At 41.5% G+C, this 144,179-nt stretch overlaps 1 protein-coding gene across 1 annotated transcript; it reads left to right on the top strand.

Moving 5' to 3' along the window:
* The first annotated feature begins 47,217 nt into the window (after window positions 1–47,217).
* LOC124605746 (molybdenum cofactor biosynthesis protein 1-like) lies at window positions 47,218–89,178 on the top strand. Its single transcript, XM_047137625.1, has 4 exons — window positions 47,218–47,427; window positions 56,451–56,596; window positions 66,726–66,811; window positions 89,123–89,178. Exons 1-4 carry the CDS (start codon window positions 47,218–47,220, stop codon window positions 89,176–89,178), a joined length of 498 nt encoding a protein of 165 aa, XP_046993581.1.
* Window positions 89,179–144,179: the final 55,001 nt, after the last annotated feature.

Raw genomic sequence — 144,179 nt, 5'->3', positions numbered from 1 at the left:
CTCTCCCTCCTAGTGCCACAGTGAACAAAGGCTGCACCCTACCTGCTGTCAGGACAACAGCCCAGTCACTGCCTGTCATCATAGACCTTACTTTTACTTTTATGTTGTATGCATCTGAACAATTACTTTAACACAGAACAAATACGGAAATGAACAAGACCAGAATAATTAACATATTCTGTTGGATTTTCTGTTGCGGCTATATCATAAATTAAACAACAGCAGAAAGACATCTTCAATCAATTCTCTAAAATTCATGACATAAAAGTATTGTACAAATCATTAAAACTCTACTGTACTCTATCGAAATTGTAATACTCCTGGGTAGATGCCAACGTTAGCATGCAGCTAGAGCCAGTGTGGACATGGTTTTTAGGCTGTTGTCCACATCCGACTAGATGAATAGCAGACTGGTATGCACACCCCACATCAGTTACATGATCCTCAAACATTTTGAAAACATTCTCACACTTTCACACACGATAATATTAGATACATACAGATACAGGGTACATAACTTTCACTCTGGTGTGGGTTGGAAGGGGGGGAGGGGGGGGGGGGGAGGTGGCATGGAAAGGGCATCTGGCCACAATTTACCACTAATACTGCCAAATCCACATTAACATGCTGAGACTGTGATAGCAGGGGATAAAGACTAAGAAAAAGAAAAAGTAAAATGTATCAAAGTTGTGAGGTAAAAGTCTGTGCCCACTGCCAGAAGAAAATTCACTCTAGATTTAATGTTGCAACAGTGCATATGGAGTACATGAAATGATCACATTTACAGATCAATACTGCAAATGCTTCTCAGCTAGCATGTATCGACCCGTGCCAAAACACACACATTAGTACGTGGTGTAGCCCTCACTGGTGACAATGCAGACACTGACTACGGCATTCAGTCGATAGTACAGATGGCAAAAACTGTCCTGAGATAAATTATGTCACACATGCTCTATCTGTTCAGATAGTTATGTAAGAGTTGTTGGTTGACAAGTTGCACGAGTCACTTCTCATCCCATGTTCCCACATGTGCTCGGTTGGAGACAAACTCGTAGAACATGCTGGCCCGGGAAGTCACTGCTCATCTTTCTGAGAACACTGAGTTTCATGGGCAGCGTGTGGGTCCTCACTATACTGTTGGAACAGTACATTACCTTCCAGTTACAAGAATGCAAAAATAACAGGTGTAACATCATTCTGCATGTACCAAGTGCAGAAACACCACAGATGAATGAGAGTTGTAGTTTATCGCACCACAGACCATAAGGCCTGGGGTGGGGCCACTGTATCTTGGGCAAATGCACTCTACAAGAGAGTGCTCACCAGATTTATGTCATTTGCTGATACGACCATCACTTGTGTGTGAGCGGAATCTGCTTTCATCACTTACAACCATGGCGTGCCATGCCATCCTCAAAGAGATCCTCTAATGGTACCACTCGAACCATGCATGTCAGTGCTGAGGCACGATTGGAAGACAGGATAGATGTGTGCACGTCCGTAACGCAACTGGCAATAACTGCTTTGCAACAGTTTGTGTTGACACATCTGGGGCTCACAAGACCTTTTATCTGTGCTGTGGTAGCCGTACGATCTGCAACTGCTGCCCTTTCAGTACAACAATCCTAGTGAGCATCTGTGCTGTGTGGATGTCCAGAACCTCGATTACGTGTGTGAGAATGTTTACGTGACTACTGATACTAGCAGCGTTGCATAACTGATGCAGCACATCCAACTTGTGTGGAAATTCCCCCGAAAGGACCATCCTGCCACTCGGAAGCCCACAATTTTACCCCTTTTTAAACTCACTCGTTGGCTATAAGAATCACGAGTGTGCCTTCCTGGCATGGTTGCCTGCTTGCTTCACATGTCTGCATCACACTGGCTGTGAGCATTTCCTATTAAAGGGTAGACACATATAGCACTCTGATAGCTATGCCATTACACTATCTGTTGGCGGATGACACTGAAACCATTGCCAGTACATCTACTACTCCCAGGTGACATACGTTGTCATCGGAACAAAATTGACATTGTATTTCCAGGTGTACAATATAAGCTGTATCAGCAGAAATATGTGACTAAAAAGATGCTAGCCTTACATTATTCTTGCACATTATCATTATCTTTGATGTTAATATGACAAGAAACATGAAAAATGCAATATCGAAAGTGAAGTTCATGGGAGAGATCTATGAACTGTTCAAAGTAAAGACAGGAGTGAGGCATGAGGAGAAAATAATCAGGACATGGGACAAAAGAGACAGATGGGTGAAGACTGAACCGTCGCCCTCCAAGTGCCGTGCCAAACAAAGAAAGTTGATGATTGAAATTTTAAGAACCTGCTCCAGCAAAATGCTTTTGCTTTATTGACTGCCACCCTAATTCACATGCGATATCTGTGGCATGCACTTTCCTGTTTGCTAATAATACAAAATGAGCTGCCCTTCTTTGAACTTTTAAATGATGTCCTCTGTCAGTCCTATCTGGTAAGGATCCCACACCATGCAGAATACTCCAAAAGAGGACTGACAAGTATAGTTGTAGATAGTCTCTTTAGTAATCCTAATCTTCTAAATGTTTTACTATTAAATCACAGTCTTTTGTTTGCTTTCCCACCGCATTATCTATGTGAGCATTCCAATTTAAGTTATTTGTAAATGTAATTCCTAAGTATTCAGTAGACTTCACAGCCTTTAGATCTGCGTGAATTATCGTGTAACCAAAATTTAGTAGATGCCTTTTACTACTCATGCGGATGACATAACAATTTTTATTATTTAAGGTCAGTTACCACTTTTTGCATCATATGGATAGGTAGCCTAAATCATTTTGCAGTTCATTTTGATCATCTGATCGCTTTACAAGACAGTAAATGATTTGCAAGACTGTAAATGATAGCATCATCTAAGAGGACTGCTCAGATTCTCTCTTAAATTGTTAATGAATATCAGCAACAGCAGGTGGTCTATAACACTTCCTTGAGGAATGTCAGATATCACTTCTGTTTTACTTGACGATTTTCCATCAATTAATATGAACTGTGACCTTTCTGACAGGAAACCACACATCCAGTTGCACAACTGAGACAATACACCATAGGCACACAATATGATTAGAAAATGCTTGTGAGGAACTGTTTCAAAAAGTCTTCTGGAAATCTACAAATATGGAATCAATTTGAGATCCCCAGTCGACAGCACTTATTACTTTGTGTGACTAAAGAGCTAGCTGTGCTTTAAAAGGTCGATATTTCTGAATCTATCTTGGCTATTTATCAATGAATCATTATCTTTGAGATAATTCAAAATATTCAAACACAATATATGTTCCAAAATCCTAATGCAAATCAACATTAGTGATATGAGTCTGTTATTTAGTAGATTACTCCTCTTTTCTTTCTTGAGCATTGGTGTGACCTGAGCAACTTTTCAGTCTCTAGGTATGGATCTTTATCAAATGAGCGGCTATATATGATTTCTAATGGAGCTATTGTATCAGCATTCTCTGAAAGAAACATAATTGCTTTATGACACTGAGGAGAGCTACTACTAAGTTACTCACAGTTGCAGTTGTTCTTGATTTGAATACTGCAATATTTACTTTGTTGTCTTTGGTGAAGAAATTTCAGAAATCCGTGTTTAGTAACCCTGCTTTAGTAGCACTGCCATCAGTAACATTACCACAGCTATTGCACAGTGATGGTATTGGTTGTGTCTTGACATTGGTGTACTACACATTCAACCTGAACCTCTTTGGATTTTCTTCCAGATTTCAAAACGAAGTTTCACTATGGGAACTATTAAACACATCTTGCACTGAAACCCACCCTAAGTTTCGAGCTTCAGTAAAACATTGCTAATCTTGGAGATTTTGCATTCTTTTAAATTTTGACATGCTTTTTTTCATTGCTTCTGCAGCTGAGTTTTGACATATTTTGTGCACCACCCTTTTAATTTATTTGGTATCCTTTCAATTTATTTGGTATATATCTCTTAATTGATGTCGATACTATTTCTCTGAATTTAAACCATCTCTGGTCTACACTTACATAGTCAGACTTGAAGGAGTAGAGACTTAGTAGAGACCGTCTTCTTGGAAGGCATCAAGTTAATTTTTATCTGCTTTCTCATTAAATGCCTTATTGTGTAGGGCTGGAAATTAATAGAGATAAGGCAAACAGAATGTGCAAAGTAAGTGGAAATTACTCGTCTCTTCCCCGATTACAGTGCAATAGAAGATATTACAAGATGTTGACAGATTGCCATATCTCGGTAGCTTTATATGTAATAATGAGGTCACAGATGCAGAAATCACCAGCAGAACTGGAAAATCGGTCCATATGGCAATTAGGTCTGTAATATGTCAACAAAGCTTTGACTGTACTCCTTTATCGTTTATATGTGTGAGACTTGGAAAATGTCAGTAAAATCAGCACACAGTCTCCATATTTTTCACCAACAATGCTATAGATGAATTCTGAAGATGTTAACCCAACCAAGTTACAAACGATGAAGTGCTGAGAATACGAGGTCTACACAGCCTGCACAAACTTAATGTTGAAAGAAGACTGAAGATTGCAGGTTATGTTCTACGCATGTAAGGTGGAAGAATCCCAAAATCAACACTGTTGTGGAAATCAATGGACAGATACAGATGTACAGGAAGACCTGTTAACACCTGGAACTTTTGCAATGAATCTTCAATGCATGGACACAAACTTGGAGGAAGGTGAGAACTTGGCAGCTGATCGAGTGAACTCTGTGAAACCAGTTCCTTGTATGGTACACAGTAAATCTGAGTAAGTTAGTAAGTAAGTAAGTAAGTAAGTAAAGTAAGTACAACTGGAGATTTTGCAAAACTGTTGGATGATTGATATTATTGTCTAGATTTGACACTGTTGGACTTCTACCTTTTCCTTGATGTGTATTCTTCAAATTGTGAGTTTTATGAGAAAGCTGATAGGTACTTACCAACCAACCTTCCCTCACATGAACTGACATTGTCTCTTTATAAATTCTACTGTGCTAACAATCATCCACTGAGAATCCTCGACTAGGTCTCCGCAGCTCAAATGAGCCAGTTTCTTTTAAATTTCTGTCTTTGGCTATAATTGTCTTCCAAGTATGGTGACACAACATCCTGTCATGAAACTTTTGGCTTTACACTTTTTTACTTTTCTGGACACTGCCTTTTTCTGCACTGTGCACTAAATACACTATGTGAGTAACCCCCAATCTCCAACAACCAATCGTGAACTGTAAACAGTTGTAAACTCTACCAGGGCACATAACAAACAATTAACATTTGTGTTTTAGTGTTCTAAGCTGTGAGGTCATCAGTGGAAAAATAATTTAGTACTTATTCCTTGACAGCCATAGTGGCCGTGCGGTTCTAGGCGCTACAGTCTGGAACCGAGTGACCACTACGTTCGCAGGTTTGAATCCTGCCTCGGGCATGGATGTGTGTGATGTCCTTAGGTTAGTTAGGTTTAATTAGTTCTAAGTTCTAGGCGACTGATTACCTCAGAAGTCGCATAGTGCTCAGAGCCATTCGAACCTATTCCTGACGTGCTGTTGTTTGGAACAACAACTGACATGATCCAAAATATTACTTTCTTTTATTATAGCTTCACTTTTATTTTGTCTAATGATTACTAATTTCAGTATCAAATTCCATCATCAAGCCACTATATGATCAGAAAGCATAGTGCATCGTTAAAATATTGTTTAATAAACAGATTACCATTATATCATCATTCCTTAAAATAATGTCCAAAGTGGAAGGACAGATGATTAATTTTGAGTATATACAAAAGTCAGAGTACTGAACCGGATATGAAAGAAGGAAAACCAGAAGGGCAGTGAGAGACGGGTGCCTTCTATCACCTTACTTCCTTAATATGTTCATCAAGGAAGTAATAACAACAACAAAGAAAAGATGACCAGAATCAAAAGGTAATTTCTGGAATACGCCAAGGAAATGTGATAGGATCATTACATTTACAATGTATATAAATGATCCAGTAGAAAGTGTCAGAGGCTCCTTAATATTGTTCACAGGTACTACACTTGTCCATCAGAAAGTAGCAACAACAGATGGCAGTATCAATTAGCACAATGACCTGCAGAGGATTGGTGAATGATGCAGGCTCTGGCAGTTGACCCTGCACATAAATAAATGTAACATATCACACACACACACACACACACACAGGAAAAGAAATCCAATACTGTACAACTACACTATTAATGACAAATTGCTGGAAACAGAATCTACCATAAAATATCTAGAAGTAACTACCCAGAGCAACCTTAAAGTGGAATGACGACATAAAACAGCAATAGAAAAGCAGATGCCAGACTAAGATTCTCAGGAAGAATCTTAAGTGAATGTAAATTACCCCCGTGTCCTTACCCAGTAGGACTGACAGAAGAGAGAAAGAAGATCCAATGAAGTGCGGAGTGTTTTGTCACAGGATCATTTAGTCACTGTGAGATCATTACAGAGATGCTCAGCAAACTCCAGTGGTAGATGCCATAAGAGAGCAGTTGTGCATCACGGAAAGATTTACTACCCAAATTTTGAGAGAGTAGTTTCTGAGAAGAGTCTGACAACATAATAGTTTCTCTCATATACAATTCACGAAATGATCACGAGAAGAAAATTTGAGAAGTTAGAGATAATACAGAAGCGTACTGACAGTCATTCTTCCCAAGCACTGTTCACAAGTGGAACAAGGCAGAGGGGATCAGTTGGTGGCATGAGACGTACCCCCTGCCACACACAGTTAGGTGGTTTTTGGAGCATGATGTCGATATGGAAATTTAATTGCATGCATATACACTGCAGATTGATGACATCACAATAGTAAATCAAAGTAGGAACTAAATAAAATGTTTCAGGCCTTAAATCAAGAAGTGGTAAAACTAAAGCTAAAAATGAATACAAAGAAGACAAAAGTTATGGCTACGGACAAGAAAGGAGGTGGAGGTAGAACTGACACAAGAACAGGCAATGAGCAACTCAAGAAAGGAACTGAAATTCAGTATCTCAGTAGCATTTTGCAAGAAAACAATCAATATTTCAAAGCATTCAAGAAAAGAATAGCACAGGTGAAGAGTTCCTTCCAAAATAAGAAGAAGCTGCAACTGAATAAACATATCAGCTTCCACATTAAGAAAATATTTGTAAAGACCTTTGTGTGGAGTGTTCTGACACACAGATGCAAAATCTGTACATTAGAAAAGCCAAAGGAAGCTCGCCTCAAACCTGCTGAAATGTGGTTCTGGAGGAGAAATACAAGAACTAGCTGCATTGACAGAAAAATCAAAGGAAATAGGAGAGAAGAAAGTTATAATCCAGGGCAAAGCAAAATACACTGGACACTTAACTGGAGATGATAATCTTTTAAAAAACATTTCTGAAGGCAAGATTGTAGGTAAGAAAACAAGGGGATGACTGAGAACATCCTACTTAAACCATATGATCAATGAATGGTATTTTCATCACGCATGGAGATGAAGACAACTGCTGGAGAGAGGAAGCTGTGGCTGCAGAGACAAGGTTTAACCTTTTGGAAGAGTAAGGACAAACTAATACAAAATATGAGTCTGCATGGTAGCTACATATGGAATAAATGACAACTTCTTGTGTGCAGTCATCTAGTCTCTTACCCCAGTAGGTGTCTTATCTACTAAAAGTAAAGGTCACTGTTGTGCTTTCAATAGATGTGAACTGCACCCTGAAAATGGTATGTCTAGTTTGCAGTTGTACAGAAGCTTTTTATTTTGCAAAATGGTTCAAATGGCTCTAAGCACTATGGGACTTAACATCTGAGGTCATCAGTCCCCCAAATTTAGAACTACTTAAACCTAACTAACCTAAGGACATCCCTGCCTGAGGCAGGATTCGAACCTGCGACCGTAGCAGCACCACGGTTCCGGACTGAAGTGCCTAGAACCGCTTGGCCACAGTGGTCAGCTTTTATTTTGCAAAGAAATTTTTGATAATAAGATGAACTGATGCTGGTACTCGCTACTGAAACCAGTAGTACTTAGACACAACAAAAATGTGACTACAGAAGTAAGAATAATTTTTCCAAACTATGGAGTATTTTTTTCAAATCAACACCACAATAGAGGATACTTATTTTAAACTAAAGACACAAAAGAAAAAAAGAGAAACTGTAAAGATCTTGAGTCTCATAAGACTCTCCTGGGAGGAAAATATAAGATATTTAATTGGTAAACTTGCAAGGCATACTTTTTTATGTTGTATAAACTATGAAACTGTAAGCATCGTCAGCTAAAATTTACTTCTTCTGTCTTAATATACCTTCCTTCACTTACAGCTGCAGTGTGGAGACAGGGGTGAGGGTGGGAGCAGGGATGGGGGTGAGGGTGAGGGCGTACTGCTTTAAAATGGTGATTATTGTATTGATATTCTTAACAACAGATTTATATCTTTTGCTTATGAAAGTCTGCATGCGATGACAGCTGCACTAGTAATACCTTCACAGGGTTGTATTCAAGTTGCAAGGCTAGATCTATGCCAGCCATGACACGCTCCCAGCCTTTCCTCCTCATGATCTGGTTGTAGCGTCGGGTCTGCAGGGTGTCTAAGCTGATGTTCAGACCGTCAAGCCCTGCCCTCTGCAAGGCAACCAGCTGTCTTGTCAACATGAGGCCATCGTTTGTCATTAAGACACTTTTGAGATCTTTCATTTCCTTCAAGGCACCTGTGAAACAGCAAATTATTCTAAAGAAACTGAAACAAATAATTTGTAACATTGCTGCTGCATATGAAACAAAACTCCAGTTGATAAATTGAAAATACAAATTCCTTAAAAGTTAACTGTACATTTGCCCTAATACCAAGAGATATGAAGGGTAAATAGACTGAAGTGAAGAATGCAAGTTAAGATAGCAATGAAAAAATAATTAGAGGCATAAGATCACCTACTGCAACAGGGAAATGGGAATCAATATGAACCATTACCCATCTACTGTCAACTCATTCCATGTCTCCATGTACACTGTATAAACCACTGTGGGTTGTACGACAAAGTACATTGTTGTACCACACATTACGGTTTTTCCCCATTCAATGCTCATGTGGAGTGTGCCATTAGCCTTATTTGTTATGGGTCGTACTTAAGCAATATTCTAGAATGGGCCACACAAGTATTTTGTAAGCAATGTCCTCTATAGACTGATTGCATTTTCCAGTATCTTACCAATGAATTGAAGTCTGCATTCTGCTTTGCCTACAAGTGAGTCTATGTCACCATTTCATTTCATCCAGATATTTGTATGAGTTGACCAATTTAAACTGTGATTATTTGATAATGTAGTCATACAATACTGTCTTTTTTTTGTTTTGTGATGTGCTCCAATTTACATTTCTGAAAACTTAAACTCAGTTGCCTATCTTTGGACCAAATTGAAATGTTATGATCTGACTCAAATTTGTGCAGATTTTTTTCAGGCAATAATTCATTATAGACAACTCTATCATCCAGGAAAAGTATGAGGTTCCTTATAATATCGTCTTCCAGAACATTAAGGTACAACATAAATGTAATGGTTTAAATTACTATAACTGTATAAATAAGTTTATAAGTGTGTAAAATACATTGAACTATTTGTTACAACAAAATATTGTACCGGTATACTCAGCAAGATGTTAAATCAGCAGATAGCTACATTTTATGTTCAACATTTTGTGTACAGCATATATGCTGGAAAGGATTTATACCCAAATTAAATAAATCTGAAGAAATGGTAGTGTGTGTCTGGAAAAAAAAATCCGTAAAAACTCATACAGTCCAATTTGCTATTATGTCACTGTTACTGAAATATAGTACAAAGTAACTGAATTTGATGAACATTCTCAGAGTGCATTATGCCTCAGAGTGAAATGCACAGTAATGTCAACATTATTTTTCAAGGCTATGTTTGTGAAAATGGATGAAAGCAAACCACACATTTTGTTCACAATCTGCGGAAGCATTATGCACTGTGAAACACTGTACTGCTGTTCTACATAAAAGCTGTCTCATTGCCAACATCTTTCCCCTGCTGGCTGTTCTACACTTCTCATCATTGATTCAACACGTTGTAAGATATTTTATGCTGTATGACACCACAGTCCAGTCTGGTTAGGACAGCATAAAAATAATATATGAATTTCAGTATTGAAACTGGAACAGCAGAACAGTTCTCATCACACTGGATATCAAATCGAGGTTGGATTACAGCCATGGGTACATCATTTCATGCTACTCAACTGTATGTCATATGTCAGAGTTCTTCAACTGTAGTGGCTGGCGACTGGTGGCTGGCGACTGGTGGCATACCCATCTCTTGGCATCCTGTGAACAGACGTTCTCCACAGGTGACAGATTTGAAGAAAATGCTGGATGCGGCAACAGTGGAACACTCTCTGTATTGAGGTAGCTCAGTACAGCTCAGGTGATGTGTAGTCTTGCATTATCTTGTTAAAAGATAACATCACGGAGCCCTTGAAAATAGGGCACAGCGATAGGCCTTAACAAAACACAAATGCAATGGCTGCTGTCCAAATTACTGGCTATGTGAACCAGAGGTTGTGACATGTATCCAGTTGCACCCCATACCATCACATCACATGCTGGACCTGCATGTGAATGACAGGTACAATCTGGCCAGGTCTGTTGGCATCAGAGCCTCCACACACAAGTACATCAATTGTGACGATGTTGCAGAACCGAGACTCATCTGATACAATGACACAGTGCCATTCCTGTGTCTGGCATTGTTGTCAGTTGCACCGCTGTCAGTTCAACTCTCTCTAGAGCTGCATTAATGGCTTGACAGTCTGTGCTGCTCCAGATGCCATCACATTGTATGTGTGGATACTTGTCTCACTGTATACAAGCCCACTTCCTGACTAAATGTACACAACTTCACTGCAGGATCATGTACGCATGAGCGAACACTTGTCTGCCCTCTCAGGTGCTAGTTGGATGGCACTACGGAGGCCCTGCAAGGCATTTAGCATGGCCCTCCTGAACCTACCAATTCTATGTTCACACAAATTGAGATTCTGAGCAATGCAAGCAGCAATATAGTGAAACAATAAACCAGAGTCTCAGCAGACCATGAGCCTGCAACTGCCAAATCTGGAATGCTGATAAACATTTCTCCTTCTTCCATTATGCTTAACACGGTCATCGTGTAAACAACCAACACTGAAATAGAATTTCTGAATGAGAAACCTGCTCCATAAGCTTTTCTTGCATACAGAATATGCATGGGAGTGCTGAAAAGTAATGCCTCTGAATTTTTTATTCTGTTCTCAATATCGGTCGAGGTATGACACATCACGCGTATTACTTGGTCAACTTTCCCACTTCACTGACTTGTGGCACACCTCCCTCCCGCAAACAGATGGTGTCGCAATAGGCAGCCCACTCTGACCAGAGATTGTGAATATGTTTACGGTGCGCTTCGAAGAAGAGGCCCTGATGTCATCCAAATGGAAATCCATCTTCTTCTTCTTCTTCTGTTATGTGGATAACACACTTGTCATCTGGCCTCATGGAAGAGACAAACTTCTTGACTTCTTTGTACATCTGAACTCCACACGCCACAAAATCAAATTCACAATGGAGACCAAAGAAGAGGGAAGACTACCATTCCTGGACATCATAGTCAGGAGAATAACGGATAGCACCTTGTGCCACAGCTTGTATCTGACTCTATAAAACACATAAACGCAGTTCTCCCTATGTCACTGTGAATAATTTCAATAACAAAAACTGAGATGAATGTTGCAGCGTACATTTAATTTCCACTTTGGCTTTGCATTCAAGATCAGTCTTACCTGAGAGTGCAACATTACATCTTTGGTTAATTTAATTATATGTTCATTAGATTTTGGTTATAAGGCACATTTTGCTGCCTAATGTTTCATCTCCAAATACTAGAAACAATCCATGGAGGAAGAGGAGTATGTAAGACATTGGTGGACCAGGTTGGAAGAATCTGTGAATTTCAATACTCTGTAGAAGAGCTCAATCATTTGAAAATAACTTTCAGACATTGTGGCTATTCTAACAGATATACATAGGGCACTACATTCTAAAATATTTGCATCTTTCAGTGAGAAACAAGCAACTAGAGGAAAAGTTCTGTTGCCATTTGTAAAAACTGTCGCAGATAACGACCTCCGTGTGCTATGAAGAGAAGGTATTGACGCAGTGCTTAAACCAAACTGAAGACCACAACTGCAGCCATACTCAAGCAAATTGCTATGCAGTAGTTTCAGTGAATTTGACAATGATGTGGCTGCTTTCATTGTGGCCCAGTCATATTGTGGGGTAGGGAATGCCAGTGACTGGGCTGGATTTGTAGGTGACAGATGGATTTTTGGCAAAGCCTTGTATCAATACCTCCTTAATTATTGAGCTGAAAAACTGTAAAAAACATTCATACAGTAAAATCGCACAAAAAAATTTCCTATTTCCGCAGGTATTGTGCCTTCTGTTTCTTTTTCATTACAAAAACATATTGATTCAAGTTTATAGAGTCACAACTATGTCACTGTGATTTGTATAACACACATTCTGGAACATGTTCCAGGAATGTCATGAAACAGACAGCTTTAAATACTTACTCTAGCTCATCTTTCAAGACTTGCATGCCAACAACAACACCATCTATCCAATCTGTTTTTATTTCACTTTCATGTTAAGATTTCTCCACAAAGGATGTCATCTGCCATGTAGGCAGTGCAAGAGGAAATTCCACACTCACATTTGGGTAATCAAGTGGATTCTGTGTCTTGTCAGAACCAAGTACAATCAACCCAATATCATCTTTACCACTGGTAAATATCTGGAAACATATTAAATGGTAAAAATAAGTTTTGTTTATAACAAGTTGTATACCAATAGAAACATCACACACAGATACTCTTTATAAAATTATTTAATTGGATAGATAAAAAATCTACTCACCAAGCAGTGGCAGAACACACACATAAAAGACTGTTGTGATAGGCAAGTGTTTGGAACCAGTGACTCCTTCTTCAGGCTGAATGGTTGCAGGGGAAGCAAGAAGGGTGAAGGAAAAGGACTGGAGAGGTCTAAGAAAAGGGGTAGATTTTGGGAAAGTTACCCAGAACCATGGCTCATGGGTGACTTACCGTACAGGATGAGAAGGAAAGACTAATTGTTGGAGACTGCATCGGGCAAGATTCGGAAACCTGAGAGCTTAAAGGTGGAAGACAGGGTAATATGCAAGACAGAGATTACTACTAAAACTGTATATGGTTAATAAGAGTGAGAAGGTAAGTGTATTGTATGCAACAGTTGTGGGAGGGGGCAGTGAAAATAGACGGGAAAGACAATGAAAGATGTAGAAAGCTAAAACGGAGTGAAGCAAAGAGTAATTACAGTGAAGAAAAGCTGAGACAGGAGAAATTAACGTAAATTGAGGCGAGGTGGGTGGTGAGAACCAAGGACACATTGTAGTGCTAGTTCCCACCTGCGGAGTTCTGAGAAACTGGTGTCTGGCGGAAGAATCCAGGTGGCATGTCTGGTGAAACAAGTGCCGAAGTCATGTATGCCATGTTGTAGAGCATGCTCTGCAACAGGATATTGTGAGTTTCCAGAATATACACTATGACTACGCCAATTTTTCCTAACTGATAATTTGGTGGTAGTCATGCAGATGTAGAAAGCTGAACAGTGTTTACATAATAGCTGGTATATGACATGTGTCGTTTCTATTTCTCGCCTGATCCGCAGTTCTGTGTGACTTTCCCAAAATCTACACCTTTTCATGGAACTCTCCAGGCCTTTTCCTTTACCCTTCTTCCTTCCCCTTCAACGCTTCTGTCTGGAAGAGCCACTGTCTTTTATGTGTATGTTCTGCTGCCGCTTGGTGAGTAGATTTTTTATCTATTCAATTAAATAAGTTTATCAATAATTTATTGTTTTTGTTGTTATAGTTACTCTTTATAACCTACTTAAAATACATCACGTACCCTCCTCTCCACAATTCTTCGAACACATAGTTTTGCCTTTTGTAAAAAATCACTGCGTTTCTGTATAACATACTTGGAGTCAAAGTGTCCAACATCTATTACAATTACAAACAGATGAAAGAAAGTCATTGTATTTATTGGCAGTATTACGCAATCAAATATTTTGAAAGAGTTCCAGTGGTATAAATTTACAATATCTTACAATTAAATATATACGTTTATTCTTTATATCAATTCTTAGCAATAATATAATAGTATAAATTGCAGAATCAATATAGCCAATTTTAATGTAATGACTGCAATACTAATACAACATAACAGCGGTAAGTTATAACAAATGAGAGAGAGAGAGAGAGAGAGAGAGAGAGAGAGAGAGAGAGAGAGAGTGAATGAGGCATTTAGACAATGTTTCATTACAGTGTGAAACTTATTAGAATTAAAATGAAGCCATAGTGAATTATTACATTCCAAAAATAATAATTATTGTGTCCTTTCACCCCAAAATAATACATTCATTAGGCAATGTATACTTTTAATTTCAGAAATTTTTACAACGGCTCTGAACTTAACTGTTTCGATGAATTTATTACATGTGTCAATGAATGAGGGTTGATAACATTGCTTTAGTCATTCAATTGTTCATCATGTGATATTCGCAATGTTCTTAATAACTTCTTATGTAAAGTTCTATCATCAAAAAGATAATCTACGTAAGTTTTAAAAGTCGCGAATCTTTAAACAACAACTTGAAAATGGGTATATCAGAATTTTGTATACATTCTAGCATTGCTAGATTTACTTTTAAATTTTAAAGTGTATGAGCAGATTGAGCGACTTTCCATCCAGAAAATTTGCTTTTGGCAAGACCTCACTACAAAGAAAAATGGTCTTTCCGGAGTCAAATGCTAAAAAATTCATAAATACCAGCATTGTAAGTGATACAAACAGGTATTAAGCACTGTGCATAAATATCGTTCTGCTTGGCGAGAAAAAAAGTAGGTAGATGAAAGAGTAAATTGGGTGCAAGGATTGAACATAAACTCACCCAAATTGCAAAGGTTAAAAAAAAAAAAAAAACAAGGGGGTCACTGCTCAAGAATTGAGAACTGCCCCCCCCCCCCCCCCCTTTTCTTTTACAGGCTTGCTTTCACTTTTCAGATGAGACCATGTCCCCCATATGTGAAGAAAATAGCCAATATGTAAAGAGAATTACAGATAAAGCATTTTCTAGGATGAGATTTTCACTCTGCAGCATAGTGTGCACTGATTTGAAACTTCCTGGCAGATTATAACTGTGTGCTGGACCAAGACTCAAACATGGTGATCGTAAACACAGACCTGTGTTGCCATTTTGGGAGGTAGATCTCGTATCTGGAAAGAGGAGATGACAGTTAGGGTACTATGGGTGACAAGCTGCCATCAATTTTTGATGGTGCAGAACCCACAATAGTGGAACTGCTGCCTAGTCCAAAGGCACCTGTTACCAGTCTTACCCCACAATAGTGTATCGAATCCAGATGTAATGTCGAAGCTGATAAAAAGTCATATGAGAGATTCCTGTAATCTAGGTGTGACTGCACCAGTGCTGCATACAGCCATATCAAAGTAGAGTGGACCACACCGTGGTCGGTGTCGCTGAGGCATAGAAGAGCATTCAGGTGTGACATACATGTCTGCTTTAGTTGACATAGACGGGGAAGCCATGTCAACTAGGCATCAAAGACCGGTCCTAAAAAACACAATGACAGAAATGCATAACGTAGGTCATGGCAGCCAAGAAATGGATGCTATGAGTGAAAGCCCAGGATTGTGCTTGGTGTATTGCTAGCTGCATTCTGCCTCCAGCAATAGCCGTCGCGGACGAACAGAAAAGATGGGGACACCATATGTCATGCAGCTGCCGCCAGATCATTGGTAGCCACAAAAAGGAGAGTGACACTCAAAACAGAACCTTGTGAAAGCCCCTTCTCCTGCAGGGGGGGGGATGCTACAGGAGGCACCAACCTGTACCCAAAAAGTGTGACATGGAAGAAAGTTCTGGATAAAAATCAGGAGTGGGCCATGGAGGCCCCACTCCTTTAAGGTGTCAAGGATGTTATGGCACCATGTTGTATCATAAGATATATATGCAGATCAATGAAAACTGCAACAAGGAACTGATGCTGAGCAAAAGCTGTTCAGATAGCACACTTCAAGTGTACGAAATTATCTTCGCCCTTGGCGAAAAGCACCCTGGATCGAAGCCAAAAGATCCGGGGATTCAAGGACACAATACAGCCTTCGACTAACCATATGTTCAAGTAACTTGCAGGACACTGAGTAAACAATCTGGACGACAGCTGTCCGTTTGAAGAGGCAATTTATTTGAATTCAAAATTGGAATATCGGCATTTTCTCGCTACTGGGAAGAGAGTTCTGCATTGCACCAGGGATGGTTAAAGAAAGGCCAGGTACACTGATGGAAAAATTTGCAACACCAAATAATAATTTATGTAGAGTAATGAAATACCAGGAATATGTGGTGTCACCGCCAGACACCACACTTGCTTGGTGGTAGCTTTAAATCGGCCGTGGTCCATTAGTACATGTCGGACCCGCGTGTTGCCACTGTCAGGGATCGCAGACCGAGCGCCACCACAAGGCAGGTCTCGAGATGCGGACTAGCACTCGCCCCAGTTGTACGGACGACGTAGCTAGGGACTAGCAAGTGTGGTGTCTGGCGGTGATACCACATTAAGAAGCTTTGGCTCTCGTGTTTGGTGTTACTAAGTTCCATGATTTCTTGTATGGTCGTCACTTTACCATCATCACCGACGCACAAACAGTTTGTAAATATTGCTGAAACAATGCAGGGGCGGATGCACACCCGAATGGCAGTCTTTTGAATCGGTACAAGCCAAGATGCGTGTTAACCACCAAGACGCGCTGGGATTCGGCATCCACTGGGATTTGCAAGTACGCATCTGCTAGGTCCAACTTCGAAAAGTATTTACCCCGTCCGCCGGGCGCACTGCACGGCCCAGTAAACTGCCCTCGCACGCGTCCGCGCAGCTGCCGCCTCGCTCTAAACCAGGTGTGCCGTGACAGCATACAACTGCAGTGAAATCATGCCCGCGGTGTGCTACTAGACATTTGCGTGAAAATTGCCCGTCACGCCAAGCTATTTGTTTTTACTGTAATAAGAAAGGACATGTTCAAAGTGTTTGCCAGAAAAAGCTCAGATCAGACACTCTTAATCATTCCAAGCCCTTTGCTTCGCACCGGAATCGAACCAAGAATACTCAGGCTCGTGCACCTTCGCCCATGGACATTCATGTAGTTAATTCCACTTCGTCCAGTGCCACTGTCTCTAACAGTGACTGTGTTCGTTCCACAAATGCTGTGCGTCGACGTTGCCGGAACTCGCGTCAAGTCGCAAGTGCTTCTGTACCAGTGTCAGTTCAAATTGCATGAGACAGTCGCTCTTGTCGTCACCAGGACAATAAACTTTTTGTAGATTTGGACTTTAATGGAATGGTCATACCATTCCAGTTTGATACCGGAGCTGCAGTTTCATTGCTCAATCACGACACGTACAAACATCTGGGCAAACCTCCGTTGCATGCCGCAAATGTTAAGTTAAATAGTTATTCAGGTCAGAATATCCCTGTGTTAGGACAGTGCACCCTTCTTGCAACATACAAGGGACAAACAAAACTTGTGTCATTTTACGTTCTTCGTTCTTCTACTGCAGTGAACTTGTTTGGTTTAGATTTATTTCAGTTGTTTAACATATCTATAGTAAATCAGGACCTATCAGTGAACCAGCCTGTACCTCCGTGTACAGCGCAGAAATTCATTCGCTGGTCTATTTTCCTCTCGCATTACCACTACGATATCTTTTATCGGTCCACTGCTAAGCACGGAAACGCCGATGCGTTGTCCCGTTTGCCTGTTGCTGAGGATAGAGCATTCGACTCTTCCGAACTTGCTTGTATGCTCATTGATTCGGAAACCGATGATGTGGTCAAATCGTTTCCGATTGATTTTCGTCGTGTAGCTACAGCCACAGCTGCTGACCAAGTCCTTGCTACCGTTTTGCGTTTTGTTGCTACGCAACGGCCTTTGTCAAAGTCTCGGATCGAGGATCCGTTGGTTCGCCGATTTTTTGCTCACAAGGAGAGACTTTTTGTTCGACGTGGTGTTTTGTTGTTGCGTTCTGATAATGATCAGTCCAGAGTCGTGGTCCCACGTTCGTTACAGTCCTCTGTTTTACGGCTTCTTCACCAAGGACATTGGGGTATAGTGCGAACGAAACAACTTGCTCGTCAGCACTGTACTTGGTTCGGCATCGATGCTGCGATTACGAATATGTGTTCTTCTTGCATGGCGTGTGCCGAACAACAATCAGCACCGCCACGGAAAATATTTGCATGGCCAAGAGCCACTTCCCCTTGGCAACGCTTGCACATCGATTTTGCTGGTCCATTCTGGAATGCTCGGTGGTTTATTCTGGTAGATGCCTTCAGTAATTTTCCTTTTGTTGTCCGGATGTCTTCCACGACGTCAACTGCCACCATCCAAGCGTTGTCTGCTATCTTTTGCATTGAAGGTCTTCCGCAGACTATTGTTTCTGACAATGGCCCACAATTCATGTCCGCAGAATTTCAGTCATTCTGCCAGGCCAATGGTATTCAACATCTGACATCCGCGCCGTTTTCGCCTCAGTCAAACGGTGATGCTGAACGATTGGTCCGGACTTTCAAGTCACAGATGTTGAAGTTGAAAGAGTCGCATTCTTGGGAGGACGCGTTGTTGCTCTTTTTGTCTTCGTATTGCTCTCAGCCCCGAGATGGTCGCTCGCCGGCTGAGTTGCTCCACGGTCGTCCTCATCGAACCTTGATGTCTTTGCTGCACCCGCCGCATCAGGTTCCTGTGCAGCGGCAGACTTCTGCTTTTGCTCCAGGCGACGTTGTATTTTATCGCAACTACCGAGGTTCACGGCGTTGGCTCGCAGGGCGCATTCTTCGCTGCCTCGGCCGCGCGATGTATTTGGTTTTGGGGGCCTCTGGTGAGGTGCGTCGGCATCTCAATCAGCTGCGCCTCTGTCGTCGCACGGGTTCTGCCGCTCCCCGTCTGCTTTCAGCGACGGTGCCGTCCGGTCAGCGCCCTGGGGACCCATCTACTGGCTCGCCTCATCCCCAGGTGTTACCGACGATGAATTCCATTTTGCCCCATGGCGACGCGCCGCTGCCGCCTCCGCCGCCGCCGCCTGTCCTCCAGCCGGCGCCGCCCACAGTGGACGCTTCACTGCAGCCGCCAAGCGCCTCCCTGGGTCACGCGCCGCCGATCGCTTCCCGTGACCAGCTGTCCTCCACCATGGAGCTCTTGCCCGCTTGGGACCACATGGCGTCTTCGCGGTCGACCCTTCGGCCCCTCCTGTCTCTTTACGGGCACATACACTGCATGTTGACGTGCACCCTGGACTAGGTTTTCAGGCGTTTCCTAGATCCCCTCGCACCGAATGGCTGGGTGCGGGTGGCACAGCCTCGCCTGTTGTTAGTTTCCCCACCTCATCGCATACGTCAACATGGGGTCCTCCCCACGGCGGGCGGAAGCCTTATAACACGACCGTTCGCCGATTTGCGGGGGAGGAATGTGGTGTCACCGCCAGACACCACACTTGCTAGGTGGTAGCTTTAAATCGGCCGCGGTCCATTAGTACATGTCGGACCTGCGTGTCGCCACTGTCAGGGATTGCAGACCGAGCACCACCACAAGGCAGGTATCGAGATACGGACTAGCACTCGCCCCAGTTGTACGGACGACATAGCTAGCGACTATACTGACGAAGCCTCGCTCCTTTGTCGAGCCGATAGTTAGAATAGCCTTCAGCTAAGTCAATGGCTACGACCTAGCAAGGCGCCATTAGTAACATTGCATGTATCTAAAGAGTCTCACTTGTATCACCACATTCCCCAGATGTACCAAAAGGATGGATTAAAGTTAAGTATTACAGAAGCTACGTACTTTTCTGTATAGCATTCATTACGTATCCTGTTTCAGACCTCACGTCCATCTGCGTGAGCGTAGCGCATGCCTTTCGGCTTCCTCTTATTGTGTCTAGGCTGTCTTGTCTACACACAACAGAATATATTTGTTGAGTCAACGTATGTAAAGTGATTAACGTTGCAGGATCAGAGATCAATGTGAGTGTGAGATAAGCCACTGCAAATGTAAATGCAAATGCTGGTACGCCATTGTACACTTGTCATGTGTCAGTTTGTGGGATGGAGTTCCATGCCTGTTGCACTTGGTTGGCCAATATAAGGACAGTTAATGATGTTTGTGGATGGGTTGAAGCTGTCATCAGATGATGTCCAATATGTGCTCGATTGGAGGTAGAGCTGGTTATCGAGCAAGCAAAGGCAATATGTTGACACACTATAGCATGTTGGCTTACAACAGCAGTATGTGAGCAAGTGTTATCCTATAGGAAAACACCTCCTGGAATGCTGTCAGCATTCGTGGGATTCATACAGACAGTTTTGTCAGTGGAAAAGCGAAAGCCATTGTTGATGCTCCAGGAGTAAAGACAATCAAGACATTGCTGAAGGTGCCACTAAGTGAGACAGGTTCATAGAGAACTGCAATAGAAGGCAAAATCGTCAAAAAAAAAGGGAGCCGGAGATGCCCAGTGGGAGACAGGCCATTATAGGGTTAATGGCGATAGCAAAGAGAATGACACTCAGAATGGAACCCTGAGACACACCATTTTCCTGGATAAAGGTGTCCGACAAGGCAGACCCTTCATGCACCTCGAAAACTCAGTCTTTTAAAAATGTCTGAAGGAAACAGGATAGGTGGCCATGGAAGCCCCACATGTGAAGAGTATGGAGGGTACTAGCTCTCTAACAGGTGTCATAGGCCTTCTCCAAATCGAAAAACACGGCGACAATCTGGGATTTCTGCAGAAATCCATTCATGACTTGGGTGGGCAAAATAATGAGACGGTCCACTGCAGAATGCCGTGTTGAAAGCCACACTGTGCATTCATCAAAAATTGTGAGACTCGAGCCACCATATCATCCGGGCATGAATCATATGTCCCATCACCTTGCGAACACACTGGTAAGAGAGATGGAGTGGTAGCTAGAAGCTAATTTCGGCAAGAGCTGGATTTCCATCAATAAATTGAGTTGAAGTCTGCTGTTGTGGTCTTCATCCAACTACTGGTTTGGTGCATCTCACCAGCCTATTCCAGCCTTTGTAAGCCTCTTCATCTCTGCATAGTATTTCAACCTAAATCCACTTAGAATGGTGAACCACCATTCAGAGAATAACTTTTTAACAACACAGTTTGACTTCTGTAAAGGCTTCTATACTGAGAATCAAACATAATATCTCACAAATTCAACTCCAGTAGAATTAAATAGTGGAAATTATCCCCTCTGTAATCTTGCCAAAGCCTTTGACTGTTTAGATTAAAAAATTCTGTGAGGGGAAGCTAAAATAGTATGGCATTAAAAGTCTTCCCCTTGCATGGATTGAGTTGTACTTTAACTACAGAAAATGGAAGGTCACATTAACAAATGATAAGACAGGAATAAGATTAAACTCAAAAAGGGAGAACATAAAATATGGTGTGGCACACAGTGTTTGCTGCCAAGTCCACAAAAATGATTTACTTCCGGCACTGGAGGGCTTAGGAAAAACTCTAATGTTTTGCAGTGCCACAAACTTATTGATGCAAGATCTAAACTCATCCATACCAGAAACATCCAGGAGAATAACAGAACAGGCGTGTACTGATCCACAGGTACCAGCTTAATGCCTAAAAACTTGTATTGTGCAGTTCTAAAGAAATGAAAGTGACTTACAGATACGAATATCAAAAGTAGGGATAAATGGGCAATTAGGCTCCCGTGTTCTAAGTTCCTGGGTATGCAGATACCACTCACGTGTGAGTTTAGGATGAACTCAGCAATTCAGAACTGCAATACTAGAAGCAAAAATAATTTCCATATATAAAAACCTAAAATCAGGGCTGCCACAAGTTTCTCCAAGTGAAATTCCCTGATATCTCTGATTCCACAGACACATTTTAGAATTTTTCCCCGACAAATTTTGAGGTCTCAAGGGGAGGTAAAGACATAAGTCGACAAAAGAATGTAAGGGCTTTGTATTTCTCCCCCATTTTGTTTTAGGGCGCAAAAACAACTAGGGTCATATGTGTCCAGCCAAAACTGTGAAACACAAAGGTGAGGAGAGGAGTTAAAAATGATTACATGTCAACGTTTAATGACAGGAGACAGGACAGCTACAATCAGGGATGTGGAGAAAGGTCTATGAAGTACGCAATAGGTAAATGGAGGCCCAGAACTAAAAGTTAAATGGCCTTCACCATATTGCTACAACTGATAAGAAGTAAAACACGGTCGACAGCCCACGCATTGTTCACTAAAACGGCCAATAACTCAGATGGCAAACCCAAACGGGAACGTAAACGGTAAAAAAAAAAAGGGCACCCTCTGAGGAAACAGCAGACAGTTAAAAGTTGGGTGCAATGTACACAAAGTAGTGGGGGAGCACCACTTAACAAATGGTGATGGCTAAAAAGGCAGTGCCCAATATGCAACCTAGTTAAAATGACCTCCGCGCCGCAGGACGACTGAGAGGAGGTTGTCCAAGCCACTGGAAGAGGCTTAATAACCCAGAGCTTATTCCTATGAATGGAGGACCAGTGGCGATGCCAAAGTGACACCACCTCCTGACAGAAAGCAACAAGAGATCATCAGAGGGAATGCAAGAATTATTGGGCTGAAGTACGAGGAATGCAGCTTTGGCAGCAGTGTCAGCAACCTCTTGGACCGATATGACCTGGAACCGACGTAAACATCACAGTGGCTCCATAAAAAGTGAGCAAGTGGAAGCTTTCCTGGAACCGGTGCACTAAGGGATGGACAGTCTACAGTGCACAGAGGCTTTGAAGGGTGCTGAGAGAGTCTGAGCAGTGACACAGTTGAAAAGAGTATGTCACCAGATGTACTCCATGATCTGATACAGGGTGAAGAGCTCTGCTGTAAATACTGAGCAATGTGCCGGAAGTCAGTACCAAAAAATGTTGGTTGACGTTGAAGGCACACCTGACACCATGGTCAGTCCAAGAGCCATCAGTGTACACAAAGATACTGTTGCAAAAATCCATGCTTAGGTCGTGAAACTGAAGGCGAGCCTGAAGGTCAAGGTGAAGATGGGCTGCCGCATGAAGCCAAGATGGTGAAGGGTTCACACCCATCGAAAAAGCTGCAGGGAGCATGAAGTCGGAGGACCAAGATAGTTTTGTATAAAGCAGGAGCCTCAGGAATTTTGTAGTTTCAATGAATGGAAGAGCAACAGGCCTAAGACGTCCGGTGGCTGCACGAAAAGCATTATTCGACACATTGGCATTGCTGTCAGGCTTCCTCAGAGCCATAATCCGTTGGTAGCAGGCACCCACTGCAGTAGTAGCCCTCGGGTGGCCTGAGCAAGGTATGTCACTGATAGTTCCTGTCCCTCTCTATCTCTTCCATGTCCGAACAACATTGCCACGGTTCACTCCACGATGTCTGGACACTACCCTTGCTGAGAGCCCTTCTTGGCAAAGTGTAATAATGCAGATGCAATCGAACTGCAGTAAGGATCATCTAGGCATTGTTGAACTACAGACAACATGCCCTGGATTCCTCATGTCGACAGCAGAAGAAAGCCGACACTTCTGTAGGACCTCATGGAGCAGGATCCTCTTGCCTCTGTGCCCTGTAGCAGTGAGTTTTCGCAGACTGACACTTGGCAGCTGCCGAGGTGACACCCCTTCCTATTGTCCTCATCGTGACTGTCCTCCAATGGAACTTTTGCAGACTTTGATCCAACAAAGAGGATTTATGACTGCTTTTAGAATTGCAGCTTCTACTTGTACTCTGCCTTCAGGAAACAAAATTGCATCCTCATGACTGCTTTGAGCTTTTGTATTTCTTCCTGGTCTGTTTTGACCTTCCGCTCGAGGTTGGCATTCTGTCTCATGAAGGAGTCATGCTGCTCATATGGGATGACATTCATAGTCAACCCATCCATCTCCCTGACTACCTGTCATCAAGCTGTTGCAGTCTGTCTTTTCCTTCCTCACTTGAACTTTTCCCTTTCTACCATTTACATCCCTCAATCATTTGATGTCACCAGGTTCGACTTCCTCCAGCTTATTGGACAGCTTCCTCGCCGATTTCTGCTGCTTGGGGACTTTAATGCACACCATCCCATTTGGGGCTCTTCCAGAACCTATCCGAGAGGTGCCCTCTTCGCTGCCATTCTTAATCAACTTAACCTTTTCATCTTTAACACAGAAGCACCCATGTTGCTTTCAGACTCGTCGCACTCCTATTCCCATTTGGACCTTTCCTTCTTCACTGCCCGTCCTGCACATCATCTTGAACGGTCCGTTCTTTCTGACACCTACTCGAGCGACCATTTCCTGTGTGCTATCGATTTGCTGACTCCTACCCCACCTCCGTGCACATCGAAATGGCAGCACACTAAGGCTGACTGGAGACTTTACCCCGCCCTGGCGACCTTCAACGAACATGATTTCCACAGTTGTCACAGGTGGAATTTCTTACAAACATTATCCTCACCGTCGCAGAACATTCCATTCCTCACACTTCCTCTTTACCATGCTGTGTCCCAATCCTTTGGTGGACTGAAGCCTGCTGCGATGGAATTCGCATTCTTCAGGATAACCAAAAAGGTAGCTGAACTTCATTCACTAGTTCTTTTAACAGTTTCACCCCCCTCTTCCATCGTGTGCACCAACTTCCGATGGTTCTCTGGGAGCAAGATCCATTCCCCAATTTTCATCCTGACAGTAGCAGACAGTATCATCGTGTACCATATTGCTATCTCCAACACCTTGGGTCGCCATTTTGCAGAAATTTTGAGCTCCTCCCACTATCATCCTGCCTACCTCTATTGGAAATGGGCAGAGAAGACTCAGGCAATACCCTTCTCTTCTCAGAATCGTGTGTGTTACTGTGCTGCCTTTACTATGAGGAAGCTAGCTCACGTTCTCACTTCATCTCAATCCTCTGCCCTGGACCAGACACTGTTAATTTTCAAATGTTGCAGCACCTTTCTCTTGTGGGCAAGCACTTTTTGCTTAATACGTACAACCGGACCTGGGCAGAGGGCATGTTATTAAGCCACTGTTGTGAAGCCACTGTTATACCCACACCTAAGCCCGGTAAGGACAAACAACTTCCTTCTGGCTATCACCCACTTTGTTTACCCATGTCATGAATGGTTTTCTGTGGAAATCCCAGACTGGCTGTGTTTTTCAATTTGGAGAAAGCCTACGACATTTGTTGGGGACTAGTATCGTTTGTACTCTCTACACATGGCGCCCACTTCCTGTCTTATCATTTGTTAATGTGACCTTCCATTTTCTGTAGTTAAAGTACAACTCAATCCATGCAAGGGGAAGACTTTTAATGCCATACTATTTTAGCTTCCCCTCACAGAATTTTTTAATCTAAACAGTCAAAGGCTTTGGAAAGATGACAGAGGGGTTAATTTCCACTATTTAATTCTACTGGAATTGAATTTGTGAGATATTATGTTGGATTCTCAGTATAGAAGCCTTTAGAGAAGTCGAACTGTGTTGTTAAAAAGTTATTCTCTGAATGGTGGTTCACCATTCTAAGTGGATTTAGGTTGAAATACTATGCAGATGAAGAGGCTTACAAAGGCTGGAATAGGCTGGTGAGATGCACCAAACCAGTAGCTGGATGAAGACCACAACAGCAGACTTCAACTCAGTTTATTGATTGAAATCCAGCTCTTGCCGAAATTAGGTCTCTGTCTCTCTCTCTCACTCTCTCTCTCTCTCTCTCTCTCTCTGACACACACACACACACACACACACACACACACACACACACACACACACACACACTCTTCCTTCTAGCTACCACTCCATCTCTCTTACCAGTGTGTTCGCAAGGTGATGGGACATATGATTCATGCCCGGATGATATGGTGGCTCGAGTCTCACAATTTTTGATGAATGCACAGTGTGGCTTTCAACACGGCATTCTGCAGTGGACCGTCTCATTAATTTGCCCATCCATGTCATGAATGGTTTTCTGCAGAAATCCCATATTGTCGCTGTGTTTTTCGATTTGTGAGAAGGCCTATGACACCTGCTAGAGAGCTAGCACCCTCCATACTCTTCACATGTGGGGCTTCCATGGCCACCTACCCTGTTTCCTTCAGACATTTTTAAAAGACCGAGTTTTCGAGGTTCATGAAAGGTCTGCCTTGTCGGACACCTTTATCCAGGAAAATGGTGTGTCTCAGGGTTCCATTCTGAGTGTCATTCTCTTTGCTATCACCATTAACCCTATAATGGCATGTCTCCCACTGGGCATCTCCGGCTCCCTTTTTTTTGACGATTTTGCCTTCTATTGCAGTTCTCTATGAAACTGTCTCACTTAGTGGCATCTTCAGCAATGTCTTGATTGTCTTTACTCCTGGAGCATCAACAATGGCTTTCGCTTTTCCACTGACAAAACTGTCTGTATGAAGCCCACGAACGCTGACTGCAAATTTGTATGTCCGTCTGGTTATTTGACCTGTTGTGCTGCCATTCACAAACAGCATTCCAGGAGGTGTTTTCCTACAGGATAACACTTGCTCACATACTGCTGTTGTAAGCCAACATGCTATAGTGTGTCAACATATTGCCTTGGCTTGCTCGATAACCAGCTCTACCTCCAATCGAGCACATATTGGACGTCATCTGATGACAGCTTCAACCCATCCACAAACATCATTAACTGTCCTTATATTGGCCAACCAAGTGCAACAGGCATGGAACTACATCCCACAAACACACACACATGACACATGTACAACAGCGTATCAGCATTTACATTTACATTTGCAGTGGCTTATCTCACACTCACATTGATCTCTGATCCTGCAACGTTAATCACTTTACATACATTGTCTCAACAAATATATTCCTGGTATTTCATTACTCTACATTAATTATTTTTGGGTGTTGCAAATTTTTCCGTCAGTGTACCTGGCCTTTCTTTAACCATCCCTGGTGCAATGCAGAATTCTCTTCCCAGTAGCGAGAAAATGCCGTTTTTCCAGTTTTTAAATCAGATAAATTGCCTCTTCAAACGGACAGCTGTCGTCCAGATTGTTTACTCAGTGTCCTGCAAGTTACTTGAACATATGGTTAGTCGAAGGCTCTATTGTGTCCTTGAATCCCCGGATCTTTTGGCTTCGATCCAGGGTGCTTTTCGCCAAGGGTGCTCTACTGAAGATAATTTAGTCCACTTGAAGTGTGCTATCTGAACAGCTTTTGCTCAGCATCAGTTCCTTGTTGCAGTTTTCATTGATCTGCGTGTATATCTTATGATACCACATGGTGCCATAACGTCCTTGCCACCTTAAAGGAGTGGGGCCTCCATGGCCCACTCCTGATTTTTATCCAGAACTTTCTTCCATGTCACACTTTTTGGGTACAGGTTGGTGCCTCCTGCAGCATCCCCCCCTGCAGGAGAAGGGGCTTGCACAAGGTTCTGTTTTGAGTGCCACTCTCCTTTTTGTGGCTATCAATGATCTGGTGGCAGCTGCATGGCATATGGTGTCCCCATCTTTCCTGTTCATCCACGACGGCTATTGCTGGAGGCAGAATGCAGGGAGCAATACACCAAGCACAATCCTGGGCTTTCACTCATAGCATCCATTTTTTGCCTGCCATGACCTATGTTATGCATTTCTGTCATTGTGTTTTTTAGGACCGGTCTTAGATGCCTAGTTGACATGGGTTCCCCGTCTTTGTCAACTAAAGCAGACATGTAGGTCGCACCTGAATGCTCTTCTATGCCTCAGCGACACTGACCACGGTGTGGTCCACTCTACTTTGATATGGCTGTATGCAGCATTGGTGAAGTCACACCTAGATTACAGGAATCTCTCATATGACTTTTCATCAGCTTCGACATTACGTCTGGATTCGATACACTATTGTGGGGTAAGACTGGTAACAGGTGCCTTTGGACTAGGCAGCAGTTCCACTATTGTGGGTTCTGCACCATCAAAAATTGATGGCAGCTGCTCACCCATAGTACCCTAACTGTCATCTCCTCTTTCCAGATACGAGATCTACCTCCCAAATCGGCAACACAGATCTGGGGTTAAGATCACCAAGTTAGAGTCTTGGTCCAGCACACAGTTTTAATCTGCCAAGAAGTTTCATATCAGTGCACACTATGCTGCAGAGTGAAAATCTCATTCTAGAAAAAGCTTTATCTGTAATTCTCTTTACGTATTGGCTATTTTCTTCACATATGGGGGACATGGTCTCATCTGAAAAGTGAAAGCAAGCCTGTAAAAGAAAGGGAAGGGGGGGGGGGGGCTGTTCTCAATTCTTGAGCAGTGACCCTCTTGGTCCTTTTTTTTTTTTTTTTAAACCTTTGCAATTTGGGTGAGTTTATATTCAATCCTTGCACCCAATTTACTCTTTCATCTACCTACTTTTTTTCAAGTCAAGCAGAACGATATTTATGCCCATTGCTTAATACCTGTTTGTATAACTTACAATGCTGGTATTTATGAATTTTTTAGCATTTGACTCCGGAAAGACCATTTTTCTTTGTAGTGAGGTCTTGCCAACAGCAAATTTTCTGGATGGAAAGTCGCTCAATCTGCTCATATACTTTAAAATTTAAAAGTAAATCTAGCAATGCTAGAATGTATACAAAATACTGATATACCCATTTTCAAGTTGTTGTTTAAAGATTCGCGACTTTTAAAACTTACGTAGATTATCTTTTTGATGATAGAACTTTACATAAGAAGTTATTAAGAAAATTGTGCATATCACATGATGAACAATTGAATGACTAAAGCAATGTTATCAACCCTCATTCATTGACACATGTAATAAATTCATCGAAACAGTGAAGTTCAGAGCTGTTATAAAAATTTCTGAAATTAAAAGTATACATTGCCTAATGAATGTATTATTTTGATGTGAAAGAACACAATAATTATTATTTTTGGAATGTAATAATTCACTATGGCTTCATTTTAATTCTAATAAGTTTCACACTGTAATGAAACATTGTCTAAATGCCTCTCTCTCTGTCTCTCTCTCTCTCTCTCTCTCTCTCTCTCTCTCCCTCTCATTTGTAATAACTTACCGCTGTTATTTTGTATTAGTATTGCAGTCATTACATTAAAATTGGCTATATTGATTCTGCAATTTATACTATTATGTTATTGCTAAGAATTGATTTAAAGAATAAACGTATATATTTATTTGTAAGATATTGTAAATTTATACCACTGGAACTCTTTCAAAATATTTGATTGCGTAATACTGCCAATAAATACAATGACTTTCTTTCATCTGTTTATAATTGTAATAGATGTTGGACACTTTGACTCCAAGTATGTTATACAGAAACGCAGTGATTTTTTACAAAAAGCAAAACTATGTGTTCGAAGAATTGTGGAGAGGAGGGTACGTGATGTATTTTAAGTAGGTTATAAAGAGTAACTATAACAACAAAAACAATAAATTATTGATAAATTTATTTAATTGAATAGATAAAAAATCTACTCACCAAGCGGCAGCAGAACATACACATAAAAGACAGTGGCTCTTCCAGACAGAAGCGTTGAAGGGGAAGGAAGAAGGGTAAAGGAAAAGGCCTGGAGAGTTCCATGAAAAGGTGTAGATTTTGGGAAAGTCACACAGAACTGCGGATCAGGCGAGAAATAGGAACGACACATGTCATATACCAGCTATTATGTAAACACTGTTCAGCTTTCTACATCTGCATGACTACCACCAAATTATCAGTTAGGAAAAATTGGCGTAGTCATAGTGTATATTCTGGAAACTCACAATATCGTGTTGCAGAGCATGCTCTACAACATGGCATACGTGACCTCAGCACTTGTTTCACCACACATGCCCCCTGTATTCTTCCGCCAGACACCAGTTTCTCAGAACTCCGCAGGTGGGAACTAGCACTAAAACATGTCCTTGGTTCTCACCACCCACCTCGCCTTAATTTACGTTAATTTCTCCTGTCTCAGCTATTCTTCACTGTAATTACTCTTTGCTTCACTCCGTTTTAGCTTTCTACATCTTTCATTGTCTTTCCCGTCTGTTTTCACTGCCCCCTCCCACAGCTGTTGCATACAATACACTTAGCTTCTCACTCTTATTAACTCATGTACAGTTTTAGTAGTAATCTCTGTCTTGCATATTACCCTGTCTTCCACCTTTAAGCTCTCAGGTTTCCGAATCTTGCCCGATGCGCTCCCCAACAATTAGTCTCTCCTTCTCATCCTGTACGGTAAGTCACCCATGACCCATGTTTCTGGGTAACTTTACCAAAATCTACCCCTTTTTTTAGACCTCTCCAGTCCTTTTCCTTCACCCTTCTTGCTTCCCCTGCAACCCTTCAGCCTGAAGAAGGAGTCACTGGCTCCAAACGCTTGCCTATCACAACAGTTTTTTATGTGTGTGTTCTGCCATTGCTTGGTGAGTAGATTTTTTATCTATCGAATTAAATGATTTTATAAAGAGTACCTGTGTGTGATGTTTTTATTGGTATACAACTTGTTATAAACAAAACTTATTTTTACCATTTAATATGTTTCCAGATATTTACCAGTGGTAAAGATGAAATTGGGTTGATTGTACTTGGTTCTGACAAGACACAGAATCCACTTGGTTACCCAAATGTGAGTGTGGAATTTCCTCTTGCACTGCCTACACGGCAGATGATATCCTTTGTGGAGAAAGCTTTACATGAAAGTGAAATAAAAACAGATTGGATAGATGGTGTTGTTGTTGGCATGCAAGTCTTGAAAGATGAGCTAGAGTAAGTATTTAAAGCTGTCTGTTTCATGGCATTCCTGGAACATGTTCCAGAATGTGTGTTACACAAATCACAGTGACATAGTTGTGACTTTATAAACTTGAATCAATATGTTTTTGTAATGAAAAAGAAACAGAAGGCACAATACCTGCAGAAATAGGAATTTTTTTTGTGTGATTTTACTGTATGATGTTTTTTTACAGTTTTTTAGCTCAATAATTAAGGAGGTATTGATACAAGGCTTTGCCAAAAACCCGTCTGTCACCTACAATTCCAGCCCTGTCACTGGCATTCCGTACCCCACAATATGACTGGGCCACTATGAAAGCAGCCACATCATTGTCAAATTCACTGAAACTACTGCATAGCAATTTGCTTGAGTATGGCTGCAGTTGTGGTCTTCTGTTTGGTTTAAGCACTGCATCAATACCTTCTCTTTATAGCACTCAGAGGTTGCGATCTGCGACTGTTTTTACAAGTGGCAAGAGAACTTTTAATCTAGTTGCTTGTTTTGTCACTGAAAGATGCAAATATTTTAGAATGTAGTGCCCTATGTATATCTGTTAGAATAGCCACAAGGTCTGAAAGTTATTTTCAAATGATTGAGCTCTTCTACAGAGTATTGAAATTCACAGATACTTCCAACCTGGTCCACCAATGTCTTACATACTCCTCTTCCTCCATGGATTGTTTCCAGCATTTGGAGATGAAACATTAGGAAGCAAAACGTGCCTTATAACCAAAATCTAATGAACATATAATTAAATTAAACAAAGATGTAATGTTGCACTCTCAGGTAAGACTGATCTTGAATGCAAAGCCAAAGTGGAAATTAAATGTACGCTGCAACATTCATCTCAGTTTTTGTTATTGAAATTATTCACAGTGCCATAGGGAGAACTGAGTTTATGTGTTTTATAGAGTCAGATACACACTGTGGCACAGAGTGCTGTCTGTTATTCTCCTGACTATGATGTCCAGGAATGGTAGTCTTCATTCTTCTTTGGTCTCCATAGTGAATTTGATTTTGTGGCGTGTGGAGTTCAGATGTACAAAGAAGTCAAGAAGTTTGTCTCTTCCATGAGGCCAGATGACAAGTGTGTTATCCACATAACAGAAGAAGAAGAAGAAGATGGATTTCCATTTGGATGACATCAGGGCCTCTTCCTCGAAGTGCACCGTCAACATATTCACAATCTCTGGTCAGAGTGGGCTGCCTATTGCGACTCCATCTGTTAGCCGGAGGGGGGTGTGCCACGAGTCAGTGAAGTGGGAAAGTTGACCAAGTAATATGCGTGACGTGTCATACCTCGACTGATATTGAGAACAGAATAAAAAATTCAGAGGCATTACTTTTCAGCACATCACAAAACAAATAAAAGACAGTATTGTATGACTACATTATCAAATAATCACAGTTTTAATTGGTCAACTCATACAAATATCTGGATGAAATGAAATGGTGACATAGACTCACTTGTAGGCAAAGCAGAATGCAGACTTCAATTCATTGGTAAGATACTGGAAAATGCAATCAGTCTATAGAGGACATTGCTTACAAAATACTTGTGTTTCCCATTCTAGAATATTGCTTAAGTACGACCCATAACAAATAAGGCTAATGGCAGACATTGAATGTATACAAAATAGTGTAGCATGATTGATCATAGATTTATTTGATGCATGGGAGAGCATCAAGAAGCTACTAAAAATTGGAAATGCCAGACAAGTGAAGATAGACGCCAAATATATGACAAAACCCAACTTATGAAATTTCAGGAACCTGTATTAAGCGAGGTATTTAGGGATTATACAATAACTACATATGTATCACTCCTATAGGGACCATGAAGGCAAGATTAATTACAGCATGCACAGAACCATTTAAAGAATCATTCTACCCACACTCCACATGAGCATTGAATGGGGATAAACCATAATGTGTGGTACAACAATGTACTTTGTCGGACAAACCCACAGTGGTTTATACAGTGTGCATGGAGACATGGAATCAGTTGACAGTAGCTGGGTAATGGTTCATATTGATTCCCATTTCCCTGTTGCAGTAGGTGATCTTATGCCTCTAATTATTTTTTCATTGCTATCTTAACTTGCATTCTCCAATTCAGTTTATTAACCCTTCTTATCTCTTTGTATTAGGGCAAATGTACAGTTAACTTTTAAGGAATTTGTATTTTCAATTTATCAACTGGAGTTTTGTTTCATATGCAGCAACAATGTTACAAATTATTTGTTTCAGTTTCTTTAGAATAATTTGCTGTTTCACAGGTGCCTTGAAGAAAATAAAAGATCTCGAAAGTGTCTTAATGACACCCGATGGCCTCATGTTGACAAGACAGCTGGTTGCCTTGCAGAGGGCAGGGCTTGACGGTCTGAACATCAGCTTAGACACCCTGCAGTCCCAACGCTACAACCAGATCATGAGGAGGAAAGGCTGGGAGCGTGTCATGGCTGGCATAGATCTAGCCTTGCAACTTGAATACGAACCTGTGAAGGTATTACTAGTGCAGCTGTCATCGCATGCAGACTTTCATAAACAAAAGATATAAATCTGTTGTCAAGAATATCAATACAAGAATCACTATTTTAAAGCAGTACGCCCTCACCCTCACCCCCATCCCCGGTCCCACCCTCACCGCTGTCTCCACGCTGCAGCTGTAAGTGAAGGAAGGTGTATTAAGACAGAAGAAGTAAATTTTAGCTGACGATGCTAACAGTTTCGTAGTTTATACAACATAAAAAAGTATGGCTTGCAAGTTTACCAATTATTGTCAACATGAGGCCATCGGTTGTCATTAAGACACTTTTGAGATCTTTTATTTTCTTCAAGGCACCTGTGAAACAGGAAATTATTCTAAAGGAACTGAAACAAATAATTTGTAATTGGTATCTTATATTTTCCTCCCAAGAGAGCATTATGAAACTCAAGATCTTTACAGTTTCTCTTTTTTTCTTTTGTGTCTTTAGTTTAAAATAAGTATCCTCTATTGTGGTGCCATTTTGAAAAAAATACTCGATTGTTTGGAAAAATTATTCTTAATTCTATAGTCACACTTTTGTTGTATCTAAGTACTACTGGTTTCAGTAGCAAGTACCAGCATCAGTTCATCTTATTATCAAAAATTTCTTTGCAAAATAAAAGCTGACCACTGTGGCCAAGCGGTTCTAGGCACTTCAGTCCGGAACCGTGCTGCTGCTACGGTCGCAGGTTCGAATCCTGCCTCAGGCAGGGATGTCCTTAGGTTAGTTAGGTTTAAGTAGTTCTAAATTTGGGGGACTGATGACCTCAGATGTTAAGTCCCATAGTGCTTAGAGCCATTTGAACCATTTTGCAAAATAAAAAGCTTCTGTACAACTGCAAACTAGACATACCATTTTCAGGGTGCAGTTCACATCTATTGAAAGCACAACAGTGACCTTTACTTTTAGTAGATAAGACACCTACTGGGGTAAGTGACTTGATGACTGCACACAAGAAGTTGTCATTTATTCCATATGTAGCTACCATGTAGACTCACTTTTTTCGTATTTGTTTGTCCTTACTCTTCCAAAAGGTTAAACCTTGTCCCTGCAGCCACAGCTTCCTCTCTTCAGCAGTTGTCTTCATCTCCATGTGTGAAGAAAATCCCATTCATTGATCACATTGTTTAAGTAGGATGTTCTCAGTCATCCCCTTGTTTTCTTACCTACGATCTTGCCTTCAGAAATGTTTTTTAAAAGATTATCGTCTCCAGTTAAGTGTCCAGTGTATTTTGCTTTGCCCTGGCCTATAACTTTCAGTGGTTTTTTCTTCTCTCCTATTTCCTTTAATTTTTCTGTCAATGCAGCTAGTTCTTGTACTTCTCCGCCAGAACCACATTTCAGCAGGTTTGAGGCGAGCTTCCTTTGGCTTTTCTAATGTACAGATTTTGCATCTGTGTGTCAGAACACTCCACACAAAGGTCTTTACAAATATTTTGTTAATGTGGAAGCTGATATGTTTATTCAGTTGCAGCTTCTTCTTATTTTGGAAGGAATTCTTCACCTGTGCTATTCTTTTCTTGAATGTCTTGAAATATTGATTGTTTTCTTGCAAAAAGCTACTGAGATATTGAATTTCAGTTGCTTTCTTGAGTTGCTCATTGCCTGTTCTTGTGTCAGTCCTACCTCCACCTCCTTTCTTGTCTGTAGCCATAACTTTTGTCTTCTTTGTATTCATTTTTAGCTTTAGTTTTACCATTTCTAGATTTAAGGCCTGAAACATTTTATTTAGTTCCTACTTTGATTTACTATTGTGATGTCATCAATCTGCAGTGTATATGCATGCAATTAAGTTTCCATATCGACATCATGCTCCAAAAACCACCTAACTGTGTGTGGCAGGGGGTACGTCTCATGCCACCAACTGATCCCCTCTGCCTTGTTCCCCTTGTGAACAGTGCCTGAGAAGAGTGACTGTCAGTACACTTTTGTATTATCTCTAACTTCTCAAATTTTCTTCACGTGATCATTTCGTGAATTGTATATGAGAGAAACTATTATGTTGTCAGACTCTTCTCGGAAACTACTCTCGCGAAATTTGGGTAGTAAATCTTTCCGTGATGCACAACTGCTCTCTTATGGCATCTACCACTGGAGTTGCTGAGCATCTCTGTAATGATCTCACAGTGACTAAATGATCCTGTGACAAAACACTCCGCACTTCGTTGGATCTTCTTTCTCTCTTCTGTCAGTCCTACTGGGTAAGGACACAGGGGTAATTTACATTCACTTAAGATTCTTCCTGTGGATGTTAGTCTGGCATCTGCTTTTCTATTGCAGTTTTATGTGGTCATTCCACTTTAAGGTTGCTCTGGATAGTTACTTCTAGATATTTTATGGTAGATTCTGTTTCCAGCAATTTGTCATTAATAGTGTAGTTGTACAGTATTGGATTTCTTTTCCTGTGTGTGTGTGTGTGTGTGTGTGTGTGTGTGTGTGTGTGTGTGTGTGTGTGTGTGTGTGTGTGTGAGTGATATGTTACATTTATTTATGTGCAGGGTCAACTGCCAGAGCCTGCATCATTCACCAATCCTCTGCAGGTCATTGTGCAAATTGATACTGCCTTCTGTTGTTGCTACTTTCTGATGGACAAGTGTAGTACCTGTGAACAATATTAAGGAGCCTCTGACACTTTCTACTGGATCATTTATATACATTGTAAATGTAATGGTCCTATCACATTTCCATGGCGTATTCCAGAAATTACCTTTTCATTCTGGTCATCTTTTCTTTGTTGTTGTTATTACTTTCTTGATGAAAATATTAAGGAAGTAAGGTGATAGAAGGCACCCGTCTCTCACTGCCCTTCTGGTTTTCCTTCTTTCATATCCGGTTCAGTACTCTGACTTTTGTATATACTCAAAATCAATCATCTGTCCTTCCACTTTGGACATTACTTTAAGGAATGATGATATAATGGTAATCTGTTTAATAAACAATATTTTAACGATACACTTTGCTTTCCAATCATATAGTGGCTTGATGATGGAATTTGATACTGAAATTAGTGATCATTAGACAAAATAAAAGTGAAGCTATAATAAAAAAAAGTAATATTTTGGATCATGTCAGTTGTTGTTCCAAACAACAGCATGTCAGAAATAGGTTCAAATGGCTCTGAGCACTATGCGACTTAACTTCTGAGGTCATCAGTCACCTAGAACTTAGAACTAATTAAACCTAACTAACCTAAGGACATCACACACATCCATGCCCGAGGCAGGATTCGAACCTGCGAACGTAGCGGTCATTCGGTTCCAGACTGTAGCGCCTAGAACCACACGGCCAGTCCGGCTGTCCAGGAATAGGTACTAAATTATTTGTCCGCTGATGACCTCACAGCTTAGAACACTAAAACACAAATGTTAATTGTTTGTTATGTGCCCTGGTAGAGTTCACAACTGATTACAGTTCACGATTGGTTGTTGGAGATTGGGCGTTACTCACATAGTGTATTTAGTGCACAGTGCAGAAAAAGGCAGTGTCCAGAAAAAAAACAAGTGTAAAGGCAAAAGTTTCATGACAGGATGTTGTGTCACCATACTTGGAAGACAATTATAGCCAAAGACAGAAATTTAAAAGAAACTGGCTCATTTGAGCTGCGGAGACCTAGTTGAGGATTCTCAGTAGATAATTGTTAGCACAGTAGAATTTATAAAGAGACAATGTCAGTTCATGTGAGGGAAGGTTGATTGGTAAGTACCTATCAGCTTTCTCATAAAACTCACAATTTGAAGAATACACATCAAGGAAAAGGTAGAAGTCCAACAGTGTCAAATCTAGACAATAATATCGATCATCCAGCAGTTTTGCAAAATCCCCAGTTGTACTTACTTTACTTACTTACTTACTTACTTACTAACTTACTCAGATTTGCTGTGTACCATACAAGGAACTGGTTTCACAGAGTTCACTCGATCAGCTGCCAAGTTCACACCTTCCTCCAAGTTTGTGTCCATGCATTGAAGATTCATTGCAAAAGTTCCAGGTGTTAAAAGGTCTTCCTGTACATCTGTATCTGTCCATTGATTTCCACAACAGTGTTGATTTTGGGATTCTTCCACCTTACATGCGTAGAACATAACCTGCAATCTTCAGTCTTCTTTCAACAATAATTACGTGCAGGCTGTGTAGACCTCGTATTCTCAGCACTTCATCGTTTGTAACTTGGTTGGGTTAACATCTTCAGAATTCATCTCTAGCATTGTTGGTGAAAAATATGGAGACTGTGTGCTGATTTTACTGATATTTTCCAAGTCTCACACATATAAATGATAAAGGAGTACAGTCAAAGCTTTGTTGACATATTACAGACCTAATTACCATATGGACTGATTTTCCAGTTCTGCTGGTGATTTCTGCATCTGTGACCTCATTATTACATATAAAGCTACCAAGATATGGCAATCTGTCAACATCTTGTAGTATCTTCTATTGCACTGTAATCAGGGAAGAGACGAGTAATTTCCACTTACTTTGCACATTCTGTTTGTGCAATTGAAAGGATACCAAATAAATTAAAAGGGTGGTGCACAAAATATGTCAAAACTCAGCTGCAGAAGCAATGAAAAAAAGCATGTCAAAATTTAAAAGAATGCAAAATCTCCAAGATTAGCGATGTTTTACTGAAGCTCGAAACTTAGGGTGGGTTTCAGTGCAAGATGTGTTTAATAGTTCCCATAGAGAAACTTCATTTTGAAATCTGGAAGAAAATCCAAAGAGGTTCTGGTTGCATGTGTAGTACACCAATGGCAAGACACAACCAATACCTTCACTTCTCAATAGCTGTGGTAATGTTACTGATGACAGTGCTACTAAAGCAGGGTTACTAAACACGGATTTCTGAAATTTCTTCACCAAAGACAACAAAGTAAATATTGCAGTATTCAAATCAAGAACAACTGCAACTGTGAGTAACTTAGTAGTAGCTCTCCTCAGTGTAATAAAGCTGTTATGTTTCTTTCAGAGAATGCTGATACAATAGCTCCTTTAGAAATCATATATAGCTGCTCATTTGATAAAGATCCATACCTAGAGACTGAAAAGTTGCACAGGTCACACCAATGCTCAAGAAAGAAAAGAGGAGTAATCTATTAAATAACAGACTCATATCACTAATGTTGATTTGCATTAGGATTTTGGAACATATATTGTGTTTGAATATTATGAATTATCTCAAAGATAATGATTCATTGATAAATAGCCAAGATAGATTCAGAAATATCAACCTTTTAAAACACAGCTAGCTCTTTAGTCACACAAAGTAATAAGTGCTGTCGTCTGGGGATCTCAAATTTATTCCATATTTGTAGATTTCCAGAAGACTTTTTGAAACAGTCCCTCACAAGCATTTTCTAATCATATTGTGTGCCTATGGCGTATTGTCTCAGTTGTGCAACTGGATGTGTGGTTTCCTGTCAGAAAGGTCACAGTTCATAGTAATTGATGGAAAATCATCAAGTAAAACAGAAGTGATATCTGAAATTCCTCAAGGAAGTGTTATAGACCACCTGCTGTTGCCGATCTACATTAACAATTTAAGAGAGAATCTGAGCAGTCCTCTTAGATGATGCTATCATTTACAGTCTTGCAAATCATTTACTGTCTTGTAAAGTGATCAGATGATCAAAATGAACTGCAAAATGATTTAGGCTACGTATCCATATGATGCAAAAAGTGGTAACTGACCTTAAATAATAAAAGTTGTTATGTCATCCGCATGAGTAGTAAAAGGCATCTACTAAATTTTGGTTACATGATAATTCACGCAGATCTGAAGGCTGTGAAGTCTACTGAATACTTAGGAATTACATTTACAAATAACCTTAATTGGAATGCTCACATAGATAATGCGGTGGGAAAGCAAACAAAAGACTGTGATTTAATAGTAAAACATTTAGAAGATTAGGATTACTAAAGAGACTATCTACAACTATACTTGTCAGTCCTCTTTTGGAGTATTCTGCATGGTGTGGGATCCTTACCAGATAGGACTGACAGAGGACATCATTTAAAAGTTCAAAGAAGGGCAGCTCATTTTGTATTATTGGCAAACAGGAAAGTGCATGCCACAGATATCGCATGTGAATTGGGGTAGCAGTCATTAAAGCAAAAGCAATTTGCTGGAGCAGGTACTTAAAATTTCAATCATCAACTTTCTCCTCCGAATGTGAAAATATTTTGTTAGAGCCCTCTTACATAGGGAGAAATGATCATTGTAATAAAATAGAGAAATCAGAGCTTGTACGGAAATATTGAAGTGTTTGTTTTTCCTCAAATGCTGTAGGGGAGTGGAATGGTAGATAAAGAGGTTGAGGGTGGTTCTCTGAACCCTCTGCCAGCATTTAATTGTGAATTACAGACTAGTCATGCAGATATAGATTATGTAGATAGGCTTTCAATATTGTGCACTGATTCTCTAATTTTATACATTGCTCAAATACTTTCGTGCCGCTTTGGAGTGCCCCCTTTAAAATAACACTTTACCAGTGTTCTTAATATGTATTTTGGTAACCAGGTTGATAAGAAGTTACAACAATCCTCTCTTATTACTCCCCAGTTTTGGGTTTTATTAATGAACAAAATCGCCACAGTGTTCCATAACAATTACGGGCTGAAGTTTCCTGCTGATGGAACCAATATGATTTTCTGTGTTTCTGAGCATACAGGTTGTGTACGCTGTTTGGAGTCTGGTGTATGCTGAATCAAATGTTTTTATTGTTGTGATCTTCCATCTGAAGATTGGTTTCATGGAGTTGACCATGCTAGCCTATCCTGTGTGACCCTCTTCACCTCTGCATAACTACTGCAGCGTACAATAACTTGAACTTGCTTACTGCAGTCAGTTTTTGGTCTCCTACAGTTGTTACCCCCATTATATTCACAGAGGACCACATATTGTGGAAATTGCATATTGTAATGTAGGATGCAATAATAACGTACGGAAAGTTTCTGTTGAAAATTACGAATTATTTAGGAATAAAGGAGGTGGCTCACCAAAAGGCAGAAGCACTGTCTCATCGATAGGCACATGAACAAAAGGTATGTAGAATGAGATTTTCACTGTGCGGTGGAGTGTGCACTGATATGAAAATTTCCTGGCAGATTAAAACTGTGTGCCAGACCAAGAGTCGAACTTGGGACCTTTGCCTTTCATGCGCAAGTGCTCTACCATCTGAGCTATCCATGCACGACTCACAACCCGTACTCACAGCTTTACTTCCACCAGTACCTCGTCTTCTACATTCCAAACTAAAAGGTACGTTGCTTGGCGAGCTTCCAGAATGCACTTTCTTTTTCTGGCTGTAGGGAAAACATGAGCACGAGCACACTTTCACACACACACACACACACACACACACACACACACACACACACACACACACACTCACATGCGCGTCTCCTTATTTTGTGGTCGCTCAACTGCCAGCTCTTTACTGGCCCACGGTGAGTGTTCTGGAGTGAGGTGGGGCTTTAGAGTGGGGTAGGATGGGGTGGGTTGAGGCAATGTGAGGGATGGAGAGAGATGGGAGGGGTTTGGAGGGAAGCATTTAGTGGCTCGTGGGAGAGTGGGGAGCCATCTGTGGGCTAGCTAGGGGTGCAGGTAGAGGGGTCAGGTGACAGACAGCTGGGTACTCATAGACTAGGGTGTGACGTGAGATAACAGCACACAACTAGCTGATTGCGAGGGGGGGAAGAGGGGGGGGGGAGGGGCGTGTGTGTGTGTGTGTGTGGGGGGGGGGGGGAGGGGGCTGGGAGTTAACTTGGATTTAGACCAGGAAGCAAAGGATGTGCTGTAAGTATGGCTACGAAAGTTGAGTATTCTTAAATAAGATCAGCTGGTGCCAATGTATTGGAAAGTAACTGGCACACAAAGTGCAATTGTGGCTCCTTTTTCTTTATGAATTTTAAATAGTCTGCAGAGCAAATTGAATTAGGAGGATCAGGCATTTGTGTGGGTCTAGGAAAGTAAATTGTAGGGCCAGATAAAAGGCGCGCAAGACAGGAGGGGTACTACTGCTCATCACTGCTGTATCGTGCTACTAGTACGTGTCTGTGTGAGTGCACCGAGAGTGGTGTTGCCGTACTTGCGTCTTTAAATTGGTCACCGACTGATCATTGCAGGCTGGCTGCTGGAGGCCGTCTCTGGGAGCCAAGCGTGCCGTGCGGTCCCTGCCATGCCATCTGCTGGCGACTTGCACATATGTAAGTGTGGAACAGTGCTGACTGACTCTCTGTGTGATTCTAGTTTGTAATGTGCACATCAGCGTTCTGTGTCTTGTTGAGTCCTTAGAGGCATATTGTTCGGAGGTTATTATTAAAGCCATATTTGTGCGACTTGGATCACACTTCAGTATTACTTGGTTAGTACATCACCACAAACATAAGGACCAGGGATGTACATGCTTTGACAGTTTGCTACGTCTCTTTCTTCTAGGACTGACATGGTAGCTGCCTTGCATTTCTTAATGACTCTGACCTTGTCAACCACAAACCGAATCGTAGTACAGTCATGATTTCCCTGAAGAGATTACATGACAGCAGAGACTTGTAAAATTGTGTTACCCATTTCTCTAGCCAGTGAAGATTCATTCTATACCTTCAGATACAGTGTCATGTAGGAGTAGAACAGCAAGAAATACGTAGCTCCTCTAACAGTAATGACAGTTTATCACCTCCCAACACTACATGTGCCAATGTTTCAGTGAATTTTTGAATATGTTTGTTAACAGATTCATCAACATAAGAAAAATTTATGATCTCAGTAGCATCTTATTTCTTAACTCATACTTTACTATTCATCAGAATCTTCATCGCTGCTCTTTAATTCGTCAGAGCTCCCTGCTGTACTTTGTTTCATTTCATAGTCAGAATTAGTTGAAATACCACCTATCGTATTTACTCAAATCTAAGCCGCACTCAAACCTGAAAAATGAGACTCGAAATAAAGGAAGGAAAAAAAAAAATTCCCGAATCTAAGCCGCACCTGAAATTTGAGACTCGAAGTTGAAGGGGAGAGAAAAGTTTTAGGCCGCACCTCCAAATCGAAACAAAGTCAGTCCATTGTAATATGAGACACAATTTAGTTCGAGTGAATGACGATACAGCTACAGTAGTTTGGTTCGAGTCGTAAGCGTAGCACTTAAGCTTTACCAGGTAGCCATTGCTATGCGTCAGGCGCTCCGTCCGTATTTATACTGGTACCCTTCCTTTTTCACGTGCTTCATCTGGTTTGAATCGATTGCTTATTTTGCTTTGATCTGATAAGTGCCATTTTCCTTGTTATAGGCGTTTATGTCACTCTAAGCTGAAAATGCATTACTGTACTGTGTCATGCATTGTTTGTCGCATTCTGATAGTGCGTGTTTGCAGCCTTTCGTCGCTCGCGGCATGGCTTGCTTTTGTGCACGCTACCGCCGCTTACAATAAAAAAAAAAAAAAAAAAAAAAAAAAAAAAAAAAAAAAAAAACAGAGAGAGAAATTGTCTCATTAGCAGAACAATGGCAAGAGACTACTATTTCTTGTTACTTACACTGCTGCTTTCTTTGATAATGATCAACAAGAACCAAATAATAGACTGCGTATGATAGAACATGTTCTGAACGAGAGTTAGGCGAAAATTTTTCTCCATTTGAAAATCTTTGCGGCCGCTTCCTTAGTACATCAAATTCTGCACAGAAATTAGAGTCATCTTAGATTTAAAAATCTAGTCAGTTGCCGTGCTTCAGTTCTGACTGTATCACTATTAGGCATAAGAATAATATGAATATAAACATGACACGATACGTATATTCTTCCGCATTTGCTGTTGTCTCACTCTAGTTTCGTAGTTTATTAGGCAGACAGGATTTAAATAAGATAGCAGCAAACACGAAAGAATACGTGGCAAAATGTTTACATTCGTATTACTCTTATGATGAAGAGAATACTGCATGTGATTCACATTTCATCAGTTTCCTATTAGCAACCATCTCTTCTCACAGGTAGGAAAACATTCAGAACGTAGAGTTGGCCATATTGACAAACATCCCAAACAGTCTTGCCAGTCGGATATTCATAATACATTGAAGTTCTGCTACATTCGAAGATTAACAATACGGAATTTGTATTTACTTCTTTGGATAATGTATGAAAATTGTCTTCCACCTTTTTTTTTTTAATTTATTTACTGACGCAGAGGTTTTGGCGCCAGTATTTATCTTTGTGCCTATGAAGCATGCCTGTGTAGCACTACATATATTCGACGGCAGAAGTTAGTTGTTTCAGCACCTACTGACATTTTTCAGAACTTCCACTTGCTTTGCACTCGATTCTAAGCCGCAGGCGGTTTTTTGGATTACAAAAACCGGAAAAAAAGTGCGGCTTGGATTTGAGTAAATACTTCTTAAGTATTATCTTTCAAGTCAACACCTGCTAATCTGTGAGACCGAAATGATGAGCCATACTACTCTATTTCACTGTGCCTGTTTGTTTCATTTGTATAACATTTTATTCCATCATAGATGCTGCACTTACAGTTTCATATATGCATTGCAGCAGCAGACACAATAAAAGTAGCAATCAGCAGTGCTTAGTTTGTTGAATGGGTAAAAAATATGCCATTGTCCCAGTTCCACATATCCCCAAAATTTGATTCTGCCAAATTCTGTACTCTCTGAAATCGAATGTTTAATCCAAAGATGAAAGTGAACAAGTTTGATGCAGTATTGCTAATATTGTTTATTACGCATCTTGCTGAATGAAGAGCATACCGTGTCTTTTCTGAAAGGTTTGGAGAAGTAACGCACATACCAGTTTTCTAAAAACTTACATTGAGATTGTGCTCTCCTTCCTCTTGTACAGATTAGTAGAGCCCTTCGGATTACTCCACAATATGCCTCTTGGCAAGGTGGTAACGACAGTATTATGAAAAGGATAGATTGGCACTCACTGTATAGTGTAGATGTTGTGTTGCTGGCACGGCGTGGGAGGGGGGGGGGGGGGGGGGGGGGGAAACACCACCTATTAAACACGTAAGCTTTTGGTGCAAACCCCCCCCCATTCCCACACACACACACACACACACACACACACACACGCGCAAATGCAGATCACACATACATGACCACTGTCTCTGGCTGCTAGGGCCAGACTGGGAGCAACTGCGCATAATGGGAGAAACAACGGTCATGGGTGTGTGTGTGTGTGTGTGTGTGTGTGTGTGTGTGTTTTGTCCACTTTGGAAGAAGACTTTCTGATCGAAAGCTTACTTGTTTAGTAGTCTTTTTGTTGTGCTTGTCTGTGACCTAACATTTCCTGTATACAGTGAATAGCAATGTATCTTTTTTATAATATGGTCATTATTCCAGCCTAGATTTTCTATTGTTTGTTTCCTTTTAAGACCTTATAAAGACAGTTACTGGCAATTTCTTTTTTTCTTATTGGAGAAAAGTAAAACCATATGGGGGCCAGACGTAGATTGTAAATGAATATGGAATAGAGTATTTTTATTCTCCCTGTATGCAGTGTCAATAACGTCACCTCACACACTTCGTTTCTGGCAGCACCTCCTTCTCAACACATGACTGTCCCCCACCATCTCACCATAGTCTTCAAGTTATATCCTATAGCACTTCTGGGTGGACAAATAGATGAAGGATGTAGTTTAAAACAGTATAACTAAACTTAAAAGTCAAACTACCCTTTTATAGAGACTGCCATCGTTATTTAAACATACTAAACAACATCAAAACAGTCAAAAGAAATTTTTTTTCAAAAGAGCAGAAAATTGTAGTGAAATTCATGAAAGGATTGTTTTAAATTGTTATATCTTAAATCAATAAGTATGTCAGCATTTCCCAGGATTTTCTGGCTTAATTAAGACTAGGTCATGCCACCACAGTGGTCAGACAGTGGACTTGCCTTCGAGAGAACAAAGGACCCGAGACCCATCGGGCCACCAAAATTTGGGTTTCCCTTGATTTCCCTAATTGATTTAAGGCAAATGCTGGGATGGTTCCTTTGAAAAAGATGACATTTGGTTGAGGAAGCTAATTTCTGTGGCAGGTCTGATGACACAGTGCTGGTGGAAGCACGAGTATTTCAGAGCACACCAATCATTGCACATTGTTAAACATAGGGCTCTGCTGTAGACAACCCCTGTATGTTCCCATGTTGACAACACTGTTGAATTACAATTTCTGTGGCTCAGGATCATTGAGATTGGGCAGTGAATCAATAGAAATGTGTCATCTGGTTGAATCATTCGTGTTTCGCATTACACCTGCTTGACGGTTTTGTGCACATACACTGTCAACAGAGTGAATTGGTGCTTGAAAGGTGCACTTTGCTACAGACTTAGGCCAGTGGGAGCAATATTATGCTATGGAGGACATTCACCTGGTCTTCTATGGGTCCTGTGGTAGTAACTGAAGGCTCCATAACAGCTTTGTTCTGTGTGAACATTATTGTGCACTGTCCGCACTCTGTCCCTAATGAAGGTGACATGTTTCAACAATATGACTTTCAGTGTCACGAGGCCAGAATCAAATTCACCCCTTCTGAATCTGATGGAATACATCTGCGATGATATCAGATACCAGTTCTGCACCCAGAAACCACTGATCTCCAATTTATGGGAATTACATGACCTGTGCTTAGACATGCGGTGCTGCATAATGCTGGGAACATACCTCACATAATGTTGGGAACATACCTGAAATTTATTGAACTTGTCCCACACAAAATCACTGCTGTATTGTGTTCCAACAGTGGACAAACACATTATCAAACAGGATGTCATAGTGTTTTGTCTCATCAGTTTATATATTCAATGCTTGAATGAAAGGTGTGCTCTTTTCCTTTTTTCTGCCATTGCGTGTATGTGTAAAGCAGGATGTTCTACCATATGGGCTTGTTTATATGAAAGCTGTCAGTGTTACTACCTGCACAGATACTAAATGCTCCTTTTGTGAAGACCTTTTATCTTGAGAACACTTTTAACTTTGTTTCACAAATGGCAGCACAGTTTCAAGAAAGCTTCATAATTTAATGTAATAGTTAAAATAATACCTTCAGCAAAAGATGTGTGCTTTGGAGTGGGAAAAAGGATTGGAGATGTATGTAGTTTAATTTTCTTAAATTGTTAAGAAGGTTAACAGTTTGGCATGCTAAGATAAATTCCCACATTCTCTAAAAAGAGAGAAAAAGATTAATTTAACAGAATCAGTGAGGTATACAAATATAACAACAGACTTGTAGAACCATTATTTTGTAGGTTAGATTAGATTAGATTCAGCTTTTGTTCCAAGACCCAAAACATGAGATGATTCTCATGGGTGAGTAACATGCCAGAAAGTATAACATAAAAAATATAAAACATTTGAATACCCTGATCATTTGTCAGGAGATTGTCAAACTAGGTGAATACAATACAAACTGTAACAGCTAATATTTTCAGAATTGATACGCTGTCAGACCGAAACATTGTTATGCACTATTCATAAATTTATCAAACAAAAAGTACATAATCTTGACTGTTATGACAAAGTGCTCTCAGAACTGAAATCTAACAGACATTCTTATTTAAGCTGGCCTAACAGCCACTGTTAAGATATTCATGTATAGAGTAGGATGAGTTGCCTATCAAAAAGTCTTTCAAACTCTGTTTAAACCATGCTTTATCTGATACCAAGTTTTTAATGGTGTCTTTCTTCCACAGATAATTTGTGTTGTAATGCGAGGTTTTAATGAAGATGAAGTGTGCAGTTTTGTGGAGTTAACAAAAGAGAAAAATGTTGATGTAAGATTTATCGAGTACATGCCTTTCAGCGGCAACAAATGGAATGATGGGAAGATGGTCTCCTTTAGTGAAATGCTCCAAATAATTAGAAAGCAGTGGCCTGATTTTGATCCTCTTCCCAATGGGCCCAATGATACCTCAAAGGTACGTGCAGTATTACATATGAACATACATTGAAAATAATTTAATGTTTATGACTTACTACCGATCACAAGAATACTTCACATCTGCTGGTGGTATGAGAGATGGACTGGTTTAGTTACATATTTCTCATCCCATTCAGTAAGTCTGTCCTGGCCTGGGTTTCTCTGCAGCTTCTTTGCAACTCTCCCCATTTCCTAAACCTTGACAATCCTTTTATTTCTTCCCTTTTCCTTCCCCTTCATTGTTTCTGCCAGAAGAAGAAGCCACTGACTCCAAAAGCTTGCACATTTCCATAACTTTAAGGGGAGTTAAAAGGGGAAAACATTCTTTTTCACTTTTTTGGGTTTTTATCTGATTATAAAATTTGCAATTCTCCAACTAAAATGATATGTATATTACTTATAAACTTGTGTGGGAAGTATTTTATTTTATTTTCTAAAATATAATCTACACCAGTTGAAAATGTTAAAATTTTTACATGCATTACGTCAAGACCTAATAAAATCGGTAATTTCTTATATAGAGGGTAGTCCATTGATTGTGACCGGGCCAAATATCTCACGAAATAAGTGTCAAACGAAAAAACTACAAAGAAAGAAATTTGTCTAGCTCGAAGGGGGAAACCAGCTGGCGCAATGGTTGGCCTGCTATAAGGCGCTGCCATAGCTCAAACTGATATCATCTGTGTTTTTTTTAAATAGGAACCCCATTTTTTATTACATATTCGTGTAATACGTAAAGAAATATGAATGTTTTAGTTGGACCACTTTCTTCGCTTTGTGATAGATGTCGCTGTAATAGTCACAAACATATGTTTCATAATTTTAGACGAACAGTTGGTAACAGGTAGGTTTTTTAAATTAAAATACAGAATGTAGGTACATTTGAACATTTTATTTCGGTTGTTCCAATGTGATACATGTACCTTTGTGAACTTATCATTTCTGAGAACGCATGCTGTTATGGCGTGATTACCTGTGAATACCACATTAATGCAATAAATGCTCAAAATGATTTCTGTCAACCTCAATGCCTTTGGCAATACGTGTAATGACATTCCTCTCAACAGTGAGTAGCTCGCCTTCCGTAATGTTCGCACATGCATTGACAATGCACTGACGCATGTTGTCAGGCATTGTCGGTGGATCACGATATCAAATATCCTTCAACTTTCCCCACAGAAAGAAATCCGGGGATGTCAGATCCAGTGAACGTGCGGGCCATGGTATGGTGCTTTGACGACCAATCCACCTTTCATGAAATATGCTATTCAATACTGCTTCAACCGCACGCAAACTATGTGCCGGACATCCATCATGTTGGAAGTACATCGCCATTCTGTCATGCAGTGAAACATCTTGTAGTAACATTGGTAGAACATTACGCAGAAAATCAGCATACATTGCACCATTTAGATTGCCATCGATAAAATGGGGGCCAATTATCCTTCCTCTCTTAATGCCACACCATACATTAACCTGCCAAGGTCGCTGCTGTTCCACTTGTCGCTGCCATCGTAGATTTTCCGTTGCCCAATAGTGCATATTATGGCGGTTTAGGTTACCGCTGTTGGTGAATGATGCTTCATCGCTAAATAGAACGCATGCAAAAAATCTTTCATCATCCCGTAATTTCTCTTGTGCCCTGTGGCAGAACTGTACATGACGTTCAAAGTCATCATCATGCAATTCATAGTGCATAGAAATATGGTACGGGTGCAATCGATGTTGATGTAGCATTCTCAACACCGACGTTTTTGAGATTCCCAATTCTCGCCAATTTGTCTGCTACTGATGTGAGGATTAGCTGCCCCAGCAGCTAAGACATCTACTAGGGCATCATCATTTGTTGCAGGTTGTGGTTGGTGTTCCACATGTGGCTGGACACTTCCTGTTTCCTTAAATAATGTAACTATCCGGCGAATGGTTCGGACACTTCGATGATGTCGTCCAGGATACCGAGCAGCATACATACAAGCAGCATACAAGGGGCACACGCCCCTTGGGCATTTTGATCACAATAGCCATACATCAACATGATATCGACCTTTTCCGCAATTGGTAAACGGTCCATTTTAAAACGGGTAATGTATCATGAAGCAAATACCGTCCGCACTGGCGGAATGTTATGTGATACCACATACTTATATGTTTGTGACTATTACAGCAGCTGGCCGGAGTTGCCGAGCGGTGCTAGGCGCTACAGTCTGGAAACGTGCGACCGCTACGTTCGCAGGTTCGAATCCTGCCTCGGGCATGGATGTGTGTGATGTCCTTAGGTTAGTTAGGTTTAAGTAGTTCTAAGTTCTAGGGGACTGATGACCTCAGAAGTTAAGTCCCATAGTGCTCAGAGCCATTTGAACCATTTTTGACTATTACAGCCCCATCTATCACAAAGCGAAAAAAGTGGTCCAGCTAAAACATTCATATTTCTTTACGTACTACATGAGTATGTAATAAAAAATGGGGGTTCCTATTTTTAAAAAATGCAGTTGATATGAGTTTGACCTATGGCAGTGCCATCTAGCAGGCCAACCATAGCGCCATCTGGTTTCTCCCTTCAAGCTAGACGAATTTCATTCTTTGTAGTTTTTTCATTTGATGCTTATTTCGTGAGATATTTGGCCCGGTCACTATCAATGGACCACCCTGTAGAAAGCTGTGGATTACTGTGTTACAAATGTTAAATTATGTGTTTCTATTGGTAGCACTGTCAAAAATAGTATCGTATCTTTTCATAGTATAAACATGCTTTGTATATCGAAGTGCTAACGTTCTTCCGAGGAAAAGTGACGAATAGACTGGTAAATCTCTCAAAAAGTATGACTCCAAAATGAAGTGTTTTTAAGAAATGTGGGTTTCATGGTAATAAATTTTTGTATAAAGAGAAACTTTGCGTTCAGCATGTGGTGTGTGAAGTTACAGACAACAAAATACTGGCAAACTCATGAGTATCTAGCGAAACACCCATTAGTGCTTCGAAGATTAAAATGAAACATAGTGATAACACAGTTATCTCAAAACAAAACTCATGTAAACGGTAGGTTAGGTTATATTCTGATACATTTACACAACCTAACAGGGGTGTTATGTGAATGTGCGTGCTGTATGTATGTGGAGGGCCAGTTAGTTTACATGAAGACATTGAGGTATCAAATGGACTAGCCAGGAAACGTATCATTAATTCTGCCTGTTGTAAATATACTCATTCATTTTGGAATTCTGATAAGTGTAAAGATAATTATTTTGAAATAAATGTTAGGTGGTTTTATGGATTGAGAGCTATTGGCAAAGGTTACACTGCAGCAGAAACAATGTGTGTCATGATGTATATGCCACGCCCACTTTGTAAAATGGACAAGTATGCAGGATTTATTGGAGCTGCTGTGAAATCTGCTGCATGTGAGTCAATTAAGTGTGCTGCAAATGAAGCTGCTGAAATAAACGATGGTATGATTGACATATCCGTAGCTTTTGGGGCACTTGGTAGAAGCGCAGCTGCATTTCTAAGAATTCTGTTGCTACAGTGACCAGTGTGGATACTGGAAAGCTAATAGATTTCCAGATTTTAACCAAACATTGTTATAAGTATAAATCAGGGCATGAAGAAGGGCATATCTGTGACAGAAATTATGAAGGACAACTAGTCGTACGGAGGCCTGTGCAGCTGTTGAAATTTATAATCGATCTGTAAACTAAAGGCGAGTGTGTTACACTAAGTTCTTAGGTTATGCAGACTCAAATGCATATAACATTGTAGTAGCCACTCAGCCTTATGGTGAGAAGCTTATCACAGAACTGGAATGTGTTGGTCATGTCCAGAAGAGGATGGGTACCAGATTGAGGAAGTTGAAACAAAGTTTGAGAGACAAGAAACTTTCAGGTGGTAAGACCATAAGAAGCAGGCTGACAGACAAAATGATTGATCAACTACAACAGTATTATGAGATTGCCATTAGAAATAATACTGAGGATTTGTTGAAATTGAAGCAGGCAGTATGGGCTACCTTCTTCCACAGACTGTCAGCTGATGATAAACCAGTACACCATCTTTGCCCTCCTGGATCTGGTTCATGGTGCAATTACCGCAATGCCCAGTACTCAAACAGGTCATACAGCCATAAACATTCTATCCCAGCAGCAGTTGTGGATATCATAAAACCTGTTTACAGAGACCTGGCAATCTGGAATTATTGAAGAAGTGTCTGCATTGTCAGACTCAAAATCCCAATGAGTCGTTCAATAATCTTATAGTGTCAGTGTTGTCGTAACTGCCGTCTGCGTCGTGTCTGCTGTGCAGCGAGCTACGCTAATTTAAGTATTAACTCTATTTTTCTTACTTGTCACTTCTTCTTCCAGGTGTTTTTGCTTTTAGGAAGCTTTTTATTGTCGAGTGCTAGTAATAGTGTTCCATAGATTTTGTGTTTGTTTTGAATACAGTCAGAGAGAGTCCGTTTAGTAAGCCATAGTGCCAGTAGTGCTAGTGTTTGTTTTCAATACAGTCCAGAGACAGGTAGGGCTATTTTCATTGTTTTCTACAGGAAGTGTCTAGTAACCACAGTTTAGTCAACTATCAGCCACCTTTAGTGAATTAGCAGTCTAGTTATAAGTTGATTAACTCTCTACAGTAAATTGATTTCTTAGGATGGATAGGATGTGTGACTGCTGTGTATGGACACAGGTGGAGCTGGCCACTGTTCGCGAACAGCTGAACGTGTTGATGGCCACGGTTACCCGTCTTCAGGCTGCTGCCTTGGAGTGTAGCGGCAGTGGGGAGTCTGGTGCTTTGCATGGTACACCCCAGGTGATACATGCTTCACCCACTGACCCTTCTGTCGACACATCTTTGCGGGTACCGGGCGCGGTTGGGCCACCCTCTTCCCAAGGGGAGTGGCGGGTTCAGCAGCATTCGCGGCGCACGAGGCGGAGGGTCAGTGTGGAGGCTGGCTGTGTGGCATCGCCCGTTCTGCCTGTGAGTGGACATGTGGCCACTCCTTCAGCAAGGTCTGAGCAGGCACATGGGGGGAGGGGTTTATTAGTTATTGGGAGCTCCAACGTTAGGCGGGTGATGGAGCACCTTAGGGAAATAGCGGAAAGGTCGGGGAAGAAGGACAGTGTTCACTCTGTCTGCTTGCCGGGGGTCTCATCGTTCCGAGAACCGATAGTGGTCCTCTGGTTTGGAGCCGAGTGGAAGGCTTAAACCAGGGGCTCAGACGATTCTGCGGAGATCTGGGGTGCAAATTTCTCGACATCCGCTATCGGGTGGAGAAATGTAGGGTCCCCCTGAATAGGTCACGAGTGCACTACATGCAGGAAGTGGCTACAAGTGTAGCGGAGTATGTGTGGAGTACACATGTGGGTTTTTTAGGTTAGAGAATTCCCTCCCTAGGCCCGACAAGACACCTCCTGAGATGCGGCAAGGTAGGAGTAGACAAAATGCAACAGGGAATAACAATATTAATGTGCTAATAGTAAACTGCAGGAGCGTCTATAGAAAGGTCCCAGAACTGCTCTCATTAATAAACGGTCACAATGCCCACATAGTACTAGGGACAGAAAGTTGGCTGAAACCCGATGTAAACAATAATAAATTCTAAACTCAGATTGGAATGTATACCGCAGAGACAGGCTGGAAAGTGAAGGGGGAGGCATGTTTAAAGTGATAAGAAGTGCAATAGTATCGAAGGAAATTGACGGAGATCCGAAATGTGAAATAATTTAGGTGAAGGTCACGGTTAAACCAGGCTCAGACATAGTAATTGGATGTCTCTATAGGCCCCCTGGCTCAGCAGCTGTTGTAGCTGAGCACCTGAAGGATAATTTGGAAAATATTTCGATTAGATTTGCCCAACATGTTATAGTTCTGGGTGGAGATTTTAATTTGTCCGATATCGACTGGGAGACTCAAACTTTCATAATGGGTGGCAGGGACAAAGAATCCAGTGAAATTTTTTAAGAGCTTTATCTGAAAACTACCTTGAGCAGTTAAACAGAGAACTGACTCATGGCGATAACATATTAGTGACAAACAGACCCGAACTATTTGAAACGGTTAACGCAGAACAGGGAATCAGTGATCATAAAGCGGTTACTGCATCGATGATTTCAGCCATAAATAGAAATATTAAAAAAGGTACGAAAATCTTTCTGGTTAGCAAAAGTGACAAAAATCTGATTTCAGAGTACCTGATGGCTCAACACAAAAGTTTTGTTTTAAGTACAGATAGTGTTGAGGATCAGTGGACAAAGTTCAGAACCATCGTACAATATGCGTTAGATGAGTATGTGCCAATCAAGATCATAAGAGATGGAGAAGAGCCAGCGTGGTACAACAACCGAGTTAGAAAACTGCTGAGGAAGCAAAGGGAACTTCACAGCAAACATAAACATAGCCAACACCTTGCAGACAAACAAAAATTACGCGAAGCGAAATGTAATGTGAGGAGGGCCATGCGAGAGGCGTTAAATGAATTCGAAAGTAAAGTTCTATGTACTGACTTGGCAGAAAATCCTAAGAAATTTTGCTCTTATGTCAAAGCGGTAGGTGGATCAAAACAAAATGTCCAGACACTCTGTGACCAAAAAGGTACTGAAACAGAGGATGGTGGACTAAAGCCGAAATACTAAATGTCTTTTTCCAAAGCTGTTTCACAGAGGAAGACTGCACTGTAGTTCCTTCTCTAGATTGTCGCACAGATGACAAAATGGTAGATATTGAAATAGAGGGATAGAGAAACAATTAAAATCACTCAAAAGAGGAAAGGCCGCTGGACCTGATGGGATACCAGTTCAGTTTTACACAGAGTATGTGAAGGAACTTGCCCCCCTTCTTGCAGTAATGTGCCATAGGTCTCTACAAGAGTGTAGCGTTCCAAAGAATTGGAAAAGGGCACAGGTCATCCCCGTTTTCAAGAAGGGACGTCGAACAGATGTGCAGAACTGTAGACCTATATCTCTAACATCGATCAGTTGTAGAATTTTAGAACATGTATTATGTTTGAATATTATGACTTTTCTGTAAACTAGAAATCTACTCTGTAGGAATCAGCATGGGTTTCGAAAAAGACGATCGTGTGAAACCCAGCTCGCGCTATTCGTCCACGAGAATCAGAGGGCCATGGACACGGGTTCCCAGGTAGACGCTGTGTTTCTTGACTTCCACAAGGCGTTCGATACAGTTCTCCGCAATCGTTTAATGAACAAAATAAGAGCATATGGACTATCAGACCAATTATGTGATTGGATTGAAGAGTTGCTAGATAACAGAACGTAGCATGTCATTCTCAATGGAGAGAAGTCTTCCGAAGTAAGAGTGATTTCAGGTGTGCTGCAGGGGAGTGTCGTAGGACCGTTGCTATTCACAATATACATAAATGACCTTGTGAATGACATCGGAAGTTCACTGAGGCTTTTTGCGGATGATGCTGTGGTATATCGAGAGGTTGCAACAATGGAAAATGGTACTGAAATGCAGGATGATCTGCAGCGAATTGATGCATGGTTTAGGGAATGGCAATTGAATCTCAATGTAGACAGGTGTAATGTGCTGCGAATACACAGAAAGAAAGATCCCATATCATTTAGCTACAATATAGCAGGTCAGCAATTGGAAGCAGTTAATTCCATAAATTATCTGGGAGTATGCATTAGGAGTGATTTAAAATGGAATGATCATATAAAGTTGATCGTGGGTAAATCAGATGCCAGACTGAGATTCATTGGAAGAATCCTAAGGAAATGCAATCCGAAAATAAAGGAATTAGGTTACAGTACACTTGTTCGCCCACTGTTTGAATACTGCTCAGCAGTGTGGGATCCGTACCAGATAGGATTGATAGAAGAGATAGAGAAGATCCAACAGAGAGCAGCATGCTTCGTTATAGGATCATTTAGTAATCAGGAAAGAGTTACAGAGGTGTTAGATAAACTCCAGTGGAAGACTCTGCAGGGGGGACGCTCAGTAGCTCGGTACGGGCTTTTGTTGAAGCTTCAAGAACATACTTTCACCGAGGAGTCAAGCAGTATATTGCTCCCTCCTACGTATATCTCGCAAAGAGACCATGAGGATAAAATGAGAGAGATTAGAGCCCGCACATAGGCATACCGACAATGCTTCTTTCCACGAACAATACGAGACTGGAATAGAAGGGAGAACCAATAGAGGTACTCAAGGTACCCTACACCATCAGGTGGCTTGAGGAGTATGGATGTAGATGTAGATGTAGACCAAAAAATGTTTTTCTTGTAATGAAGACACTAAAGTGGGGGTCAGTCATGCTGTTATTGCTTTTACTGATGGCAACATTGGTAGCGTGAAAGTGCTACAACATATGGGAATTAATTCTGGAGCAAACTGCATCAGAGAATTTGAATGGATGGACAAGGTTTGCACTGATATAGCAGAGTATGCAGCACAGTTGGCCACTACAGAGTCCAGAAAGAAGAAAACAAGAAAAAACTTAAAAAAGATCAAGAGGATGATATACAGTATGGTGCAGAGTGCTTCTGAGTGACTAAAAATAAAATGTTAAGCATATATTGAGTTACAGTCTATTAAAACTTTAAAAACTCTTCCTGAAAATTTACATTTTGTCTTGCATTTTTCCCCAAATCTCAGTAACTAATTCGAATAGCGAATTCAAATTTTCAGTATGTATCCTGAGCCTTCTGAACTAAAAGAAGAACATAATGTTATGTATAAATAAAATTATTTAGAATAACATACAAAAAAGTACACAAAATTTTAACTGTGTAATTAAAAAATTGTATTTCCAAAAGCAGTGGCTGAAATGCAATTATTGTAAGACTCAGAACATATAGTTTAATGTCCTGTAAAAGTTTCTTGTCAATGGCTACAGTTGTTCCTGAAATACGGGGAAGTTAAGTCACTAAATTTAACATTGTCAGGATATGGCGTTCAAACTCCCCTTAATGCACATTTTCTCCTTCCTCCACTTGGTGAGCAACACATTTATAGTATTTTCACAACAGCAGTAGCTATTTTCTTACAATTTCTTTTTGCAGGCATACCATGTGCCGGGCTTCAAGGGACATGTGGGATTTATTACCTCAATGAGTGAACACTTCTGTGGCACGTGCAACTGTTTACGGATAACAGCTGATGGCAATTTGAAGGTGTGTCTCTTTGGGAATTCAGAGATATCTCTCAGGTGAGTGATGAAACATAGAATAATCGTGTCCAAGTGAAAATTCATGTGAGGAAACCATAAAATTACTAGAAGACTGACAGACTGATCAGTATTTTACCTCCAGGAGGTGAAATTCCAAAACTTCTTATAGACACATTTGTTCCTCTTGTCCTCACATTAGTCATGGAGTCCGAGTGACCTTTGAGACCTTCAGAAACTTATCCCTCTTTCCTCTCTCATTAAGGAACTGATAGTTCCAAATGCTGAGTATAGAATAATACTTTCAAACTGTTTGCCATGCACATTAGGTATGTGGTTGGTATATGGAAGAGATAAACTGCAGTTAAATCCAGCAGGTATGAAATGAGTAATCTTTTCTTGAAGTTTTCAGCTTGCACCCTCCTCCCTCCCAGACATACAAACCAGATACCTCTAGCTAAATAATTTGTGAGTATATATAATTTGCCTCTGTCAACATCATGTTACACTAACCTATTTGTGAGATTAAATTAAAGGAAAGTAATCAGAACTGGAAATTATGTAAAGACATTTTTAGTTATGTCCCTATGTTGTAATAAAGTTAACACAATATTTCTGTCCATGTGATGGTAACTATGATTCGTCAGCCACTGTTGCCGAGCGGTTCTAGGCGCTTCAGTCCAGAACTGCGCGACTGCTACGGTCGCAGGTTTGAATCCTGCCTTGGCTCAGATGTTAAGTCCTATAGTGCCCAGAGCCATTTGAACTGTGATTCATGATTATCAGAGTCTATATGTTCCAAATAAAAATTGGAACTTCATGTGTATAAATGTACAAATTATTAGACAATGGGACCAACAACTGACACTTTTAAATTGATGACTAGACTAAGAGATTAATAATAGGAAAAAAACTGCAAGATACTTGGCGATAAGTTTGCTTCAGGACAAGGTAAGGGGGGTGAGGGGTGGGAAGAATCAGCTCTCTCTTTGTGAGCATACCAGAAATCCTTTATCAACCGAAGGTAAAATAAGATATAAAAATACAGGGACAAACAATTAATTTAAGTATCTTAAAAACCAAATGACTAATAAAATTGGAAGCTAAGAAAAGTAAGTTCGTAGTAAGTAGGGTGAAACACAAGGGGCTGCAACATATTGCCATTGTTGTTTGACTTGTCTATCAAAGAAAAAAGAAATGGATCAAAACAAAATAAAAGTGAGAATGGAAATGTATCAGAAGCAAATAGGAATAAGCAAGGAACATATTCTTTAATAAAAAAAAAAAAAATGACCTGTGAGGCAGATGTTCCTACAATTTTATGTTCATAGCACAGCAGTCTGTGAAAGCAAAATATTTATGACATTGAAAAAAGAAAATCAGTGAGTGAAAAGTGTGTGTAGGTGAATTGTGGTGAAAGACTGGGTATTGGAACTTCTGTTAGGCTGCCCAGTATTAGTTAACTTGGTAGTAAAGGAGCAAGTTTGCAAGGGCAGATAACTGTTTGACTATGTAAAATAGAGTGGGAGTATGGAAAAGCTAGTCCAAGATAGGATGAAAAAGATAACAGCAACTTAAAAAATGAATTGATAAGTTACCATGAACCCCATTCCAATCTAGTGAACGCAGTGGGTGACAATATCTTGTGACATTCGCCTATAAGGCTCAAACAATAATTGCTAAATAAAAATACAAAATGTTGACAAGACTGTATCGAAGCTGTCACTCTCTTTTGAAACAAGGGTGTTTAAACCAACAAACACGCAGGAAAGCAGGGACAACTCAGACACTAGAGGAGGATAGGAAGTATCATTGAACGAGTGAGCATAAACCGTGTGGAATATGTGTGGTACAAGTAAAAAAAAAAAAAAAAAAAAAGAAGAAGAAGAAGAAGAAGAAGAAGAAGAAGAAGAGGAAGTGGAAAAATATTGATCTGGAAACAAGGGAATAAAAATTTGCCACGCGAAGAGACAATATGGTACTGTGCTGATGAGTGTGTACAAGTGGTGATATACAATATACATTGATAAAGGAACTCTGCATTGGGCCCAGAAGACCACGCAATGCCCTTCGAGAGATGTCCTCTACTATATACGAGGGTCAGTCAAAAAGTAATGCCTCCTATTTTTTTTTCTACGTTTAATTGTCAGGAAATTTAAATGCAATTACATAGGTTGAAAACCACAACATTGAGGATCATTTTGTCATTTTTCAATGTAATCTCCGCCCATCTCTACAGTTTTGGTCCATCTTTGAACAAGGGCATGTATCCCAGCACAGTAAAAATCACAGCTCTGCTTCCTAAGCCATTGACGCACGGATGTTTTGACGGCCTCCTCATCTTCAAAATGAATCCCACGATGAGCTTCTTTTAGTGGCCCGAACAGATGGAAGTCTGATGGTGCCAGGTCAGGGCTGTATGGGGGATGAGGCAAAACTTCCCATCCAATTTTGACAATCTCGTCAGAGGTGTGACGACTGGTGTGTGGTCTTGCATTGTCATGCAAAAGAAGAACATCTGCCATTGATTTTGTTGGGCGAACTCGCTGAAGACGTGCTTTAAGTTTGTTGAGGGTTGTGACGTATTGAACAGAATTTATTGTGCATCCCTGCTCCAAAAAATCAACCAGAATCACACCCTCTGTATCCCAGAAAACTGTTGCCATAACTTTCCCTGCCGATCGCACAGTTGTGAATTTTTTCTTCCTCGGCGAGCTTGTGTGACGCCACTCCATTGACTGCCTCTTTGATTCGGGCTCAAAAAAATGCACCCATGTTTCGTCCCCGGTCACAATTTTTTTCAGAAACTCATCTCCCTCCAAACGGAAGCGCTGCAAGTGTTGGGAGGCTATTGTTTTCCTTGCCTCTTTATTCTGATCGGTTAACATTCTTGGAACCCACCGTGCACAAACTTTTGAGTACCCCAATTGTTTAATAATCGTGATCACACTGCCTTTACTAAGAGAAATAATGCGACACACTTCATCTGCAGTCACCCGACGGTCACCACGAATGATGTCATCAACTTGCTGAATGTTGTGTGGAGTCACTGCACTCACCGGCCTGCCGCTCCGCTTTTCGTCAGTCAACGGTGTTTGCCCTTCAGCTTCCTTACAACGATGAACCCATCGTCTAACAGTGCTGACATCCACTGTCACAACACCATACACCTTCTTCAGTCTTTCATGAATGCGTATGGGCGTTTCACCTTCTGCATTCAAGAATTCAATCACACAACGCTGTCTCAAACGAACATCGATGTCGGCCATCTTACAAACTTCTGCTGTGCTGCCACCTGTTGACACAGAAAGTTACTACTGCAGTGGATTGCAGAAGAAGGTTTGAGGAATGGCGCCAAATTCAAATTTTTCACTTAACTTAATTTCTTTCAGTAGAAAAAAAATGGGAGGCATTACTTTTTGACCGACCCTCGTATCTATGGAGAGTTAAGGGGTCAGTATACAACTCTCCAGGCTGTTATCAACTTCCAGAAGTTGAAGACACTGCTTCTCACTTGAGTAGCTCCTCAGCTGGAACTACAAGCAGAGTGTACCCTATTCCAGTCCGTCCACCGAGCAGAATTTCCCGGCTCTACAAGGAATTGAACCTGATCCCTTTCTATGGCACCCCTGTGGCATACTGACTGCATAGCTGTGGCAAGAGTCATAATATACACTTGTGAACAATTGAGTTATAACTATTCTGTTTATTGGGGAGAGAGTATGTATATTGCACCGTGAATGAAACAGTTTAGTGTATCGTAAATGGAATGTATTCAGACCTTGTACTTGTTGTGTGAGAGCGCGGTGTCTTAGACACTTGTAGTGTTTGTCTTAGCATGTACGGACCATTGAGCCTTACTTTCTAGTATTTTTAATTATATATCATTACTGGTGCCTCTGGCACTTTTGTGCTGCAATAGCAATAGCTTGCAATAGCAAACATTGAGTCAACCATGGTTTTTGGATTAGAAGAAGAGGTCAACTGGGTTGACATTGGGAATAGAGTGATGGGAAGTGGACAATAAGCAGTTATATCGAAGGGTGCATTATTTGATATGTTAAGGTTAATTATAAAATGTGGATTGGAGAATTTTTCACGTTGAGCAGAAGTAAGTTTACAGGACCAGATGTCAAATTACACATGATCCGTGTGAATCCCTATAGTCAGCATGAACACTGGCACACAGAATAATTTATAGGTAGCCTTGCTGTATATAAAAAATCAGATTTGTGCTGAACTGTCATGAACAAACTGTCACTTCTCTGGAATAAATAGACTCTGATTTGTTAATTACATCTGTGTAAATGAAAAATATAGGAAAACATAGATTGCAGCTTACTGTAAAGGAGACATGTTACATTGTAGACAGGCACAATTAAAAAGGCACTTACACAAAGCTTTCGGTCACAGCCTTCATCAGCAAAAGAGATACAGAGAAACACACACATTCATACACACAGGCAAGCACATGTCACACACATATGACTGACAACTCCAGTAGCTTGCCCCTAGCTGCTGGACTTGGCAGTTTTTTTTTCTCTGTGTGTGTGTGCGTGCGTGCGCGCGTGGAGTGCTTGCTTGTGTGTTGTGCCTGTGTGCAACTTTGTTTTCTTTATGGTAAATAGTGATCTATCTTTCCCTGCACTGTTGATATTCCTACCTGGAATTTCCATTGTTTAATCAGTGTAAATAAGAAGGACACAGTTACATATATTCTGTCACTTGAAGACTAATACATGAAGTAAGTGGACATTATTTTTTATTGCAGAGGATCTTTGTCACCACTAATTATTAATTTTGTGTTCCAGTTAATTAGACATGGTTTCATCCTTTCGTGGATGTGCTCTTTTTGTTAAATCTTCCTGCAAAAGATCTGATTTACTTCAAATTAATAAACCTGAGTATTCTGAAAAAGGAGGTGCAGCTTACAGCTGCAGTGTGACAGTTGATCACAGGGTGATTTTATCACTGCCATATCGTGGGTAACCATGGCTCGAGACACTTATTCTATAAGGGTGTGTAGTCATTGGGCTTTCTTGTACCACAGTGTCAAAGGTGTACTGTGAGCAGATTTATTCAAGGAAAATACTACCACAATCAGCAGAGTGAACTGCTATGGGCAACAGGATATCATTGACAGGGGTTACCACTGACTAGCATGGCTTTAGCAGCGAACAGGTGGGCCACAATGTAGCAAATGACTCACCAACTCAGTGACAGTCAATAAACAGTAACCATTCATGCCACTGGGAACTGTCACCTCTTTGTGGGATACAAATATGCAATCTGCACACTGCTCGTCACAGTTACAAAGATTAGCATTGGTTCGGAACAGCACCAGGGGATGCTCGAAGCATGCAGGAAGGTCGTCTGTCTGATGATTTGCGGTACATATTGCCAAGGTGGCAGGGTGCAAAATAAGGAGTGATCAAAAAACTTCCATTTGAAGGCTGCATAGTTCAGACCAGTATGCCACACACACACACACACACACACACACACACACACACACACACTCGCACACACACACACACACACACACACACACACACACACACACACACATATCCATCCACACATATACCCTGCTTGTGTCTGTATATGTGCGGATGGATATATATGTGTGTGTGTGTGTGTGTGTGTGTGTGTGCGAGTGTATACCTGTCCTTTTTCCCCCCTAAGGTAAGTCTTTCCACTCCCAGGGCTGGAATGACTCCTTACCCTCTCCCTTAATACCCACATCCTTTCGTCTTTCCCTCTCCTTCCCTCTTTCCTGATGAAGCAACTGTGGGTTGCGAAAGCTTGAATTTTGTGTGTGTGTTTGTTTGTGTGTCTATCAACATACCAACGCTTTCGTTTGGTAAGTTACATCATCTTTGTTTTTAGATGTATTTTTCCCATTTGGAATGTTTCCCTGTATTATATTATATATCAGTGCTATCCTCTCCCACAACTATCCTGCAGACCTTGTCCACAAACAGATCTCCCAAACAATACATTCCTCCCCACCCAACAACAATGTTACTACCCCCAGACCACACAGAAGCATCCCCCTTGTCACCCAATATTATCCTGGCCTCGAATACATCAACTAATTACTCCGCCACGGATATGAATTTCTCAAGTCAAGCCCTGAAGTGAGATCATCCCTTGACAATATTCTCCCCACACCACCCAGAGTTGCCTTTTGCCGACCCCCTAACCTCCGTAACATCCTTGTCAAACCCTACAATATTCCCAGACCACCTTCTCTACCCAGCGGTTCCTACCCCTGTAACCGACCCCGATGCAAAACCTGCCCCATGCATCCCCCCACAACCAACTACTCCAGCCCCGCTACTGGTATAACATACACAACTCAAGGCAGGGCCACATGTGAGACAGCACGTCATTTATCAGCTGACATGCCTGCACTGCACAGCCTTTTACATTGGTATGACGACAACTAAACTGGCTGAGCGCATGAATGGGCACAGACGAACTGTCCACCTAGGAGATGTCCAATACCCAGTAGCGGAGCATGCCCTCCAGCATAATTCTAGGGACCTAGGAACCTGCTACACCATATGTGCCATTTGGCTTCTCCCACCCAACACCAGTACCTCGGAACTGCGGAGATGGGAACTTGCACTCCAACACATCCTTTCATCCCGCCATCCCCCTGGACTGAACCTAGGTTAACCAACCTCACTCCCATTTACTCTTTAGTCTTCTCCTCTTTCCCTTTCCTCCTTAGCCATTCACGCATCTTTTTATCCTACGTAGTTGTGTTTATCTTTATACTGTGTACCTCTTTACTTCTGTATTCATCCTCCTTGGTTTGAAGCTGGCACAGTAATTACAGTAGAATATCTTTGGCTTCCCTCTGACATCCATGCCTCCATCTTTGCTACCCTCCCTGTTTACCTTTCCCCTGTTGCTTCATAACCTGGGTTGTGAATAACTGAATCCACTTTCCCTTCTTCCCCTTTTTTCCCCTCTCTCCTCCCTGATGAAGGAACAAGGTTCCGAAAGCTAGGATACGTCAATTTTCTGTTCTGTTTTGTGTATCTATCGGCTGTACTGAGCTGAGGTAAGTACTCACCAGGCCCTCTATCTCTTTGTTAGTATTTGTTTCATATATATAAACACACACATACACACACATACTCACAAACACACACACACACACACACACACACACACACACACACACACACACACACACAGGGTGATGCGTATTAACATTTAAAAACCTCCAAAGCACTGTAGATGACCCTGAGACAAGTAATTTAATACAAGACACATGGGATCACAAATGTTGGATACGATACAAATGTTGGGAAATGTGTCAAAAGCGAACGACAAATGTCACCAGATGATGTACCTTGCCATGCTTGCAGTGGTTGAGCCTCTTGGTCTGTCACACTTGATCATCCCAACCCAAGTCAAGTATTCATATCGTTGTGGCTACGGATACATGTGTGCGACTTTAGTGATGGCGTTCAGGATTTGCGTCTTGCATCTGGCAGGCAGTATTTTTTCATTGTGTTAAACAATTATGTATTTATATTGAAGTTTGTTATTTTATTTACCGGTCTTGCAGTTTCCTTGATTTCTTGCAAAGTACAGTACAATGAAAACCTACCATATTGCATAACAAGTAGATGAGTGTAAACTTCAGAATAGCATCATCGCCATTAAATGACCTTTGTTTTCTTTACTAACTAATGTCTGTAAACAAAAAGAGAAGTGACAGAAGCAAAAAACACAAAATCAGAACTGCTTTTGCTTGATTACAGCAGGGACAGTAATTTTGTAACATCTACATTTACAACAGATCATATTTACAAAATGTTTTGAAATTTGCTCTGTTTTCTCAAATGAAAGTATTGCACTGCTCAATCATTCCTTTACACTCAACCCCGACTGCTGCACATGCTGTGGGGTATGTCATCTGGTTACGTCATATGTTCAGTGTTTCTCACCAATTTTTGGGGTATTTTGAAATTTACAAAAAGGCAAATGCAGAAAGTTATCACATTTTGCTGCACAATACCTGTGTCACAGAAAAATAATGTATACAAATCTTCTCAGATTGGCCACTGAATAACTTTGTGCAAGCCTCGCAATATTTCACCAACACAACTGTTCATCATCTTCAGGTAGTGGTGGGTCCTGTCATCACTGCTGCAAGATGTGACTGGAGATATTCGCACAGCAGAATTGAAATTTGTCAGGCTAGAAGCAGGAGTATGAATGTGTGGACAGGCACTCCCAGTTGGATGGAAATGCCATTCATAGTAGCCTTCTGCTTATGTGTTGTGGGCAATGACTGCACTTCTGGACACTCGTGTGGTTAAAAGCTGAATTAACTCTCTGCAAGGTGCTGCATCAGGTCATACATCGGAGGATCTGGTTTCTACTGTTTTAATTTCATGGCAGTCAGTGCTGGATTCTGGGCAGTGCTTAGTCAAAATTCCATATTCCTGTTGGTAAGATTGCCCACCGTATGGCCTCTTGGGAAACGTGTGGTGCCCTGTATTCAGGCAGTGCTCTGCTACCACTAATTTACTGGGTGGCATTTTTGTCAGTGCTGTTGAACACAGTGTTCTTGCACAATGTGAGGTGTCTGCCCTATATAAGATTTCCCATAATGGCATCAGATCTTATGTATCATCTATGTTTTCTAGGGTCAAGATTGTCTTTAACTTAACACAAACACTTCCTTAGTTTCGCTGGTAGACGAAAAACACACTTGATTCTGTTTCTCCTAGCGATTCTTTCTATTTTTGAAAACATACCACTGAAATATGGTAAGAAAGCCATTTGCAGTGCTTGTCTAAGTATCTTCATTTACATCCCTACACTGAACTTGCTTTGCTCAGAACACATTGCAAATCTGTTTACAAGAATAAACGTTCTGCTGCAACACTGTTATTAGGTTTTACAGTTCACCAGGCAGACTGTTGGTATCTGAGATCACGTGTGCTCTATGTGCCAGGGAGTGTAAGACACTACCACATTGTGCAGGGTGATGGCAACTTTTGGACCGCAAATATAACTCTGCGTGTATCAGTTTGCAGTAGAGACTAAGCCCCAGTGTTCTGTCAGCTTTTCTTCTAACTGTGACATCCAGGAATGGTAAGCTGCTATCTTTTTGTACTTCCACAGTGAACTGAATATTCAGATGGAGCGAGTGCAAATGCTGCAGGGACATAGGTAGTGTCTGTATTATGTGGGCCACACCACAAATGTCTCTTCAGCATTCTGCCAGAAGGAGGAATGTTGGATATTTACTAAGGGAAATAGAGGATCTCCCATGGGAACACTGTCCACTTGATTAAAGTAGTTGGTGTTACATAAGAAATAGGATGAGGTATGCACATGTTTAAACAGCACCACAATTTCTTTCTCAAACTTGCTGTTAATAACCTCTAATGAAGGCTGCAGGGGCACTTTTGTAAGTAATGATATAACATTTGAGCTAACTAAAAGATCTGAAAGTTCTAGTTTAAGCATCTTCAGGTATTCTATGAAATCCTCTGAATTCTAAATATGATGGTCATAGTCATCCACATGATAAATTTCAAAGCTGTCATGTGGAAATTGCCAGTTGCATCTTGCAGCAGTGATGGTGGAAATCACCACCACCTGTAGATGCCAAAACGTTGTGTCACTTAAATATTGAGGGAGGGACTTGCATAATGTTATCTGGTGGGGAACCCAAAGTGTTTTTGCAACAGATCTATCAGGCAAGCCTGAAAAGTCACATATACTCCAAGCAGTAAGTACCTGTCGTAAAATGATCACATTAGTGAGCTTGGCAATTAATTAAGAGTTTATCAATAAATTTGGCTTCATTTTGCAAGAAATTGTGCTGTGTTCCAGTACTCCCTCTTCAACAAAACTAATGTCAGTTTCTGCTCCACCTCTTCAGCCCAAGATCCTATGTACACTCTTGAGCATTTGTGTAAGATACCTGTTTATTTATAAAAATAAAAGTAACTTCTATCATGACTTTCCCATTCTTGTCCAGTGGGTTTGTTATCCTGCTGTTGCATACTGCAGACTACAAGATTACTGTTGAAGATTTCTGCAAAGTTTTTCTTCCTTTTTAGTGTACCAACATTTCACTGTGTGGTAATTGCCTGATACTGTTTAACGGGTGTTTTAACAGTTGTTTCAGAGATGCAATACGAAGCAAATGCAGTGAGGATGACTTGCTTGCCATGATTGGGGCAGCAGTGAGAAGAAGGAAGAAACAACATCGAGGTAAGATACATTACAGCAAATGTAACTCTATAGATAGAAAGAAAATTTCTGTTTAACAAGTCATAGCAAACATAAGAGCAAAATAGAATGAAAAACAACAGTGATAGAACCTGTGTTTTTTGTGTAAACTTGGATTTAATTTTTATTTAGTATTCATTCTGATTAATGCCCATTGGTCAACAAGATATTTCAGCCCTAGAATTTGGTTCTGCAAGGTCCACCAGATAACCATATATGGCTGTTGTAACTCCTTTATTGGACTTCAGAAGTTTTCCAGCAACAAATCTTTTTTTTTCTTTCTTTCTTTCTTTTTTTTTCTTTTTAAAAAAAAAAGCTAAAATGCAGAAAACATCATAAAGGAAACACTCACAGAAAAGCATCAGTGTCCTTGAAACAATGGAAACTCCAGTAGGAATATCAACAATATTGGAAAAGGCAGATTACTACTTACTGGTGAAGGCTGTGGCTGAAAGCTTTATGTAAGTGTCTTTTAATTCTGCCCATCTGCAGCCTAAGGTATCTTCTTTATGGTAAGTAACAGTCTGTCTTTTCCTTCATTATTCATTAGTGTTCTTTGTTTTTATTGCTGTTTAGCAAGCATCATGTGGTATATAAGGGATGCGAATAGCGTCAGATGAATCATCACTCTGGAGGATATGAAGGTGCTGCATATTGGTGTGAGACAGCATTATCTGATGAGAGTTTGAAAGAAACCTCATTGTGGATGTCCATTTGGTCGCCTGGTTAAACCTTGCAACATCTGTATTTTTGGAGTATTTGGATCTGACAGTGGCCTGATGTTGGAAAGTAAGGGCATACTCATCATCAATGTTCCAGTTGACTACATGAGACCACTACAAGGGAGCATCACTGTGTAGTGTACTGAGTACATTGTAACCTGTTCACATCTGTGACTGCCATCTGAGAACAAGTACAGTAAACTCTCGTGCAGCTACACTTTTGGCTAGCTAGATTGACACTTGACAAGTTTCAGTTTGCGTGCACCTGGAGCCAAGCATTTGCTGGTGTTTTTTGGCAATCTACTGCTAATCAGTGCACTGGTGCGTGTCAAAAGTCCAAGTATCGTCAATTCGTGCGTGTGTTGGTTGAAGCTCTAGTGTGTTTCTTATTCGTATTGCATGGTTTCATGCCACTGCCATCTATTGGAACTCCTTGGTAGTACAGTACATACAGTATTGTTCTATGCAGCGGAACGTAGCCCTGTCAAAACCGACAATTAGAGTGCGCCGCCTAACACTTTCCACTTGTTGTCGGTACATCAAAGCTGAGTGTGTAACAGTGAATGTACAACACCCTGTTGTGTTGCCACGTGGGCTTGGGTAGAACAGAGGAAATGGCATAGATGTATCGAATGCTTTCATTTGATGGCTGCCACAGCCTGGTTTCAAAAGTCAAAAGTTTGTCTAGTGCATCTCGAGTGTTGTCAAGTTGTGCATCTGTGTGTTTCTGATTTGAGGTTTCGTGCTCCCACTATGTGCCTTAAAGTGTCCAGAGATAAAAGGGGCCAAAAACCATAAAGGACTCAGTCGAGTGTCTGTAGAAAGAACACTGAACGTGACTACAGGCACGAAACATAAAATGAATGTGATCTTGTTGGAAAAAGAGCTTCACACTTTGCAGAGAATTGATGCTGGTGAGCCACCCACAAAAGTTGCTGCAGAGTAGGAGTACAATTACTGATCGGAAGACAAATTGATCAGGAATTTAAAAATTTTGTTCCATCCAAGCATTGGGCAGCGCAGTGAAATCTTGAAAAGCAATGAGAAAAGGTGCACATCCTCAGTTAGAAGAGGCATTATTTTTGTGGCACGAATAAATAAGAGCCAAAGGTGTGTCAGTTTCAGGTCCTCTACTTTGTCAAAATGAGCTGATGAGCTGATTGAAGGAAAGAAGCAAGAATTGCTCGGAAGTAATGGCCAGCAGGATCGTTTCAAGAAGCAGCATGGCATTCATGAAATTGCCATCAGTGCCAAATCATTATATGGGGATGAAGCTGCTACACTGATTTTAAGAAGAAACTGCACACAATCATTGACAAAGGAGGTTATACTGGCAATCAACTTTACAAATGTGATGAAACTCGGTTGAATTACAAAATGCTGCCAATGAAAACCCTTGCCTCTAAAGAAGAAGAAATGGCTTCAGGATACAAAAAAATCCAAGAAAGATTTACTGTCCTTGCTTGCAGTAATGCCACTGGCAATCATAAACTGTGTCTTACTTTAATTGGCAAATCCAAAACACCAAGAGCATTTAGACACCAACCAACCAGTTTGCCACTGAGGTACATGAGTCAGTCTTAAGGCATGTATGAACAGTGCCATCTTCAGAGAGTGGTTCCAGGCAGAGTTTGTTCCAACTGTAGTAAATTACATGGAAGGAAAAGGACTTCCTTGAAAAGTGCTACTTCTTGTGGACAATGCTCCTTCTCACCCAGGTGATCTGCAAGATGGGGATATCAAAGTTGTATTTCTCCCACAAAATGTCACATCTCTATGTCAACCGATGGACCAAGGTATTCTTGAGGCGATGGAAAAACATTACAGACGCAAGATGCTGGAAAAATTAATAGGTGTGATTGATGCTGCAGATGATTTTGTGGAAGCTCTTAAAAAAATCGATGTTTTAAGTGTCATTCATTGATTGCTGAAGCTTGGAATCTAATTCCTCCAGTTCCTCTTGTTAGGTCTTGGAAAAAACTCTTAGATCGTAAGGCAACCTAAGTGGTGGGAAGGAGGAGGCAACACCGAAACTCAAGCTGACATAATTTTGGTGAATTTACTGGAGAAGCTGGTTGTAAAGACACACACTTCGAAGACATTGAAGAGTGGATAGAAAATGGCATTTTTTCATGTGACTGAGGATGAAATCGTCCAAATTGTGACCGATCATAAAGTGTCAGAAGACTATGTTTCTGATGATGAATCAGAGAAAAATATTCCTCACACATTCTGTTACGAAGTGATCCAAACTGCCCTGGAGTACATCAGCCAACAGGCGGAGACGATTTATCTTGAAATAGTTTGATTTCAACGTTGGAGATGTATTGTTGCAGCAATAGTTTCTCAAGCAAAAAAACAAAAAAAAAAAAAGACGTTTGTGACTTCGTTACCAAAAAATAAACTCTAATGAAGCATCCTAGAACTTCTATGTCCATAACTTAAAAAGTTTTTTTTTTTAATTTTCTTGAAAGTTCCTCTAGACAGACTTTTTGTTCCTTTGAGTAATCTCTAGATTTGTTTCATAATTTTGTTCAGTAGTTTATTTTTTACTCAAAAGAGTAGGTAATAAAATTAAAACTCCTGTTATTTCCTGCTGCCAAATAAGGGAGATTTTTTCTGTAAGAATGCAAAATAAACGAGCTTTGTTATACAGCACTTAAAAACTTTGAGTTTTCAATCATAGTTTGGTGCCTTTTTAACATGTCAACACAATTTTTTCAGTAAAAAAGTGCAGGGTTATTTGCAACCATATCAGTAACGTTTTACATACCCTACGCACGTTTTACGATCGTATTTCGCAATATTGATGCAATCTGGAGTGTTCACATGTGAAAACAGGGGGACTTTGATTTATCTGAAATTTTTGTTATCGGAACCGGCCACCGTCCTGATCATTTAGGATAAACAGGAGTTCACTGTAATAGACTCCTTGCAACATGCTGCATCATACAGCTAGGAGAAGCCAGACTATGGAATTGCCGTCCTGCACATAGGCTGCCATTAACACCCAAGCAAATGACTGCATGTGAAGTGGTGCCATGATCGAGAAGTACGGACTGCTAATGAATGGTGTCACATTATGTTCACTAATGAGTCCCAGTCCTGCACTGCTCCAAATGACTATCGTGGAGAAGTTCGACAGTGACCCGGGGAGATGGGGAGAGGTCCCATTCTTCCACATTTTGGGGGGGGGGGGTGTCACAAAGCAGTCCCATGGTGTGGGGAGCCATTGGGTATGACTTCAGGTCACGGCTTTTAATGGCCGAGGGAACTCTGATGGTACAGCAGTGTGTAATAGTATTGTGGTGCTATTTTTCAACAGGCCAGTGCTTGTCCACATGTAGTGTGTGTCTCTTTAAGTTGTCTGCGTGATGTTGATATACTCCTGTGGCCAGCAAAATCCCCATATCTGTCCCCGATAGAACATTATGGGACCAACATGGACGTCAACTCCATCCCACTGCCTGTATCCATGATTGCAATGTCCAGTTACAACAGTTGTGGATCACCTTTCTCAGGAGGGTATGCAGCAGCTTTACGACATCCTCCCGCACTGTCCAGGCCAGACAGGGTGCATTGCTGTGTTGATAAGTGGGCTCAAACTGATAAGTTCTGTGTAAATTTGACTCTGTTTTGTTATCACTGAAATAACATCACATACCCTCTAAATTAGCTATGTTTCAATTTGTTTTCTCCCCACCTTCTGAGTGTCTCACTTTTTTTCAAGCAGTGTAATTTAAGACAGACATAAGTATATGAAAATGGGATGGCATAACACATTGCTATTCAACTATGCCCCTAAGAAAATTGTAAGATAATGGAGAAGAGCAGGTGCACTATTACACTGACTAGAACGTAAACTTAAAGATAGAATTATATTGTGTAACCTATACCGATGATGTAATACTAATTGACAAAAACATCACTGATGTGCTAAAGCAAATTGAAATATTAAGGGAGCAATCTAGGAAAATTGGACTAATAATTTCACCTGGATAAAAAATTAATGGACGATACCAAAATGGCACTGGGTGAACTTATATAGGCAACAACATAGCATTCGGTGATAAAGAGTTTAAATAATTAGGTGAAAAAGACCACTGAACATCATAATGAAAAGAAGGCATAGAATCCAGACTTCAGAAAATACAAACTGTCTCTCAGTTAACTAAAAGTATTTTTCCTGGAACTCTAAAATCTAACATTGCACAACAGTGATCAAATTAGGATTTATTTATGCATGAGAGAGACTCTTTGTCCAACACAAGACATGAAAACAGCAAACTGAATTAGAAGAATGTAAAATTGTAGTAAAAATCTTAGGTCCAAGAATAAAAGATGGAATACATCACACAGAACCCAGTGTGAAATCTCCAGGCAAATTCCTAAAAACTCTTGTTACAATGTGTCTCCAAAGAATCCAACTTGTGGGACATACAGAAAGAATGTATCCAAACAGGCAGCTCATTGGATTCCCACATACTTGAAAAATAAGATCCAACTGATGAAAACAAACAGGAAGAGACCTTACGAAATTGGAATCACCACATTTACAGTATTCTGATGTAGTGATGAGTCACACAGAGTGCAGTTTCACAGTAGCTTGATCGATGCTTGTACTTGTGTATGTAGTATATGCAAGTGTGTACAGCGTCTCTTCTGGTGTACTCACAATATGCTAATTTATGGCCGAGCAGTAAACCGGATCCCTACTCGGTTCCAGTGTGCTGTGCTAATTATTCTTCTTCACTATACATTTATGCTTGGAGCTGCAAGAGAGGCCATTTTCCGGATAGTGCCACAAAAACAACAAATTCTCAGATATCAGTTTAACTTAAACTCTTCAACATCATAGACAACATTTCACATTAATATGTTGCAGAACACTAGATTAGTGTTAAAATTGCCAGAGTAAACATTGTTCTCCATGTGACAGATTGTCACCCGATGTCCAAAATCGATAAATTTTATATCTCTGCACAGAGAAGCAGCTGGTTGCTCATTGTCATCTGTGGTGCTAATCAATGGGTCGAGCTCGTTGCTGGCACAGCGCCACCTCAGAGTAAGTGGCCCCTCATCCCAGCAGGTGGCGATGTTTAAACACCCGTATAGCTCCCAAGACTTACTGCGTCTGTGGATAACTCCGTCTCTGCACAGAACTTCCCACATTTCCCACACAGTGGGCCCTCGTGTCTCTTACACACAATAAATCTTCAAACTTATTTCATTGGCTAAGTTAAATTTCGAGTGTGACGTGCTATTTCGTAAAAAATAGCAAACGGTAGACATGGATGTTATTGTGACACTTTCCTAAGGCAACATTTGTGTATTACACTTGTAGAAGTGCACTGCAACATAAAACAGTAGACCGTAAGTTCAAACAATGGAAACTACAGGTTGGAATATCAGCAGTGTAGGAAAAGATAGAGTGCTAATTACCACAAAGATGGCACGTTAAAATGCAGACAGGCACAGTTAAGACACTTACACATAAGCTTTTGGCCACAACCTTCATCAGAAAAAGAAATAGAAATACACACCATTCATTCACACAAGCAAGCACACCACACACACACATGACCACCAACTCAGACAGCTGAGGCCAGAATGCTAGCCTGTAAGTTTGCTACACAATAAAATAATTATTCTGAGCTACAAGAAAAATGGATTCAAAGAACTAAACTGCTTGAAGAAAAAAAAGGGAAGCTGCCTGAAGCAATGTAGTTTCACGAGTGTGCATACCAGTGGTAAATTATGAGAGTCGCAACTCTCTGAAATGGATAAAAAGGTCACCAGATTGCATTAGCTTTGTTTGTGTCTCGGATTGTTACCGTGAATGGTAGGAGCTATAAGAGATGTGAAGAGCGTAAGATGTTGAGTGATCCCTGTTAAGGACACAGATGCCCTGTACTTCTGTGAGTCAGCATTATCAGCACGTAACAAAATTTGAAGGGGCCTAATTGTGTGTCTCCATTTGCCAGGCTGATTGAATTATGCAGTATGCAGATTTGTGAGACATTCAGATGTGGTAGTGTCCCCATGTTGGACTGCTTGGGTACGTAAGGGCGGTTTGCTTGTCAGCAAGCTTCCGGTTGACCGTGTCTGACAAGCCCATGGGAGAATTGCTGCAAGTACGCCGAGCACATTGTAACCCTTTCACACCTGCACCTGTCATGTGATCAGCAGTGAGTCACATTCTACAAGACCCGCGATGACAGTTGTCAGTGAGTATGACAACAACATAGGGAGAGGGCGTTTGGGGCAGCATCGGATATGACTTCAGGTCACTCTGACAGCACAGCAGTATGTCATGGACATCCTACATCCTCATTTGCTACCTCCATGTCCAACGGAGTTACAAGAGACAGAGCAGTGAAAACATATCCAGTTGTTGACTCACAAAACTGTTTTGAGCTGTGACGCTTGTAGTCTTAAGTGAATCATTCATACAAAAAGAAAAGAAGAGGAAGCTAAAGTCAGAATGTGAAAAAATTGGAGAATGGAATAGATATTTGAAGACTTCAGACTTGAAACTCCCAGTTTTCCTATTGTGAAAGTGCCTTTGTGACCATATGCATTTCACTGATGATAAACTTTTTTTTCCCCCTGGGTCTTGGCTCCATATTTTTTCATCCGGTTGAGTCAGAATACTTGCATAGTATTTGTGAGGTATTGTTTCAGTCTTGCAAGCTAATCTAAAATACAATCCCTTTTGCATCCTAGAAAACAATGACCACTCTTTCTCTCCGATTAAGTCACCTTGGCTATTTTTGTGCAACTGCTGTTTCATTTCATCCACGGGAACAGATTGGTGCATAGAATCAGTTGTGTGTCAGATTGTCCCAAATTGTTTTTCACATTAGGTTGTAGTCAGGCTTCAACAGACATGCCACTCACTTTCTGGTATGGCCACGGCATCAACTGTTTTGCACATCTTTTTAATTACTGATCTTGCAATATCATACTGTGTTCTTTCTCAGCATTTTCATATTTGATTGTAATTCTAGGAAGTAGTTCATGAGTCATCTTACAGAGACATATGCCACATATGAATTCAGCCACCCATTCCTTAACTGTTGACTATGAAGGAACTCCCCCCATGAACCATGGACCTTACCGTTGGTGGGGAGGCTTGCGTGCCTCAGCGATACAGATGGCCGTACCGTAGGTGCCACCACAACGGAGGGGTTTCTGTTGAGAGGCCAGATAAACATGTGGTTCCTGAAGAGGGGCAGCAGCCTTTTCTGTAGTTGCAGGGGCAACAGTCTGGATGATTGACTGATCTGGCCATGTAACATTAACCAAAACACCTTGCTGTGCTGGTACTGCGAACGGCTGAAAGCAAGGGGAAACTACAGCCATAATTTTTCCCGAGGACATGCAGCTCTTCAACTTGACTAGAAGAAGAGATCGGTTGGTAGGACATGTTTTGAGGCATCAAGGGATCACAAATTTAGCATTGGAGGGCAGCGTGGAGGGTAAAAATCGTAGAGGGAGACCAAGAGATGAATACACTAAGCAGATTCAGAAGGATGTAGGTTGCAGTAGGTACTGGGAGATGAAGAAGCTTGCACAGGATAGAGTAGCATGGAGAGCTGCATCAAACCAGTCTCAGGACTGAAGACCACAACAACAACAACAACATGAAGGAACTGACTCCTAATAAGTAAGATGATGCCTGTAGAAAAGTACAACAAAACAGTAATCTCAAAAAAGGACAGGATAGACAGTACATTCTGTAGGACATATTAAAAGTGATTGGTAAAAGAGACTTGATGTGTTAAATGCAGCTTTTGGTTACATGATAATTGAATTGGATAGATAAACAACCTACTTGCTAAGTGGCGGCAGAACACACACATAAAAGAAGATTATAATTAGGAGAGCTTCAGAGCCAGTAGCTCATTCTTCAGGCAGAAGGGTTGAAGTGGAAGGAAGAGGGGTGAAGGATAGGTCTAGGAAAAAGGGTAGATTTTGAGAAAGTTACCCAGAACTGCAGATCAAGGGCTGACTTTCCAGATGGGATGTGATTCCACATCTACATACATACTCCACTAGCCACCATATGGTGCATGGCAGAAGGTACCCTGTCTCACTACAATAGTCTAAATAAAATTACTTGATAGTTGACATCAATCACTTGCTGCAACAATGTTGCCACATTGGCTACCAGCTACCGTTTGGTTACAGGTGACAACAAACAAGCAGCTCACTTCACAAATTATGTTAAATGTTTAACACAGAGCAATTTTTCTAGTGGCTGGTGCAAGGTATGTCAGAAATGTTGGATACTCTGTCGACTATTGATTTAAAGTGACCAGTGACTGAACTGGGGCAGACGACCCGTTTTGTATCCCTGACTGTAAACTTGTGTCCTAACCCAGCCGAGAAAATTGTGGTCAACAGTCTGCAGCAGTACTAATATCATGATCGCTTTGTTCATGGCAATTAAAGCTAACCCTTAAGGGTAAACTCACGACAACAAAAACTCAATTTCAGGGCTGAAAGCAAATTGAAATTTCTCCATGTCATTTGTTACCTGTAACTATCCTTACACTAGCTGCACATGCTGCCATGTTAGAAACCTGGTGAACAGTCCATGTGGGCACTTGGTCATGGATTATAGATGACTGAGGCAGATTCCAAATGAAGAAATAATGACAGGAAGAAAAATAAGACCAAATAGAACAGTCAAAACAATGATGAAAAATGATGCAGCAAATTATTAAAAATAAAAAAAATATATTTAAACCAATTAATTGAATGAAAATAATAATCACACTCTTTTGGTTAGATTTAAAAATAAAAATTTTGCTACATTGATGAGATTCAAACCTACAACATGCTACATATTAGATTAATCTGCCAACCATTGTGCTATGCCACAGCACTGCATGAAGTATTTATATATGCGAATGTAGTGACCCAGTTGCAACTATGAATTGCAACCTTAAAAATTTCGGTTTCACGCAGTGTAGTGAAAAGCTTATCTAATGTAAGATGATCTCTGTGAATATGATAACTATATGTATGATACTGAATCACATCTTGTGCTGAGTTATTCAGTAGTGTTTGGTTAGTGCTATGAATGAAATGTGTGTCTTTCATTAGCATTGTTAATGTGTGTTGTTTTTGGTGTAGCTATCGCGTGTCATGAAATACATAATAAAAGTGTCGGGCTCGTAATTTGGGATACAAATACATCAAGAAAGAATGCTGAACCAGGAATTGGAAGTGACTGGCCAATTTTGGTGGAGTTTGGCAACAGCAGACAGTTCAAGTGTGACGCTGACTACTCTTATTGGCGTTTGAAGTGCCAACTATCAAGTAATTTTATTTCAACTGTAGTCAGTTCCTTTCCCGTTCCATCTGCCAATTGAGTGAGGAAAAAGTGAATGTCTATATGCCTCTCTATGAGTCCTAATTTGTTGTCTCTTATCTTTGTGGTCCTTACGCATAATGTATGTTGGTGCAAGCAGAATTGTTCTGCAGTCAGCACAGTGTTCCTCAAAATCCCTCCAGGGATTCCCATTTGAGTTCCAGAAACATCTCCATAATACTTGTATGTTGTTGTTTCAACCTACTGTTAACAAATCTAGTATCCTGCCTCTGAATTACCTCAATGTCTGCTTTCATTCGACCCCTTGCGGATACCAGACACTCAAACTGTACTCAAGAAGAGATCACACTAGCATCCTATATGTGATGTCCATCACAGCTGAGCCACACTGTAGTAAAATCCACCCAACAAACAAAAGATGATTATTCGCCTTCCCTACCATGACCCTCACACGTTTGTTCCATTTCATATCACATTGCAATGTTACGTCCAGATATTGAAACAATGTGACTTCTTCATTCATGACACTACTAATGCTGGATTCTGGCATTATGGATTTGTTTTTCCAACTCCTCTGCAGTAACTTATATTTTTCTACATTTAGGGTTAGCTGTCATTTATCACACCAACTGGGAACTTTGTCCAGGTCATCTTTTATCCTCCTAAATCACTCAACGATGACACCTTCCATACACCACAACATCATCAGCAAACAACCACAGATTACTGTCCACTTTGTCCATCAAATCAGTTATGCACATAGAAAATATGAGTAATAGTGCTCCTATCACACATCCCTGGAACGATCCTAATGATACCCCAGTCACTGATGGACACTCACCGTCGGGATAATGTAGTGGGTTCTATTACTTCAGAAGTCTTTGAGCCACTCACATGTCTGGGAATGTATTCCATGTGCTTGTACCTTTGTTAAAAGTCTGCATTGAGTCATTATGTCAAATGCTTCTCGGAAATCAAGAAATATGGAATCTGGGTTTGTGAATTTTGTGATGGCAAAGTTAGAGGAGCAATGCATTTGCATTAAATTTTGTGTGAAACTCAAGAAAACCTTTACAGAGACACACCAAATGATGCTGGGAGCCTATAGCGATGAGTACTTAAGCCATACTCGGTGTTACATATCATTCACACGTTTTAAAAATGGCTTTACAAAAGTCAAACATGATCCTTGTTCAGGACGCTCTTAGATGTCCACTGATGATGCTTGTGTCAGGAACGTCAACGAAATTGTGTGTGCCAGTCGAAGATTCACTGTCCGAGAGATTGTAGAAGAATGTAACATTTCAATTGGATCATGTTATGAAATGACACAGCATCTTGGAATGCATTGTGTTGCCGTCAAGTTCATTCCACGCTCATGAGTCAAGACCAAAAAAACTTTTTGGATCTTACAAATGAGACTGAGATGTTCCTTGTGAGAATAGTATGACCCCTGCAGACTTCTTTTTATTTCCAAAGGTGAAAAGGATGAAGTTTTGCAATGGTAGATGAGATAAAAGAAAATTCGCAGACGGCACTTTATGCGACCCAGCAAGATGTGTGTCAAGACTGCTCCTGGAAGTGGAAATGATATTGGGAGCAGTGTATCAATTTTGGAGTAGAGTATTTTGAAGGAGACAATCCATAGTAACTAAAAGATAAGCATAGAAAATTTTGTGGACAAAGTTCTGGAATTTTTTGAACAGACATTGTATGACAAAAGGGCATGCTGAGTTGCCCATGAGTGATGCTTTGTACTGATTTGTGGACATAAACTTATTGGTCTCTATGAAACTGATTAGATTCAAACCCAGAATATGTTCAAGAATTCTGCAGCAAACTGATGTTATGGGTATTGGTCTGTAATTTCGCGGGTCTGTTCTTTCGCCCTTCGTATATACAGGAGACGCCTCTGTATTTTTTCCCCAGTTGCTTAGGTCTTTCTGCTGGGTGAGAGATTCACAATAAATACAAGCTAAGTAAGGGTCTAGTGCCATATAGCACTCTTTGTAAAACCAAATTGAGATTCCATCTGCAACTGGTGACTTATTTGTTTTTAATTATTTCAGGTGTCAGGGATGCTTACGAGGGCGGTTTGAAAAGTTCTTGAAACAGAATAGAAAAAAAGTACTTATGTCACTGAAACTTTTTTGTTTTTCAATGTACCCTGCTTGTAGATTAATTCACTTGGTCCAACAGTGTTCCAATACCTTGATCCCATCTCGACAATGATTTTCCTCCAGGCCTACAAAATAGTTGTCAACTCAGGCTATCAATTCTTAATTTAAGTGAATCTTCATCCACAAAGAAAAATTTTCAGTTTAGGGAAGAGGCACGTGTGGCAACAATTCATACCTTAGTTTGTGTAATTTTACCATGGCGATGGCACATGCGTGCGAGCATGCATTGGCTTGATGCTAGATGACTTTCTTCCTTATTAAACCTGGACTTTTTCTCATATCTTTTGTTGCAATTTGTCCAGAAGGTTAGCATAGTATTCTCCAGTAATTGTTTGCCCAGTGGGGAGATAAAGTACAAACAGAATCCCCTTCTCATCCCAGAACACTGATGCCATGATCTTCCCCGCTGAAGGAATTTGGTGGCGCATCCCAGAACACTGACGCCATGTCCTTCCCCGCTGAAGGAGTTTGGCGGCGGAGATTCAGCATGTTTCCAATGCTTTGATTGTTGCTTTGTCTCTGGGGTATAGTAGTAAACCAAAGTTTCCTCGTGGTCACAAACCAGCACAAAAGTTCTTGTTTGTTTCTCCTAAAACAGGCCAAACATTGTTGTGATATGTCCATTCTCATGTGTTTTTGACCCAGCATCAAGAGTCGCGGCACCCATCTTGTGAATACCTTTCAGATGACATCTGGCAAGCGTGAGCAATTTCATGCACTCTAAATTGGTGATCCTCCTTGATCATTATGCGCACTTTTGCAATGATTTCTAGAGTAGTGACACATCTTGGCTGACCTATTCATGGATGATCATCATCTAAGCTCTCCTGACCAAATTGAAATTCATTTATCCACTTGGCAACAGTTGAAGACAAAGGAGCAGAGCCCCTGGTGTATTCTGGAAATCGGCATGAATGTCCTTCGCTTTTATACCTATCTTTATGAAGTACTTCATCACTGCTTGAATCTCTACCCGCCCCCCGCCCCCCCCCCCCCCCCGCCCCCCCACCCCTCTTTGCAGATCACTACACAGGAACAACAACAGAGCCGTGTCACTGCCACAGCTCTCTTCCAAGAGCACTGACATGGCACATGTTTGCAGGTGATTGTTGTTAGGTGTCTTTGTGCTATTGTCAAATGACGGTATGTTTATATGATTCTCTTGCATGAATTATTTCTTAAATGTAAAATTTAAAACATTTATCTCCTACTGCCACACCAGACTGGTCAAGTGACATGATGGAAACCTTTGACTCACTTAGTGATTTTACATAGGACAATAATTTCCCCTGTTTCTCAGCCAGATCTTTTGCTGAGGTATGACAGTGGTAGTAACCTTTCCTTGTTGCCATTTGGCATTCTCTTTTGAACCAAGAGTGCAGTAGCTTTTCCTTCCTCAGTATTTTCCGAATTTCATTGTTAAACCACAGTGGCTCTTTTGCATCCTTAATTCGTTTACTAGGTACAGACTTGTTGAGAGTGCAATTCACGATCTGTTTAAGCTTTGACCATAATCTCTCTACGTCCATCTTAATGGAACTAAGTGATGTCAGTTCTGTCTAAGTGAGATGCTAACATCTGCTTATCTGCTCTTTCTGGCATGAACGTTTTCCTAGCCTTTTTGACTGATTTATTAATTTTTGTAACCTTAGTTATTATGATGTTATCATGATTATTAATCCCCATTTCTATGCTGAAGTCATTGATGATATCTGGCCTGTTTGTAACTACAAGGTCTAAGATATTTCCATTGCATGTGGCATGCCAAACTAGGTGCTCAAGACAATTTTTGAAAACCACATTCAAAAGTGCTTCACAAGATTGACTGCACCCCCTGCAATGAAGCCATAGGCTACCATCTATACTCAGTAGGCTAAATTAACCTCCAACTAGTATTGCATGATCTAGGTATTGACGTGCTACTGTCTGTAGACTTTCTGTGAATGGCTCCAAAACTGTCATAGCAGAACCGGGTGGCTGATTAAAACATTCATTAATTAACTTGATTTCACGTAGACTTGTTATATGCAACCAGATAACTTCACTGTCACAATCAGCTTTGACCTCAATAGAGACAATGGACACTCCCTCTCCTACAGTGTCTAACCTGCCTTTCCGATATATATTCCATTAATCACTAAATATGTCAGAGCTTTCAACTCTGGGTTTCAGCCAGCTCTCAGTCTCTGAGAATAATTTGAGTGCGAGACTTTCCTGGATGGCAGTAAATTCGAAAACTGTGTTACAAGTACTTTGACAACTGATAAAATTTTGACAATCTGCACTGGAGTGAATTCAAAAGATAAACCTCAACCAACATTGAATGTATCTTGGTGATAAAGAGCCCAAATAAATAAATAGATGATTTTATTCCATTTCATCTGATTGAATGAAACACACACAGCATAACTACTCAGAAAACAACTATAGTGCTGATTACATTTACTATCATACATGTAGCACTCTGAGAACATTTCACCTTGTCATAGTAGTCCTGTGTTTTGGAACTAGGCAGTGCTTCATTTCACAAAGCGAAAGGAATGGCTTGTGTGTGGGAAGAAAAAAAAAAAAAAAAAAAAAAAAAAAAAAAAAAAAAAAAAAAAAAAAAAGAGGAAATAGTGGTTGCTGGTGTTTTTAACACTATCATTCAATTTAGTTCCTATTGTGAACTTTGCAGCTAGGATATGTAAATGCTCTGAGACTGCTATTGATAATATCTTTATGAACAAATCTAGGGGAAAAAAGTCATATCACAAAACCAATAGTAAATGGACTATCTGATCACAACGTGCAGCATCCTGTGTTAAATGTTGAAACTTGTCAGGATAAAAAAAATATTAAATCTGAGTACAGGAGGATAATAAATAAGCCAGAAATTGAGGAATTCAGGAAATTGCTCAAAGACATGAACTGGAGAGATGTTTACCTGACTCAAATGGAAAATACAAAGCGTTTATTAATAAAGTTACCTCCTCTTTTGAAAATTGTTTTCCCCTAAACGTAACTCAAATCACACAGAAGTCAAAAGATAAACCATGGATTACACAAGGAATAAAGATATCATGTGGGGAAAAAGGAGACTGTATCTACTATCTAGGAACATTTCTGATATTAGCATTGTAATGCATTACAAAGAATACTGCAAAATATTGAATCAAGTAATCCAGAAATTGAAGTAGCTTTATTAAGAGAAAAAGATAATTGTATCAACAAAATAAGAACTGTATGGGATATAGTGAAGACAGAGAGAAGTGGGGCCAAAAAGGAAGTGGAACAGATAGCTCTAAAAGTAAATGAGGCTTTGGTAACAAGTGCATGTAGTGTTGTAAATCTCTTAAGCAAGACTTAATTTTTGTTACTGACGGCTCGGGGTTATCAGGTTCGGTGAATGGTGCAATGGAGTATCTGGGACCAGTCTTTGAAGAACATTGTGTAGAACCTATTCGAGGAACTTTGAATTCCGACCATTGCTTCTCAGTATACTTACTCCTTAATGAAATTTGTTGCAAGTTACATATCTATATTTCCAACAAATAGCTCAATACATATTATCAATACTAGGAATAAGAACAATCTACATAAAGACCTAAAATCACTTATGTTGGTCCAAAAGGGGGTCCAATATTCAGGAACACACATTTTCAATAAATTACCAGCACCCATTAAAAACTTGGTTTCAGTTAAAGCACAGTTTAAACAGAGTTTGAATGACTTTTTGATAGGCAATGCCTTCTACTCTATAGATGAATATCCTAACAGAGACTGAAAGGCCAGCTTAAGTAAAAATATGTTAGATTTAAGTTTTGACAGCACTTGGTTGCAACAGTCAATATTAAGTATTTTGTGTATGATAAATTTATTAATAGTGCATAACAATGTATTATTCTGACAGTGTATTAATTCTGTAAATATTAGCTTTTCCAGTTTACTGTATTGTATTCACCTATTTTGACAATCTCGTGACAAATGATCAGGGAAGTATTCATTATATTAAAATGTTTTGTGTTATACATTCTGACATGTTCCACACCCTCGAGAATCATCTCATTTTTTCGGTGTATGTAACAAAAACTGAATCAAACCAAATCCAATCACCATCTCTCATCATGTAATAACTTCACTTCTTCTTCTTCCCTTGTCGTCTCCTGTTTTTCCAGTACTCGTCCATCTCCTCCTCATGTTTTTCCCCCTTTATTCTATTCGTGTTGTTCTCAATCCCCTATTTCTTCTGCATTGAAAGCCTTTTATTTTTATTTACTTATTTTTTTTTATTGAGGTGAGTCTCTACGGACTGCGTGGTAACAACCGACTTCACTCTAGTGTCCAGGTCTTGTTCTTGCTCCAGCTTTGACTTCCTGCCAGTATCTTCTGAGCCCCTGCAAGAAGTGCCTTTTTATGCTCTTCAGATAATGGTCCTCACTGTCTTTCGGATGTTGATGCCATGTTAAAACCTTGGTAGTTGGTCACCAATCTTCTAAATTTGTTCCTTTCAGGAATTTCTCTCTGAGATACCAATCTGCTTAAGATCTTTTTCACATTCTTTGAACCATCTCGGCCTCGTTTTCTTAGATAGGATGAAACTCCGTATTCTTTTTGTTAGTCAATCACCGTCCATTTTCATGAGATGACCATAAAATAACAATCATTTCTTTGTAATGGATGCTGTGATAGGTTCTGTCTCACTGCACGTGTCCTCATTTGCTCTCATTCGTCATTGTCCATCGACCCATCTATTACCTTAGGATTTTCCTTAATATCCTACACTCACGCTTTTCCAGCCACTCAGCTTGACCTTGTCTATTCGTGGTCAAAGTTTTGGATGCTTATAAGCCCTCAGGTTGTACAACTGTATTATAATGTTGGAACTTGGCCCATATACTCATAGACTTTTTGTTATAAGTATTCTTTGTCAGTTGGTATGCTTGGTCTAACTTCCTCATCCCGACAATTGCTTCTTCTTTTAATCCATTCTCCTGGTGGATGACTTCACCGAGAGACCTGAAATTCTTAACTCATCCGATTTTTTCCCAGGTTGGTTATCTTCCATTCAGGTCCGTCACAGATGTTCGTCATATATTTTGTCTTTTGAATAGAGATCTGGAGTCTAACTTTTTTCATCAATTTCTGACAGCCTATTTATCTTGTTGATTGCTGACTCTATGTTGTTAGCAAAAATGGCCAGGTCAGCCGCAAAATCTAAGCAGTCAATGCACACCCCTTTGTTCTTAGGACCAAGTCTGAACCACTCTTCATTTGTTTCTTCTTGGGCTAATAACTTTCTCCACTCTCGAATGACCTTTTCCAAGACACAATTGAAAAGGAGAGGGATAGTCCATCTCCTCGTCTTATGTCCGTTCTGATTGTAAAGGGTTCAGATACCTCACCCATAAGTTTAATTTTCGACACTGTGTTAGCAAGAGTTTGTTTGATCAGCTTTCTTGATGTATTATCCACCCCAAACTTTTCCAAAATATTCATTAATGCATGTCAGTCGATGGAGTCATATACTTTCTGAAAGTCAACAAACATGACCACATAGTTATTTCTTCCAATTTTTTTTTGTACCTCATGATGTTCTTCAGGTTAAAGATCTGTTCTGCGCAAGAATCACCCTTTTGGAAACCAGCTTGATAGTCCCCAATCAGTTGGTTACAATGATCTTCTATTCTATTCTGTATCACTTTCGAGAGAATCTTATATGGAACAGATACTAATGAGGTACCCCTATAGTTATTGACATTCTATTTATCACCTTTTTTGTGTAGACGATGGATTAAAGCTGACTGCCATTCAGTTGGTATCATCCTAGCTCTCCAGATCTCCTCAAAATGTTGGACTAGTATATCTAGAGTTTCATTATTTGCTAGCTTCAGTAGTTCCACCACTATTGAATCCTCTCCAGCTGCCTTATTATTCTTAAAGTTGTTGATGATCTCTTTGGTCTCCTCTTTACTAGATGGAGATGAGGGGTAGTTTGTGGATTGGGGCACATACAGGGAATCTTTCTTTCGGTTCATCACAATTAAGTAGGTTTTCAAAGTAACGAGACATTATCTTGCAGTTTTTTTGTTGGTCAGGCCGAGTGTGGTGTGCGTACTGTAAGACCTTCAGTGCACACACCATCTGATTATTTGACTTGTTGCTCTAACAAAGTAAGCGAGTGTCAGCAATATGTCTCGTGGTCTTATCATGGCGTATTTATCTTCTGCCATTAGGTCAGACGATAGAAATGCCACTTGCACGCTGAGAGTAGCAGATTGACGGTGACCAACTTTAAACAGAACTTGATTAATTTTCACATACATTTATTAAAATAATAACAAATATAAAAATTACTTAACTTGGTTCTGGATGCTATTTACAATTGACAATCTGAAGTTCCTTTGGTATTGATACATTAATCTTATTCTCACATATATCTCGGGTACTTGACGAAAGTGTCTATACATTTATCTTCATGGCAATGTACAGGAATGTGGTAATCTTATTAGGCGCAGACTGAATCTTGACTATGGACTGGTACAGACAATTGTAGAACTCGTACAAACTGGTACAGACTATGCAGACTGGTACAGACTAATGCAGACTGGTGCAGACAAATGCAGACTGACTGGTCGAAGGTCTTTACACTCGTTATAATACCTCGCACGTTCATGTATCACTGCGCGAGTGTGATGCGCGAGGAGAAAGTGTTCTATCCTAGCAGCAATCTCATTGGCTGTGCTACATATTACTACGCGGATCGGCGGAAGCAGAATTTGGTCCGTCTCTGTGGCAGCGCCATCTCGTAGTGCGGAGATGGACGAGTGCTGCGCCTGCGCTGTTGTGCTTAGCGGGGCTCACTCTAGTGGGAAATTTGTGTACGCGCTGAATATGCGGAACTATGTACACAACACTGAGCTTTCCATTTTCGTCTCTAAAACAAAAACTAGGGGCTTGGTATCCTTTCAAATTCGATTTGAACGTCTGATAGAAGTCTCTGACATTGTTTATCTGGAAATGCTGATCGATCTGTTATAACTGCTGTTTCTCATGCAACTGCTTAGCCCTTCATAGAGTTCTGGCTGCATATTTTCGAACTTCATGGAATACATCAAAATCATCAGGTCTCCTGGTAGAGTTCCACTTTTTCCATGCACTTGCTGTTTGGCCCACCACCTCACCACAAACCTCATTCCACCATGTATGATTCCTCTTTTTAGCTGTCAGGATTTTAGTGTTAGCTGCTTGTTGGATCATGGAGTCAATGTCTGCCCATTTATGGGATTCAACTGTCAGTTACTGGTGGCATTGTTCCAATATGTTTTGATTGATTTTGAGCTTCGCAATATCATATTTATGAATTTTATTTCCGGTTTTCACAGTCTTATTGAGAGGGATGAAATTAATTTTGATCTTGGAGAGGTGATGATCCTTTTAAATTCAGTATTTTATCTGTAAAAAGGTTTCTTTCTATTATTTCTGATTGTTTGATGTTGTTTCTTTCTTATTTCTGTAATCCATGCTATCATTGATTCCTTCTTCCAGAACTACTCATTCAGTAGAGGTCTCTAAAAAAGATTAATCTTCTGTTAGCCATTACTTCTGATATTTTCTCAAAATTTTTGTAGATCTCCTCATTACTTCTCATTTTCCAGCCATCTGTAGCTTGTATTGCAACCATTATTTTCTAATAATGCTCCTTTGAGGAACCTCTGTTCTGTCCAGCTTATAGTTCATCATTAGGCATCCTCAACCATATAAACATCCTGGTCATAGCACTGTGGGATAGTGTCTTAGTTTTGTTTTTTTAGTTGTACATTTCTTGTTGTAAATATCCTTTGTCAAACGATTTGCTCTCTCCAGTTTTCTGACTCTTGCATCTACTGTTAATTCTTCTAGTCCATTTTGTTGTACAGTTTGTCCAATATATTTAAATTTACTTCCTAATGCTATTTTACATTTTTGTTTTTCTAAGAGTGTTGATGCATTGTTTGAAATTGTCATCAATGTTGTTTTTTCGGCTGAAATTTTGGGACCAGCTCCCTTTGCTATTTCTTCCAAAAGATTTCTTTCAATAACTGTCTGCCAGATTTTTTGAAAGTATATCAGAATCATCTGCAGAAGCCAGGCAGTTTACCTTAATTCCATTTGTTTTTCATCCTAAAATTATTGGTTCAATTTTGTGATTTTTTTTCTCCAAATTCCAGATACTTTCTATTTTTTCTAGAATGCAGTGTACAGTAAAGGTGATAAACTGTCCCCTTGTCTAACATCAGTTTTTATTTCAAATGGTTGAGATACTTCTCCCATAAATTTAGCTTCTGCCATCCTATTTGCTAGTGTTTTGAGGATTATGTTTGCTTTAACACAAAATTCTTTGATGATTTTACCTATAATTTCTCTGCCTACCAAATCAAATGTTTTCTTGAAACCAATACATGATACTATTATAGGTTTGGTGATTAACAGTATGTGGAGAATTATCAATTTTCTAATAAACATCTGTTCTGTGCAGTATATTCCCTTTCTAGAGCTCCTTGAGATTCTCCCAGTTATTTGTCTAAAGTTTCTACAACTCTGTCCAGAGAATTTTTGATAATATTTTGTATACCACTGGCAGAAGTGAGGCATCTCTGCAATTGTTGACATTTTGTGTGTCCCCTTTTTTTCATAGCTGTGGATTAATGCTTTCCATAATCTCTTCAGCTTTCCAAATGTTCTCAAACAGCAGTTGTAGATCATTTGTGTCTTCTGACTATTTCAATAATTTTTCTGTAGTGGAGTCTTCATTTGTTGCTTTGAAGTGTTGGAATGATTTGATGGCTTCATGAATTTATTGTTCTGTTAGTGGAAAATCTTCCTCCAGATGTTGTGGGACTGCTATTATATATTGCTACAATGTGCTGTTATTATTATTGTTGTTGTTGTTGTGGTTGTTTGGTTGCCTGTTCTTCAGCACTATCTTTCTGTTTCGTTTATCTATTTGCCGCCATTTTAGCCCATTTACCGGTATTTTCAGCTTGTTTTTCACTTATTTGACCTTTTGGTGGCTCCTCTTGAAGAGATCTTATTTCTCAGCATTTAAAATTACATCATCTGCTGCTCTTTCGCAACTCAATTTCATCATGTCCAGTCTAGTTTTTTCATTCATTTAACCATCCATCTTCCTTGACTCAAGATCCTGAATTTTCATCCTTAATTCTTGAACAGTCTCATTTCTCTTTTTACATTTTCCAGATGAAGAAACTTTTGGTCCTCAAAGCTAAGATTAGTATCAGTTTTTTTATTTGTTTCTGCCTATGGCTGCTATATCTCTTTAGTTAGAATATTTTCTCTCTCTGTATTTGATTATAGTCTAAGTCTGAATATTTTTATAAGTACATTTATTGCTGTAGCAATGAGTAAAATAAATTGTATTGCACTGCCTGTAGCATGTAGCACCATTTTGACTGTTAGTCCTCTTGCTGTACAAAAAGTAGCTTTGATGATTACTTAATGCAAGTATTTTGTAAGAGCTGTGGAATGGTTAGTATCTGCTTATATTTTTCTGATTAATTCAAGCTCGTCAATGCACATCCTGTGTTAAGGAAATATTTGAACTGAATTTACTGTGTGTTAAATATAAGCAGTGGATCCATTGGGGTAGTCTTTTTGGTAGAAATATGTCAAGGTGAACAAAACAGGAGATGAAACTTCCTGGCAGATTAAAACTGTTTGCCCGACCGAGACTCGAACTCGGGACCTTTGCCTTTCGCAGGCAAGTGCTCTACCAAAGCACGACTCACGTCCGGTACTCACAGCTTTACTTCTGCCAGTACCTCGTTTCCGCTGCAGAGTGAAAATCTCATTCTGAAAACAGGAGATGGTGAAGGAAGAGAGGGAAAAGATCAACATTTGCTTCTCATCAGCAATATAACTGGGTTGCAACATTCAGTGAAAATTATCTGTGACAGGAAGTTGTCAGAAATACATTTTTTGAAGAAACTTTATGTTTGTATAAGCATTTATTAAATTTAAAAAGTTGGATTTCATCTGTTAATACAAAAGATAATGTTTTGCATTGCAGGCATGCTAAACCTGTCAAAGATGAAGAATCGGCCAATGATTCTTATTGGAGGATAACAGTATGTATAACTTAAACTTGAGATTCTTGAAAATAAAGCTAGTCAGTATTTCTTAACAGTACTGATTTAAATACATCTAAAGATCGCTGTTACCTAAATGAAAGTTGACGAGCAAAGTCTTAGTGGTCATTTGTATAAAATTGTCATAGGTGTTATTTACAAGAAGAGTAAATAGTTTCAATAGGAATGTGGTGAGACATTTAACAAATGTCATGACCACACATTAATAGGACCTTATAACACTACCATTATGATATTAGCATGCTTTTACGTAAATAACAGAAACCCTGTCTCTATGTTGCCACGTATAACCCTCTTACTAAAATTTAATTTAGTTTCCAAATAAAATACACTATGGAAGGATAGTCCTGTTTATAGGAAAAGATAATCAATAGAGTTATCCTTCTTACAGGATTTACCATGTGTTGCATCTAATGGATAAGAAAATTTGACTATTCACTTCTTTTCCTAAGATCTTACCCAGTGGCTAGATAGAAACACAGTATGAATAATAATATACTGAAGCCAGGACAACTCATTTCCAAGTTCATTTAGTGGTATGAAACATTTACTTAATGGCCACCAACCTATCCTGGCAATGAAATAGTGAAGTATTGGAGAAGCAGAAATGTGAATTTTGCCTACTTTCTTGCTACTGTTTAGTTTGGCTCTTCAAATAAATTACCCCACTTAAACAATTTTGGGCTACATCTTTATGCATTATGTTTTTAAAAAAGAAAAAGCCCAGTAGATAACTTCGAGGAAGGTAAAAAAAATTAGCCGGGGTGGGGGGGACAACCTTTAGAAAAGCACTTTCCATAATCAAGAAACTTAAATACTTAGACACTAAAGCACACACTTTTTAACTGAACATTTCACTTAAAGAAAACCTCTTTCTTGGTGGAATTAACTTTCAAAAGCTATTATTCTTTGAACTAATTCTGTATAGCCATCTAACAGGTTTTAGTAACTTGGCTTCACTCTGATTGAATTTCATGTAACCAAACTACAACACTTTGCAATAGTTAAGAAAACATTTTTATTATTTACACTAAAGCTATTTAAATGGTGCCTCTTTATATTAACTTGGAACTTCATAAGTCTGTAAAACAGGACACTCGGATTAATCAAACACCAGGAAGGAACCCTATACAGATGTATGATTAGGATGAAATAACAGGGTGAACCATCTTCCGTAAAGTTCAAGAATGATTATTAAAACACAGTTTAAATTAATGGTTCATGCCCTACAAAGGTAAAAATAGAAAAAAATCTTATCTGTGGGCTGTAAGCTTGGGTGTGGCGAACAGTTATGACGGCTAAACTACCCACACTACAGCCTGCAAGTTTCTTGCTGTATGGGCCCAATTTCTCTACTTGGCTTCATTCAGTTCTACATACAGTAGCTCAACAACTCGCAGCTATGCTGCAAGCTGTTTGCAGTCTTCAACCGAGGCATTTTTATGAAAATTTGAAGGCAAAGCTTCTGCTCCACAAAGGAGTTACCTCAATCACTGCTGCCTACAGACTGTGTGACTTACTTCCCGCACTTGCTCAAGGTAGCACGCCAATTCGCCTTTCGAACCTTTTCCACTCTCCATAGCCATTTTCGTTTCAAACAAAAGCACACTGGCTTTTACATAACGCCTATTTCTTATATTGTTCCTAAGCATGACCATTTCTTAAATTGTCAAATTTACATCAACATGAAAAATTTATACACACAAATATTTTTAAATACAAAATGTTATCAAAAAATTATTTAGACCCTTGGTATCCTTTGTAGAGGACTTGGGCAGGTTTGTCATATCCTAGTACACATTATTTTGTTACTTCCCTTCTGATATTCCATTTAGCTACATCTACAATTATTCCCAATGTTCAGCCTTTTGAGGTGTCCAGTGCGGGTTCCTCTCCACTTCCTGGGTGTATTGTAACGAGTTAGCTCCCAGGAGCCTCTCAAACCACAAACTCTTAGAAGATTCACTCTTCTTGTACTTAAGTCAGCATTGTCACTTTTGTATTCAATCCCAATGCAATTTCTGTGTTTCATAGTCAATGTGAAGGTCCAAGGGATACAGAAAACCTGCACTGGTGCATCAGGATCCAATACTGGTCTCCCAGGAGCCACTGAAAGCACAAACTATAAGAAGATTCACTCTTCTTGTACTTAAGGCTACATTGTCTCATTTGTATTCAATCCCGATGCAATTACTGTGTTTCATGGTCAATGTGAAGGTCAAAGGGATACATTTAACGTTCACTGGTGCATCGGAATCTAATACTGGTCTCCCAGGAGCCGCTCAAACCACAAACGCTTAGAAGATTCACTCTTCTTTTACTTAATTGGCATTGTGCCTTTTGTATTCAATCCCGATGCAATTTCTATGTTTCATGGTCAATGTGAAGGACCAAGGGATACAGTAAACCTGCACTGGTGCATCGGAAACTAATACTGGTCTCCCAGGAGCCGCTCAAACCACAAACTCTTAGAAAATTCACTCTTCTTGTACTTAAGTCGGAATTGTTCCTTTTGTATTCAATCCCGATGCAATTTCTGTGTTTCATGGTCAATGTGAAGGTCAAAGGCATACATTTAACGTGCACTGGTGCATCAGAATCTAATACTGGTCTCCCAGGAGCCGCTCAAACCACAAACTCTTAGAAGATTCACTCTCCTTGCACTTAAGTTGGCATTGTGCCTTTTGTACACAATCCCGATGCAATATCTATGTTTCATGGTCAATGTGAAGATCCAAGGGATACAGTAAACTTGCACCGGTGCATCGGAATGTAGTACCGGCCTCCCAGGAGCCGCTCAAAGCACAAACTCTTAGACGATCACTCTTCTTGTACTTAAGTCGTCATTGTGCCTTTTGTATTCAATCCCGTTGCGATTTCTGTGATTCATGGTCAATGAGAAGGTCCAAGGGACACAGTAAACCTGCGCTGGTGGATCCGAATCCAATACTGGTCTCCCAGGAGCCGCTGAAAGCACAAACTCCTAGAGGATTCTCTCTTCTTGTACTTAAGTCATCATTGTCTATTTGCATTCAATCCCGATGCAATATCTGTATTTCATGGTCAATGTGAAGGTCCAAATGATAGAGTCAACCTGCACTGGTGAATGGGAATGTAATACTGGTTTCCCAGGAGCCGCTCAAAGCACAAACTCTTAGAAGATTAACTCTTCTTGTACTTAAGTTGGCATTGTGCATTTGATTTCAATCGCGATGCAATTTCTGTGTTTCATGGTCATTGAGAAGTTCCAAGGGATACAGTAAACCTGCACTGGTTCATCAGAATCCAATACTGGTCTCCCATGAGCCGCTCAAACCACAAACTCTTAGAAGATTCTCTCTTCTTGTACTTAAGTCGGCATAGTGCATTTAGTATTCAATCCCGATGCGATTTCTGTGTTTCATGGTCAATGTGAAGGTCCAAGGGATACAGTAAACCTGCACTGGTGCATTGGAATATATTACTCGTCTCCCAGGAGCCTCTCAAACCAGAAACTCTTAGAAGATTCACTCTTCTTGTACTTAAGTCGGCATTGTTCATTTTGTATCCAATCCCGATGCAATTTCGGCGTTTCATGGTCAATGTGAAGGTCCAAGGGATGCAGTAAACCTGCACTGGAGCATCGGAATCTAATACTGGTCTCCCAGGGGCCACCCAGAACACAAACTCTTAGATGATTAACTCTTCTTGTACTTAAGTCGGCAGTCACTTTTGTATTCAATCCCGGTGCAATTTTTGTGTTTCATGGTAATGTGAAGATCCAAGGGATACAGTAAACCCGCACTGCTGCATTGGAATTTGATACTGGTCTCCCAAGCGCGGCTCAAAGCACTAACTCTTAGAAGATTCACTCTTCTTGTACTTAGGTCGGCATTGTCCCTCTTGTATTGAATCCCGATGCAATTTCTGTGTTTCATGGTAAATGTGAAGGTCCAAGGGATACAGTAAACCTGCACTGGTGAATCGGAATCTAATACTGGTCTCCCAGGAGCCGCTCAAAACACAAACAGTTAGAAGATTCACTCTTCTTGTACTTAAGTCGGCATTGTCCCTTTTGCATTCAATCCCGATGAAATTTCTGTGTTTCATGGGCAATGTAAAGGTCCAAGGGATACAGTAAACCAGTACTGGTGCATCAGAATATAATACTGGTCTCCCTGGAGCTGCTCAACCCACAACCGCTTAGAAAATTCACTCTTCTTGTACTTAAGTCGGCTTTGTCCCGTTTCTATTCAATCTCGATGCAATTTCTGTGTTTCATCTTCAATGTGAAGGTCGAAGGGATACAGTGAACCTGCGCTGGTGCATCGGAATCTAATACTGGTCTCCCAGGAGCCGCTCAAAGCACAAACTCTTAGAAGATTCAATCTTCTTGTACGTAAGTCAGCATTGTGCATTAAGTATTCAATCCCGATGCGATTTCTGTGTTTCATGGTCAATGTGAAGGTCAAAGGGATACATTTAACGTTCACTGGTGCATCGGAATCTAATACTGGTCTCCCAGGAGCCGCTCAAACCACAAACGCTTAGAAGATTCACTCTTCTTTTACTTAATTGGTATTGTGCCTTTTGTATTCAATCCCGATGCAATTTCTATGTTTCATGGTCAATGTGAAGGACCAAGGGATACAGTAAACCTGCACTAGTGCATCGGAAACTAATACTGGTCTCCCAGGAGCCGCTCAAACCACAAACTCTTAGAAAATTCACTCTTCTTGTACTTAAGTCGGCATTGTTCCTTTTGTATTCAATCCCGATGCAATTTCTGTGTTTCATGGTCAATGTGACGGTCAAAGGGATACATTTAACGTGCACTGGTGCATCAGAATCTAATACTGGTCTCCCAGGAGCCGCTCAAACCACAAACTCTTAGAAGATTCACTCTCCTTGTACTTAAGTTAGCATTGTGCCTTTTGTACACAATCCCGATGCAATTTCTGTATTTCATAGTCAATGTGGAGATCCAAGGGATACAGTAAACTTGCACTGGTGCATCGGAATCTAATACTATTCTCCCAGGAGCCGCTGAAAACACAAATTCCTAGAAGATTCACTCTTCTTGTGCTTAAGTTGGCATTGTGCATTAGATTTCAATCGCGATGCAATTTCTGTGTTTCATGGTCATTGAGAAGTTCCAAGGGATACAGTAAACCTGCACTGGTTCATCGGAATCCAATACTGGTCTCCCATGAGCCGCTCAAACCACAAACTCTTAGAAGATTCACTCTTCTTGTACTTAAGTCGGCATTGTGCATTTAGTATTCAATCCCGATGCGACTTCTGTGTTTCATGGTCAATGTGAAGGTCCAAGGGATACAGTAAACCTGCACTGGTGCATTGGAATATATTACTCGTCTCCCAGGAGCCTCTCAAACCAGAAACTCTTAGAAGATTCACTCTTCTTGTAATTAAGTCGGCATTGTGCATTTTGTATTCAATCCCGATGCAATTTCGGCGTTTCATGGTCAATGTGAAGGTCCAAGGGATGCAGTAAACCTGCACTGGAGCATCGGAATCTAATACTGGTCTCCCAGGGGCCACCCAGAACACAAACTGTTAGATGCTTAACTCTTCTTGTACTTAAGTCGGCAGTCCCTTTTGTATTCAATCCCGATGCAATTTCTGTATTTCATGGTCAATGTGAAGGTCCAAGAGATACAGTAAACCTGCACTGGAGCATCAGAATCCAATACTGGTCTCCAAGGAGCCGCTCAAATCAATTTCTTAGATGATTAACTCTTCTTGTACTTAAGTCGGTAGTCCCTTTTCTATTCAATCCCAATGCAATTTCTGTGTTTTATGGTCAATATGAATGTCCAAGGGATACAGTAAACCTGCACTGGTGCATTGGAATCTAATACTGGTCTCCCAGGAATCGCTCAAAGCACAAACTCTTACAAGATTCACTCTTCTTGTACTTAAGTCGGCATGGTAGTTTTTGTTTTCAATCCCGATGCAATTTCTGTGTTTGATGGTCCATGTGAAGGTCCGATGGATACAGTAAACTCGCATTGGGTCATCGGAATCTAATACTGGTCTCCCAGGAGACGCTCATACCACAAACTCTTTAAGATTCACTCTTCTTGTACTTAATTTGGCTTTGTGCCCTTTGTATTCAATTCCGATGAAATTTCTGTGTTTCATGGTCAATGTGAAGGTCCAAGGGATACAGTGTACCTGCACTGGTGCATCGGAATCGCATACTGGCCCCCAGGTGCCGTTCAATACACAAACTCTTAGACGATCACTCTTCTTGTACTTAAGTCGTCATTGTGCCTTTTGAATTTAATCCCGATGCCATTTCTGTGTTTCATGATCAATGTGAAGCTCCAAGGGATACAGTAAACGTGCACTGGTGAATTGGAATCTAATACTGGTCTCCCAGGAGGCGCTCAGATCACAAACTCTTCGAAGATCCACTCTTCTTGTACTAAAGATGGCATTGTGAGTTTTGTATTCACCCCGATGCAATTTCTGTGGTTCATGGTCAATGTGAAGTTTCAAGGAATACAGTAAACCTGCACTGGTGCATCGGAATCTAATACTGGTCTCCCAGGAGCAGCTCAAACCGCAAAATCTTAGAAAATTCTCTCATCTTGTACTTCAGTCGGCATTGTCCATTTTGTATTCAATCCCGATGAAATTTCTGTGTTTCTTGGTCAATATGATCGTCCAAGGGATACAGTAAACCGGCACTGGTTCATCGGAATCTAATACTGGTCTCCCATGAGCCGCTCAAACCACAAACTCTTAGAAGATTCACTCTTTTTGTACTTAAGTCGGCATTGTGCATTTAGTATTCAATCCCGGTGCGATTTCTGTGTTTCATGTTCAATGTGAAGGTCCAAGGGATACAGTAAACCTGCACTGGTGCATCGGAATCTAATACTGGTCTCGCAGGAGCCGCTCAAACTACAATATCTTAGAAAATTCACTCTTCTTATACTTAAGTCGGCATTGTCCCTTTTGTATTCAATCCCCATGCAATTTCTGTGTTTCATGGTCAATGTGAAGGTCAAAAGGGATACAGTAAACCTGCACAGGTGCATCGGAATCTAATACTGATCTCCCAGGAGCCGCTTAAGTTCTTAGAAGATTCGCACTTCTGGTACTTAAGTCGGCATTGTACCGTTTGTATCCAATCCCGATGCGATTTCTGCGTTTCATGGTCAATGTGAATGTCCAAGGGATACAGTAAACCTGCACTGGTGCATCGGATTCTAATACTGGTCTCGCAGGTGCCGCTCAAACCACAATCTCTTAGAAAACTCACTGTTCTTGTACTTTAGTCGGAAATGTCCTTTTTGTATACAATGTCGATGCAATTTCTGTGTTTCCGGGTCAATGTGAAGGTCCAAGGGATACAGTAAACCTGCACTGGTGCATTGGAATCTAATACTGTTCCCCCAGGAGTTGCTCAAAGCACAAAATCTTAGAAGATTCGCTCTTCTGGTACTTAAGTCGGCATTGTGCCTTTTGTATTCAATCCCGATGCGATATCTGTCTTTCATGGTCAATGTGGAAGTCCAAGGGTATACAGTAATCCTGCACTAGTGCATCGGAATCTAACACTAGACTCCCAGGAGCCGCTCAAAGCACAAACTGTTTGAAGATTATCTCTTCTTGTACTTAAGTTCGGTTTGTCCCTTTGTATTCATTCCCGATGCAATTTCTATGTTTCATGGTCAATGTGAAGGTCCAAGGGATACAGTAAACCCACACTGGTGCGTTGGAATCTAATACTTGTCTCCCAGGAGCCACTCAAAGCACTAACTCTTAGAAGATTCACTCTTCTTGTACTTAATTTGGCATTGTGCCGTATGTAATCAATCCAGATGCAATTTCTGTGTTTCATGGTCAATGTGAAGGTCCAAGGGATACAGCAAACCTACACTGGGGCATCGGAATCTCACACTGGCCCCCAGGTGCCGTTCAAAGCACAAACTCTTAGATGAATCACTCTTCTTGTACTTAGGTCGCCATTGTCCCTTTTGTATTCAATCCCGAAGCAATATCTCCGTTTCATGCTCAATGTGAAGGTCTAAGGGTTACAGTCAACCATCGCTGGTGAATCGGAAACTAATTCAGGACTTTCTGAAGCCGTTCAAAGTACAAACTCTTAGAAGATTCACTCCTCTTGTACTTAAGTCGGCATTGTGCCTCTTGTATTCAATGCCGATGCGGTTTCTGTGTTTCATGGTCAATGTGATGGTCCAAGGGATACAGTAAACCTGCACTGGTGCATTGGAATCTGATACTGGTCTCCCAGCAGCCGCCCAAACCACAAACTCTTAGAAAATTCACCTTCTTGTACTTAAGTCGGCATTGTCCCTTTTGTATTCAATCCTGATGCAATTTCTGTGTTTCATGGTCAATGTGAAGGTCAAAGGGATACAATAAACGTGCACTGGTGCATCGGAATCTCATACAGGTCTCCCAGGAGACGCTCAAGGCACAAATTCTTAGAAGATTCACTCTTCTTGTAGTTAAGTCAGCATTGTTCCCTTTGTATTCAATCCCGATTCGATTTCTGTGTTTCATGGTCAATGTGGATGTCCAAGGGATACAGTAAACCTGCACTGGTGCATCGGACTTCAATACTGGTCTCCCAGGAGCCACTCAATTCACAAATTACTAGAAGATTCACTCTTCTTGTACTTAAGTCGACATTGTCCCTTTTGTATTCAATCCCGATGAAATTTCTGTGTTTCATGGGCAATGTAAAGGTCCAAGGGATACAGTAAACCGGCACTGGTGCATCGGAATCTAATACTGGTCTCCCAGGAGCCACTCAAAGCCCAAAATTCTTAGAAGATTCACTCTTCTTGTACTTAAATCAGCATTGTTCCCTTTGTATTCAATCCCGATTCGATTTCTGTGTTTCATGGTCAATGTGAATGTCCAAGGGATACAGTAAACCTGCACTGGTGCATCGGACTTCAATACTGGTCTCCCAGGAGCCGCTCAATTCACAAATTACTAGAAGATTAACTCTTCTTGTACTTAAGTCGACATTGTATCTTTTGTATTGGTCCGAATGCAATTTGTGTGTTTCATGGTCAATGTGAAGGTCCAAGGGATACAGTAAACCTGTACTGGTGCATCCCAATCTAATACTGGTCTCCCAGGAGCCGCTGAAAGCACAACTCTTAGAAGATTCACTCTTCTTGTACTCAAGTTGGCATTGTGCGTCTTTTATTCAATCCCGATGTGATTTCTGTGTTTCATGGTCAATGTGAAGGTCAAGGGATACAATAAACCTGCACTGGTTCAACGGAATCTACTACTGGTCTCCCAGGAGCAGCTCAAACCACAAACGCTTGGAAAATTCTCTCATCCTGTACTTATGTCGGCATTGTCCATTTTGTACTCAATCCCGATGAAATTTCTGTGTTTCATGGACAATGTGAAGGTCCAAGGGAAACAGTAAACCTGCGCTGGTGGATCGGAATCTAATACTGGTCTTTCAGGAGCCGCTCAAATCACAAACTCTTAAAAGATTCACCCTTGTTGTATTTACGTAGGCATTGTGCCTTTTGTATTCAATCCCGATGCAATTTCTGTGTTTCATGATCAATGTGAAATTCCAAGGGATACAGTAAACCTGCACTGGTGCATCGGAATCTAATACTGGTATCCCAGGAGCCGCTCAAAGCACAAACTCTGAAGTGATTCACTATTCTTGTACTTAAGTCGGCATTGTCCTTTTTGTATTCAATCCCGATGCAATATCTGTGTTTCATGGTCAATGTGAAGGACCAAGGGGTACAGTAAACCTGCACTGGTGCATCGGAACCTAATACTGGTCTCCCAGGTGCCGCTCAAACCACAAACTCTTAGAAAATTCACTCTTATTGTACTTAAGTCGGCATTGTCCGTTTTGTATTCAATCCCGGTGCAATTTCTGTGTTTCATGGTCAATGTGAAGGTCCAAGCGATAGAGCAAACCTGCACTGGTGCAACGGAATCTAATACTGGTCTCCCAGGAGCCGCTCAGAGCAGAAACTCTTAGAAGATTCACTCTTCTTGAACTTAAGTCGGCATTGTGCCTTATGTATTAATCCCGATGCAATTTCTGTGTTGCATGGCCAATGTTGGGGGCCAAGGGATAAAGTAAACCTGCACTGGTGCATGGGAATCTAATACTGGTCTCCCATGAGACGCTCAAAGCACAAACTCATAGAAGTGTCACTCTTCTTGTTCTTAAGTCGGCATTTTCCATTTTGTATTGAATGCCGATGCGATTTCTGTGTTTCTTGGTCAATGTGAAGCTCCAAGGGATACAGTAAACCTGCACTGGTACATCGAAATTTAATACTGGTCTCCTAGGAGCCGCTCAAAGCACAAACTCTTAAAAATTCACTTTTCTTCTACTTGAGTTGGCATTGTCCCTTATGTATTCCCTCCCGAAGCAATTTCGGTGTTTCATGGTCAATGTGAAGGTCCAAGGGATACAGTAAACCTGCACTGGTACATTGGAATGTAATACTGGTCTCCCACGAGCCGCTCGAAGCACAAACCCTTACAAGAATCACTCTTCTTGTACTTATGTAGTTATTGTTCTCTTTGTATTCAATCCCAATGCAATTTCTGTGTTTCATGGTCAATGTGAAGGTCTAAGGGATACAGTAAATCTGCACAGGTGCATCGAAATCTAATACTGGACACCCAGGAGCCACTCAAATCTTATACACTTGTAAGATTCACTCTTCTTGTACTTAAGTCGGCATTGTCCCATTTGAATTCAATCCCGATGCAATTTCTGTGTTTCATGGTCAATGTGAATGTCGAAGGGATACAGTAAACCTGCACTGGTGCATCAGAAGCTAATACTGGTCTCCCATGAGCCGCTCAAAGCACAAACTCTTAGAAGAATCACTCTCCTTGTACTTATGTAGGCATTGTGCCTTTTGTATTCAATCCCGATGCAATTTGTGTGTTTCATGGTCAATGTGAAGGTCCAAGGCATACAGTAAACCAGTACTGGTGCATCCGAATCTAATACTGGTGTCCCAGGAGCCGCTGAAGGCACATCTCTTAGAAGATTCACTCTTCTTGTACTCAAAACGGCATTGTTCGTTTTTTATTCAATCCCGATGTGATTTCTGTGTTTCATGGTCAATGTGAAGGTCAAGGTATACAATAAACCTGCACTGGTTCAACGGAATCTACTACTGGTCTCCCAGGAGCAGCTCAAACCACAAACGCTTGGAAAATTCTCTCATCCTGTACTTATGTCTGCATTGTCCATTTTGTACTCAATCCCGATGAAATTTCTGTGTTTCATGGACAATGTGAAGGTCCAAGGGAAACAGTACACCTGCGCTGGTGCATCGGAATCTAATACTGGTATCCCAGCAGCCGCTCAATGCACAAACTCTGAAGTGATTCACTATTCTTGTACTTAAGTCGGCATTGTCCTTTTTGTATTCAATCCCGATGCAATATCTTTGTTTCATGGTCAATGTGAAGGACCAAGGGGTACAGTAAACCTGCAGAGGTGCATCGGAACCTAATACTGGTCTCCCAGGTGCCGCTCAAAGCACAATCGCTTATAAGATTCACCCTTCTTGTACTTAAGTCGGCATTGTCCCTTTTGTATTCAATCCCAATGCAATTCCTGTGTTCCATGGTCAATGTGAAGGTCCAAGAGATACAGTAAACCTGCACTGGTGCATCGGAAACTACCACTGGTCTCCCACTAGCCGCTCAAACCACAAACTCTTAGAAAATTCACTCTTATTGTACTTAAGTCGGCATTGTCCGTTTTGTATTCAATCCCGGTGCAATTTCTGTGTTTCATGGTCAATGTGAAGGTCCAAGCGATAGAGCAAACCTGCACTGGTGCAACGGAATCTAATACTGGTCTCCCAGGAGCCGCTCAGAGCAGAAACTCTTAGAAGATTCACTCTTCTTGAACTTAAGTCGGCATTGTGCCTTATGTATTAATCCCGATGCAATTTCAGTGTTGCATGGTCAATGTTGGGGGCCAAGGGATAAAGTAAACCTGCACTGGTGCATGGGAATCTAATACTGGTCTCCCATGAGACGCTCAAAGCACAAACTCATAGATGTGTCACTCTTCTTGTTCTTAAGTCGGCATTGTCCATTTTGTATTGAATGCCGATGCGATTTCTGTGTTTCTTGGTCAATGTGAAGGTCCAAGGGATACAGTAAACCTGCACTGGTACATCGATATTTAATACTGGTCTCCTAGGAGCCGCTCAAAGCACAAACTCTTAAAAATTCACTTTTCTTCTACTTGAGTTGGCATTGTCTCTTATGTATTCCCTCCCGAAGCAATTTCGGTGTTTCATGGTCAATGTGAAGGTCCAAAGGATACGGTAAACCTGCACTAGTGCATCGGAATCTAATACAGGTCTCCCATGAGCAACTAAAGCACAAACTCTTAGAAGATTTACTCTTCTTGTACATAATCGGCATTGTGCATTTTGTAATCAATCCCGATGCAATTTCTGTGTTTCATGGTCAATGTGAAAGTCCAAGGGATACAGTAAACCTGCACTGGTACATTGGAATGTAATACTGGTCTCCCACGAGCCGCTCGAAGCACAAACCCTTACAAGATTCACTCTTCTTGTACTTATGTAGTTATTGTTCCCTTTGTATTCAATCCTAATGTAATTTCTGTGTTTCATGGTCAATGTGAAGGTCTAAGGGATACAGTAAATCTGCACAGGTGCATCGAAATCTAATACTGGACACCCAGGAGCTACTCAAATCTTTTACACTTGTAAGATTCACTCTTCTTGTACTTAAGTCGGCATTGTCCCATTTGAATTCAATCCCGATGCAATTTCTGTGTTTCATGGTCAATGTGAATGTCGAAGGGATACAGTAAACCTGCACTGGTGCATCGGAATCTAATACTGGTCTCCCATGAGCCGCTCAAAGCACAAACTCTTAGTTGATTTACTCTTCTTGTACGTAAGTCGGCATTGTGCATTTTGTATTCAATCCCGATGCAACTTCTGTGTTTCATGGTCAATGTGAAGGTCCAAGGGATATGGTACACCTGCACTGGAGCTTTGGAATCTAATACTGGTCTCCCAGGAGCCGCTCAAAGCACAAACTCTTAGATGATTAACTTTTCTTGTACTTAAGTCGGCAGTCCCTTTTGTATTCAATCCCGATGCAATTTCTGTGTTTCATGGTCAATGTGAAGGTTCAAGGGATGCAGTAGACCTGCACTGGAGTTTCGGAATCTAATACTGGTCTCCCAGGACCCGCTCAAAGCAAAAACTCTTACAAGATTCACTCTTCTTATACTTAAGTGGGCATTGTGCATTTTGTTTTCAATCCCGATGCAATATCTGTGTTTGATGGTCCATGTGAGGGTCCAAGGGATACAACAAATCAGCACAGGTGCATCGGAATCTGATACTGGTCTCCCAGGCGCCGCTGAAAGCACAAACTGTTAGAAGATTAACTCCTCTTGTACTTAAGGCGGAATTGTGACTTTTGTATTCTATCCCGATGCAATATCTGAGTTTGATGGTCATTGTGAAGGTCCGAGGGATACAGTAAACCTGCACTGGTGCATCGGAATCTAATACTGGTCTCCCTGTTGCCGCTCAAATCACAAACTCTTAGAAGATTCACTCTTCTAGTACTTATGACGGCATTGTTCCCCTTGTATTCATTCCTGATTCGAATTCTGAATTTCATGGTGAATGTGGCGGTCCAAGGGATACAGTAAGCCTTCACTGGTGCATTGGAATTTAATACTAGTCTCCCAGGAGCCGCCCAAATCACAAACTATTAGAAGATTCACTCTTCTTGTACTTATCGGCATTGTGTATTTTGTATTCAATCCCGATGCAATTTCTGTGTTACATGGTCAAAGTTGAGGGCCAAGGGATGCAGTAAATTTGCACTGGTGCATCGGAATCTAATACTGGTCTCCCAAGAGCCGCTCAAAGTACAAACTCTTAGATGAATAACTCTTCTTGTACTTAAGTCGGCAGTACCTTTTGTATTAAATCCCGATGCAATTTCTGTGTTTCATGGTCAATGTGAAGTTCCAAGGGATACAGTAAACCTGCACTGGTGCATCGGAATCTAATACTGGTATCCCAGGGGCCGCTCAAAGCATAACTCTGAAGTGATTCACTCTTCTTGAACTTACGTCGGCATTGTCCCTTTTGTATTCAATCCCGATGCAATATCTGTGTTTCATCGTCAATGTGAAGGACCAAGGGATACGGTAAAACCTCACCGGTGCTTCGGAACCTAATACTGTTCCCACAGGAGCCGCTCAAAGCACAAACTGTTAGAAGATTCAGGCTTCTTGTACGTAAGTCGGCATTGTCTCTTTTTTTTCAATCCTGATGCAATTTCTGTGTTTCATGGTCAATGTGAAGGTCCAAGGGATACGGTAAGCCTGCACTGGTGCATCGGAATCTATTACTGGTCTCCGAGGAGCCTCTCAAATCACAAACTTTTAGAAAATTCACTCATTTTGCACTTAATTTGGCATTGTGCATTTTGTATTCAACCCCGATGAAATTTCTGTGTTTCATGGTCAATGTGAAGGTCCAAGGGATACAGTACCGGTACACTGGTACATCGGAATGTAATACTGGTCTCCCAGGAGCCCCTCAATGCACAAACCCTTAGAAGATTCACTCTTCTTGTACTTATGTAGTTATTATCCCTTTTGTATTTAATCCCGATGCAATTTCTGTGTTTCATGGTCAATGTGAAGGTCCAAGGGATACAGTAAACCTGCACAGGTGCATCGAAATCTAATACTGGACACCCAGGAGCCGCTCAAAGCTCAAACTCTTGTAAGATTTACTCTTGTTGTACTTAAGTTGGCATTGTCCCTTTTGAATTCAATCCCGATGCAATTTCTGTGTTTTATGGTCAATGTGAAGGTTGAGGGGATGCAGTAAACCTGCTCTGGTGCATCGGAATCAAATACTGGTCTCCCATGAGCCGCTCAAAGCACAAACTCTTACAAGATTTACTCTTCTTGCTCGTAAGTCGGCATTGTGCATTTTGTATTCAATCCCGATGCAATTTCTGCGTTTCATGGTCAATGTGAAGGTCGAAGGGATACAGTACACCTGCACTGGAGCATCGGAATCTAATACTGGCCTCCCAGGAGCCACTCAAAATACAGACTCTTAGATGATTAACTGTTCTTGTACTTACGTCGGCAGTCGCTTTTGTATTCAATCCCGATGCAACATCTGTGTTTCATGGTCAATGTGAAGGTCCAAGGGATACAGTAAACGTGCGCTGGAGCATCGGAATCTAATACTGGTCTCCCAGGCGCCGCTCGAATCACAAACTGTTAGAAGATTAACTCTTCTTGTACTTATGACGGCATTGTGCCTCTTGTATTCAATCCCGATGCAATATCTGTGTTTCATGGTCAATGTGAAGCTCCGAGGGTTACAGTAAACCTGCACTGGTGCATCAGAATCTAATACTGGTCTTCCAGGAGCCGCTCAAAGCACAAAGTCTTAGAAGATTCACTATTCTTGTACTTAAGATGGCATTGTTCCCTTTGTATTCAATCCCGATTCGATTTCTGAATTTCATGGTGAATGTGGCGGTCCAAGGGATACAGTAAACTTGCAATGGTGCATTGGAATTCAATACTGGTCTCCCAGGAGCCGCTCAAATCACAAACTATTAGAAGATTCACTTTTCTTGTACTTAAGTCGACATTGTATCTTTTGTATTGGTCCCAGTGCAATATCTGTGTTTCATGGTCAATGTTAAGGTCCAAGGGATACAGTAAACCTGCACTGGTGCATCGGAATCTAATACTGGTCTCCCAGGAGCCGCTGAAAGCACAAACTCCTAGAAGAATCATTCTTCTTGTACTTAAGTCAGCATTGTCCCTTTTGTATTCAATCCCGATGCAATTTCTGTGTTTCGTGGTCAATGTGAAGGTCTAAATGATACAGTCAACCAGCACTGGTGCATCGGAATCTAATACTGGTCTCCCAGGAGCCGCTCAAAGCACAAGTTCTTAGAAGATTCACTCTTCTTGAACTGAAGTCGGTATTGTGCGTTTTGTAATCAATCCCGAAGCAAACTCTATTTTGCATGGTCAATGAGAATGTCCAAGGGATACAGAAAACCTGCACTGGTTCATCGGAATCGAATACTGGCCTCCATTGTCCCGCTCAAACCACAAACTCTTAGAAGATTCACTCCTCTCGTGCTTAAGTCGGAATTGTGCCTCTTGTATTCAATCCCGATGCGATTTCTGTGTTTCATGGCCAATGTGATGGTCCAAGGGATACAGAAAACTTGCATTGGTGCATCAGAATCTAATACTGGTCTCCCAGCAGCCGCTCAAACCACAAACTCTTAGAAAATTCAACTACTTGTACTTAAGTCGGCATTGTCCCTTTTGTATTCAATCCTGATGCAATTTCTGTGTTTCATTGTCAATGTGAAGGTCAAAGGGATACAGTAATCGTGCACTGGTGCTTTGGAATCTAATACAGGTCTCCCACGAGGCGTTCAAAGCACAAACTCTTCGAAGATTCACTCATCTTGTACTTAAGTTGGCATTGTGTGTTTTGTATCCAATCCCGATGCAATTTCTGTTTATCATAGTCAAATTGAAGGTCCAAGGGATACAGTAAACCTGCACTGGTGCATCGGAATTTAATACTGGTCTCCCAGGAGCCGCTCAAATCACAAACTATTGGAAGATTCACTCTTCTAGACTTAAGTCGACATTGTTTCTTTTGTATTGGTCCCCATGCAATATCTGTGTTTCATGGTCAATGTGAATGTCCAAGGGATACAGTAAACCTGTACTGGTGCATCGGAATCTAAAACTGTTCTCCCAGGAGCCGCTCAAAGCACAAACCCTTAGAAGATTCGGTCTTCTTGTACTCAAGTCGGCATTGTGCATTTTGTATTCAATCCCGATGCGATTTCTGTGTTTCATGGTCAATGCGAAGGTCCAAGGGATACAATAAACCTGCACTGGTTCATCGGAATCTAATACTGGTGTCCCAGGAGCAGCTCAAACCACAAACTCTTAGAAAACTCTCTCTACTTGTACTTATGTCGGCATTGTCAATTTTGTATTCAATCCCGATGATATTTCTGTGATTCATGGTCAATGTGAAGGTCCAAGGGATACAGTAGACATGCAGTGGTGCGCGGAATCTAATACTGGTCTCCCAGGAGACGCTCAAAGCACAAACTCTTAGAAGATTCACTCTTCTTGTACTTACGTCAGCATTGTGCCTTTTGTATTCAATCCCAATGCAATATCTGTGTTACATGGTCAATGTGAAGTTCCAAGGGATACAGTAAACCTGCACTGGTGCGTCGGGATCTAATACTGGTCTCCCATGAGCCGCTCAAAGCACAAACTCTTAGAAGAATTACTTTACTTGTACGTAAGTCAGCAGTCCCTTTTGTATTCAATCCCAATGCAATTTCTGTGTTTCATTATCAAAGTGAAGGCTCAAGGGATACAGTAAATCTGCACTGGAGCATCGGAATCTAATACTGGTCTCCCAGGGGCCACTCAAAACACAACCTCTTAGATGATTAACTCTTCTTGTACTTAAGTCGGCAGTCCCTTTTGAATTCAATCCCGTTGCAATTTCTGTGTTTCATGGTCAATGTGAAGGTCCAAGGCATACAGTAAACCAGCACTGGAGCATCGGAATCTAATACTGGTCTCCCAGGAGCCGCTCAAAGCACAAACTCTTAGATGATTAACTCCTCTTACACTTAAGTCGGCAGTCCCTTTTGTATTCAATCCCGATGCAATTTCTGTGTTTCATGGGCAATGATAAAGTCCATGGGATACAGTAAACCCACGCCGCTGCATTGGAATCTAATACTGGTCCCATAGGAGCCGCTCAAATCACAAACTCTTAGATGATTAACTCTACTTGTACTTAAGTCGGAAGTCCCTTTTGCAATCAAACCCGGTGCAATTTCTGCGTTTCATGGTCAATGTGAAGGTCCAACGGATACAGTACACCTGCACTGGAGCATCGGAATCTAATACTGGTCTCTCAGGAGCCGCTCAAAGCACAAACTTTTAGATGATTAACTCTTCTTCTACTTAAGTCGGTAGTCCCAGTAGTCTATCCCGATGCAATTTCTGTGTTTCATGGTCAATGAGAAGGTCCAAGGGATACAGTAAACCTGCACTGGTGCATCGGAATCTAATAATGGTCTCCCATGAGCCGCTCAAAGCTCAAACTCTTAGAAGTTATACTCTTCTTGTACGTAAGTCGGCATTGTGCATTTTGTATTCAATCCCGTTGCAATTTCTGCGTTTCGCGGTCAATGTGAAGGTGCAAGGGATACAGTAAACCTGCACTGGAGCATCGGAATGTAATACTGGTCTCCCATGAGCCGCTCAAAGCACAAACTCTTAGCAGATTAACTCTTCTTGTACGTACGTCGGCATTGTGCATTTTGTATTCAATCCCGATGCAAATTCTGCGTTTCATGGTCAATGGGAGGGTCTGAGGGATACGGTACACCTGTACTGGAGCATCGGAATCTAATACTGGTTTCCCAGGAGCCGCTCAAAGCACAAGCACTTAGAAGGTTAACTCTTCTTGTACTTAAGTCGGCACCCCCATTTGTATTCAATCCCGATGCAATTTCTGTGTTTCATGGTCAATGTGAAGGTCCATGGGATACAGTAAAATTGCACTGGTGCTTCGGAATCTAATACTGGTCTCCCAGGGCCCGCTCAAAGCACAAACTCTTACAAGAATCACTCTTCTTATACTTAAGTGGGCATTGTGCATTTTGTTTTCAATCCCGATGCAATATCTGTGTTTGATGGTCCATGTGAAGGTCCAAGGGATACAGTAAACCAGCACAGGTGCATCGGAATCTAATAGAGGTCTCCCAGGAGCCGCTCAAAGCACAATATCTAAGAAGATTCACTCTTCTTGTACTAAAGACGGCATTGTGCCTTTTGCATTTTGTTCCGATGCAATTTATGTGTTACAAGGTCACTGTGAAGGTCCAAGGGATACAGTAAACCTGCACAGGTGCATCGGAATCTGATACTGATATCCCAGGAGCCGCTCAAAACACAAACTCTGAGGAGATTCACTCTTCTTGTACTTAAGTTGGCATTGTCCCTTTTGTATTCAATCTCGACGCAATATCTGTGTTTCATGGCCAATGTGAAGGACCACGGGATACAGTAAACCTGTACTGGTGCATCAGAACCTAATACTGGTCTCCCAGGAGCAGTTCAAAGCACAAACTGTTAGAAGATTCACCCTTCTTGTACTTAAGTCGGCATGGTCCCTTTTGTATTCAATCCCGATGAAATTTCTGTGATTCATGGTCAATGTGAAGGTCCAAGGGATACAGTAGACATGCAGTGGTGCATCGGAATCTAATACTGGTCTCCCAGGAGACGCTCAAAGCACAAACTCTTAGAAGATTCACTCTTCTTGTACTTACGTCGGCATTGTGCCTTTTGTATTCAATCCCAATGCAATATCTGTGTTACAAGGTCAATGTGAAGTTCCAAGGGATACAGTAAACCTGCACTGGTGCGTCGGGATCTAATACTGGTCTCCCATGAGCCGCTCAAAGCACAAACTCTTAGAAGAATTACTTTACTTGTACGTAAGTCAGCAGTCCCTTTTGTATTCAATCCCAATGCAATTTCTGTGTTTCATTATCAATGTGAAGGCCCAAGGGATACAGTAAATCTGCACTGGAGCATCGGAATGTAATACTGGTCTCTCAGGGGCCACTCAAAACACGAACTCTTAGATGATTAACTCTCCTTGTACTTAACTCGGCAATCCCATTTGTATTCAATACTGATGCAATTTTATGTAGTTTCATGGTCAATGTGAAAGTCCAAGGGATACAGTAAACTTGCACTGGTGTATCGGAATCTAATACTGGTCTCCCAGGAGCCGCTCAAAGCACAAACTGTTAGAAGATTCACCCTTCTTGTACTTAAGTCGGCATTGTCCCTTTTGTATTCAATCCCGATGAAATTTCTGTGTTTCATGGTCAATGTGAAGGTCCAAGGGATACAGTAAATCTGCACAGGTGCATGGAAATTTAATGCTGGACACCAAGGAGCCACTTAAAGCTCAAACTCTTGTAAGATTCACACTTCTTGTACTTAAGTCGGCTTTGTCCCATTTGTATTTAATCCCGATGCAATTTCTGTGTTTCATGATCGATGTGAAGGTCGAAGGGATACAGTTAACCATCACTGGTGCACCGGAATGTAATACTGGTCTCCCATGAGCCGCTCAAAGCACAAACTCTTAGCAGATTAACTCTTCTTGTACGTACGTCGGCATTGTGCATTTTGTATTCAATCCCGATGCAAATTCTGCGTTTCATGGTCAATGGGAGGGTCCAAGGGATACGGTACACCTGTACTGGAGCATCGGAATCTAATACTGGTTTCCCAGGAGCCGCTCAAAGCACAAACACTTAGAAGATTAACTCTTCTTGTACTTAAGTCGGCACCCCCATTTGTATTCAATCCCGATGCAATTTCTGTGTTTCATGGTCAATGTGATGGTCCAAGGGATACAGTAAAATTGCACTGGTGCTTCGGAATCTAATACTGGTCTCCCAGGGCCCGCTCAAATCACAAACTCTTACAAGAATCTCTCTTCTTATACTTAAGTGGGCATTGTGCATTTTGTTTTCAATCCTGATGCAATATCTGTGTTTGATGGTCCATGTGAAGGTCCAAGGGATACAGTAAACCAGCACAGGTGCATCGGAATCTAATAGAGGTCTCCCAGGAGCCGCTCAAAGCACAATATCTAAGAAGATTCACTCTTCTTGTACTAAAGACGGCATTGTGCCTTTTGCATTTTGTTCCGATGCAATTTATGTGTTACAAGGTCACTGTGAAGGTCCAAGGGATACAGTAAACCTGCACAGGTGCATCGGAATCTGATACTGATATCCCAGGAGCCGCTCAAAACACAAACTCTGAAGAGATTCACTCTTCTTGTACTTAAGTTGGCATTGTCCCTTTTGTATTCAATCTCGACGCAATTTCTGTGTTTCATGGCCAATGTGAAGGACCACGGGATACAGTAAACCTGTACTGGTGCATCAGAACCTAATACTGGTCTCCCAGGAGCAGTTCAAACCACAAACTCTTAAAAGATTCACTCTTCTTGTACTTAAGTCGGCATTGTGCATTTTGTATTTAATCCCAATGCAATTTCTGCGTTTCATGGTCAATGTGAAGGGCCAAGGGATACAGTAAACCTGCACTGGTGCATCGGAATCTAATACTGGTCTCCCAGGGGCCACTCAAAAAACAAACTCTTAGATGATTAACTCTTCTTGTACTTAAGTCGGCAGTCCCTTTTGTATTCAATCCCGATGCAATTTCTGTGTTTCATGGTCAATGTGAAGGTCCGAGGGTTACAGTAAACCTGCACTGGTGCATCGGAATGTAATACTGGTCTCCCAGGGGCCTCTCAAAGCACAACCTCTTAGAAGATTCACTATTCTTGTACTTAAGGCGGCATTATTCCCTTTGTATTCTATCCCGATTCGATTTCTGAATTTCATGGTGAATGTGGCGGTCCAAGGGATACAGTGAACCTGCACTGGTGCATTGGAATTTAATACTGGTCTCCCAGGAGCCGCTCAAATCACAAACTATTAGAAGATTCACTCTTCTTGTACTTAAGTCGACATTGTATCTATTGTATTGGTCCGCATGCAATATCTGCGTTTCATGGTCAATGTGAATGTCCAAGGGATACACTAAACCTACAGTGGTGCATCGGAATGTAATACTGGTCTCCCAGGAGCCGCTCAAACCAGAAACTCTATATGATTCACTCATCTTGTACTTAATTTGGCATTGTGCCTTTTGTATTCAATCCCGATGCAATTTCTGTGTTTCATGGTCAATGTGAAGGGCAAGGGATACAGTAAACCTGCGCTGGTGCATAGGAATCGCACATTTGCCCCCAGGTGCCGTTCAAAGCACAAACTCTTAGATGAATCACTCTTCTTGTACTTAAGTCGGCATTGTGCCTTTGGTATTCAATCCCGATGCAATTTCTGTGCTTCATGGACAATGTGAAGGTCAAGGGATACAGCAAACCTCCTTTGGTGCATCGGAATCTAATACTGGTCTCCAAGGATCCGCTGAAAGCACAAACTCCTAGAAGAATCATTCTTCTTGTACTTATGTCAGCATTGTCCATTTTGTATTCAATCCCGATGCAATTTCTGTGTTTCATGGTCAATGTGAACTTCCAAATGATACAGTCAACCAGCACTGGTGCATCGGAATCTAATACTGGTCTCCCAGGAGCCGCTCAAAGCACAAATTCTCAGAAGATTCACACTTCTTGTACTTAACTCGGTATTGTGCATTTTGTAAACAACCCCGAAGCAAATTCTATGTTGCATGGTCAATGAGAATGTCCAAGGGATACAGAAAACCTGCACTGGCTCATCGGAATCGAATACTGGCCTCCCATGAGCCTCTCAAACCACAAACTCTTAGAAGATTCACTCTTCTTATACTTAAGATGGTATTGTGCCTCTTGTATTCAATCCCGATGCGATATCTGTGTTTCAAGGTCTATGTGATGGTCCAAGGGATACAGTAAACCTGCACTGGTGCATCTGAATCTAATACTGGTCTCCCAGCAGCCGCCCACCACAAACTCTTAGAAAATTCAACTTCTTGTACTTAAGTCGGCATTGTCCCTTTTGTATTCAATCCTGATGCAATTTCTGTGTTTCATTGTCAATATGAAGGTCAAAGAGATACAGTAAATGTGCACTGGTACATCGGAATCTAATACAGGTCTTCCACGAGACGCTCAAACCACAAACTCTTCGAAGATTCACGCACCTTGTACTTATGTTAGCATTGTGAGTTTTGTATCCAATCCCGATGCAATTTCTTTTTATCATGGTCAAATTGAAGGGCCAAGGGATACAGTAAACCTGTACTGGTGCAGCGGAATCTAATACTGGTCTCCCAGGAGCCGCTCAAAGCACAAACCTTTAGAAGATTCGGTCTCCTTGTACTCAAGTCGGCATTGTGCCTTTTGTATTCAATCCCGATGCGATTTCTGTGTTTCATGGTCATTGTGAATGTCCAAGAGATACAATAAACCTGCACTGGTTCATCGGAATCTAATACTGGTCTCCCAGGAGCAGCTCAAACCACAGACTCTTGGGAAATTCTCTCATCTTGTACTTATGTCGGCATTCTCCATGTTGTATTTAATCCCGATGAATTTTCTGTGTTTCATCGTCAATGTGATGGTCCAAGGGATACAGTAAACCTGCACTGGTGCATCGGAATCTAATACTGGTCTCCCAGGAGACGCTAAAAGCACAAACTCTTAGAAGATTCACTCTTCTTGTAGTTACGTCGGCATTGTGCTTTTTGTATTGAATCCCGATGCAATTTCTGTGTTTCATTATCAATGTGAAGGTCCAATGGCTACAGTAAACCTGCACTGGTGCATCAGAATCTAATACTGGTCTCCAAGGAGCCGCTCAAAGCACAAACCCTTAGAAGATTAACTCTTCTTGTACTTTAGTTGGCATTTTCCCTTTTGTATTCAATCCCGATGCAATATCTGTGTTTCATGGTCAATGTGAAGGTCGAAGGGATACATTAAACCTGTACTGGTTCATCGGAATCTAATACTAATCTCCCAGGAGCCGCTCAAAGCACAAACTCTTGAAAGATTAACTCTTCTTGTACTTAATTCGGCAGTCCCTTTTGTCTTCAATCCCAATGCAATTTCTGAGTTTCATGGTCAATGTGAAGATCCAAGGGATACAGTAAAACTGCACTGGTGCATCGAAATCTAATACTGGTCTCCCAGGAGCCGCTCAAACACAAACTCGTCGAAGATTCACTCTTCTTCTACTTAAGTCGGCATTGTCCCTCTTGTATTCAATCCCGAGCAATTTCTGTGTTTCATGGTCAATGTTAAGGTCCAAGGGATACAGTAAACCTGCGCAGGTGCATCGGAATCTGTTACTGGACACCCAGGAGCCGCTCAAAGCTCAAACTCTTGAATGATAAACTCTTCAGGTACTTCAGTCGGCATTGTCCCTTATGTATTCCATCCCGATGCAATTTCTGTGTTTCATGGTCAATGTGAAGGTCCAAGGGATACAGTAAACCTGCACTGGTGCATCGGGATCGAACACTGGTCTCTGAGGAGCCGCTCAAAGCACAAACTCTTAGAAAATTCACTCTTCCTGTACTTAAGTTGGCATTGTATATTTTGTATTCAATCCCGATGCAATTTCTGTGTTTCATGGTCAAAGTGAAGGTCCAGGGGATACAGTAAACCTGCACTGGTACATCGGAATCTAATACTGGTCTCCCAGGAGCCGCTCAAAGCACAAACCCTTAGAAAATTCACTCTTCTTGTACGTATGTCGTTATTGACACTTTTGTATTCACTCCCGATGCAATTTCTGTATTTCATGGTCAATGTGAAGGTCCAAGGGATACAGTAAACCAGCACAGGTGCATCGGAAACTAATACTGGACACCCAGGAGCCGCTCAAAGCTTAAACTCTTAGAAGATTCACTCTTCTTGTATATAAGTCGGCATTATCCCATTTGTATTCAATCCGGATGCAAATTATGTGTTTCATGATCAATGTGAAGGTCGAAGGGATACAGTAAACCTGCACTGGTGCATCAGAATCTAATACTGGTCTGCGAGGAAGCGCTCAAAGCACAATCTCTTAGATGATTACCTCGTCTTGTACTTAAGACGGCAGTCCCTTTTGTATTGAATACCGATGCAATTTCCGTGTTTCATGGTCAATGTGAAGGTCCAAGGGATACAGTAAACCTGCACTGGTGCATCGGAATCCAATACTGGTCTCCCAGGAGCCGCTGAAAACACAAACCACTCGAAGATTCACTCTTCTTGTTCTTAAGTCGGCGTTGTCCCTCTTGTATTCAATCCCGAGCAATTTCTGTGTTTCATGGTCAATGTGAAGGTCCAAGGGATACAGTAAACCCGCACTGGTGCATCGGAATCGAACACTGGTCTCCGAAGAGCCGCTCAAAGCACAAACTCTTAGAAGATTCACTCTTCTTGTACTAAAGTCGGCATTGTCCCGTTAGTATTCAATCTCGATGCAATTTCTGTGTTTCACGGTCAATGTGAACGTCGAACGGATACAGTAAAAATACGCTGGTGCATCAGAATCTAATACTGGTCTCCCAGGAGCCGCTCAAAGCACAAACTCTTTTAAGATTCACTCTTCTTGTACTTAAGTCGACATTGTATCTTTTGTATTGGTCCCCATGCAATTTCTGTGTTTCATGGTCAATAAGAAGATCTAAGGAGTACAGTGAACCTGTACTGGTGCATCGGAATCTAATACTGGTCTCCCCGGAGCCGCTCAAAGCACAAACTCTTAGAAATTTCACTCCACTTGTACTAAAGTCGGCAGTCCCTCTTGTATTCAATCCCGATGGCATTTCTGATTTTCATGGTCAATGGGAAGGTCCAAGGGATACAGTAAACCTGCACTGGTGCATCGGAATCTGAAAGTGGTCTACCAGGAACAGCTCAAAGCACAAACACGTCGAAGATTCACCCTTCTTGTACTTAAGTCAGCATTGTCCGTCTTGTATTCAATCCCGAGCAATATCTGTGTTTCATGGTCAATGTGAAGGTCCAAGGGATACAGTAAACCTGCACAGGTGCATCGGAATCTAATACTGGACTCCCAGGAGCCGCTCAATTTTCAAACTCTTGAAAGATTCACTCTTCTTGTACTTCAGTCGGCATTGTCCCTTATGTATTCCATCCCGATGCAATTTCTGTGTTTCCTTGTCAATGTGAAGGTCGAAGGGATATAGTAAACCTGCACTGGGGCATCGGAATCTAATACTGGTCTCCCAGGAGCCGCTCAATGCACAACCCCGTCGAAGATTCACTCTTCTTGTACTTATGTCGGCATTGTCCCTCTTGAATTCAATCGCGAGCAATTACTGTGTTTCATGGTCAACGTGAAAGTCCAAGGGATACAGTAACTCCTGCACAGGTGCATCGGAATCTAATACTGGACACCCAGGAGCCGCTCAAAGCTCAAACATCCTGAAAGATTCACTCTTCTTGTATTTCAGACGGAATTGTCCCTTATGTATTAAATCATGATGCAATTTCTGTGTTTCATGGTGAATGTGAATGTCCAAGGGATACAGTAAACCTGCACTGGTGCATCGGAATCGAACACTGGTCTCTGAGGAGCCGCTCAAAGCACAAACTCTTAGAAAATTCACTCTTCCTGTACTTAAGTTGCATTGTAAATTTTGTATTCAATCCCGATGCAATTTCTGTGTTTCATGGTCAAATTGAAGGTCCAGGGGATACAGTAAACCTGCACTGGTACATCGGAATCTAATACTGGTCTCCCAGGAGCCGCTCAAAGCACAAACCCTTAGAAATTTCACTCTTCTTGTACATATGTCGTTATTGACACTTTTGTATTCACTCCCGATGCAATTTCTGTGTTTCATGGTCAATGTGAAGCTCCAAGGGATACAGTAAACCAGCACAGGTGCATCGGAAACTAATACTGGACACCCAGGAGCCGCTCAAAGCTCAAACTCTTAGAAGATTCACTCTTCTTGTACATAAGTCGGCATTATCCCTTTTGTATTCAATCCGGATGCAAATTATGTGTTTCATGGTCAATGTGAAGGTCGAAGGGATACAGTAAACCTGCAATGGTGCATCGGAATCTAATACTGGTCTGCGAGGAGGCGCTCAAAGCACAATCTCTTAGATGATTACCTCTTCTTGTACTTAAGACGGCAGTCCCTTTTGTATTGAATACCGATGCAATTTCCGTGTTTCATGGTCAATGTGAAGGCCCAAGGGATGCAGTAAACCTGCACTGGTGCATCGGAATCCAATACTGGTCTCCCAGGAGCCGCTGAAAGCACAAACCATTCGAAGATTCACTCTTCTTGTTCTTAAGTCGGCGTTGTCCCTCTTGTATTCAATCCCGAGCAATTTCTGTGTTTCATGGTCAATGTGAAGGTCCAAGGGATACAGTAAACCTGCACAGGTGCATCGGAATCTAATACTGACACCCAGGAGCCGCTTAATGCACAAACTCTTGAAAGATTCACTCTTCTTGTACTTCAGTCGGCATTGTCTCTCATGTATTCCATCCCGTTGCAATTACTGTGTTTCCTGGTCAATGTGAAGGTCCAAGGGATACAGTAAACCCGCACTGGTGCATCGGAATCGAACACTGGTCTCTGAGGAGCCGCTCAAAGCACAAACTCTTAGAAAATTCACTCTTCCTGTACTTAAGTTGCATTGTATATTTTGTATTCAATCCCGATGCAATTTCTGTGTTTCATGGTCAAATTGAAGGTCCAGGGGATACAGTAAACCTGCACTGGTACATCGGAATCTAATACTGGTCTCCCAGGAGCCGCTCAAAGCACAAACCCTTAGAAATTTCACTCTTCTTGTACGTATGTCGTTATTGACACTTTTGTATTCACTCCCGATGCAATTTCTGTGTTTCATGGTCAATGTGAAAGTCCAAGGGATACAGTAAACCAGCACAGGTGCATCGGAAACTAATACTGGACACCCAGGAGCCGCTCAAAGCTCAAACTCTTAGAAGATTCACTCTTCTTGTACATAAGTCGGCATTATCCCTTTTGTATTCAATCCGGATGCAAATTATGTGTTTCGTGGTCAATGTGAAGGTCGAAGGGATACAGTAAACCTGCACTGGTGCATCGGAATCTAATACTGGTCTGCGAGGAGTTCCTCAAAGCACAATCTCTTAGATGATTACCTCTTCTTGTACTTAAGACGGCAGTCCCTTTTGTATTGAATACCGATGCAATTTCCGTGTTTCATGGTCAATGTGAAGGTCCAAGGGATACAGTAAACCTGCACTGGTGCATCGGAATCCAATACTGGTCTCCCAGGAGCCGCTGAAAGCACAAACCATTCGAAGATTCACTCTTCTTGTTCTTAAGTCGGCGTTGTTCCTCTTGTATTCAATCCCGAGCAATTTCTGTGTTTCACGGTCATTGTGAAGGTCCAAGGGTTACAGTAAACCCGCACTGGTGCATCGGAATCGAACACTGGTCTCTGAAGAGCCGCTTAAAGCACAAACTCTTAGAAGATTCGCTCTTCTGGTACTTAAGTCGGCATTGTCCCTCTTGTACTTAATCCCGATGCAATTTCTGTGTTTCATGGGCAACGTGAAGCTCCAAGGGATATAGTAAACTAGCACTGGTCCATCGGAATCTAATACTGGTCTCCCTGGAGCTCCTCAACAAACAGCTTCTCAGAAAATTCACTCTTCTTGTACTAAAGTCGGCATTGTCCCGTTTGTATTCAATCTCGATGCAATTTCTGTGTTTCCTTGTCAATGTGAAGGTCGAAGGGATATAGTAAACCTGCACTGGGGCATCGGAATCTAATACTGGTCTCCCAGGAGCCGCTCAATGCACAACCCCGTCGAAGATTCACTCTTCTTGTACTTATGTCGGCATTGTCCCTCTTGAATTCAATCGCGAGCAATTACTGTGTTTCATGGTCAACGTGAAAGTCCAAGGGATACAGTAACTCCTGCACAGGTGCATCGGAATCTAATACTGGACACCCAGGAGCCGCTCAAAGCTCAAACATCCTGAAAGATTCACTCTTCTTGTATTTCAGACGGAATTGTCCCTTATGTATTAAATCATGATGCAATTTCTGTGTTTCATGGTGAATGTGAAGGTCCAAGGGATACAGTAAACCTGCACTGGTGCATCGGAATCGAACACTGGTCTCTGAGGAGCCGCTCAAAGCACAAACTCTTAGAAAATTCACTCTTCCTGTACTTAAGTTGCATTGTAAATTTTGTATTCAATCCCGATGCAATTTCTGTGTTTCATGGTCAAATTGAAGGTCCAGGGGATACAGTAAACCTGCACTGGTACATCGGAATCTAATACTGGTCTCCCAGGAGCCGCTCAAAGCACAAACCCTTAGAAATTTCACTCTTCTTGTACATATGTCGTTATTGACACTTTTGTATTCACTCCCGATGCAATTTCTGTGTTTCATGGTCAATGTGAAGCTCCAAGGGATACAGTAAACCAGCACAGGTGCATCGGAAACTAATACTGGACACCCAGGAGCCGCTCAAAGCTCAAACTCTTAGAAGATTCACTCTTCTTGTACATAAGTCGGCATTATCCCTTTTGTATTCAATCCGGATGCAAATTATGTGTTTCATGGTCAATGTGAAGGTCGAAGGGATACAGTAAACCTGCAATGGTGCATCGGAATCTAATACTGGTCTGCGAGGAGGCGCTCAAAGCACAATCTCTTAGATGATTACCTCTTCTTGTACTTAAGACGGCAGTCCTTTTTGTATTGAATACCGATGCAATTTCCGTGTTTCATGGTCAATGTGAAGGCCCAAGGGATGCAGTAAACCTGCACTGGTGCATCGGAATCCAATACTGGTCTCCCAGGAGCCGCTGAAAGCACAAACCATTCGAAGATTCACTCTTCTTGTTCTTAAGTCGGCGTTGTCCCTCTTGTATTCAATCCCGAGCAATTTCTGTGTTTCATGGTCAATGTGAAGGTCCAAGGGATACAGTAAACCTGCACAGGTGCATCGGAATCTAATACTGACACCCAGGAGCCGCTTAATGCACAAACTCTTGAAAGATTCACTCTTCTTGTACTTCAGTCGGCATTGTCTCTCATGTATTCCATCCCGTTGCAATTACTGTGTTTCCTGGTCAATGTGAAGGTCCAAGGGATACAGTAAACCCGCACTGGTGCATCGGAATCGAACACTGGTCTCTGAGGAGCCGCTCAAAGCACAAACTCTTAGAAAATTCACTCTTCCTGTACTTAAGTTGCATTGTATATTTTGTATTCAATCCCGATGCAATTTCTGTGTTTCATGGTCAAATTGAAGGTCCAGGGGATACAGTAAACCTGCACTGGTACATCGGAATCTAATACTGGTCTCCCAGGAGCCGCTCAAAGCACAAACCCTTAGAAATTTCACTCTTCTTGTACGTATGTCGTTATTGACACTTTTGTATTCACTCCCGATGCAATTTCTGTGTTTCATGGTCAATGTGAAAGTCCAAGGGATACAGTAAACCAGCACAGGTGCATCGGAAACTAATACTGGACACCCAGGAGCCGCTCAAAGCTCAAACTCTTAGAAGATTCACTCTTCTTGTACATAAGTCGGCATTATCCCTTTTGTATTCAATCCGGATGCAAATTATGTGTTTCATGGTCAATGTGAAGGTCGAAGGGATACAGTAAACCTGCACTGGTGCATCGGAATCTAATACTGGTCTGCGAGGAGTTCCTCAAAGCACAATCTCTTAGATGATTACCTCTTCTTGTACTTAAGACGGCAGTCCCTTTTGTATTGAATACCGATGCAATTTCCGTGTTTCATGGTCAATGTGAAGGTCCAAGGGATACAGTAAACCTGCACTGGTGCATCGGAATCCAATACTGGTCTCCCAGGAGCCGCTGAAAGCACAAACCATTCGAAGATTCACTCTTCTTGTTCTTAAGTCGGCGTTGTTCCTCTTGTATTCAATCCCGAGCAATTTCTGTGTTTCACGGTCATTGTGAAGGTCCAAGGGTTACAGTAAACCCGCACTGGTGCATCGGAATCGAACACTGGTCTCTGAAGAGCCGCTTAAAGCACAAACTCTTAGAAGATTCGCTCTTCTGGTACTTAAGTCGGCATTGTCCCTCTTGTACTTAATCCCGATGCAATTTCTGTGTTTCATGGGCAACGTGAAGCTCCAAGGGATATAGTAAACTAGCACTGGTCCATCGGAATCTAATACTGGTCTCCCTCTAGCTCCTCAACAAACAGCTTCTCAGAAAATTCACTCTTCTTGTACTAAAGTCGGCATTGTCCCGTTTGTATTCAATCTCGATGCAATTTCTGTGTTTCACGGTCAATGTGAACGTCGAACGGATACAGTAAATCTATGCTGGTGCAGCGGAATCTAATACTGGTCTCCCAGGAGCCGCTCAAAGCACAAACTCTTATAAGATTCACTCTTCTTGTACTTAAGTCGACATTGTATCTATTGTATTGGTCCCCATGCAATTTCTGTGTTTCATGGTCACTAAGAAGATCTAAGGGGTACAGTGAACCTGTACTGGTGCATCGGAATCTAATACTGGTCTCCCAGGTGCCGCTCAAAGCACAAACTTTTAGAACATTCACTCTTCTTATACTCAAGCCGGCATTGTGCGTTTTTATTCAATCCCGATGCGATCTCTGTGTTTCATGGTCAATGTGAAGGTCCAAGTGATACAATAAAATGCACTGGTTCTTCGGAATGTAATACTGGTCTCTTAGGAGCAGCTCAAACCACAAACCCTTCGAAAATTCCCTCATCTTGTACTAATGTCAGCATTCTCCATTTTGTATTCAATCCCGATGAAATTTCTGTGTTTCATGGTCAATGTGCAGGTCCAAGGGAAACAGTAAACCTGCACTGGTGCATCGGAATCTAATACTTGTCCCCCAGGAGCCGCTCAAAACACAATCCCTTAGAAGATTCATTACTCTTGTACTCAAGTCGGCATTGTGCCTTTAGTATTCAATCACGATGCGATTTCTGTGTTTCATGGTCAATGAGAAAGTCCAAGGGGTACAATAAACCTGAACTGGTTCGTCGGAATCTGATACTGGTCTCGCAGGAGCAGCTCAATCCACAAACTTTTAAAAAATTCTCTCATCTTGTACTTATGTCGGCATTGTCCATTTTGTATTCAATCCCGATGCAATTTCTGTGTTTCATGGTCAATGTGAAGGTCCACGGGATACTGTAAACCCGCACTGGTGCTTCGGAGTCTATTACTGGTCTCCCAGGAGCCGCTAAAAGCACAAACTCACAGAAGATTCACTTTTCTTGTACTTACGTCGGTATTGTCCCTTTCGTATTCAATCCCAATGCAATTTCTGTGTTTCATGATCAATGTGAAAATACAATGGCTACAATAAAACTGCACTGGTGCATCAGAATTTATTACTGGTCTCCCAGAAGAGGCTAAAAACACTAACTCAGGGAAGATTCACTATTCTTGTACTTAAGTCGACATTGTATCTTTCGTATTGGTCCCCATGCAATTTCTGTGTTTCATTGTCAATGTGAAGGTCCAAGGGATACAGTAAACCTGTACTGGTGCATCGGAATCTAATACTGGTCTCCCAGGAGCCGCTCAAAGCACAAACCCGTCGAAGATTCACTCTTCTTGTACTTAAGTCATCATTGTCCGTCTTGTATTCATTCCCGAGCAATTTCTGTGTTTCATGGTCAATGTGAAGGTCCAAGGGATACAGTGAACCTGCACAGGTGCATCGGAATCTAATACTGGACTCCCAGGAGCCGCTCAATGCTCAAACTCTTGAAAGATTCACTCTTCTTGTGCTTCAGTCGGCATTGTCCCTTATGTATTTCATCCCGATGCAATTTCTGTGTTTCCTGGTCAATGTGAAGGTCGAAGGGATACGGTAAACCTGCACTGGTGCATCGGAACCTAATTCCGGTCTCCCAGGAGCCGCTCAAAACACAAACTCATAGAAGATTAACTCTTCTTGTACTAAAGTCGGCAGTCCCTTTTGTATTCAATCCCGATGCAATTTCTGAAGTTCATGGTCAATGGGAAGGTCCAAGGGATACAGTAAACCTGCACTGGTGCATCGGAATCTTAAACTGGTCTCCCAGGAACCGCTCAAAGCACAAACCCGTCGAAGATTCACTCTTCTTGTACTTAAGTCAGCATTGTCCGTCTTGTATTCAATCCCGAGCAATTTCTCTGTTTCATGGTCCATGTGAAGGTCCAAGGGATACAGTAAACCTGCACAGGTGCATCGGAATCTAATACTGACACCCAGGAGCCGCTTAATGCTCAAACTCTTGAAAGATTCACTCTTCTTGTACTTCAGTCGGCATTGTCCTTTATGTATTCCATCCCGATGCAATTACTGTGTTTCCTGGTCAATGTGAAGGTCCAAGGGATACAGTAAACCTGCACTGGTGCATCAGAATCGAACACAGGTCTACGAGGAGCCGCTCAAAGCGCAAACTCTTAGAAAATTCACTTTTTTTGTACTTAAGCGGGCATTGTATAATTTGTATTGTATCCCGATGGAATTTCTGTGTCTCATGGTCAAATTGAAGGTCCAAGGGATTCAGTAAACCTGCACTGGTGCATCGGAATCTAACACTGGGCTCCCAGGAGCTGCTCAACCCACAAACCCTTCGAAAATTCACTCTTCTTGTACTTACGTCGGCATTGTCCCTCTTGAATTCAATCGCGAGCAATTACTGTGTTTCATGGTCAACGTGAAAGTCCAAGGGATACAGTAACTCCTGCACAGGTGCATCGGAATCTAATACTGGACACCCAGGAGCCGCTCAAAGCTCAAACATCCTGAAAGATTCACTCTTCTTGTACTTCAGACGGTATTGTCCCTTATGTATTAAATCATGATGCAATTTCTGTGTTTCATGGTGAATGTGAAGGTCCAAGGGATACAGTAAACCTGCACTAGTGCATCGGAATCGAACACAGGTCTCTGAGGAGCCGCTCAAAGCACAAACTTTTAGAAAATTCACTCTTCTTGTACTTAAGTTGGCATAGTGTATTTTGTGTTCAATTCCAATGCAATTTCTGTGTATCATGGTCAAACTGAAGGTCCAAGGGATTCAGAAAACCTGCACTAGTGCATCGGAATCTAATACTGGTCTCCCAGGAGCTGCTCAACCCATAAACTCTTAGAAAATTCACTCGTCTTGTACTTAAGTCGGCATTGCCCGTTTGTATTCAATCTCGATGCAATTTCTGTGATTCATGGTCAATGTGAAGGTCTAAGGGATACAGTAAACCTGCACTGGTGCATCGGAATCTAATACTGGTCTCCCAGGGGCCACTCAAAACACAATCTCTTAGATGATTAACTCTTCTTGTACTTAAGTCGGCAGTCCCTTTTGTATTCAATCCCGATGCAATTTCTGTGTTTCATGGTCAATGTGAAGGTCCGAGGGATACAGTAAACCTGCACTGGTGCATTGGAATCTAATACTGGTCTCCCAGGAGCCGCTCAAAGCACAAACTCTTAGAAGATTCACTATTCTTGTACTTAAGACGGCATTGTTCCCTTTGTGTTCTATCCCGATTCGATTTCTGAATTTCATGGTGAATGTGGCGGTCCAAGGGATACAGTAAACCTGCACTGGTGCATTGGAACTTAATACTGGTCTCCGAGGAGTCGCTCAAATCACAAACTATTAGAAGATTCACTCTTCTTGTACTTAGTTTGGCATTGTGCCTTTTATATTCAATCCCGATACAATTTCTGTGTTTCATGGTCAATGTGAAGGTCCAAGGGATATAGTAAACCTCCACTGGGGCATCGGAATCTAATACTGGTCTCCCAGGAGCCGCTCAAAGCACAACCCCGTCGAAGATTCACTCTTCTTGTACTTACGTCGGCATTGTCCCTCTTGAATTCAATCCCGAGCAATTACTGTGTTTCATGGTCAACGTGAAAGTCCAAGGGATACAGTAAAGCTACACAGGTGCATCGGAATCTAATACTGGACACCCAGGAGCCGCTCAAGTCTGAAACTTCCTGAAAGATTCACTCTTCATGTACTTTAGACGGTATTGTCCCTTATGTATTATATCATGATGCAATTTCTGTGTTTCATGGTGAATGTGAAGGTCCAAGGGATACAGTGAACCTGCACCAGTGCATCGGAATCTAATACTGGTCTCCCAGGAGCTGCTCAACCCGTAAACTCTTAGAAAATTCACTCGTCTTGTACTTAAGTCGGCATTGCCCGTTTGTATTCAATCTCGATGCAATTTCTGTGATTCATGGTCAATGTGAAGGTCTAAGGGATACAGTAAACCTGCACTGGTGCATCGGAATCTAATACTGGTCTCCCAGGGGCCACTCAAAACACAATCTCTTAGATGATTAACTCTTCTTGTACTTAAGTCGGCAGTCCCTTTTGTATTCAATCCCGATGCAATTTCTGTGTTTCATGGTCAATGTGAAGGTCCGAGGGATACAGTAAACCTGCACTGGTGCATTGGAATCTAATACTGGTCTCCCAGGAGCCGCTCAAAGCACAAACTCTTAGAAGATTCACTATTCTTGTACTTAAGACGGCATTGTTCCCTTTGTGTTCTATCCCGATTCGATTTCTGAATTTCATGGTGAATGTGGCGGTCCAAGGGATACAGTAAACCTGCACTGGTGCATTGGAACTTAATACTGGTCTCCGAGGAGTCGCTCAAATCACAAACTATTAGAAGATTCACTCTTCTTGTACTTAGTTTGGCATTGTGCCTTTTATATTCAATCCCGATACAATTTCTGTGTTTCATGGTCAATGTGAAGGTCCAAGGGATATAGTAAACCTCCACTGGGGCATCGGAATCTAATACTGGTCTCCCAGGAGCCGCTCAAAGCACAACCCCGTCGAAGATTCACTCTTCTTGTACTTACGTCGGCATTGTCCCTCTTGAATTCAATCCCGAGCAATTACTGTGTTTCATGGTCAACGTGAAAGTCCAAGGGATACAGTAAAGCTACACAGGTGCATCGGAATCTAATACTGGACACCCAGGAGCCGCTCAAGTCTGAAACTTCCTGAAAGATTCACTCTTCATGTACTTTAGACGGTATTGTCCCTTATGTATTATATCATGATGCAATTTCTGTGTTTCATGGTGAATGTGAAGGTCCAAGGGATACAGTGAACCTGCACCAGTGCATCGGAATCTAATACTGGTCTCCCAGGAGCTGCTCAACCCGTAAACTCTTAGAGAATTCACTCGTCTTGTACTTAAGTCGGCATTGTCCCGTTTGTATTCAATCTCGATGCAATTTCTGTGATTCATGGTCAATGTGAAGGTCGAAGGGATACTGTAAACCTGCACTGGTGCATCGGAATCTAATACTGGTCTTCCTGGAGCCTCTCAAAGCACAAACTCTTAGTAGATTCGCTCTTCTGGTATTTAAATCGGCATTGTCCCTCTTGTATTCTATCCCAAAGCAATTTCTGTGTTACATGGTCAATGTGAAGGTCCTAAAGATACAGTAAACCTGCACCAGTGCATCGGAATCTAATACCGGTTTCCCAGGAACCGGTCAAACACAAACTAGTAGATGATTCACTCTTCTTATACTTAGGTAGGCATTGTATCTTTTGTATTGGTCCCCATGCAATTTCTGTGTTTCATTGTCAATGAGAAGGTCCAAGGGATACAGTAAACCTGCACTGGTGCATCGAAATCTAATACTGGTCTCCCTGGAGCCGCTCAAAGCACAAAACCTTAGAAGATTCACTCTTCTTGCACTCAAGTCGGCATTGTGCCTTTAGTATTCAATCCCGATGCGATTTCTGTGTTTCATGGTCATTGTGAATGTCCAAGAGATACAATAAACCTGCACTGGTTCATCGGAATCTAATACTGGTCTCCCAGGAGCAGCTCAAACCACAGACTCTTAAAAAATTCTCTCATCTTGTACTTATGTCGGCATTCTCCATTTTGTATTCAATCCCGATGAAATTTCTGTGTTTCATGGTCAATGTGAAGATACAATGGCTACAGTAAACCTGCACTGGTGCATCAGAATTTAATACTGGTCTCCCAGGAGCCGCTCAAAACACTAACTCAGGGAAGATTCACTCTTCTTGTACTTAAGTCGACATTGTATCTTTCGTATTGGTCCCCATGCAATTTCTGTGTTTCATTGTCAATGAGAAGGTCCAAGGGATACAGTAAACCTGTACTGGTGCATCGGAATCTAATACTGGTCTCCCAGGAGCCGCTCAAAGCACAAACTCTTAGAAGATTCACTCCTCTTGTACTAAAGTCGGCAGTCCCTCTTGTATTCAATCCCGATGCAATTTCTGATTTTCATGGTCAATGGGAAGGTCCGAGGGATACAGTAAACCTACACTGGTGCATCGGAATCATAAAGTGGTGTACCAGGAACCGCTCAAAGCACAAACCCATCGAAGATTTACTCTTCTTGTACTTAAGTCAGCATTGTCCGTCTTGTATTCAATCCCGAGCAATTTCTGTGTTTCCTGGTCAATGTGAAGGTCGAAGGGATACAGTAAACCTGCACTGGTGCATCGGAATCTAATACTGGTCTCCCAGGAGCCGCTCAAAGCACAAACTCATAGAAGATTAACTCTTCTTGTTTTAAAGTCGGCAGTCCCTTTTGTATTCAATCCCGATGCAATTTCTGAGTTTCATGGTCAATGGGAAGGTCCAAGGGATACAGTAATCCTGCACTGGTGCATCGGAATGTAATACTGGTCTCCCAGGAGCCGCTCAAACCAGAAACTCTATAAGATTCACTCTTCTTGTACTTAGTTTGGCATTGTGAATTTTATATTCAATCCCGATGCAATTTCTGTGTTTCATGGTCAATGTGAAGGTAGAAGGGATACAGTAAACCTGCACTGGGGCATCGGAATCTAATACTGGACACCCGGGAGCCGCTCAAAGCTCAAACATCCTGAAAGATTCACTCTTCTTCTACTTCAGACGGTATTGTCCCTTATGTATTAAGTCATGATGCAATGTCTGTGTTTCATGGTGAATGTGAAGGTCCAAGGGATACAGTAAACCTGCCCTGGTGCATCGGAATCGAACACAGGTCTCTGAGGAGCCGCTCAAAGCACAAACTCTTAGAAAATTCACTTTTCGTGTACTTAAGTTGGCATAGTTTATTTTGTATTCACTTCCGATGCAATTTCTGTGTTTCATGGTCAAATTGAAGGTCCAAGGGATTCAGTAAACCTGCACTAGTGCATCGGATTCTAATACTGGTCTCCCAGGAGCTGCTCAACCCATAAACTCTTAGAAAATTCACTCGTCTTGTACTTAAGTCGGCATTGTCCCGTTTGTATTCAATCTCCATGCAATTTCTGTGATTCATGGTCAATGTGAAGGTCGAAGGGATACTGTAAACCTGCACCGGTGCATCGGAATCTAATACTGGTCTTCCTGGAGCCGCTCAAAGGACAAACTCTTAGAAGATTCGCTCTTCTGGTACTTAAATCGGCATTGTCCCTCTTGTATTCTGTCCCGAAGCAATTTCTGTGTTTCATGGTCAATGTGAAGGTCCAAAGGATACAGTAAACCTGCACTAGTGCATCGGAATCTAATACCGGTTTCCCAGGAACCGCTCAAACACAAACTTGTAGATGATTCACTGTTCTTGTACTTAAGTCGGCATTGTATCTTTTTGTATTGGTCCCCATGCAATTTCTGTGTTTCATGGTCAAATTGAAGGTCCAAGGGATACAGTAAACCTGCACTGGTGCATCCGAATCGAACAGTGGTCTCCAAGGAGTCGCTCAAAGCACAAATTCGTAGAAAATTCACTCTTCTTGTACTTAAGTTGGCATTGTGTGTTTTGTAATCAATCCCAATGAAAATTCTTTGTTTCATGGCCAAATTGAAGGACCAAGGGATACAGTAAACCTGCACTGGTGCATCGGAATCTAATACTGATCTCCCAGGAGCTGCTCAAACGCAAACTCTTAGAGGAATCGCTCTTCTGGTACTTAAGTCGGCATTGTCCCGTTTGTATTTAATCTCGATGCAATTTCTGTGTTTCATGGTCATTGTGAAGGTCGAAGGGATACAGTAAACCTGCGCTGGTGCATCGGAATCTAATACTGGTCTCCCAGAACCCGCTCAAAGCACAAACCCTCCGAAGATTCACTCTTCATGTACTTAAGTCAGCATTGTCCCTCTTGTATTCAATCCCGAGCTATTTCTGCGTTTCATGGTCAATGAGAAGGTCCAAGATATACAGTAAATCTGCACAGGTGCATCGGAATCCAATACTGGACACCCAGGAGCCGCTCAAAGCTCAAACACTTAGAAGATTCACTCTTCTGGTACTTCAGTCGGCATTGTCCCATATGTATTCCATCCCGATGCAATTTCTGTGTTTCAAGGTCAATGTGATGGTCCAAGGGATACAGTAAACCTTCACTGGTGCATCGAAATCGAACACTGGTCTCCGAGGAGCTGCTCAAAACACAAACTCTTAGAAAATACACTCTTCTTGTACATAAGTTGGCATTGTGCATTTTGTATTCAATCCCGATGCAATTTCTGTGTTTCATGGTCAATGGGTAGGTCCAATGGCTACAGTAAACCTGCACTGGTGCATCGAAATGTAATACTGGCTTCCCAGGAGCCGCTCAAAGCACAACCCCGTGGAAGATTCACTCTTCTTGTACTTACGTCGGCATTGTCCCTCTTGAATTCAATCCCGGGCAATTACTGTGTTTCATGGTCATCGTGAAAGTCCAAGGGATACAGTAAACCTGCACAGGTGCATCAGAATCTAATACTGGACACACAGGAGCCGCTCAAAGCTCAAACATCCTGAAAGATTCACTCTTTTTCTACCTCAGACGGTATTGTCCCTTATGTATTAAATCATGATGCAATTTCTGTGTTTCATGGTGAATGTGAAGGTCCAAGGGATACAGTAAACCTGCCCTGGTGCATCGGAATCGAACACAGGTCTCTGAGGAGCCGCTCAAAGCACAAACTCTTAGAAAATTCACTCTTCTTGTACTTAAGTTGGCATAGTGTATTTTGTATTCAATTCCGATGCAATTTCTGTGTTTCATGGTCAAATTGAAGGTCCAAGGGATTCAGTAAACCTGCACTAGTGCATCGGATTCTAATACTGGTCTCCCAGGAGCTGCTCAACCCATAAACTCTTAGAAAATTCACTCTTCTTGTACTTCAGTCGGCATTGTCCCTTACGTATTCCATCCCGATGCAATTTCTGTGTTTCCCGGTCAATGTGAAGGTCGAAGGGATACAGTAAACCTGCACTGGTGCATCGGAATCTAATTCAGGTCTCCCAGGAGCCGCTCAAAGCACAAACTCATAGAAGATTAACTCTTCTTGTACTAAAGTAGGCAGTCCCTTTTGTATTCAATCCCGATGCAATTTCTGAGTTTCATGGTCAATGTGAAGGTCCAAGGGATACAGTAAACCTGCACTGGTGCATCGGAATGTAATACTGGTCTCCCAGGAGCCGCTCAAACCAGAAACTCTATAAGATTCACTCTTCTTGTACTTAGTTTGGCATTGTGCCTTTTATATTCAATCCCGATGCAATTTCTGTGTTTCATGGTCAATGTGAAGGTCCAAGGGATACAGTAAACCTGCACTGGGGCATCGGAATCTAATACTGGTCTCCCAGGAGCCGCTCAAAGCACAACCCCGTCGAAGATTCACTCTTCTTGTACTTACGTCGGCATTGTACCTCTTGAATTCAATCCCGAGCAATTACTGTGTTTCATGGTCATCGTGAAAGTCCAAGGGATACAGTAAACCTGCACAGGTGCATCAGAATCTAGTACTGGACACCCAGGAGCCGCTCAAAGCTCAAACATCGTGAAAGATTCACTCTTCTTCTACTTCAGACGGTATTGTCCCTTATGTATTAAATCATGATGCAATTTCTGTGTTTCATGGTGAATGTGAAGGTCCAAGGGATACAGTAAACCTGCCCTGGTGCATCGGAATCGAACACAGGGCCCTGAGGAGCCGCTCAAAGCACAAACTCTTAGAAAATTCACTCTTCTTTTACTTAATTTGGCATAGTGTATTTTGTATTCGATTCTGATGCAATTTCTGTGTTTCATGGTCAATGTGAAGGTCGAAGGGATACAGTAAACTTGCACTGGTGCATCGGAATCTAGTACTGGTCTCCCACGGGCCGCTCAAAGCACAAGCCCTTCGAAGATTCACTGTTGTTGTACTTAAGTCGGCATTGTCCATCTTGTATTCAATCCCGAGCAATTTCTGTGTTTCATGGTCAATGTGAAGGTCGAAGGGATACAGTAAACCTGCACAGGATCGTCGGAATTTAATACTGGACTCCCAGGAGCTGCTCAAATCTCAAACTCTTAGAAGATTCGCTCTTCATGTACTTCAGGCGGCATTGTCCCTTATGTATTCCATCCCGATGCAATTTCTGTGTTTCATGGTCATTGTGAAGGTCCAAGGGATACAGTAAACCTGCACTGGTGCATCCGAATCGAACAGTGGTCTCCAAGGAGTCGCTCAAAGCACAAATTCGTAGAAAATTCACTCTTCTTGTACTTAAGTTGGCATTGTGTGTTTTGTAATCAATCCCGATGAAAATTCTTTGTTTCATGGTCAAATTGAAGGTCCAAGGGATACAGTAAACCTGCACTGGTGCATCGGAATCTAATACTGATCTCCCAGGAGCTGCTCAAACGCAAACTCTTTGAGGAATCGCTCTTCTGGTACTTAAGTCGTCATTGTCCCGTTTGTATTTATACTCGATGCAATTTCTGTGTTTCTTGGTCATTGTGAAGGTCGAAGGGATACAGTAAACCTGCGCTGGTGCATCGGAATCTAATACTGGTCTCCCAGAACCCGCTCAAAGCACAAACCCTCCGAAGATTCACTCTTCTTGTACTTAAGTCGGCATTGTCCCTCTTGTATTCAATCCCGAGCTATTTCTGTGTTTCATGGTCAATGAGAAGGTCCAAGATATACAGTAAATCTGCACAGGTGCATCGGAATCCAATACTGGACACCCAGGAGCCGCTCAAAGCTCAAACACTTAGAAGATTCACTCTTCTGGTACTTCAGTCGGCATTGTCCCTTATGTATTCCATCCCGATGCAATTTCTGTGTTTCAAGGTCAACATGATGGTCCAAGGGATACAGTAAACCTTCACTGGTGCATCGAAATCGAACACTGGTCTCCGAGGAGCTGCTCAAAACACAAACTCTTAGAAAATACACTCTTCTTGTACTTAAGTTGGCATTGTGCATTTTGTATTCAATCCCGATGCAATTTCTGTGTTTCATGGTCAATGGGAAGAACCAATGGCTACAGTAAACCTGCACTGGTGCATCGAAATGTAATACTGGCTTCCCAGGAGCCGCTCAAAGCACAAACTCAAAGAAGATACACTCGTCTTGTACTTAAGTCTGCATTGTTCCCTTTGTATTCAATCCCGATTCGATTTCTATGTTTCATGGTCAATGCGGAGGTCCAAGGGATACAGTAAACCTGCACTAGTGCATCGGCATCTAATACTGGTCTCCCAGGAGCCGCTCAAAGCACAAACTCTTAGAAGATTCACTCTTCATGCACTTAAGTCGGCATCGTGCATTTTGTATTCAATCGCGATGCAATTTCTACGTTTCATGGTCGAAGTGAAGGTCCAACGGATACAGTAAACCTGCACTGGTGCATCGGAATCTAATACTGGTCTCCCAGGAGCCGCTCAAAGCACAAGCCTTTCGAAGATTCCTTGTTCTTGTACTTAAGTCGGCATTGTCCATCTTGTATTCAATCCCGAGCAATTTCTGTGTTTCATGGTCAATGTGAAGGTCGAAGGGATACAGTAAACCTGCACAGGTGCATCGGAATCTAATACTGGACACCCAGGAGCCGCTCAAAGCTCAAACACTTAGAAGATTCACTCTTCTTGTACTTCAGTCGGCATTGTCCCTTATGTATTCCATCCCGATGCAATTTCTGTGTTTCATGGTCAATATGAAGGTCCAAAAGATGCAGTGAACCTGCACTGGTGCATCGGAATCGAACAGTGGTCTCCAATGAGTCGATCAAAGCACAAATTCTTAGAAAATTCACTCTTCTTGTACTTAAGTTGGCATTGTGTATTTTGTAATCAATTCCGATGAAAATTCTGTGTTTCATGGTCAAATTGAAGGTCCAACGGATACAGTAAACCTGCACTGGTGCATCGGAAACTAATACTGATCTCCCAGGAGCCGCTCAAAAACAAACACTTAGAAGATTCGCTCTTCTGGTACTTATGTGGTTATTGTCACTTTTGTATTCAATCCCGATGCAATTTCTGTGTTTCATGGTCAAATTGAAGGTCCAAGGGATACAGCAACCTGCACAGGTGCATCGGAATCTAAAACCGGTCTCCCAGGAGCCGCTCAAAGCACAAACCCTTAGAAGATTCACTCTTCTTGTACTTATGTGGTTATTGTCTCTTTTGTATTCAATCCCGATGTAATTTCTGTGTTTCATGGTCAATATGAAGGTCCTAGGGATACAGTAGACCTGCACAGGTGCATCGGAATCAAATACTGGACACCCAGGAGCCGCTCAAAGCTCAAACTCTTAGCAGATTCACTCTTCTTGTACTTCAGTCATCGTGTCCCTTAAGAATTCAATCCCGATTCGATTTCTGCGTTTCATGGGCAATGTGGAGGTCGAAGGGATACAAAAAACCTGGGCAGGTGCATCGGAATCTAATACTGGTCTCCCAGGAGCCGCTCAAAACTCAAACCCTTTGATGATTAACTCTTCTTGCACTTAAGTCGGCATCGTGCATTTTGTATTCAATCCCGATGCAATTTCTACGTTTCATGGTCAAAGTGAAGGTCCAACGGATACAGTAAACCTGCACTGGTGCATCGGAATCTAATAGTGGCCTCCCAGGAGCCGCTCAAAACACAAACCCTTCGAAGATTCACTCATCTTGTACTTAAGTCGGCATTGTCCCTCTTGCATTCAATCCCGAGCAATTTCCGTGTTTCATGGTCAATGTGAAGCTCCAAGGGATACAGTGAACCTGCACAGGTGCATCGGAATCTAATACTGGACACCCAGGAGCCGCTCAAATCTCAAACTCTTAGAAGATTCACTCTTCTGGTACTTCAGTCGGCAATGTCCCTTTTGTATTCAATCCCGATGCAATTTCTGTGTTTCATGGGCAATGTGAAGGTCCAAGGGATACAGTAAACTTGCGCTGGTGCATCGGAATCTAATACAGGTCTCCTGAGAGCCGCTCAAAGCGCAAACTCTTAGAAGATTCACTCTTCTCGTACTTAAGTCCTCATTGTTCAATTTGTATTCAATCCGGATTCGATTTCTGTGTTTCATGGTCAATGTGGTGGTCCAAGGGAAACAGTTATCCTTCACTGGTGCATCGGAATTAAATACTGGTCTCCCCGGAGCCGCTCAAATCACAAACTATTAGAAGAATTACTCTTCTTGTACTTAAGTCAACATTGTGTCATTTGTATTGGTCCCAATGCAATATCTGTTTTTCATGGTCAATATGAAGGTCCAAGGGATACAGTAAACCTGTACTAGTGCATCGGAATCTAATACTGGACTCCCAGGAGCCGCTCAAAGCACAAACTTTTAGATGATTAACTCTTCTTGTACTTAAGTCGGCAGATCCTTTTGTATTCAGTGCCGATGCAATTTCTGTGTTTCATGGTTAATGTGAAGGTCCAACAGATACAGTAATCCTGCACTGGTGCATCGGCAACTAATACTGATCTCCCAGGAGCCGCTCAAACACAAACACTTAGAAGATTCGCTCTTCTGGTACTTTTGTGGTTATTGTCACTTTTGTATTCAATCCCGATGCAATTTCTGTGTTTCATGGTGAATGTGAAGGTCGAAGGGATACAGTGAAACTGCGCTGGTGCATCAGAATCTAATACTGGTCTTCCTGGAGCCGCTCAAAGCACAAACTCTTACAAAATTCACTCTTCTTGTACTTCGGTCGGCATTGTCCCTTATGTATTCCATCCTGATGCAATTTCTGTGTTTCATGGTCAATGCGAAGGTCCAAGGGATACGGTAAACCTGCACTGGTGCATCGGAATCTAAAACTGGTCTCCGAGGATCCGTTCAAAGCACAAACTCTTAGAAAATTCAGTCTTCTTGCACTTAAAATGGCATTGTGCGTTTAATATTCAATCCCTATGCAATTTCTGTGTTTCATGGTCAAATTGAAGGTCCAAGGGATACAGCAACCTGCACAGGTGCATCGGAATCTAAAACCGGTCTCCCAGGAGGCGCTCTAAGCACAAACCCTTAGAAGATTCACTCTTCTTGTACTTATGTGGTTATTGTCTCTTTTGTATTCAATCCCGATGCAATTTCTGTGTTTCATGGTCAGTATGAAGGTCCTAGGGATACAGTAGACCTGCACAGGTGCATCGGAATCAAATACTGGACACCCAGGAGCTGCTCAAAGCTCAAACTCTTAGAAGATTCACTCTTCTTGTACTTCAGTCGGTGTGTCCCTTAAGAATTCAATCCCGATTCGATTTCTGCGTTTCATGGGCAATGTGGAGGTCGAAGGGATACAAAAAAAATGCGCAGGTGCATCGGAATCTAATACTGGTCTCCCAGGAGCCGCTCAAAGCACAAACAATTTGATGATTAACTCTTCTTGCACTTAAGTCGGCAGTCCATTTTGTATTCAATCCTGATACAATTTCTGTGTTTCATGGTCAATGTGAAGCTCCAAGGGATACAGTAAACCTGCACAGGTGCATCGGAATCTAATACTGGACACCCAGGAGCCGCTCAAAGCTCAAACTCTTAGAAGATTCACTCTTCTTGTACTTCAGTCGGCGTGTCCCTTAAGAATTCAATCCCGTTTCGATTTCTGCGTTTCATGGGCAATGTGGAGGTCCAAGGGACCAAGGGATACAGTTAACCTGCACTGGTGCATCGGAATCTAATACTGGACACCCAGGAGCCGCTCAAAGCTCAAACTCTTAAAAGATTCACTCATCGTGTACTTCAGTCGGCATTGTACCTTATGTATTCCATCCCGATGCAATTTCTGTGTTTCATGGTCAATGTGAAGGTCCAAGGGATGCAGTAAACTTGCACTGGTGCATTGGAATCTAATAGTGGCCTCCCAGGAGCCGCTCAAAACACAAACCCTTCGAAGATTCACTCATCTTGTACTTAAGTCGGCATTGTCCCTCTTGCATTCAATCCCGAGCAATTTCCGTGTTTCATGGTGAATGTGAAGCTCCAAGAGATACAGTAAACTTGCACAGGTGCATCGGAATCTAATACTGGACGCCCAGGAGCCGCTCAAAGCTCAAACTATTAGAAGATCCACTCTTCTTGTACTTCAGTCGGCGTGTCCCTTATAAATTCAATCCCGATTCGATTTCTGCGTTTCATAGGCAATGTGGAGGTCCAAGAGTCCAAGGGATACAGTTAACCTGCACTGGTGCATCGAAATTTAATACTGGTCTCCCAGGAGCCGCTCAAATCACAACCTAATAGAAGAATCACTCCTCTTGTACTTAAGTCATCATTGTATCTTTTGTATTGGTCCCCATGCAATTTCTGTGTTGCATGGTCAATCTGAAGATCCAAGGGATACAGTAAACTTGCACTGGTGCATCGGAATCTAATAGTGGCCTCCCAGGAGCCGCTCAAACACAAACCCTTCGAAGATACACTCTTCTTGTACTTAAGTCGGCATTGTCCCTTATATATTTCATCCCGATGCAATGTCTGTGTTTCATGGTCGATGTGAAGGTCGAAGGGATACAAAAAACCTGCGCAGGTGCATCGGAATCTAATACTGGTCTCCCAGGAGCCGCTCAAAGCTCAAACTCTTAGAAGATTCACTCTTCTTGTACTTCAGTCGGCGTGTCCCTTAAGAATTCAATCCCGATTCGATTTCTGCGTTTCATGGGCAATGTGGAGGTCCAAGGGTCCAAGGGATGAAGTTAACCTGCACTGGTGCATCGGAATCTAATACTGGACACCCAGGAGCCGCTCAAAGCTCAAACTCTTAGAAGATTCACTCATCGTGTACTTCAGTCGGCATTGTCCCTTATGTATTCCATCCCGATGCAATTTCTGTGTTTCATGGTCAATGTGAAGGTCCAAGGGATACAGTAAACTTGCACTGGTGCATCGGAATATAATAGTGGCCTCCCAGGAGCCGCTCAAAACACAAACCCTTGGAAGATTCACTCATCTTGTACTTAAGTCGGCATTGTCCCTCTTGCATTCGGTCCCGAGCAATTTCCGTGTTTCATGGTCAATGTGAAGCTCCAAGGGATACAGTAAACCTGCACAGGTGCATCGGAATCTAATACTGGACACCCAGGAGCCGCTCAAAGCTCAAACTCTTAGAAGATTCACTCTTCTTGTACTTCAGTCGGCGTGTCCCTTATAAATTCAATCCCGATTCGATTTCTGCGTTTCATGGGCAATGTGGAGGTCCAAGGGTCCAAGGGATACAGTTAACCTGCACTGGTGCATCGAAATTTATTACTGGTCTCCCAGGAGCCGCTCAAATCACAACCTAATAGAAGAATCACTCCTCTTGTACTTAAGTCATCATTGTATCTTTTGTATTGGTCCCCATGCAATTTCTGTGTTGCGTGGTCAATCTGAAGATCCAAGGGATACAGTAAACTTGCACTGGTGCATCGGAATCTAATAGTGGCCTCCCAGGAGCCGCTCAAACACAAACCCTTCGAAGAGACACTCTTCTTGTACTTAAGTCGGCATTTTCCCTCTTGTATTCAATCCCGAGCAATTTCTGTGTTTCATGGTCAATGCGAAGGTCCAAGGGATACAGTAACCTGCACAGGAGCATCTGAGTCTAATACTGGACAACCAGGAGTCGCTCAAAGCTCAAACTCTTAGATGATTGACTCTACTTGTAGTTAAGTCGGTAGCCCATTTGTATTCAATCCCGATGCATTTACTGTGTTTCATGGTCCATGTGAAGGTCCAAGGGATACAGTAAACCAGCACTGGTGCATCGGAATCTAATACTGGTCTCCCAGGAACCGCTGAAAGCACAAACCATTCGAGGATTCACTCTTCTTGTACTTAATTCGGCATTGTCCCTCTTGTATCAATCCCGAGCAATTTCTGTGTCTCATGGTCATTGTGTAGGTCGAAGGGATAGAGACCACCTGCACTAATTCATCGGAATCTAATACTGGTCTCCCAGGAGCCGCTCAAAGCACAAACACTTAGATGATTAACTCTTCTTGCACTTAAGTCGGCAGTCCATTTTGTATTCAATCCCGATACAATTTCTGTGTTTCATGGTCAATGTGAAGCTCCAAGGGATACAGTAAACTTGCACAGGTGCATCGGAATCTAATACTGGACACCCAGGAGCCGCTCAAAGCTCAAACTCTTAGAAGATTCACTCTTCTTGTACTTCAGTCGGCGTGTCCCTTAAGAATTCAATCCCGATTCGATTTCTGCGTTTCATGGGCAATGTGGAGGTCCAAGGGTCCAAGGGATAAAGTTAACCTGCACTGGTGCATCGGAATCTAATACTGGACACCCAGGAGCCGCTCAAAGCTCAAACTCTTAAAAGATTCACTCATCGTGTACTTCAGTCGGCATTGTCCCTTATGTATTCCATCCCGATGCAATTTCTGCGTTTCATGGTCAATGTGAAGGTCCATGGGATACAGTAAACTTGCACTGGTGCATCGGAATCTAATAGTGGCCTCCCAGGAGCCGCTCAAAACACAAACCCTTGGAAGATTCACTCATCTTGTACTTAAGTCGGCATTGTCCCTCTTGCATTCGGTCCCGAGCAATTTCCGTGTTTCATGGTCAATGTGAAGCTCCAAGGGATACAGTAAACCTGCACAGGTGCATCGGAATCTAATACTGGACACCCAGGAGCCGCTCAAAGCTCAAACTCTTAGAAGATTCACTCTTCTTGTACTTCAGTCGGCGTGTCCCTTATAAATTCAATCCCGATTCGATTTCTGCGTTTCATGGGCAATGTGGAGGTCCAAGGGTCCAAGGGATACAGTTAACCTGCACTGGTGCATCGAAATTTATTACTGGTCTCCCAGGAGCCGCTCAAATCACAACCTAATAGAAGAATCACTCCTCTTGTACTTAAGTCATCATTGTATCTTTTGTATTGGTCCCCATGCAATTTCTGTGTTGCGTGGTCAATCTGAAGATCCAAGGGATACAGTAAACTTGCACTGGTGCATCGGAATCTAATAGTGGCCTCCCAGGAGCCGCTCAAACACAAACCCTTCGAAGAGACACTCTTCTTGTACTTAAGTCGGCATTTTCCCTCTTGTATTCAATCCCGAGCAATTTCTGTGTTTCATGGTCAATGCGAAGGTCCAAGGGATACAGTAACCTGCACAGGAGCATCTGAGTCTAATACTGGACAACCAGGAGTCGCTCAAAGCTCAAACTCTTAGATGATTGACTCTACTTGTAGTTAAGTCGGTAGCCCATTTGTATTCAATCCCGATGCATTTACTGTGTTTCATGGTCCATGTGAAGGTCCAAGGGATACAGTAAACCAGCACTGGTGCATCGGAATCTAATACTGGTCTCCCAGGAACCGCTGAAAGCACAAACCATTCGAGGATTCACTCTTCTTGTACTTAATTCGGCATTGTCCCTCTTGTATCAATCCCGAGCAATTTCTGTGTCTCATGGTCAATGTGTAGGTCGAAGGGATAGAGACCACCTGCACTAATTCATCGGAATCTAATACTGGTCTCCCAGGAGCCGCTCAAAGCACAAACACTTAGATGATTAACTCTTCTTGCACTTAAGTCGGCAGTCCATTTTGTATTCAATCCCGATACAATTTCTGTGTTTCATGGTCAATGTGAAGCTCCAAGGGATACAGTAAACTTGCACAGGTGCATCGGAATCTAATACTGGACACCCAGGAGCCGCTCAAAGCTCAAACTCTTAGAAGATTCACTCTTCTTGTACTTCAGTCGGCGTGTCCCTTAAGAATTCAATCCCGATTCGATTTCTGCGTTTCATGGGCAATGTGGAGGTCCAAGGGTCCAAGGGATAAAGTTAACCTGCACTGGTGCATCGGAATCTAATACTGGACACCCAGGAGCCGCTCAAAGCTCAAACTCTTAAAAGATTCACTCATCGTGTACTTCAGTCGGCATTGTCCCTTATGTATTCCATCCCGATGCAATTTCTGCGTTTCATGGTCAATGTGAAGGTCCATGGGATACAGTAAACTTGCACTGGTGCATCGGAATCTAATAGTGGCCTCCCAGGAGCCGCTCAAAACACAAACCCTTGGAAGATTCACTCATCTTGTACTTAAGTCGGCATTGTCCCTCTTGCATTCGGTCCCGAGCAATTTCCGTGTTTCATGGTCAATGTGAAGCTCCAAGGGATACAGTAAACCTGCACAGGTGCATCGGAATCTAATACTGGACACCCAGGAGCCGCTCAAAACTCAAACTCTTAGAAGATTCACTCTTCTTGTACTTCAGTCGGCGTGTCCCTTATAAATTCAATCCCGATTCGATTTCTGCGTTTCATGGGCAATGTGGAGGTCCAAGGGTCCAAGGGATACAGTTAACCTGCACTGGTGCATCGAAATTTATTACTGGTCTCCCAGGAGCCGCTCAAATCACAACCTAATAGAAGAATCACTCCTCTTGTACTTAAGTCATCATTGTATCTTTTGTATTGGTCCCCATGCAATTTCTGTGTTGCGTGGTCAATCTGAAGATCCAAGGGATACAGTAAACTTGCACTGGTGCATCGGAATCTAATAGTGGCCTCCCAGGAGCCGCTCAAACACAAACCCTTCGAAGAGACACTCTTCTTGTACTTAAGTCGGCATTTTCCCTCTTGTATTCAATCCCGAGCAATTTCTGTGTTTCATGGTCAATGCGAAGGTCCAAGGGATACAGTAACCTGTACAGGAGCATCTGAGTCTAATACTGGACAACCAGGAGTCGCTCAAAGCTCAAACTCTTAGATGATTGACTCTTCTTGTAGTTAAGTCGGTAGAACATTTGTATTCAATCCCGATGCATTTACTGTGTTTCATGGTCCATGTGAAGGTCCAAGGGATACAGTAAAACTGCACTGGTGCATCGGAATCTAATACTGGTCTCCCAGGAACCGCTGAAAGCACAAACCATTCGAGGATTCACTCTTCTTGTACTTAATTCGGCATTGTCCCTCTTGTTTCAATCCCGAGCAATTTCTGTGTCTCATGGTCAATGTGAAGGTCGAAGGGATACAGTAAACCTGCACAGGTGCATCGGAATCTAATACTGGACACCCAAAAGGCGCTCAAAGCTCAATTTCTTAGAAAATTCACTCTTCTTGTACTTCAGTCGGCATTGTCCGTTATGAGTTCCATCCCGATGCAATTTCCGTGTTTCATGGTCAATGTGAAGCTCCAAGTTATACAGTAAACCTGCACTGGTGCACCACAATCTAATACTGGTATCCCAGGCGCCGCTTATAGCACAACCTCTGAGGAGATCACTCTTCTTGTACTTAAGTCGACATTGTCCCTTTTGTATTCAATCCCGTCGCAATATCTGTGTTTCATGGTCAATGTGAAGGACCAACAGATACAGTTAACCTGCACTGGTGCATCGGATCCTAATACTGGTCTCCCAGGAGCCGCTCAAAACACAAACTCTTAGAAGATTCACTCTTATTGTCCTTAGGTTGGGATTGTCTCTTTTGTATTCAATCCCGAAGCAATTTATGTGTTTCATGGTCAATGAGTAGGTCCAAGGGATACAGTAAACCTGCACTGGTGCATCGGAATGTAATACTGGTCTCCCAGGAGCCCCTCAAATCACAAACTATTAGAAGATTCTCTCTTCTTGTACTGAAGTCGACATTGTATCGTTTGTATTGGTCCGCATGCAATTTCTGTGTTTCATAGTCAATGTCAAGCTCCAAGGAATACAGTAAACCTCTACTGGTGCATCGGAATCTAATAATGGTCACCCAATAGCCTCTCAAAGCCCAAACTCTTAGAAGATTCACCTTTCTTGTACTCAAGTGGCATTGTGCTTTTGTATTTGATCCTGATGCGATTTCTGTGTTTCATGGTCAATGTGAAGGGCCAAGGGATACAGTAAACCTGCACTGGTGCATCGGAATTTAATAGTGGTCTCCCATGAGCCGCTCAAAGCACAAACTCTTAGAAGACTCACTCTTCTTGTTCTTAAGTCGGCATTATCCCTTTTGTATTCAATCCCGATGCGATTTCTGTGTTTCGTGGGCACTGTGAGGGTCAAAGGGACAAAGTAAACCTCCACTGGTGCATCGGAATTTAATACTGGTCTTTCTGGAGCCGATCAAAGCACAAAATCTTACAAAATTCACTCTTCTTGTACTTGGGTCGGATTTTCACTTTAGTATTCCATCCTGATGCAATTTCTGTGTTTCATGGCCAATGTGAAGGTCCAAAGGATACGGTAAACCTGCACTGATGCATCGGAATCTAAAACTGGTCTTCGAGGAGCCGCTCAAAGCACAAACTCTTAGAAAATTCACTCTTCTTGCACTTAAGTTGGCATTGTGTATTTTGTATTCAATCCCGATGCATTTTCTGTGTTTCATGGTCAATGTAAAGGTCCAAGGGATACAGTAACCTGCACACGTGCATGGGAATCTAAAGCCGGTCTCCCAGGAGCCGCTCAAAGCACAAACTCTTAGTTGATTAACTCTTCTTGCACTTATGTCGGCAGTCCTTTTGTATTCAATCCCGATGCAATTTATGTGTTTCATGGTCAATGTATAGGTCGAAGGGATACAGTAAACCTGCACAGGTGCATCGGAATCTAATAGTGGTGTCCCAGGAGCCGCCCATAGCGCAAATCCTTCGAAGGTTCATTCTTCCTGACTTAAGTCTGCATTGTCCCTCTTGTATTCAATCCTGAGCAATTTCTGTGTATCATGGTCAATGTGAATGTCCAAGGGATACAGTAAACCTGCACAGGTGCATCGGAATCTAATACTGGACACCCAGGACCCACTCAAAGCTCAAACTCCTAAAAGATTCACTCATCGTGTACTTCAGTCGGCATTGTCCCTTATGTATTCCATCCCGATTCAATTTCTGTGTTTCATGGTCAATGTGAAGGTCCAAGGGATACAGTAAACTTGCACTGGTGCATCGAAATCTAATAGTGGCCTCCCAGGAGCCGCTCAAAACACAAACCCTTCGAAGATTCACTCATCTTGTACTTGAGTCGGCATTGTCCCTCTTGCATTCAATCCCGAGCAATATCCGTGTTTCATGGTCAATGTGAAGCTCCAAGGGATACAGTAAACCTGCACAGGTGCATCGGAATCTAATACTGGACACCCAGGAGCCGCTCAAAGCTCAAACTCTTAGAAGATTCACTCTTCTCGTACTTCAGACGGCGTGACCCTTATGAATTCAATCCCGATTCGATTTCTGCGTTTCATGGGCAATTTGGAGGTCCAAGGGTCCAAATGATACAGTTAACCTGCACTGGTGCATCGGAATTTAATACTGGTCTCCCAGGAGCCGCTCAAATCACAACGTAATAGAAGAATCACTCCTCTTGTACTTATGTCATCATTGTATCTTTTGTATTGGTCCCCATGCAATTTCTATGTTGCATGGTCAATGTGAAGGTCCAAGGGATACAGTAAACTTGCACTGGTGCATCGGAATCGATCACTGGTCTCCATGGAGTCGGTCAATGCACAATTTCTTAGAAAATTCATTCTTCTTGTACTTAAGTTGGCATTGTGTATTTTGTATTCAATCCCGATGAAATTTCTGTGTTTCATGGTGAAATTGAAGTTCCAAGGGATACAGTAAACCTGCACAGGTGCATCGGAATCTAATACTGATCTCCCAGGAGCTGCTCAAACACAAATTCTTAGAAGATTCTCACTTCTGGTACTTAAGTCGCCATTGTCCCGTTTGTATCCAATCTCGATGCAATTTCTGTGTTTCATAGTCAATGTGATGGTCGAAGGGATACAGTAAACCTGCGCTGGTGCATCGGAATCTAATACTGGTCTCCCAGGAGCCGCTCAAAGCACAAACTCTTGGAAGATTCACTCTTCTTATACTGAAGTCGGCATTGTGCCTTATGTATTCAATCCCGATGAAATTTCTGTGTTTCATGGTCAATGTAAAGGGCCAAGGGATACAGTAAACCTGCACTGGTGCATCGGAATGTAATACTGGTCTCCCATGAGCCGATCAAAACACAAACTCTTAGAAGTTTCACTATTCTTGTACTAAAGTCGTCATTGTGTATTTTGTATTCAATCCCGATGCAATTTCTGTGTTTCATGGTCAATGTGAAGGTCCAAGGGATACAGTTAACTTGCACTGGTGCATCGGAATCTACTACTGGTCTCCCAGGAGCCGCTCAAAGAACAAACCCTTAAAAGATTAACTCATCTTGTACTTAAGTCGGCATTGTCCCGTTTGTATTCAATCCCGATGCAATTTCTGTGTTTCGTGGTCAATCTGAAGGTCGAAGGGATACAGTAAACCGGCACTGGTGTATCGGAATCTAATACTGGTTTCTCAGGAGCCGCTCAAAGCACAAACTCTTAGATGATTATTTCTTCGTGTAATTAAGTCGGCAGTCCATTTTGTATTCAATCCAGATGCAATTTCTGTGTTTCGTGGTCAACGTGAGGGTCCAAGGGATACAGTAAACCAGCACAGGTGCATCGTAATCCAATACTGGTCTCCCAGGAACCGCTCAAAGCACAAACTGTTCGAGGATTCACTCTTGTTTTACTTAAGTCGGCATTGTCCCTATTGTATTCAATCCCGAGCAATTTCTGTGTTTCTTGGTCAATGCGAAGGTCCAAGGGATACAGTAAACCTGCAGAGGAGCATCGGAATCTAATACTGGACAACCAGGAGTTGCTCAAAACTCAAACTCTTAGAAGATTCACGCTTCTTGTACTTCAGTCGGCATTGTCCCTTATGTATACCATCCCGATGCAATTTCTATGTTTCATGGTCAATGTGAAGCTCCAGGGGATACAGTAAACCTGCACTGGTGCATCGTAATCTATTACTGGTATCTCAGGCGCCGGTCATAGCACAAATTCTGAGGCGCTTCACTCTTCTTGTACATAAGTCGGCATTGTCCCTTTTGTATTCAATCCCGACGCAATATGTGTGTTTCATGGTCAATGTGAAGGACCGACGGATACAGTAAATCTGCACTGGTGCATCGGAACCTAATACTGGTCTCCCAGGAGCCGCTCAAAGCACAAACACTTAGATGATTAACTCTTCTT

Source organism: Schistocerca americana, chromosome 3 (assembly GCF_021461395.2).
Source record: "Schistocerca americana isolate TAMUIC-IGC-003095 chromosome 3, iqSchAmer2.1, whole genome shotgun sequence".
NCBI lineage: Eukaryota > Metazoa > Arthropoda > Insecta > Orthoptera > Acrididae > Schistocerca > Schistocerca americana.
The sequence above is the reverse complement of the archived record's forward strand: the minus strand, read 5'-3'. Positions and strand labels throughout refer to the sequence as shown.

Coding starts and splice junctions, on each gene's coding strand:
- LOC124605746 (XM_047137625.1), top strand. CDS start 47,218: ATGCGAGGTTTTAATGAAGATGAAGTGTGCAGTTTTGTGGAGTTAACA. Junction 47,428..56,450: donor GGCCCAATGATACCTCAAAG/GTACGTGCAGTA, acceptor TTCTTTTTGCAG/GCATACCATGTGCCGGGCTT. Junction 66,812..89,122: donor AAGGAAGAAACAACATCGAG/GTAAGATACATT, acceptor TTTGCATTGCAG/GCATGCTAAACCTGTCAAAG.